This window comes from Phacochoerus africanus, chromosome 14 (genome assembly GCF_016906955.1).
Source record: "Phacochoerus africanus isolate WHEZ1 chromosome 14, ROS_Pafr_v1, whole genome shotgun sequence".
NCBI lineage: Eukaryota > Metazoa > Chordata > Mammalia > Artiodactyla > Suidae > Phacochoerus > Phacochoerus africanus.
Window position 1 is genome coordinate 57,048,992 of NC_062557.1, and position 144,179 is coordinate 57,193,170.

At 47.4% G+C, this 144,179-nt stretch overlaps 1 protein-coding gene across 1 annotated transcript; it reads right to left on the reverse strand.

Moving 5' to 3' along the window:
- Positions 1-19,752: 19,752 nt before the first annotated feature.
- HS3ST3A1 (heparan sulfate-glucosamine 3-sulfotransferase 3A1) lies at positions 19,753-120,135 on the reverse strand. Its single transcript, XM_047758679.1, has 2 exons — positions 119,442-120,135; positions 19,753-20,681 (listed from the first exon to the last, which is right to left on the reverse strand). Exons 1-2 carry the CDS (start codon positions 120,038-120,040, stop codon positions 20,060-20,062), a joined length of 1,221 nt encoding a protein of 406 aa, XP_047614635.1. The 5' UTR covers positions 120,041-120,135; the 3' UTR covers positions 19,753-20,059.
- Between the last annotated feature and the right edge of the window lie 24,044 nt (positions 120,136-144,179).

A 144,179-nucleotide genomic window follows, 5' to 3' on the forward strand; every position in this document is an offset into this window, starting at 1 on the left:
TGTGTTTATAATCAGGGCTGAGGCCGAACGTCTTTTACTGGACATAACTGGGACCGCTGATTTCGCCGAGGTGTTTATCTTGCCCTCCTTTCGAATATTGCTTTCTGCTTGGCGCACAGGCGGAAAAAGACCCCACGATTTGCTCACTTCCTCCCTATCCTCCCACCCCCCTACGATAGCCTGCAGGATGCTGCAGCGCGTCGCCCAGGGGCCCGTGGAGAAGCAAGTTACGTGCCTGCCAGGTCTGGAATGGAGGTTGAAATCCCAGCACACCTTGTAATGCTGGGAGGGCGCTCTTGTGCCTGGGGGCCCCCTCCTGGCCCCGGATCCACACGTCAGGTTGAACAGCACATTTCCTTCGAGAGCCTCAGGCGCGAAGCGTGACCTGCTGTGCAGAAAGTTCCCCGAGGACCAGCTGGGTCCAGCGTCCACGGCTCTATTGAGAAGAGCTCAGGGGGTTCATCCCTCTCTGATTATTATTTTTTTATTATTATTTCTTCCTTTTCAGGTCCACGCCTGCAGCATATGGAAGTTCCCAGGCTAGGGGTTGAATTGGGGCTGCAGGGGCGGCCTACGCCACAGCCACAGCCATGCCCGACCCAAGCGCGTCTCTCACCTACGCTGAAGCGTGTGGCAACGCTGGGTCCTTAACCCCCTGAGCAAGGCCCCCGATCAAACCCGTGTGCTCATAGATACTAGTCAGGTTCTTAATCCCCTGAGCCCCAACGGGAACTCCATCTTTTTGGTTTTATTTTTAGGTAGTAAGATGGAGAGACACAGATAGACGAAAGGCTGTGACAGTGACCTCCTGAAAATGCAGTAGAATGCTCTGACCCTCTTTTGGTTCAAGGCCTCAGCTTAGCCCCCCCTCCCCGCCCCCGAAATGGCACTCATTGCCAAGAGCAGGATGGCGAGTCACTTGTCTTAACTGCTCTGGATGGCAAGGAAGCGGAAAGAAGGCAGGTCTTTCCCTCCTAGCCTCACGGGCAGCTCACGGATCAGAGACGCCAGGCCGGGCTGCTGCCCGTTTTAACCGGCACTGGGCACAGGGTTCCTGGGGCCATTGGCTGGGGTGCAGGGCGCCGCTGGGCAGTGTCACTCGGAGCTGGAGAGCTGTGCGCCCCCGGGAGAAGCTGGGCCTGCGGAGCAGATGTGTTTCCCGCCCTGGTCACTTCACCTGTAACTCAAGACGTCCCCGCTGACACACCCCTCCACACTTTGAAAAGCACATTTCCCACGAAGGGCTTTCCTGAGGGGAGCCCAAGCCAACAGGACGCACAGCGAGGGGCCAGGATCAGGTTGCATTTGGGGAAGTTGATCACAATTCCTGCGCCACCGCCGGGGACCCCGCAGGCATAGCCCCTGGCAGGGCGTGGGACGTGCACAGGGCAGCGGGTTACAGCCCCTTCCCGCGCGCGGCGTGGCCCCGGAGCAGGGGCCGAGGCCCAGCTCACGCAAGAACGGCTGGGCTGGTGGTGGAAGAGGTCTCTCCAGCCTCGCCAGGAGGGGAACCCGTGGAAGTCCTGACTTCGAAGCAGTGACAGGCGACGTGTATCAAGCGCCTCTCACTCGCCCAGCACGGCTCCAAGAACCTGGTGCCCGAGCTTTCTGGAATCTTGGCAGTAGTTCTACGGCTGTGCCGTCGCCCAGACCCCTGTGGACCAATGAGAATGCAGCACAGACACACCCTCTCGTGGCGCCGTGATCTCGGGGAACCCAGAGGTCTTCTGGGCACGTGGGTTTCTGCCGTAAGACTGGGAAGCTGCAAGGTGATTCAGTTGAACCTACTATAAAAGGGGAGGCTATCATCTGAGACCCCAGGGGTCCCATCTCTCTTTCTTTTTTAGCCTCGTTTTCCCATTTTTATCCCTAGAGTTCATGCCTTGGACTCCAGAGCGGGGGTGGCACACACGTAGGCTCATCATGTGCAGTGGCTTCGGTCATCGGTGGCGGCTTCCATGTGGCTGGGAGAACTCTTGGGGGAAATCGGGGTTCGTTATGTCAGAGCACCCTGATCCAGGAGCGGTGTCCCCTGTGAGTACAGGAGGCAGGTGATGGTACACGGTGCTGCTGTACCTCCAGTGACCCTTTGACACAACACATCAATTAACGAACTTGTGTGTCTGGAGACGCCTCTCTGGGGTGGCACCGTGCTGCCGCCTGCCCTCACACCCCGTCCATCCTTAGGAGGCCACCCCTCTGCCTCGAGCCCCAGCCCCAGCCCTGCCCTCGCCCCAGCAAGGAACCAGCTTACCACCCTCAGGGAGCAAGAGAACTGTTTTCACTGCCCCTGCCCCAGCAAAGTCCCCAAATAAAGCCTTGCCTGACTTTCTATGGGTTAAGGAGGCCAAGGACGCAGGTCGGGACTGGCATGGGGAGCAGGCTGAGGGTACCAGGGCTGGGACTGGCATGGGGAGCAGGCTGAGGGTACCAGGGCTGTGGAACTGCCCTGGCAACGGAGCCAAGGAGTTAAAGAACTCAGTGTCTGGGGAGGAGGTGGCAGAGCAGGGCGGCTGTGCGTCTAGGAGGGCAGTGACCAGGGTGTCGGCTGGACTCAGGAGGTTTGAGCTCTTCTCTCCTGAAGAGCCTCTGTTTTCTACCATAAACGATAGCATGAGGTGGGGGCTGTAGCTGGACACATCTGTGCTGCGATAGGTGAAAATCCAGGCACCAAAACGGGTGTGACAAAAGGCAAAGAAAGGCAACTGTCACTGCCAGGTCTTGGGTGTGTTATTGTGCCGCTGGGTTTTTTTTTTTTTTTTGTCCCTTTTTTCTTTTTTCAGCCACACCCGCGGCATATGGAGGTTCCCAGGCTAGGGGGTTGTATCTGAATTGCAGCCACCAGCCTACACCACAGCCATGGCAATGAGGGGTCCAAGCTGTGCCTGTGACCTACACCACAGTTTGGGGCAACACCAGATCCTTAACCCACCGAGGGAGGCCAGGGATCGAACCCACATCCTCATGGATACTAGTCAGGTTCTTAACCTGCTGGGCCACAATGGGAGCTCCTGGGCTGCCATTTTTATGTGAATGCTCTAGTCGGCTTAGCCCGAGCAGCCTGGAGAAGAGGGGAGGAAGGAGGAAAGAAAGAGCAGGGAGTGGTGTGAGGAGGGGTCTGTGGGCTGCGAGGAACGAGGGTCCTGAAGGGAGGCCTTCTGAGCAAGGGTGCGGGGAAAGCAGCCCCGGGAACTAACACAGTGGGAGCTTCCTTAGCGATTAGGAAGTCATATCTGGTAGCCACTGTTCTGTGAGCCACCTTTTTGGAAGCAAGAGCCTTGATGATACCTTCAGGTCAGCAAAGAAAGTATTCGTACTCTTCAAGAGAGCGGATCAAGGGAAAAGTCAAAGATGGTGTAAGTTCAAGCTTTCCTGCTCGGAGGAAAGGGAGACGGTGCTTTACGCAGGAGGTAAAATTCGCCTTCCAAGTGTAAACGGTTAGCCTTCCTGTGAAGGGTTTCCAGTCTCAGGGAAGGTACCTGATAAGCTGGAGACTTTACTGACAAAAACATGCATACAGGGAGTTCCCGTGGTGGCTCAGCAGGTTAAAAACCCAACTAGTATCCATGAGGATGCGGGTTCGATCCCTGGCCTCGCTCCGTGGGTTAAGGATCTGGTGTTGCCATGAGCTGTGGAGTAGGTGGCAGACGTGGCTTGGATCCCACACGGCTGTGGCTGTGGCGGAGGCCAGTGGCTGCAGCTCTGATCTGACCTCTAGCCTGGGCACTTCCAGATGCTGTGGGTATGGCCCTAAAAAGCAAAAACAAAAAGAGAACGACCATACAGCCCATCCCTCCCAGTTCTGGGCATTTTTCTGAAGAAACCAAAAACCACTGACCTGACAAGATATGTGTGCCACTTGTTCACGGTGGCAGCATTTGTAACAGCCCATGTCTGCGAGTGGCTGCGCGGATAAAGGGAAGTGTATGTGTGGGCCATGGCATATTACTTAACCGTAGGGAAGAATGAAAACTTGCCGTTCCCTGTGACCACCTGGCTGGACCTTGAGGCCACCGTGCTAAGTGAAGTGAGTCAGACAGAGAGAGACAGATGCCACACGGTCTCACTCGTATGTGGCATCTAAAAAACAGAAACCAAACCCCCAAACCAAGCGAGTGGATGCAAGGAATAAATTAGTGGTTGTGAGAGGTGGGAGGTGGGAGTGAGTGCAATACGTAAAGGGGTCGAAAGGGACAGACTTCTGGGTCCAAGATAAAGACGTCACATGTGTGGGATGTCGTGTATCGCCTGGTGACTCTCCTAACAGTACCGTGTTGCATATGCAGAAGCTGCTAAGAGTAGATCTTCAAAGTTCTCTCGCACAAGAAAAAAAAATGTAGAGCCCTGAATGGTGACAGCTGTGAGCTGCCCTTATCGGGATGATCTTCTCACGGTGACTCTGTGGTACACCTGCGCCAACGGAATGTTATACGTCAGTTATATTTGACTTTTAACAAAAGATGCAAGCATGCTAGATTAGGTTGGACTCTAGATATAATGACCGGCGGTTTTTTTTTTTTAAGTGCCTCTGAGATACTTATTTATTTACTTAAATTTCATTGGAGTAGGGTTGACGTATAATGTATGCGTTTCAGGGGTGCAGCGTGGTGTCTTTGTAAGGAGGACCCAGAGGGCACACAGACACTCATGGAAGGAAGAGGGACGCAGAGGTTTCAGTTCCCTGAAAACCCCAAAGATTCTGGAAACCAGTAGGAGCCAGGAGAGGGGCATGGAACAGCGTCTCCTAAAGGAACCAATCCTGCCAATACCTTGATTTCAGAGCCCTGGCATCCTGCACTATGAGAGAATAAATTTATAAGCCTCTCAGTTTGTGGCAGTTTGTTCGGGCAGCCCGAAGAAACGAATATGCCTACCTCAGAAGTAAGCTGCGTGACCCCAGTTCTCTAAAGCGATGAGATCCTACGACAGAGTTAGAGATGAGAAGGACCAGTGGAGTAAATTGTGTGTGTGTGCGCGTGTGCACATGTGCCTGCAGACCGCCTAGGATAAGTTAGAGTAACAAAGAGGCAGGTAGGACTTAGTGTTAAACGGGAGGTGGAAGAAGCACGGCACTTTATTTTGGGGTTTTTTTCAGACTTTTTAATTATAATTTCTTTTCAGTTGAAGTGTAGTGGATTTACAATGTCCAGTCAATTTCTGCTAGCACTTTGTTTTTGTAATAGAACTGTAAGGTCTAGACGTTGTGGCAATCCTGCTTTCCTTGGGACATTTCACATAAGCACAAACTCATTATACTTCAAAAATTCACTTCCACGAGCCAACAAAGATAAAATTTCATCATAAAGGGAGCCAGAAGTAGATAAAGAAAGGAATAAAGATGGCAGATTTACACCTAACTCTATTAATAACCACATTAAATGTAAATTGTCTAGATCCTTCAATTAAATTGCAGAGATTGTCCTAATGAAAAGTTAAGACCCAACTATATGCTGCCTGTAAGAAAGGTATTTTAAACACAAAGACTAAAACAGATTAAAAGTGAAAGAACAGAAAAAAATTTACCATGCCAACACTGATCAAAATAAAACTTGAATGACTGTATTTATAGTAGACAAAGCATATTTCCAAAACAAAAATTATCAAAAATGAAGAAGACTGTTTGTAATAGTGAAAAAGGTTAATTCTTCAAGGGGACAGAATAGTCCTACAGGTGTCTGTACCTAAAAACAGAACTTCAGAATATACGAAGTGAGACCTGATAGACCTAAAAGAAGAAAGAGGACATTTTTGCGTGTTGGATATATTTGTTATTTCACATATGGTGAAGGTCTCATGGGTTTTACACCTTTCAAACTCTATCAAACCATATGTTTAAATCCATAGTTTATTATGTTCAGTCACAGGTCAGTAGAGCTGTTGAAAAAGAATTTTGGAAATCCAAAGGAATAAAGTAAACTATCTAAATAACAACAAAACTAGCATTAATACTGGCTTTATCAGAAAAACAAAGCCCTCCCCATATCTTGTTTTGGACCAAAAGAAAGCTAGACACAGTTGATTTTAAGGAAAAGGATATATATATAAATCCAAAGTTTTGTTAATTTTCATTTTAAAGGCCCAATAAGGCCAGTTATAATGTTGAAATAGTGTTCACCCCATCAATGACGTTGAGACTCACATGCATCATGTCTGTAAATAAGCGCCAGTGAATGACAACAACAGACACTGTATTGTATGAAACAGGCGCCTTTTTTTATGTGACACACGAAACACAAAATTTATTTTTTAAACAAATTATGGGGACCGAAATGTCCAACAAAATGTGCGAAGATAGATGTTTTAAACTCTGTAAACTTGTATCAGAGAAAACGCACTTGGTTTTTTACGTAGAGACATAAAATCTGATGTAGTGATGCAATTTAATAAATATACTTAAAGTGGGATTTCCCAATTTTAAGCTTAAATTTTAAATTTGTTATTATTGCCTATGATTTTCCTCGTGATTTTGTTACAGCGAATTTGCATTTATTACATTACACAGTATCCGTTTTAAAATACTAGGGTAGAAGTTCCCATCATGGCTCAGTGGTTAATGAATCCGACCAGGAAGCATGAGGTTGCGGGTTTGGTCCCTGGCCTTACGCAGTGGGTTAAGGATTCGGTGTTGCCATGAGCTGTGGTGTAGGTCGCAGGCGCGGCTCAGATCCTGTGTGGCTGTGGCTGTGGTGTAGGCCGGCGGCTGCGGCTCCGATTAGACCCCTAGCCTGGGAACCTCCAGATGCCACGGGAAGTGGCCCTAGAAAAGGCAAAAATAAAATAAAATAAAATAAAATAAAATACTAGGGTAGAAACGTTAATGAATTAAGAAAATTCTCAGAGAAGCATTTTGAATAAGAGATTTTAGCAACTTGGGTAAGAGCTGATAAAGAATGATGGGCTGAAAAGAGAAGAAGAAATTATATCTCCTCAGGGAAAGAAACGGGGGAGTTGTCTCTGTTGGGGTAAAATTGGCAATACTGAAAAAAAATGCAAAGACTTGAAGTATGTGAAAGCTACCTTTTGGATGATTTAGTCGTAGGCAAATATTTTAAAGAAGACTTGCCAGGCTTCTTTGGAAATTAATGATCACCAGGCACCACCAAACAACTGGCAGCTTCACGTAGAGCGCCCCCTTGATGTAGCGTTTTGTAAATAGCATTTTGCTACTTCAGCAAATGAGGGAAGGTGCATCGCATCCACATCCACCAGCACAAACGATCTTCTTTCAGTCCTTTCACCCTCCCGGGGGAAGAAAACAAACATGTACAAACCCATCAAGGAAAACTATTTCATTTGCTTGTTTTTTAACGAACCTTGATATATTTGCAAAAATCCCTAGGTAGCCCAGACCTAACCTTGAAAAATGGCAACTTTTAATTTCAGAAAAGGCAGGGAAGCTAAAACTGTTTAACCAAGTTGATAGATAGAGAAAAGGCGCGTAGTCTTAGTCTACAAACCCGGGAGCTTTGTAAGGTTGTGTTTCACAGCCTAGAAGGCCTATTTCATGGCACGTATCTTCATCTTACGGAAGGGCTGCAAAGGAGCATTTTGCTTGGGTGGAAGTTTTGAAACTGGAAGTGAGAATTCATCCTGCGACCTCAGAACATTCTGGTAAACGGAGCAGCTCCATTTCATGGCTCACCTCGTCCTCATCGCTGCAGCCGTTGAGCGACAGCCTGGCCAGTACATGCGTCATCGGTCATTAAGCTTTTGTCCCGAACGGTATTGCTTGAAAAGTCCATGTATTTTTAAGTTCCAAGCCGCCGTCTTTCTTTCTCTCCTAATAAACATGGAAAATGGGACTTCAAGGTGTCTCTCTACCAGGTGGTGGCAGAGGTGGGATGTGGCAGGGCCTCTGCTTAAGCTGCCAGATGAATGCGCCCAGGAGTGTCGTTTTTAAATAAAGAAGCTCCCCTGCCGGGTAGTTGCCAAGGGATTGCTGAGCAAGGGCCGTCGAACTGTTAGGACAGCTCGGGGATGACCGTGGAGTTGTCCGCTCTGAGGAACCCGGACTGGTGGAGGAGCAGAGTCAGTCTCAGGGTTCCGAAGGCTCCGGCCAACCTTCAAGGGTCCACAGTTCCAACGTGTCATCATCAGGGTCCGCCGAGCTGTCGAGCTTTCGGGTTTGACCAGACTCGCGCGCGTGCCTGTTGCGAGCTGGTAGGAACCTACTCCCCGATGAGCAACGTGAGACCCCAAGAGCCCCGAAGGACTTATGCCGAGTCTCAAGACAGTGTGGGCGTGAGGCCATGGGGGCTGCTCCCTGGGGATTCCGACAGCCCCACCAGGAGGGGACCCCCCCGGTCACGCTACCAGGAACCCCGAGGGTTTGCTTTCTGCTGGATGACACGGTGGGCAGCCTGAGGGGTCTCTCTCCTGCCCACGACTGGTTTCTGCAGAATCGGGGCGTGCGACTGTGGAATGACAGACGGGACTCCACCCGTGGGTCTAGCGAACCCCTCTCTCCTTCTGTTTCTCCTTAGCTCTTAGAGCGCCTTAGGTTTCAGAAGCTGCCAGGGTGTGCTGGAGAGTCTTTTTTTTTTTTTTTACTTATTTTTATTACTCAATGAGTTTATGCATTACATTTATAGTTGTGCAGTGATCATCACAACCCAGTTTTACAGCATTTTCATCCCAAACCCCCATAATATCAAAACGGGGTACAGTGATCCTCATTGCATAACCTTTGAGCAAAGAGGCCTGGAAGCGCAGAGGATGATGGGGGTGTGAGTATGCAAATGTAGTCATGGAAACCGACACCTCCTAGACCCCAGGCAGGGAGTCGGTAAAGCTTCTAAACAGTCGCTTAGGGAAAAGCTGAGGCTCACCTCCTGTTTAGGGTGTGCCAGGCCCTGGTCTAAGCACTTGGCTAATAATTCAGTCTTCATAACAACCCAGTGCTCCGAGCGCTATTCGTAGCGTACCTTCTGTACAGGTTAGAAAACTGAGTGTGAGAGATGGAGTATCTTTCCCACGGTCTTAATGAATTAATATATTTAGAAACTAATAAATCTAGAATTCAGTAGTCACGCTCTGAACTAGTCCTTCACGCTGACCCCAGTATTAAGGATTTAGGTTGGGACGTGGGCTCAGAAAGGCTTAAGAGGGTGTGGGGTGACGTGTGCGTTGTATTCTCGTAACCAGCGTCCCGGTCACCGGGTTGGCTCTGATCTGGCTCGGCCCGTTGAGGTTACAGTGCAACATCATCGCTCCTTTCAAATGGAGCTGGGAGTGCGGCCCCCTGGCGCTGGTTTCTTCTTGCCTCTTACACACTCCCGTTGTCTCTCTGCGTGCATTTCAGCTACCAGCCGGGAGCAAACGGTAAGAAGGAGAAGAGGAGCAGGGCAATACAGCTGAGGCATCGGGGAGGATGGAACTTGGGATGTCTGAGTCCAGAAGGCGGGAAAGGGGGAAGGAATCACATCCTGCTGGTGCGGCCGTTGTATGTACCCCGAGAATCACACAGGAGGGGCCTCAAGCCAGTCGAGGGTCTGAGGCTCGAGCTCTATTCCTCCTGCTCGAAGGGGACGGCGGGAGGACGGAAAGGGCCGCCGTGCTGTGCCCAGGCCGACTGGGCTTTTCTTCAGGAAAACCCTTCAGGGAGTTCCTGATGTGGCGCAGCGGGTTAAGAATCCGACTGCAGTGGCTCGGGTTGTTGCAGAGGCATCGGTTCGGGTCTCATGCGCAGTGGCTTAAAGGATCTGGTGTTTGCTGCAGTTGCAGTGTAGCCAGATATGTGGCTCATGATTAGTCCCCGGCCCGGGAACGCCAGGTGCCTCAGGTACAGCAAAGGAAGGAAGGAAGGAGGGAGGGAGGGGGGAGGGAAGGAGAGAGGGGGTGGGGGAGACAGAAAACAAGGAAACCCTGAAGGAGAAGCTCAGTTACACTGGGAAGAACTAAAGCCACAAAAGCGCCCTTCGAGTGCCCACAGGAAGCAGGTTCAAACTGAGAGAGACGAGTCCTCTGCCTTAGAAAAAGTATGAAGGGGGAAAAAAGGAGCCACCGTCATGGGAACACGTTCTTGAGAAACAGGTTTCGCTTGGCTTCTGCATGAATCGACGAGGACATTGTGGAGATGATGAAATAAAGAGGGGAGACTCCAGGCACGGGTCGGGTGCTGGGAGAGCTCAAAGGGAAGGCTGTCGCCCCATCTCCAGACCCCCTGGGCAGACCTCAGGGATGCCGTCCAAGGGCTGGGACCTCCGGATCCTCGGGTGCCTGGGGGTCGGAAGGCTGAAACCCAGCTATGGACGTAGCAGAGAGAGCTCAGCTACTGCGTGAAAGTGTGAGATTGGAGGCTGGGTTACAGAAAAGCAAAATGAGCCCACCTCTCAGCATTTAAGCAGGAGGTCAAGGCAAGGGGGGCCTCTGGGAGGGTGGCTGCTCTTTAAGGATTAGGTACCTGTGTCGCCATCTGAAGACAGGTTTAGTCTCTGAGGCTGGGATGTTCTGAATTTGCTCCTGGTCGTGTTTCCTGATGTCCGTTTTTCAACACGACAGCAGCAAGATCTCATGCAGACCCTTCACTCACGGTGACACTTTAAAAAAAAATGAAAACAGTGAATAACACTCAGTCTGTTTTAATGCACGGTGATCCTACCAAGGAGGCTTATATTTTGCTGACATCTTGCTCAGTAGCTTGAATTTTCAGGATAAGGAGAGAAATTGTGACTGAGTCACGAAACATCAGGCTGGGTTTATGATTCTGGCGAGGGTGACAAGCCAGCCTGGAAATTGTCTTGATGGCTATGTTTGTGACCAAGGAATGTGGCACGAAGGGAGGGGTGTCACACTGGAACTTGTGTGGTTTTGCCTGGTGGTCGAGGTCTGTGGTAGGTCAGAGGGGTCACTCGAGGGTCACATACCAACCAGCAGCGTCTCCAATGTGCAGATCAGGAGTCTGGCAATACCTCGACTCAAGGTGAATGGGAGGGTGGTTTTGGAGGAAGGCTGTGTGCGGTGGATCGTGAGCGTGCGCCCTGGCCGGGGGCTTCTGGGATGAGAAGGAGGGAGGTACAGGCTGGTTGCTTTCGGGACCCCAGAGTGGAAAAGCCAGACAGGCTGGGCAAATGAGGATCCGATCCAGATGAAGCCACTCCATGCATCAGAGTGGGATTCTGAGCTGTGGGAAGTTGCAAAGAAGACAGAGGAAGCAGTGGAAGGAAAGAGAGGATTAGTTGGTTCCTGTTGTGGAGAGGAACGAGGGCAGCCCATTCCACCTGAGGCACAGAGAAGGGGGCAGGTCAGGAAAGGGTCAGGAGAATGGCAAAGACTCTGCATATGCAAAGACAATAAAGGAGCTCCCCTGTGGCTCATGGGGTTAAGACCCCAGCCTAATGTCCCTGAGGATGCAAGTTTGATCCCTGGCCTCCTTCAGTGGGTTAAAGATCTGGTGTTGCCACATGCAGTGGCATAGGTCACAGATGTGGCTCCGATCTGCTGTGGCGGTGGCAGTGGCAGTGGTGTAGGTCTCAGCCTGGGAACTCCCACATGCCACAGGTGTGGCTGTACAACTAAAAAAATAAAATAAAAAGCCTTTTCGAAGAATTGCAAGGAAGGAAGGGCCGGAAAGGAATGAGACCAGAAGAGAAACATGCTTTTTCTTTGCATCTAGTTGGAGGGCTATTATCCCCCCCCCCCCGAAATCAAATCGAATCAAAACAAAACAAAATAACAGGTGTTGGAGGGGGTGTGGACAAATTAGAAACCTCATGCTTTGCTGGTGGGACTGTAGCCGCCGTAGCCGCTGTGGAAACGCCCTGCAATTCCTTGGAGACGTCGGCTCAGAACCACCACCTGGTCTGGGAAGGCACCCTGAGGTGTGCGTGCTGGGAAGAATGAAAGCAGGGGCTCCAGCAGAAATATGCACACAGATTCATAGCAGCGTTATTCACAACAGCCAAAAAGTGGGAACAACCCAAGGGTCCACCTGACCAGCATCCATGAGGACTCAGGTTCAATTCCTGGCCTCGCTCAGGGGGTTGAGGATCCGGTGTTGCCGTGAGCTGTGGTGTAGGTCGCAGACGTGGCTCGGATCCCGCGTTGCTGTGGCTGTGGTGTAGGCCAGTGGCTGCAGCTCCCATTCGATCCCTAGCCTAGGAACCTCCATCTGCCGCAGGTGCAGCCCTAAAAAGACAAAGAAGAAGCACTGTCCAAATTTCCAGGAGTAAGGGATTCAAAGAGTGAGTTTCCAGCTCCTTCTTCTGCAAGCGAGGAATGAGTGCTGCGGGAGGTGGCAGGAGCCAGACTGTAACAACCACAGAGCAGAGCACGTGTCAGAGGGAAACGTGGCCTGTCCGGACCGGATCCAGGGACGAGGGAAGCAGCATGGGCGGGTCTCTCTCTGGCTCCGTGTCACTGATCAAGGTGGGGAGCAGTCTGTGCGTTAAAGGGCCAAACACAGAGGGGTGAAGATAGAGCCCCAACTTAGACACTGTTACTGAGGCCTTTTTTAAAACAGATTTTTTATTTTTTTGTCACAATCCAGAAAAGATACGGCCTCAAAGAGGAGTGTTAGTGCCAGGTGGGGGAGAAACTAGGCAGAACCCTCCCCATTCAAGGGCGGTCACCACTTCTCCGAGATCGGCACGTGTGACCAAGCGACCAAGTTATAGCGGAGCCATGGGTCGGTGTCCAGCTAGCACTGATTCTTATTAATAAAAGCAAATGGGGAGAGTGGTTGATTTAATGGTAATCATTTGAGGAGACAGAAGAAAAACAATTGTTCGTGACAGCCCCAACCACAAAATGTTTCCAGACATTTCTGTCGGGAAGAGCTCGGACGGCACAGTTTATCCTGGGCGTTTTGTTAAAAAGCACATGAGAAAGTCGGGCTTCCGTGGTCCTGAATGATTCACACAAAACTTCACCATTTCTGGTCAGATCAGGACTCCTCATCAAATTATCCACAGGAATAGGGTTTCATCATTATGGCACAGAAAGAGCTACTTCGTTGGAATACCTTTTTTTTTTTTTTTTTTTTCCTTTCTTAAAAAAGAAGGTAGGGTTAAGAGAATGGATGGAGTGGACAAGCCATGGTTTCCTTTCGAGGTCTATTTACGTCTGAAGTGTCAGGGAGATCTAATGAACATGTACTCGTATCCGTATCCTTCTGCGTATGGCTGTCGCCCTGGCCCCGAACCGTGAGTGGGGGGGAAATGTCAATCATTTAGGAAGTGAGGAGGGCTGGTCATGAAGGTGACACGGGGTCAGACAGCACCGTTTTCGACGCTGAGCAGACATCGGAGTGGCAGTAGCGGGGAGAAGGGAGGTGAGAGTTAAAATGATGCCGATCGGGCTGGAGAACTGGCGTCAGTTAAACAATGGAAATTTCATAGGAGTGGGTGGGCGTGGACAAGCCGGGGAGAGACGGGGGAGACGGCCAGGGCCGAGCCGGGAAGGATGGACGAGGGAAGCAGGGTCCGGGCATGGGTGTCACGTGGGAGATTTGCAGCTGAGGAGACAGGATGAGGCTGGTCAGAGCAGATCTGCTTCCAATTTGTCAGTGTATTCATTATATACGGCGCAGGCCAGTAGAGTTTATCATTCTGTGGATACAGACGTTTTATTAATGGCCTCATCAAATAGCCGGGGCCAAAGAGTCTGAAAAAGAGCTTATTATTTACGGGTAGATGGAAGAAGAGCTAGACGTGTTCAATACAGAATCATCTTACACTCGGACGCTGAGGCCGGTTGGCGCTTTTGCATTTTCAGTGAGTAGAAAGGGGGGAGGAAAGTATGTCCCCAAGAAGGTTTTTAAGGCTGTTTAAGGCCAGAAGCTTGGGGGCTGGTGGGAAGGGGGTTTTTCTCTCAAGAGGACTTTTCCCAAAATGAAAAGGCACAGCCTAAGCAAAGGTAAAGAGGGTCAAAGCAGGTTGAATCAAGGCCACGTTTCACAATAGAAAATAAGGTCTCGTTAATTCTGGGGTCGGATGGTTGTAAAGGGAGACAGGACACTTACGAGTCTCATTGAAAAGACAGGAAGGAATACCCAGAAAACAAAGATGCAAGAAGACTTTCGGCGTAAGGATTTTTTAAAAAATTATAGTCGATTTACAGCGTTAGGCCAGTTTCTGCTGTACAGCAGAGTGACCCAGCCTCGAATATATGGACATTCTTTTTTTCATTCTGTCTTCCACCGTGTTCTACCCCAAGAGACTGGATGTACTTCCCTGTGCTGTACAGCTGGACCTCACTGCTCATCCACTGGAGCTGGCATCTACCAACCCCAGAGCGGATACAAGACAACACTGACGGGTAGCAGTTCCCCTCGAAGAGAGAGGACAGTGACGTGAGAGCGGGGAAAAGAAAGAGACCAAAACGATATTTGACAGCAATTCAGTGGAGGACAAATGTGCTTTGTTAGAAATGCTGTTACAGTCTATAGAAACATTTTTTTTTTAATTTAGGAAAAAAAACGATCCGAGCGCAAATATGGTAAAAGTGTGCTTTGAATCATTATATAGAGATGACAACAACTCTATAAAGAGAAGTTCTTATCATTCTAGAGTATTTACTTGAACTTTTCCTGACAAAGAAACTGATCTGGGCTTTAGAGAGTAAGATCAAGTGATCTGAAATAAGAACCAGTTTGGCTGTAAAGGTATCCGTTGGTGGTTGCTCATCAAAAGCTCTTGTTCCCTCTGAGAAACTGCAGGGAACTGACTGTAGCATTTTCTTGCTTCTCACTGTTCCCCGGTTGACCAGCTGTTGCAGGCTTGAAATAAAGAAATCTGAGCTCAGATAAGGCTTTCTGGGAAAACAGGTGGGAGAAAAGTGCCACTGCCCAGACCAGAGGCAGACAACCTTTCAGGAGCTGAATGCTGACCCGGTTCTTCAGGTCAGGGGTGAAGGGTGGGGCACTGGTACCCTGGGATGTGTCCTTGCAGTCACACCTCCATCTTTCTTCGGGCCCTGTTTGCCTAACGTAAATACTCTCGGGCCAGGTTACACCACCTGACCTTCATCTGTCTGGCGTCCACATCAGATAAATAGATTACCTTCCCTGAGCCGCAGCTGAGCGCCGTGGCCCAGGGGATGGCAGGGTTCTCCCCAGGAATCCGAAGTGGGACGTGGACACCCTTGAGTTCAGTGCTTTGGAAGGAGGGTAGGACTTAGAGCAGTGGGGTTAAGCCCGTAGGGGGGTTAAGTGCACCAGGGGTCAGTGGACAGAGGCAGGATGAAGGGGGAGAAGCCACTTGGGAAGTGAGGGCAGCCTGGAGAGAGGGGGTGGAGCGAAAAGGAGCTTCGCTCCCCTTTGCAGTGAGAACAAGCCCTCAAGGATGGCAGACACTCCGTGTTTACTATAGAGTCACTTTGGAAGCACGTGGACCACGCTCTGATGATGGGTGCACCAGACACCAACCTTAGAGCCTCAGAGGAGTTAGGACTGACCAGCCAGCCCCAAGCAGAAATCTAGCCTAAGCGCATACCCGCCAGGAGAAGCTAACAAAGGATGCTCTTTCTCATCTGAGCCTTTAGATGCACGTAAAGTATCAGGCCCAGGAATTTGGGGATGAAACCGTGGCACCGCCATCTGAATCCACCTGTTTAACAGAAGTGGAGCCACATACTTCTGTTTCTTGACTTGCAACAGAATAGGCTCCCTCTTTATTGTTACTTTTTATCTTGACAGTCAAACTGGAGGAGAATTAGGCTGTTGGAGTATGTAGCTATTCAAAGACACCTGGCAGTAGGAAATGTAACTAGAAAGTTAGTTGGAGCCTGAAACATACTAACTAAATATCCTAAATGCTCCGCAATGGATTCATCTATTAGAAGCAATTTCTACTTTCAGCGCCCTCACCTCTTTCAATTTTTTAAAAAAATCCATTACTTTATTACTCTGTGGTTGAGGTTGCTGTGCCTTGTCATTTTCCACATTCACTTTTGAAGCTTTAAGGGAAAGGTCTGCCCCTGCAGAACCTCCTAATGAGACCAACAGCTTTCTGCTTCCCGTACCCATGCTTTTCCTCCGCATGATCGAGACTCTGAACGCAAAGCTGTTTTCATGCTGAGGAAGATATTTCAGGGACCACAAATTCTATAGTAACGCCCGATGTTTTCCCAGTGGGGCTTGGTGTTCGGGTCTTTAAGGTCCCGTTCTTCCCCCGACTCCAGGACACAGCAGGGGAAGTGGAGGGCATTTTATTTCCATACTAAGGCTTTCGTTGGACTGAATCTGAGCCGTATTTTCCTAACGCGGGGAAGTCATATGCTCTTCTCTTCCCCGATTCTATGGTGATCCCATCCAAAGAGCTGGGGTTTCTAGAAACAATGACAGTAAGAATTTGTCTCCCTTGGCCATTACTCAGCCACTTGGGGGCAACTGGAAACCGTGGCACCGCCATCTGAATCCACCCGTGTAACAGAAGTGGAGCCACGTACTTCTGTTTCTTGACACTTCGTGTGTCAGGTGACAAGAAATGGTCATGGCACTGTCATGGAGATGAATTGAAGGTGCGAGGCTTGAACTTGAAAAAGACTTTTAGAACGGTTTTTTCGGAATGAAATTTTCCCCCCTGAAACGGACCGATTTCACTTCACAGAAATGCAACTATCCATTTGTTACCTGCGGCTCTTGTATCTCGGGTGTGAAAACCCAGCTCTGTGATGCTTCTCTTCAATATTCCTCTTGACATAGCACGCCCCTAAACACTGCTTTGCTTGCTCTGATGGAGTCACTTAGAGAGTTAGAGAAAGAAAGAAGTGTTGAGTGAAAGAACGACCCGTCAAACATTAATTAGAATCTGGCTTTTAGGCCTGGTTTGGACACACACGAGCTGTAACTGGTTTACTTCCTCTGCTGGGAACCTCAGCACTAGTGAACACTTTGGGTGAATAATTCCTTGTCGTGAAGGCTTTTGTGTGCATTATTTGATGCCGGGCATCCACCCACTAGAGGAATGCTATTCTCCACTGTGCTTGGGACCCAAAACTATCTGCAGACATTGCCTCGGGAGGCAGAATTGTTTTTTTGGTTGGGAACCAATGTCTTAAGTGTGAGTTTTATCATCTGTACGGGGAAGTGAGAGTGGGGAGTTGCTGTTGGTTTAAGGTGAAAAGATGCATGTGAAAGGGTGATTGCTGCATGAATATAAAGTGTCAGCATTTTATAGGCACATTTATTTATTCACACACTGAATGGTGGTTATCTTCCTGGGAAGCCGATTTGGCAGGTATTAGCTGACAGAACAGGGATGAGGGTGTTTAGGCGAAATTTATCCTCTTTACACCTGCAGAGTCAAGAGTTAACGTGCAGACACTTCAGTGTTTTAACCCCCTGCACAACCTGCCAAAGGAAGGATTCAAGTGCCAAATGGGGATTTCATCCGGATTACCATTAAGGGCTGCTCTAACTTTGAGGGTCTTTGAAAAGAACAAAGTTAGAACGGGATTAATACTCCTGAATAATAAATCTCCATTCTCAAGAGGCTTCTTAGTCTCTAGATAACAATAAAATTCATTTCCCTTAAAATTTCTTAGTTATCCCAAGAACTTATACACTGTAGCCATGGCTTCACACGCAAATGCTTCAGAATGAAGCTGTAGATATCTGGTGGTTCCCCACCTCTCAGAAGAGCCAAGGGGGTCGGTAGGTATTTCTTGGAGCAGACAGCTTGGAGCAAGGATGACCAAGATGTGCGGATCATGAGCAAAGCCGAGTCTTTGGGGTAACGAAATGGACCAAAGAAAGCGGAGGCCGAGTTCATGCATAGAGAGAGGAAGCACCCTATAGAGACAGAAGTGGAAAATTCCCGTTCTGGACTACATGGACACTGTATAACCCCTCCCAACACTCTGGTGAAATCTTCTATAGTCGCTCATTTTCAAACTCAGGTGAACAAACAAAAAAATCTACACGCAATTCTGTTCTTTTATTGTTTCTGAGCACAAAAAGATGAAGGTTGCTGAACACAGGTGTTAGGTGCGTTTGTGTCCTTGTGCCACCTTCGCACACCGGCCAAGCACAAACAAGAGTTAAGAGAAAAGATGGAAAGAGTTTCCAATGAGTTTCTTGTTGCTGGTAGGGACTATTCGAGTGAACAAAAAACAGGCTGGAGCATCGGGAAACTGAAGACACAGTTTCAGTGAAGAATGGTGGCTGGAGAGGGGACCTGGATGTGGGGTTCTTTGACCCCCATAAATGAGGACTAATAAATACATCCAGAGATTTGGAGCAATGCTAGGCTATCTAGAAACTTAAGTAATTTTTTCCTTCACTTCAATCCTGTGTTTGGCGTCTCAAGAAATCCACACCTCACTTGATGCTCTTTGCACAAGAGGGCTGCATGTTTTAAAACAGCTGTAGTTTCTTTTGATGGACGACACTGGAAAAGGAAAAGGCCACTAGCTGAGAATAAATACCAGAGGCAGATACGGGAAACTTACATGCGATCGCAGACATTTTCCACTTGGGTTTAACCCTGTAATAAGATGTTGCTGACAGACTAATTATAAATGTTTTATATAGTTTGCGCATACGTGCTCCTCTGTAAACCAATTTAATTCCGATTAATGCTGAGCTCGTTAATGCCCACTGAGAGAGCAAAGAAATACCCCTCATAAGCTATTGATTTATTCATGCTATTTAAATGGAGGACGGGCAGGAACAGATGGGAGAAGAGGAAGCACCGCCGTGTAACCCACATCGACATGTCTTAGAGTGTTTTCCAAATACTAACGAAGAGTGGGTTATACTCGGCACAAATAGGAAGTGGGTAAAAAAAAGTAAAGTGACAAAGTGACCGTCTTCTCTCCGCCCAGGAAAAATCGGGGGCTTGTAAAATGCGACGTTTATAGATTTTTTTTTTTTTTTTTAGTACTCGCTCCAAGGTTAGATAGAAGATTACAAAGAGAGGCAGATTTTCTTTGTGAAAAATGAGGTAAAGAAATGAAATTTAGACCTGTCAAGTTCTGACTGCAGTGAGTTTTTAAGGAAAAAAAAAAAAAAGTCAAGACAAGAATAGGTAAAGTGTTCTACTACACCGTATCCAGCTCCTGGTGGGACTGGCCGTCTTGTTCTTGACACAAGAACCCAGGAGCTTCTCTCGGTTTCAGTGGAGTCAAGATTTCCCCGTCTGGGGTGTTTTAAGAGCCAGCACTGGCTCTTAAAGGATGTTGTGTCCGGGTGTGTGTACGACCTTTTCACTTTGCTGTACACTGGGAACCCACGCAATAGTTTTTTAAAAAGATGAACAAGATTTTGTGTCCAGGATGGAGTGGTTCCCTTGAGCACAACTGTGTCAGGTGTCTGAGCGCCCTAAGGCTAGCCGGGGACTTAGAAAGCAACAGGAAACCTCTCTGTCCTGTCTCACGTGGCCCCCAAACTAGCTACTCATTTCTACAGCTTCAGATGCCTGTGCCTTTCCCATTCTCCCTGGAAAGAGGGGTACAAGATAGATAGGGAATGCGTGGAAACTGGGGTCCACCATCTGGCCTTAAGAGACATCATTTCACCTCCCTGAGACTCAGTTTCCTTATCTGCACAGTGGGCATCATAATTGCTCTGTCCTGTGTTCTTGTATCATCCCATCTTAGGACAAGGATGTAAACGGGTGTTGTCTTTGAAAGCACTGCGGTAACTGGCAAGCGGTGTGCAGACATACTGTATTATTCTTTGGGAAGTGGTTTTAAAAGGGGGGGACACAGGGAAAAAAAAATAAAGGGAAGAAAGCATATGGACAGATAGCAATTTTATCTGGGCTTCGTTTAAAAAGAGAGAGAGAAGGCGAGAGAGCTGTACCCGCAGGATTTTCTTAAAAGTTTTAATGCAACTTAGGCTCATACTTCACCATTATGTATATAAAACATAAAATAGAAACGGAAAATGGAGAGAATCGAGACGCCTGAAGGTTTCCGTTCGCGTTGATCCAAATGCTGGCCGTCGGCGGTTCGGGAAGACGGCGGTGGCGGGGAGAAGAAAAATCTCTTTCACATTCATTGAAAAAACTACGGAGACACATTATCTGCAGCGCAAATAGTAGACTGCCTTTTCTCTACCCGACCGGTAAAAAAATATATTATATTCTGATACTCTCTTTCTTTTTAAATTAAACTGTCAGCCGTCCCAGCCGAAGTCCTGGCCGGTCATCTGGTAGAACTTGCGGTTGAAGGGCCGGTAGAAGTCGCGCAGCCGCCGCAGCACCTCGCGCTCGATCTCGGGGTGCGGCCTGCCCTTGGTCTTGCCCAGGCAGTGCGGGCGGCCGCTGCCCTCGGCCTTCTTGAGGCAGGGGAAGCCCTTGGTCTGGTTGAAGTAGAAGTGCTTGTCGCTGATGATGCGCTTGAGGCCCAGGAAGTCCTGCACGCGGCCCAGCTCGCCGGCCGGGTCGCGGATGAGGCGCTCGCCGCTGACGAAGAGCATCTGGCGGAGCGGGAAGTGGCGCAGCCAGTGCTCCAGGTGCTTGGCGTAGAGGCCGATCTGGATGGCGCTCCACGACGTGTCGATGAGGCCGGCGCTCCGGTTCCGGAAGGTCAGGCTCTCGAAGGTGGGGATGTCGGGCCGCTTGGAGAGCGTCTGCGTGTAGTCCGAGACGGCCCTGGTCACCGGGTCCCGCACCACCACGATGAGCTTGGTGGCCTTGGACATGGCCGAGATGCGCGCGGGCGCCTCGCGCGTCACGAAGTAGCTGGGCGTCTTCTCCATGGTGATCTGCCCGTCCAGGGTCCGCGGCATCAGGTCCCTGCGCGGAGCAGAAGAGCACGTTAGGGCCAGAAGAACGAGGGGGTCCCCCGAGGTCCACAGCAGCCCCTCCCGAGGAGCAAGAGGGTCACCTACAACCCGGGGCCCGCCTGCCAGGGCTGCGGTGCCAACTGCCCCGCTTCCGGGAGGTGTGACCGCGGAGAAGTCGCACAGACGCTCGGCGCCCTTGCTTCCCCGTGTGTGCACTTAATGCGACAGAATAATAATATCGATCTCCCGCGTTGGGTTAATGATTAAACGTGTTAACACACCTCAACAGCTGAGGAAAGCGCCTGGCAGGGAACAGGTGCTGTGTCCTTTTTAGTTTCTATAACGATCAGCCCGCAATGCTGTAAGAAAATAACTTGGATCACATTCTTTAGGTGAATTAGAATATTGTAATAAACACAATTATGTGGCCACGAGATGGTTTTAAAGTACCCTGAGCCCTGTCTGTAGTTTTCTTATAAACAAAGCAATTATAGTCAACATAATACCACTGCATAATTCACAAAATACTTCTTTTTAATTCCCGAATTTTCCTGGAACCAGCAAGACTTATTACACAACCTGTCTTTCAGCTAATCATTTGAAAGGCCATCCTCATAGCAGTCTAAACATCTTGTTTCCTCTCTCCTTTGGCCCCGATATCGGTGTTATTCTGATGTTGTGGTTTTACTTTCATGTACATCAAATTAAGTTCTCACTTTCTATTGTTCAAAACACTCTTGATGATCCTTGTCTGTTTATTCTTCCTGAGGAATGTTAGAATCACTTTTTCGTGTGGAAAAAAAAAATTCCACTGGGGTCTCTTTTTTTCTCCCCCCCCCCTTTTTTTTTTGTCTTTATAGGGCTGCACCTGCAGAACGTGGAAGTTCCCAGGCGAGGGGTCCAATCACAGCTGTAGCTGCCGGCCTACGCCACAGCAATGCTGGATCCTTAACCCACTGAGCGAGGCCAGGGATCAAACCCTTGTCCTCACGGACACCACTCAGGTTCCTTACCGCTGAGCCACAGTGGGAACTCACCCTCTGGAGTCTCGATGGAGCAGGTACTGCTGCCTAGGTCAAGCATAAGTTCCTACTGAGAACTGATGGATCTCAGAGCCAGTCAAAAAGTATGAGCAGGAGAGAGAAAACCTATTTATTCTTCTAATTTAAGTGTACTGCCATTAAATCCACTATTTATTATGTTTTTGAAATACATATATGAATATTCTAATTTTGAGGCACTAAGTTTTTATAATAAATAGGTTTTGCTCAAATCAATGTTAAAATACATGTATTTTGGGAATTTATTGCAAGGACTAAATATATTTTGTCCTTTGATCCCCTGATCCAAACTTATAAATATCCTAATATTAGATTCACTTTTATTCCTGGAATAAACTCCATTTGATCATATGGTGCATCATTCTTGTAATATCACCCTGGACTTGATTTATCATTATTTTGCTTTGGATTTTTCATCCGTATTCATTAATGAGATGTTCCTGTAGTTTTTCTTTTGATCAATAGCTTAATCAATGGTGAGAACATGAATTATTCCACAAATAAAATGAGTTGAGAAATGTTGCATATTTCTCTATATCCCAGAGAAGTTTAAGTAGCAGAATAATTTTCTATTCCTTCAAAATTTGATGGGAGTCACCTACAAAGCCATCTGATACTGGTACTTTGGGGGCTGAGGGTAAGAGAGGAACTAGAATCTTCAAATATCTTTCCAGTTTTTTCTGTGGCTATTGGTTTTTTACAATAATCCTCTGCCTTGTCTTGTGTCAATGTTGGCAAGGAATAGTTTTCTAAAAATGACCATTTGAGTAGCTGAAGTTATATGCCCAGTCTCAACTGTAATTTTGTGCTTTTTTCTGCCTTTCTTTCTGCTTTCGAGATGACTTTTTAATTTTTTCCATCTTTTAAAAAAAATTATCATAGTTGCTTTGCCCTGTGGTGCCAATTTCTGCTGTACAGCAAAGTGACTCAGTCATACACGTACAGACATTCTTTTTTTAAAAAAAAATACTGCTTTCTCTCATACCCCATCCCAGAGACCGGATCCAGTTCCCTGTGCTGGACAGTAGGACCATATGGTCTGTCCATTCTAAACGTCAGCGTTTGCTCTAGAGGACTTTTTAAATTGCACTTATTTGCATTTTAGTTTCTTAATGACTCTTTTATTCTTTTCCTATTTATGTTTTTTTCTTCTCATTTAGTTCATTTATTATTAATCTCTCTTCTCAAGTAATAAAAGCATTTTGAGGCTTCTGTTTTTCCCTCTAAGTGCAGACCTGGTCAAATTCCACAGCTTTTGACATGTTCTGTTGTCATTTACATAACTTCACATATAGGAAGTAATTGCATTTGGTATTTTTTATTTCTGTTTTTGCTTTGGGCATTAGCTGGTGTTTGTTTTTGATTAAATTATGGTGGTTGGTTTGTTCCTAATTGTGGTGTTAATATCTCTTTCGTCTTTGTAATGAAAGGATGCGTCTATGCTACCCGAGTTTACCTTTGTTGGACCCTCCCTCTATAATTTTTTTCTTCCCATGCTGTTCTCTGTGTGTATATTATGAAAAATTTCAAACGTAACCCAAAGTGGAGAGAACTGTAACCTAAATCTCATGAGCCGTACATCCAGCTTCAGAGAGTAACAGCTGACTGCCAAGCTCACTTCATCCCTAGCCCCCCATTTCTACCCCTCATCACCTACACAGATCACTCGAAGTTTATCTCAGACATCCTATCAACCGGTTCATAAACAATCCGGTTCCCATCTGCACTGCACAGACTCCTCAACATGTGTGCCCATAAGCCACTGATGCTGGGTTGGCTTAAAGATCCAGGTTTTCTCACACTTTTTCTTCTTTGATTTTTCAGTCAGGTTATCTTTGCCTTTTTTGGGGGGGGGCGGGGAGGGGGAAGTGATACTTAGATATCTGATTTCTGCTGCTTTTTTGTTACTGTTGAAAGAAATCCGCAGAGTTCCCACTGTGGCACAGTGGGTTAAGAATCCGAGGACAGCAGCTCAGGCTGCTGCAGAGGTGCAGGTTCAATCTCCAGCCCAGCGCATTGGGTTAAAGGGTCTGGCGTTGCCACAGTTGTGGTGTAGGTCTACTGCCAGATGCCGCGGGTGCGGCGATTAAAAAAAAAAAAAATCTGCAGTTCCTTCTTCAAAAGAACTTTTAATGTCTCCCCATTCCCATTTCTTAAATATACCTTAAGGCCCAGGTACGATAAAGCCAAGACCAGAGGGGTCAGTGCTGACCCAAGGGACACACAGATTGTCATTACAGCCTGTGCAACGCTGCTGCCAGTCTGTGACGTTGACTCCCTTCGTGGCTCTGAGACACTGGCTCGACCAACCCACTTTGGACGCTTAGTTATGCTGCTGTGAGATGAGCCCCATCTATCCAGAAACGCCTGGACTATCTCCGTGAAGGAATTGGACTGAGGCTGTGAAAAGTTTGCTCTGTAAAAGCAAACCTCCAATATCACTGAGAGATAAGAAGGCCCATTTAGCGATTTAAAAAAAAAAAAAAAAAAAGTCAGTGTTCTTGCCTCCTTTCAGTCTCTGACTTTGAACTACTCGACCTTGTATTTTTAGCCCGAGAAACAGAGATAACACGCTTTGCTCGGGGCTACTGGTTGGCCACCAGCCTCCTCCCTCGGGCTCGGGGAGAAGCACAGACCCCCAGCGGCCTTTCAGCAGAGGTTCAAGCCACAGAGTGTGCTCGGCCAGAGGACATACTCCTAATATCTCCGAAAAAACAAACAAACCATATTTTAAATTATCTCGGTAGGGCAGGGCAAAGAGCTATCCAAAATAGGAGGACTTGGAAGAGGAAATGGCTAAAATTGGATTTCAGGAGACAAACACATTAATTACTGTCACCTCTGCAGGATGAGGAAAGCTGCCGGGTTAGCACGAGGCCGGGGTGGGCGTTGGGGGGAGCTCTGAGCTGCCTGCGAGCCGGTCTCTTCGGAAAGAAGTGCAAGCACCAAACACCTCTTGTAACGTCTCGATCTGCGTCTCCATTCTTTTGCCCACATCTTGGGGTGGACGGGGCGTTCGGAGCTGGTGGATGCCAACTATTGCATTTAGAATGGGTAAGCAGTGAGGGCCTGCCGTACAGCACAGGGAACTCTATCCAGTCTCTTGGGATTGACCCTGATGGACGATAATATGAGAAAAGGAGTATGTATATATATACATGGCCGGGTCACTTTGCTGAACAGCAGAAATTGACACAACACCGTAAATGAACTACACTCCAATCAAAATAAAAGTGAAAAGAGAAATGCAAGTGTAAACACGTCCTGAAGCTCACACTGCGGAGGACGACGCTGTGTAAAAGGGTGATGTGAGTCTTCAACTGGCAACCCCCCCCCCCTTAATTCTGTATTCATTTTAAAACTGTCACTGCAATTTGGATGTTCAAAAAGATCCTCTGTCACAGAAAACGAAATGCGCCTGGACTTTGGAATGTCAGACTTCAGAGTGCTTAGGAGAACGTAGAACTCATCCTTCCCTGCCTGAGTGACTCTTCTGTGACTCCGGGATGGACTTGGCCTGGGATGGGCAACGGAGGAGCCATCTCAGTGCGATGAGAGCTTTGCAGAAACACCCGGCGGGCCAGGGGAGCAGAGAGGCATGAGAAGACATCTGAGGTCCGCCTAAAGACAGATTAAGCCAGGGACGGGGGAGCCCTTGCACGGAGGGGTGGGAAGGGAAAGTCTTAGGGTGCCTGAATTTCCAGGCAAACAGTATAGGCCATTCCACTCGCCTCTGCATAATGAAAAGAATTCTGGAGACCTTTACGGTGGTACTGGGGAAAGAGCAATGGGTAGAAACTAGAATTATAAGGGAACATTAGAGAGGCTTATTTGTTTTCTCCCCAGGAAGTCGAGGAGAAGAAGGGATTTTGCAGGCAAATGCAGGAGTTTACAAGGTGGGTCAAAGAGTTGGAAGGGTGCTGCTGATGGGAGAAATGTCCAACTCTCCAGGCTAGTCTCCTTCAGCTGGCATACTCTGCAGTGGCCCACAGGCCCTCAATCTTGAGAAACTCAGCATGACCCATGAGAAGGCGCACTGCAGAGAGAAAGACCTGAATGATTTTGCCAGTTTTTATGGTCTGAAATCAAGGGGCTTGTACAGGAATATATAAATAACTCTTAAATATCAAAAATTACAAGATAAATTTCTCAATCTTTTTTTAAACGAGCAAAAGATCTGAACAGACATGTATCCAAACAAGATGTACAAGTGGCCGACAAACCCATGAAAAGACACTTAGCATCATTGTCCTGAAGGAACTGCACATCAGACCACAGTGAGACAGCATCTCACACGCCACTCGACGGCAAAATAGAAGCGTTAGCACGGAACTGAAGAAGCGAGAACCTTCATTCAGAAAGCAGTGTGGTGGCTGCCTGGGGCTCACGGGAGCGGGTGGAATGGGAATGACGGCCAGTGGCTGCAGGGTTCTTTTGGGTGTGATGCAAATGTCCTAAGTTAGACCGTGGTGGCAGTTGAATTTCTGTGTGAATATATAGAAAAGGCTGGGTTGTATTATTTAAAGGAGTCACTTTTATGGTATATGAATTCTATTTCAAAAAGTTATTCAGTAATGAGCTTTTAAAAAAAAGGCAGGTCATACACATTTGTTCTTTGTCCCCGAAGAAAAAAGGAGAATTATTATATTCTCTTATAATAGCCAAAAAGTGGAAGCAAGACCAGTCTCCACAGAGGGTAAATGGAGAGACACAATGTGATCTGTCCACATAAGGGAATATTATTCTGCCTTAAAAAAGAGAGGCATTCTTTTTAAAAAAAATTTATTGAAACATAGTTGATTTACAATGTGTTAATTTCAGGAGTACAGCAAAAGTGATTAAGTTATTAAGGTTTTTAAATATATATATATATATATATATATATATATATATATATATATATGTATTCTTTTTAAAATTCTTTTCCACTTTAGGTTATTACAAGATACTGAGTATGGTTCCCTGTGCTCTGCAGTTGCTCTCTGTTGGTTGTCTATTTTATATTATAGTAGGATGTGTGCATTTTTAAACTTTTGTTTATTTAAATTTTATATTGGAGTATAGTTGATTTACAATGCTGTGTTAGTTTCTGTTTTTGTTTTTTTTAATTTAGGGCCATACCCGCAGCATATGGAGGCTCCCAGGTTAGGGGTCAAATTAGAGCTATAGCCACTGGCGTACGCCACAGTCACAGCAGCTGGGGATCCGAGCCGCATCCGCAACCTACACCCCAGCTCTCAGCAACGCCAGATCCTTAACCCACTGAACAAGGCCATGGAATGCTGTGTTAGTTTCAGGCATACAGCAAAGTGATTCAGTTTATATAGATATATTCTTTTCCAGATTCTTTTCCCATACAGGTTGTTACCAAGTATTGAGTAAAAGAAGGGCATTCTGACACCTGTTGCAACAGGGATGACCTTGAGGCTTTGCTGGGTGAATCAGCCAGTCTCAGGAGGACATGCAAGGTGTGATGCCCCTTGTACGAGGTCCCTGGAGGGGACAGAGACAGAAAGTAGGGGAATGACTGCAGGGCCTGGGGGAGGTGGACTGAGGCCTGAGTGTTTCATGGGGACAGAGCTTTAAATTTTCTGAGATGAAAAGGGTTCTGAAGAGCAATCGCTCAACAGTGTAAACGCACTTCCCACTACTGACCGTACACTAAAAAATGGGGAAGATGGTAAATATTATGCTGTGCCTGTTTTACCCTCATTTATTTTTATTTTCTTACAATTTAAAAAAATTAAAAAATTTTTTAGGGCTGAACCTGTGGCATATGGAAATTCCCAGGCTAGGGGTCCAATTGGAGCTGCAGCTTCCAGCCTCCACCACAGCCACAGCAACGCTGGATATGAGCCATGTCTGTGACCCATACCACAGTTCACAGCAGTGCCAGATCCTTTTTTTAAAAATTACTCAATGAATTTTTATTAATTAATAGTTGTACAAGGATCATCACAACCCAATTTTATAGCATTTCCATCCCAAACCCCCAGCCCATCCCCCCACCCACCAACCTGTCTCCTTTGGAGACCATGAGTTTTTCAGCGTCTGTGAGTCAGGATCTGTTCTGCAAAGAAGTTCATTGTGTCCTTTTTTTAGATTCCACATGGAAGTGATAGCACATGATGTTGGTGTCTCCCTGTCTGACTGACTTCACTTCGCATGATAATTTCTAGGTCCATCCATGTGGCTGCAAATGCTGTCATTTCATTCCTTTTAATGGCTGAGTAATATTCCATTGTGTATATGGACCACATCTTCTTGACCCACTCCTCTGCTGATGGATATTTGGCTATTGTATATAGTGCTGCAGTGAACACTGGAGTACATGTGTCTTTTCAAGTCATGGTTTTCTCTGGATAGGTGCCCAGGCATGGGATTGCTGGGTCAAATGGTAGTTCTATTTTTAGTTTTCTGAAGCATCGCCATACTGTTTTGCACAGTGGTTGCACCAATTTACATTCCCACCAACAGTGTAATAGGGTTCCCTTTTCTGCACACCCTCTCCAGCCCTTATTGTTTGTAGACTTTTTGATGATGGCCATTCTGGCTGGTGTAAGGTGGTACCGCATAGTGGTTTTGATTTGCATTTCTCTAATAATGAGTGATGTTGAACATCTTTTCTTGTGTTTTTTGGCCATCTGTATGTCTTCTTTGCTGAATTGTCTGTCTAGATCTTCTGCCCATTTATTGTTGGGGTTGTTTGGTTTTTTTTGGTATTGAGCTGCAGGAGGTGTTTATAAATTTCGGAGATAAATCCCTTGTCAGTTGCTTCATTTGCAAACATTTTCTCCCATTCCGTGCGTTGTCTTTTCCTTTTGTTTAGTGTTTCCTTTGCTGTGCAGAACCTTTTAAGTTTAACTAGGTCCCATTTATTTGTGTTTTTATTGTCATTACTCTATGTGGTGGATCTGAGAAGATATTGCTGTGGTTTATGTTGGAGAGTGTTTTGCCTATGTTTTCCTCTAAGAGTTTTACTGTATCCAGTCTTATATTTAAGTCTTTAATACATTTGGAGTTGATTTTTGTGTATGGTGTTAGGAATTGTTCTAATTTCATTCTTTTACATGTACCTGTCCAGTTTTCTCAGCACCACTTATTGAAAGGACTGTATTTTCTCCATTATATATTCTTGCCTCCTTTGTCATAGATTAGTTGACTGTAGGTGCATGAGTTTAATTCTGAGCTTTCTATCCTGTTTCACTGATCTATATTTCTGTCTTTGTCCCAGTATCATATGGTTTTGATGACTGTAGCTCTGTAGTATAGTCTGGAGTCAGGGAGCCTGATTCCTCCAGTTCCATTTTTCTTTCTCAGGATGGCTTAGGCTATTTCTGGGTGCTAGATGCTTCCAGACAAACTTTAAAATACTTCATTCTAGTTCTGTGAAAAATGTCCTTGACAAATTTTCAGGAGTGTGTTTGAGTGTGTTATAATCAATTTATATAATGTATCTTTGTATTCTTGATCATAGAAATATTTCTCCATTCATTCATTTAGGTCTTTCATAACTTTTGATGATTTTTTATAATTTTCTCCATAAAAGCCTTGCACATCTTCTTTGAAAAAAAAAATGTCCTTGGTACTTTGGTACAGATTGAATTACTTTGGGTATGATAGTCATTTGGATAATACTGATTCTTCCAATCCAAGAGCATGCTATGTCTTTCCATCCCTGTTTGTGTTATCTTTGATTTCTTTTATCAGTGTCTTATTGTTTTCAGAGTATAGGTCTTTTGTCTCTTTAGATAGGTTTATTCCTAAGTATTTTATTCTTTTTGAGGGGATGGTAAATGGGATTGTTTCCCTAATTTCCCTTTCTGATCTTTCATTATTAGCATGTGGAAACGCAGTCAATTTCTGTGTATTAATTGTGTATCCTGTGACTTTGCCAAATTCATTGATGAGCTCTAACAGTTTTCTGGTAGCGTCTTTAGGATTTTCTAGGTATTGTATCACACCATCTGCAAATAGTGATAGTTTTACTTCTTCCTTTTCAATTTGTATTTCTTTTGTTTCTTTTACTTCTCTGACTGCCGTGGATAGGACTTCCAAAACTATGTTGAATAGCAGTGGCAAGAGCAGACATTCTTGTCTTGTTCCTGTCTCAGTAGGAATTCTTTCAGCTTTTCATCATTGGGGATGATGTTAGCTCTGGGTTTGTCATGTATGGTCTGTATTATGTTGAGATAGGTTCCCTCTATGCCTACTTTCTAAAGGGTTTTTATCAGAAATGGGTGTTGGATCTTGTCACAGACTTTTTCTACATCTATTGAGAGGATCATATGGTTTTTATTCCTCAGTTTAATGTGGTGTATCACACTGATCAATTTGCGGATATTGAAGAACCCTTGCATCCCTGGGTTAAATCCCACTTGATCATGATGTACAACCCTTTTAATGTATAGTTGGATGTGGTTTGCTAGTATTTTGTTGAGGATTTCTGCATCTATGTTCATCAGTGATATTGGACTGTAATTTTCTTTTGGGGGGGCATCTTTGTCTGGTTTTGGTGTGAGGGTGATAGTGGCCTCCTTAGAATCAGTTTGGGAGTGTCCCTTCCTTTGCGGTCTTTCAGAATAGTTTCAGAAGGAGAGGTGTCAGCTCTTCTCTAAATGTTGGGTAGAATTTGCCGTGAAGCCATCTGGTCCTGGACTTTTGTTTGTTGGAAGTTTTTTATTCACGGTTTCAATTTCAGGACTTGTGATGGGTCCATTCATCTTTTTTATTTCTTCTTGGCTTAGTCTTGGAAGATTGTACTTTTCTAACAATTTGTCCATTTCTTCTAGGTTGTCCAGTTTATTAGCATATAGTGGCATGTAGTAGTCTCTTACAATCCTTGGTATTTCTGTGATGTCTGTTGTAACTTCTTTTTCATTTCTAATTCTATTGATTTTGAATCCTCTTTCTTGTTTTCTTGATAAGTCTGGCTAAGTGCTTATCAATTTGGTTGATCTTTTCAAAGAACCAGCTTTTAATTTCATTGATCTTTTCTATGCTTTTCTTCATTTCTATTTCATTGATTTCTGCTCTGATCTTTATGATTTCTTTCCTTCTGCTAACTTTAGGAATTTTTTGTTCTTCTCTCTAGCTGTTTTATATGTAAAGTTAGGTTGTTTATTTGAGCTTTTTCTTGTTTCCTGAGGTAGGCTTGTATTGATGTAAACTTCACTCTTAGAGCTGCTTTTGCTGCATCCCATAGGTTTTTGAGTGTTGTGTCTTTGTTGTCATTTGCTTCTAGGTGTTTTTAAATTTCCTCTTTGATTTCCTCAGTAGTCCATTCGTTGTTTAGAAGCATGTTGTTTGGCCTCCACATGTTTGTGTTTTTTGCAGTTTTTTCTTGTTGTTGATTTCCAGTCATATAGTGTTGTTGTCAGAAAAGATGCTTGATATTATTCCAGTTTTCTTAAAGTTACCCAGATTTGTGGCCCAGAATGTGATCAATCCTAGAGAATGTTCCATGTGCACTTGAGAAGAACGTGTATTCTGCTGCTTGTGGATGGAATGTCCTATAAATATCTATTAAGTTCGTCTGGTCTAATGCTTCATTTAGGGACTGTGTTTCCTTAATGATTTTCTGTCTGGATGATCTGTCTATTGCTATAAATGGGGTGTTAAAGTCCCCTGCTATTATTGTGTTATTGTCAATTTCTCCTTTTAAGGTTGTTAACAGTTGCCATATATATTGAGGTGATCCTATGTTGGGTGCATATATATTTACAATTGTTATATCTTCTTGGATTGATCCTTTGATCATTATGTGATTTCCTCCTTTGTCTCTTATAATCTTTAAGATCTATTTTGTCTGATATGAGTAATTGCTACTCCAGCAGTCTTTTGATTACCATTTGCATGGAATATTTTCTTCCATTCTCTCACTTTCAATTTTTATGTGTCCCTAGAAGTGAAGTGGGTCTCTTGAAGATAGCATACATATGGGTCTTGTTTTTGTATCCATTCAGCCAGTCTGTGTCTTTTGATTGGGGCATTTAGTCTATTTACATTTAAGGTAATTATTGATATATATGTTCTTACTGCCATTTTATTAACTATTTTTGATTAGCTTTTGTTGTTCTTTTTTCTTCCCTTCTTCTCACCTCTTGTGGTTTGATGACTATCTTTGGTGTTGTATTTGAGTTGCTTTTTCTTATTTGTGTGTGTATCTATTGTAGATTTTTGGTTGAAAGTTACCCTGAAGTTTTTGTTTTTTGTTTTTGTTTTTTGGTCTTTTTGTCCTTTTAGGGCTGCACTCGCAGCATATGGAGGTTCCCAGGCTAGGGGTCTAATTGGAGCTGTAGCCACTGATCAGCCAGAGCCACAGCAATGTTAGATCTGAGCCATATCTGTGACCTACACCACAGCTCACGGCAACACTGGATCCTGAATCCACTGAGTGAGGCCAGGGATCGAACCTCCAACCTCATGTTTCCTAGTTGGATTTGTTTACGCTGTGCCATGATGGGAACTCCCAAAAATAACCCTGAAGTTTTGATATAGGAGTCTATATATATATGAGATTGTTTTAAGTTGTTGGTCTCTTAATTGCAAGTGCCTCTCCAATGTCCTGCGTTTGTACCCTCCTCTTCTCACAATTTCTGATTTTGGTAGCATATTTGTGTGTGGATGATTTCCTACCTTTACTGTATATATGCATTTATGGTGAGCCTTGTCATTTTTAGTATTTTTGTTTCTAGTTGTGGGCTTTTCTTTTCTGCCTAGAGAAGTTCCTTTAGTATTTGTTGTAAAGCTGGTTTAGTGGTGCTGAATTCTCTTAGCTTTTGCTTGTCTGTAAAACTCTTGATTTCTCCTTCAAATCTGAATGAGAGCCTTGCTAGGAATCTCATTTGGAGGTTTTTTCCTTTAAGTATGTCATGCCACTCCCTTTTGGCCTGCAGAGTTTCTGCTGAAAAATCTGCTGATAACTTTATTGGAGTTTCCTTGTATATTATTTGTTTTCATTCCCTAGCTGCTTTCAGTGTTTTCTCGTTGTCTTTAATTTTGGTCAGTTTGATTAATATGTGTCTTGGGATGTTCCTCCTTGGGTTTATTCTATGTGGTACTCATTGTGCTTCTTGGATTTGAGTGAGTGATTCCTTTCCCATGTTAGGGAAGTTTTTGGCTATTATCTCTTCAAATATTTTTTTCTGGCCCTTTCTCTCTCTCTCTCCTCCTTCTGGCACCCCTGCAATATGGATGTTGGTGCGTTTAATGTTGTCCTAGAGTTCCTTTAGACTGTCATTACTTTTCAATCTTTTTTCTCTTTTCTGTTCCTCATCAGTGATTTCCACTAGTCTGTCCTCCACCTCGCTTATTCGTTCTTCTGCCTCCTGTATTCTGCTGGTAGTGGTTTCTAATTAATCTTTTATTTGTTATTGTTTTTGCATCTCTGCTTGCTTAATACTTAAATCTTGTGTTTCTTTGCTCATTGTTTCCTGTAATTTATTAATCTTTGCTTCCAGTTTATTTCCAGTGTCTTGAATCATCTTCACTGTCATCAGTCTAAAGTCTTTTTCATGGGGTCTGATAATCTCCAGATCACTTAGCTGTTTTTCTGGGGGTTTTTCTTGCTCTGTTATCTGAGTTATAGTTCTCTGCCTTTTCATTTTGTATAGATTTTTGGTGTGGTCTCCTTTTTGCAGGCAGTAGGGTTGTAGACTCTCTTGCTTCTGATGTCTGCTCCCCTGCCCCCTGTGGCTGAGGTTGGTAGGGGGCTTCCTGTAGGCTTCCTGATGAAGGGACTGGTGCCCGGCCGCTGGTAGGTGGAGCTGATTCTTATTCTTCTGGTGGGAGGGGCTTTGTATCTGGGTGAGATTAGAGGGCTGTGTGCCTGGGGAGTCTTTCGGCAGCCTGTTTACTGATGGGTGGGGCTGTGATCCCACCAGATTATTGTTTGGCCTGGGGCTTCTCAGCCCTGATCATGGGGCCATACTTCTCCAAAATCGCCCCTCTAGAGGAGCACATGCTGAAGAACATTCCTGAGATCTTTGTCTCCAATATCTTTCCCCAACAACGAGGCACAGTCACCCCCTTGTTTCCCCAGGAGATCCTCCAAGAACTGCAGTCAGGTCTGATCCAGATTCCTAGGGAGTCTCTGCTTTGCCCTGGGAACCAGTGCACATGAAAGCCTGTGTGCGCCTTTCAAGAAAGGGGTCTCTGTTTCCCCCAGTCCTGTGGAGCTTCTGCACACAAGCCCCACTGGCCTTCAATGCCAAATGTTCTGGGGGCTCCTTCTCCCAGTGCCAAATCCCTAGGCGTGGGGACATGATGTGGGGCTCAGAACTCTCACTCCATTAGGTGAGTCTCTGAGATAAAGTTACTTTCCAGTCTGTGGGCTGCCCACCTGCTGCGTATGGGGTTGCTTATATCGTGTAATCGCCCCTCTTACCGTCTCTATGTGGCCTCCTCTTTGTCTTCTGGAGTAGGATATCTTTTTTGATAGTTGCAGTCTATTTGGTTGAAGGTTGTTCAGAAGTTGGTTGTGATTTTGTTGTTTTACGAGAGAAGGTGGGATCCAGTCCTTCTGCTCTGCCATTTTAATCCCGTCTCAATGCCTGATCCTTAACCCACTGAGCAAGGCCAGTGATCAAACCTGCAACCTCATAGATACCAGGTGGGTTCATTACCACTGAGCCACAATGGGAACCCCACCTTGATTTATTTTTAAAGCAAAGAACGCATCCAGAGGACAGAGTTAAATTGCATGGATGGAAGCGAATTAGGTAAATGAGTCTTTTTGGCTTTACCAGCACTTAGACACGAGACAAAGAGCTGGAGGAGACGGGTCCCACTTTCTGCTTGCCAGACCACAGGGAATATAATAACAGAGAGTCCGTGAAGCTGTCCGAGATGAGAGGAGTTCTGTGGTCCGTGTCTGCCCACTGCCACTTGGGTGACCACAGCTATGCTCTTGACCTCTCAAATCTCAGCTGATTCACCTTGCCAGAAGAATCAAGCCAAGGCGCTGGGGAATCTGGATTGTACACGGAGTGTGGGCAGGACCACATCTAGGATACCCCAAGCACTGCTCTCGAGAAAGTGACACCTGTGTACAGAATTCCCAGCAGCCAGGAGAACCCCATTCTTTGCAGATAATGAGGGTCCAGAGGAGGTCAGGGACCCCCTTGAATGTTGCTGGGATGTGCACACACCCGCTGCTTTGAGGCCTCCTGTGTAGGACATTCAGACAGCAAGGAGGCCTGATGGGAGAGCCATACATTCGTTGGCAAAGCTAAGTTCTCTGTAAGGATGGGCTGGCTTGTTCTGGGGGCTGGAGAGGAGATGAGCTCAGTTTCTCAGGGGCACCAGTTTCCTCCCGTGTGTGTGTGTGTGTGTGTGTGTGTGTGTGTGTGTGTGTGTGTGTGTGAGAGAGAGAGAGAGAGAGAGAGAGAGATGCAGTTGTGCCAACAGAGGGACCCTGTCTGGCAACACTTCCACACTTCCATCTGATTGATGACATTGTGCCACCCTGGTGTCCCGGGGACTTCTTTTTGGATCTGATGAGTCATGCTGGGCTTGGTGTCAGTAGCCTAGAGGTGTCTGAGCAGCTGTCTGTCTAGGCCCGGGGAAACATTAGGGCCGACGGGGAGCAGGACAGACCTACTAAATAGCTTCTTCTTTTCTCCTCCCGCCCTGAATCAAGTGAGTAGTTAGTGGCTGAAGTTGCCCACCAGCCCAGAGGGTTCCCACCATGGACAAGGGAAGACCCACCCCAGGGTTGTGCCCCTCCTACAATTCCAGAGAAAGACCTGCCTTGGGACAAGATGCCACTGCCCCGGCACTGTCAGGGCCACCACGCAGAGGGCGCCCTCGATGGCATAATAGCCCATATTCGTGGTGCTTATGACACACTCGAGAAAGTATGAAAATGGAACCCATCTCTTTTGCTTTCTCTTACCCATCCGTTTGGGCCATTTCCCCTGAATTCCCACTGCCTTCATACTGTCGTCCTGCTCCCACCCCGCCCGCCGCACATGCCAGCAGCCCTCCCTGGAGGCACTTCTTCCCACACCCAAATCCCCCTCCCCCGCCCCCCGCCCTGTGTGTGTCATAAATGGTGTTTGGTCAATTAGTCCTTCCTACAGCCAAACAAATCTTGACCTCTCATCACACACCCGAGTCCATGCCAAGCGCCTTGCGGACACACGAAGGGTGACATGGCCACTCCTGGAGGGACCCCAGAAGACCATCCCTCAGAGACCTCCCGTCCAGCCGACCACAAACATACGTGTGATTTCTCTTATAAAAAGTTCAAACACTGGCCAAACCCACCCAAAGTGTTAGATGTCAGGACAGCAGTTGCACCCGGAGGGGGGGGATTAATGACAGAAAGGGGGCACGGGGACTCCGAGAAAGTTGGGAATATCCCAGCCCATGATGCGGGTGCTGGCGACACAGGGTGTCCGCCGGGTGAACAGTCACTGGCTCCCACCCCAGGAGGTGCGTCCTTTTCGGAACGCGGTTACACGTCAGTGAGACGTTTACAGCGTGTGTGAAAAATACATACTTCTCCACGGGATGCATGCGTTCAACAAAGGGCCACGGCCACCTCCATCTCCACCTTGTGGAAGTTTGGATACCGAGAGAAAAGGAGGTGAGCCCCCCCCGCCCCCCGCAGGGCCCCTGTCCCCGGGCCCAGGTAAGCCTCGGAGCAGGAGCTGCCTGGCCTCCTGCTCATTCTGCCCATGCCCCGAGCACCGCGGGGCGCACAGCGCCACGGGGGATGTGTCTTTAGGGTGCAGGAAGCTCTCTGAATAATGTGCTGTGTCTGCACATGTTAGCAACGGCTTTCTTGTCCAAGCTTTACACCATCGTAGGAAAGATAAGCGCGGTTTTCTGATGAAGGAGCCGAGATTCAGGGAGGGAAACAGGATGTCCAGGTTCCCACGGTCAGCATACGGGAGGCGACGGATGGTCCTCCCGGTGCCAAGGTCAAGGCTCTTTCCACTGCATCGGATGAGAGGAAGTCAGCAGACAAGAGGGACAGGGCGAGGACAGGCAGAAGGTGACCTGGATGCAGCCGGTCCGATGGTGGGAGAACCCGACATGAGAACGTGACCCAGAGGGTGGCTGTGAAGAGGCTGCAAGACCCAAGCTCTGAACTGAACGCAGATGGAGGAGCGGGTCCGTTTGAAACAGGGGAACTGAGTGGAATCAGACTGAAATGGTGACAGTGGGATTAATATCAGGGCTCGGGAAGGTCCGAGTCGGGGCACAGGGCAGGACCCGGCCGGGTAATCACGCAGGGAGGCGTGTCCAGGATACTCCAGGCTTGAGGGGCTGGAACCTGGTTATGGGGCTGAGCGTGGGAAGGAGGCAGGTGCTCAGAACCAGAAGTTCGATGGGAGAACAGTTTACGGAGGGAACCAGGGAGACGTTTTCAAATGAGAGTCTAAAGTTTTACAGGTGGAAAATAATAGAAATTTTACCTAAAGACAAAACAAACAAAAAAAACCCCAAAAATTTATTTTGAAGAAAAAAGTAGCCCCCTTCTCTTAAAAAAAAGAGAGAAAAAAAATGAAGGTTTCTCTTCCAGCAGGGTTGAGGCTAACATTTACAAGTGAAGATTTCTGCCTAAGAATTCTAATGAAGATGAAAGACAACTCCTTACTGGTTTTATCCTAAAATATGGCTCATGGATGGTGTATCTCCATGAAGAAAACACAGTTTTGTAGGAAACTGGGAACAAAAATGTGGATTCGGTCTTGATTCTGTTGTTAAGAAGCTGTGTGATCCTGAGCAGGTTGCTTAAGTACTCTGGGCCCTGGATTCTTCACGAGCAAAATAAGACCACTCTTGTCTACGTCGCCGAGGTTCCAGGTGGGGCCAGGGCCTTGACTCATCAGCAGCTTGTCAGAGTTGAGGTTCTGCACAGCCTCACTCTTGCCGCTCTGTTCTCAAGTGTGATTCCACACATTACACCAAAAGAGGCGTATGACTCACGACGCAGGGCACATATGCATCCACAGAACGGATTTCAAATCCGCAAGGTCAGGAAGAGAGCCGCGCCCGCAACAGACGCCCAGGGAAAGTGCTGAGGTTAGTTCAGATGCTGACTGTCTCCGCGTCGCCCTTGAGCCTGGAGGCAGCAGGAAGACAGACGCGTCCCCCAGCTGAGCGGTCCCCTGCATTCGAGAAGACAGGGACCAAGGAGGTCATCTCTGTCCCACGTTTCGTGCCCGAAACATCAAAACTAGATGTCACTGCCGGACGGTGAAGTTCAAGGATGGGACTCTGTTCCCACAACAGACACAGGCAGCCAGAATTCAAGTCCACGTGCCTTAGGAAGAAGACAATGAAGACGGAGGCAAAAGGACACTTACTAAGCACTTAACCACAGACCGAGATCAGAGGTATCATTTCCTGCATCTCACAACAGCGAAAAGCAGAAAGGATTGGCAAAATTTCTCAGATGAGGAAATAGGCTCAGAGAGGTCTCGTGAGTTGTCCAGAGACACACAGGAACGAGTGAAAGGGACAGAATGAAAATCCACGTCCGTTCTGCTCCAGGGCACGTGTTCTGTCTGCCTCCCCAGACACCCAGGCAACGTCGGCGGGAATCTTTTGTTGATGGCATGGCCGGCTTTGACATTCTGTCAAAACACCACTTCCCCCTTCATCTCAGGGTGTGAATCATTCATTCTGCCTGGAATCTCGCAAACAGGTAAAAGGACACAGTCTGTTTTTTAAAGGCTTTCTTCTGTAAGGGGAAGTCCAGCGTTGTGAGGCAAAGCTAATTTCCGTTGAGAAATAAATAAATCTGGCCCGTGCATGCATACATTTTTTTTTTTTTCAGTCTCTGCAACCAAACAGAACCGTGTGTCTGTTTTTGGAAGCCTCTGGCAGCAGAAAATTCTAGGGAAAACATGCTCTTTTCATGGCCATGGCACAAAGGTGGTTCCTGGGCCCTGATGGTAAGAGCCCACAGCAGAGGAAGCCGCCCCCAACTCCAGGGCCGCTGGCCCGCGTCCCTTGGGCCAAGGCCTAGCCGTGCCAAAGGTTCTTCTCCTGCTGTTTTGATGGGGGACCCCTCTCCAAACGTGCCTTGTGAGGCTGGAAGGAAACCTCTCCTTGGTTGTTGTTTGAGTTGGCGTCTGGGGGAGAGGAAGACTTAGGGTTTTGAACCGGCTCCCACACTGACCTGCTCTCCATGTGCAAATGTCATGAGCCCACCTGTCGTCAAGAAACCCAAGCACCACAAGCTCTTCCATTCAGAATGGATGAGCAACGAGGTTCTACCATGCAGCACAGGGCACTGTACCAGTCTCCTGGGATAGAACAGGATGGAAGATGGTAGGAGAAAAAGATTGTCTACATGTGTGTGGCTGGGTCGCTTTACTGTAGAGCAGAAACCGGCACAACACTGTAAGCCACGTGTGCTTTAACTTAAAAAAGAAAAGAGAATAAATACAAACTCCACAGGAAGAAAAAGATACCCGAGCATCAGACTTAAAACCCGGTCCATTTCCTAGTGCCCTCGATGGTAAATGCCTTCTAAACTTCTGAGTGATCAATAAAGAGAAAGAAAGGGGTGGTTCTCACTCTCCCTGATTTTGATTTTTTTTTGTCTTTTTTTTTTTGGTTGTTGTTGTTGTTGCTGCTATTTCTTTGGGCCGCTCCCGCGGCATATGGAGGTTCCCAGGCTAGGGGTTGAATCAGAGCTGTAGCCACCGGCCTACGCCAGAGCCACAGCAACGCGGGATCCGAGCCGCGTCTGCAACCTACACCACAGCTCACGGCAACGCCGGATCGTCAACCCACTGAGCAAGGGCAGGGACCGAACCCGCAACCTCATGGTTCCTAGTCGGATTCGTTAACCACTGCGCCACGGCGGGAACTCCCTTGATTTTGATTTTTAAGCTTTCTATTGGACTATAGTTGACTTACAGTGTTGTGTTATTTTCAGGTGTACAGCAAAATGAATCATATGCGTATATATATAATGAGTAAAATAATAAAGAGTTAAAGAATATATATATATATATACACACACACACGATTCTTTTCCCATATAAGGTATCACAGAATATTGAGTAGATTTCCCTGTGCTATGCAGCAGGTCCTTGTTACTTACTGTTTTGTACATCGTCGTGTGAAGATGTGGCACATATATGCAATAAAAAAAAATGAACTCACACCATTTGCAGCAACATGGACGGACCAAGAGAGTCTCATACTAAGTGAAGTCAGTCAAAGACACATATCCGATGAGATCACTAATACGTGGAATCTAATAAAAATGATACAAAGGAACTTCTTCACCAAACAGAAAGAGACTCAAAAATTTCAAAACCAAAGCCTCTGCGGTCACCCAGGAGGAGACGCTGGGGGAGGAGGAACTGCGAGGTTGGGATTAGCATACAACACGCTCTTCCCAGATTTTGTGTCAAAAGAAGCAGGATGATTCCAAGAGAGCAACACCACGTCCCTCAGCCCTGAGAGGAGGAGAGGAAGGTCAAGGACCCTCGGCTGATAATCGGGGGGCGGGGGTGGGGGGCTCAGGGAGGGGCTGCAAAGACATCTGTGTCCTGGTCAGAGGGAAGAACCGGCCTGAAAGGCCAGCGTTATCTGGGATCGTAAATTCAAGCAATAATCTTTACGTTTGGGCAGGACTTCAGGGCTTCCCAAGCAGTCCCACCGCCCATCTCATTCCTCGCCTCTAAGGAAATACAGAAACAGGCCCGTGTCTCGCAAGGCTCCTTGCTGCCCCCTCGGATTTTCTCCTCCTAAGTTGACTGCGTTGGGAAACTCATGTATTTTCGTACCGTTTAAAAGATCATTTCTGACCCTGTGGACGGTGTCCCAGATGCTGTTCTAAAGTGACGTCTGGCTCTTGGGAACTGAGGTGTTTCTCCCAAAGCCTGTGAAAATACCAACGAAGATCCCGAAAGAAAAGCCCTGACAACACGAGCAACTAACTAAACCTTTGTGACAACGAGTGATAGTATCGGGAGCTCTAAGACAAGCAGAGCCTTCACAACCCCTGGAGGAAGACGGGAACTTGCGTCCGCAGCGGGCCTGTCTCCGGACCTCAGACGCTCTCTGTGCAGCAGCTTAGTGACCGCTATTCGTCTGTCCCCAGGTACGGGCTCAACCCTTGCACGACCCCCAGAGAAAGCCTCGCCTCCACTCCTGCAGCCCCTGCAACGCATCTCTGGCTCTGGGAGAGAGCCACGCTTTGAAAAACATTGGCAATTTTTAATTTTAGAATGTGAGCATCAAGTATTTCATAAGCATGTATCTGGAAAGGCAAACAAAATAGCACAATCATTAGGCTCCTGATAAACGAAGGTGGGGAGGGGTCTGGCATGAAACTTCAGTAAAAAGGGCCCGAGGCTTGTAACAAACGAACGACGGAAGGGCCTGTGCACAGAGCTCGGTTTCCTTTCATTGAGCGTGGTGTCCAAAGAACATTTTTGGATATGGGGTGACTAAAGAACTTGGCATCTAGGCCACCTTGGGAAAAAGGCAACCTTGAGACGTCATTCCAGTTGAAGAACAGACAGAGCAAAATTATGAGCTCCAAACTGAAGTCGGTGTCCCGGAAACGGCGGGGGCCTCTCAGTTAAGTTAGAGGAGAAATGCCTGAAAGACTGGTTCTAAATCTAGTTATAAAAAGTGACCAGACACTTGGCTGCACGGCAGAAATTGGCACAACATTGGAAATCAACTCTATCTTAAAAAATAATATAACAAAAAATTGCAAAATAAACACATCATTTTCCAACCGGGGGGGAAAAAAACCATAGAAAACAGAGATAAACTATAATTAAATTGGTCAGGATCTAGTGCCTGAAAAATATTTACAAATTCTTAGAAGCATCCTGAGTGAGTGAGAAGGAGGGAGAGACTGTTCACAGAGAGGCGCAGAGAAGAGATCAAAGAAGATCTGGAGAGGGGTTCCCCGGTGGCACAGGGGTTTAAGGATAGTGTCCTCACTGCTGGGGTGCGGGTTTGATCCCCGGCCCAGGAACTTACGCATGCCTCAGGCATGGCCAAAAAAAAAAGAGAGAGAGAGAGAATGATCTGGAGAAAGGAAGACAGGAGGCCTGGGCTCTAGTGAGGGCAGCGCCCCTGACTGAGACCTGGGAGGGTCTCAGAAGCCCCCCTCCCCAGACCCTGGTTTCAGAGTCGGGACGTCCCGAGAAGACACAGCTGGGTGGGCATGAAGCCCGGCTTAGACCCTGGCCTCCCGGGCCGTGGTTCGCGGTTCTCTTCACAATACAGCATCCGTCTTGAATGCCAGAGATGCGGCGGGCTCGGGTTTGACCACCTTGGGGCCCGGAGGGGCAAGTCCCCGCACGTCTGAAGCCGGGGGGCGGGGGCGCGCATTAATCCCGCGCCCCGGCCAAGCGGGGCACTGACTGCTCTTCATCCTCGCAGAGACGTCTCACCAGGTTGCAGGATCGCAGGATCGAGGACGGGGGGCGGGCCGGACCGGGGGCGGGCCGGGCCCGGCCGAGCAGCTCAGCTCCCGCAGCCCTGAGGCCGAGGCCGCCCCCAGCCCCCTCCCCTTGGCTCGTTATAAACGACCCGTCTGTGCCACGCTGTCAGCTTTCCTGGGACGGGGGACCGAGCCTCTCATCAGCCCCGAATTATCAGGCCTGTGCACGTGGGCCGCTGCAGATCAGGGGCGCAACGTGCTTTCCTGGCCTGGAAATCACAGCCCGGGGGCAGGGACGGGGGGGGGGGGCGGGGGGTGAGGGCTGAGACAGGCCCAGCACGAGGAGGAAAACAGGTTTCAGAAAGGCTTTCGGTGACAAGGGCGCCTTTTGGGTTGTTTTGTTTTCCTGTTTGCTTCTGGACACAGAAGAGAGGCTCATTGACCCGTCTTTAAAACAGGAAAAGCGACGTGAAGCTGCGATTGCGCCGGGTCAAGGGCCCTGCCTGGACTGCCTGGAGGTTCTTTCTAAATTTGCCATCACCCTGCCCCAGCACCATCCCTGGGTCTGAACGTCCAGCGGTAGGAAAGTGCCTGCATCCTGTCTCACTAGCGGGACTTGCGCCACAACCCAACTCTGTTGACGTAAAACCAGCCTTTGAAATACGGGCCTCACGGTGAAGTGCGGCGGGCAGACACCACCAAGGCCAAGAGGGCCCTCAAGGTGTCACTTAAACACAGGCCATCCCATCGCGTAGGAGGGGAGAACAGTGGCTCCAACGGGTCCGGTAGGGGGTACCCGCAGGCCTCCCAGACCAGAAGCGCCCCACACAGGGATCCACGGAGCAGCGACACACCCAGCGCAACCCCTAACCCAACAACCTCCCTCAGGACTCACACCAGTGGGGGCCCAGGAAACGGCTTCTTCAGCCGTCCTGCCCTGTGTCTTTGAAATGCAAAGTCGGACACGGGGGATGGATGTGGCCTCAGTGGGGGGGCGGTCGGCTGAGAAGAAAGACAAGTCACTCATCCGGTGCCTCCCACCAGCCAGCATGGAATGGCTTCCAGATAGAAAAGCATCACTTGCAGGGCTCCCGTGGTGGCTCAGTGGGTTAAAAACACAACATCATGCCCATGAGAATGCGGGTTCGATCCCTGGCCTCTCGCTCAGTGGGTTAAGGATCTGGCATGGGTGGCAGATGAGCCTCGGATCCAGCGTTGCTGTGGCTGTGGTGTAGACCGCAGCTAGAGCTCTGATTCCAGCCCTAGCCTGGGAACCTCCAAATGCTGCAGGTGCGGCCATAAAAAGACAAAGAAAGAAGAGTGTCATCTGCAGGTCGCACTGAGCACTCGCTCTTTTGCTCCCTATTCCGATTCCCGGCCCTGGAGGTGACCACGTTAGCCTGGTGACCACGCCAATGACACGTGGAGGTGAAGGGACACTGTACCCGCCAGACAAGTGATGCCCTTGAGAACCTGTAAGTGTGTGGCTCTGGGTGAAACAGGTGGGGCCTGGCGCTGAGTTCTTTCCATTGTCCACTAGGTGGACAGGGAAAGCTAGAACTGAGAATAGTTCTGATTTTGTGAAAACGTGCAATAGGATGTAATTACAATTTTTAGATTTCTTTTTAAAGTTGATTTTACTGAGGTGTAGTTGACTTACGGTGTTGTGTTAGTGTCTGCGGTGCAGCAGTTTGATTCAGTTATTCATGAACATGTTATGTTTCATATCCTTGTCCCTTCTGGTTTCTCATAGGGTATCGCAGTCAGTTCCCTGAGCACGCAGTAGGGCCTTGTCGTTTGTCCATCCTGTAGTGAATAGTCTGCATCCGCTCACTCCAAACTCCCAGTCCATCCCCCTTGGCAACCACAAGTCTGTTCTCCATGTCTGCGAGCCGGTTTTGTAGATTAGGTCATTTGTGTCACACTTCAGATTCGACATATGAGTGACATCAGGTGGCATTTGTCTTTCTCTTCCTGACTTACAATTTTTAAAAATTAAGGACAGGGAAACTTTAATTTCAAATCTTGGTATTTAATCATTGTACTTTATAGTGTGTCTTTAGCTTTTGATAGATAACCCAGAATACTTTAGAAGAAAAATAACATGAAGCTATTGGAGAATAATTTTAATTTTTACACTTACTTTACCTCACAGTTTGGCTCAAGATATACCCGAATTTGTACATGTGTCCTTTAAAATTCCCTTGGATCAAGGGTTGCTAAACTATGGCCCACGGGTCAAATCCAACTATTTTTATACGTAATGTTTTATGGACCCACAGCCACACGTGTTTGCTTATGTACCGTCTCTGGCTGTTTCTGAACATTCACAGAGGGTCGAGCAGTTGTGGCGGAGACCAGATGGCCTCCAAAGTCTGAAATATTTATTATCTTGACCTTTTCAGAAAATGTTTGCCGACCTCTGCTTTAGATCATTATTGGCAATAGGACAAAATTGTTATAACAGTCTTGATGGTAACATAATTAGTATTTTGCTGAAATTAAGCGTGAGAAATGAATTGTCCCGCAGAGGTATATAGTAACTCACGGTGTGTGTGTGTGTGTGTGTGTGTGTGTGTGTGTGTGTGTGTGTTTCCGTTTCATTCCTCACCCACATCACTGCTGGACCATCCACAGAATATCCAGCTGAACAATAACAATTAAGTCTAGCTCCCTTTGGTATTTTGCCAAAACTTTCAGACATATAAAAACAAGAGGTGGGAGCAGGTTTTTCTCTGTTTTGTTGTTATGAAGGAATGGCTGTCAAAGTAGGAGAGGAGATTATAGTTCCTTTACTATTTACAGGCTTGGTTTATCACTTTTGAAATGTTCAGATGCCTGGGATGTGGAGCTTCCCTGGGTAGCTCTGTCCGAGGACCTGTCCGCATTAAGGGTGGCCCAGACAAGAATATATCAGGGCTTGGAGAAGTCGTCACACAGAAAAAGAAGGCAGACAGGCCAGGCTTTGGCTCCAAACAAGCCCGAGCTCTTAGAACCTGGGCTTCCGAAACCGGGCGATTCACGTGGACCAGGTGGTTCCTCCTCCAGAGATGTGGCGGCCGGGCCATCACTGCATGTGAGTGATGGAGCAGAGAGGACGCGCTCTCCTCGCCACACAGGGCAACAGAGCTCCACGGGCTGCAGGGTGAGGTCACAGAGAAAAGAGCTGCTTTCCAAAAGGGCTTTTGTTTAAATTAAATTTTGAAAAAATTTAAAATTGAACATGTGAAAAAGGTTCATTGTAGAAAAATTAGAATATTCAGAGAAGCCCAAAATTCTTCCATACTCAGATGTAGTGTCTTAAAGAATATCCATCCAGATAACGCTATGCAATTCTTTATGACATTTATGGAATGAGATCGTTTTGTGTGGAAACCCTTCTGAACCGCTTTGTTGCACTTGGGAAATTCCTGACCTTAAAGCCACATTGAATTCCTTTGAAATGACTGTGTGGTATCCCCTTCTATGAACTGCTGTAAGTGTTTAGTAAATCCCTTATTGTTGGATATTTAGGTTGTTTCCAAACTTAAACATTTTCATTCATGTGTAATTACTTCCTTGAAGTGGAAAGGAAGGCGTATCTATTTTAAAAGTTTTTGAGTCATATTGCAAACTTGCCTTCCACAAAGGTATTTAAATCTTATCTTTGAATTTTAATATATATTGTAAATATCTCAGTTCCATATTAGTATATTAAAGTATAAATTTTCTAATACATTCATTTATACTATGCATTATGATGTTGCATAATAATAATGCATGATAATATTGCATAACAATGCCAATAAACTTATGGAAGTGATTTTAAATATTCTAATACTTTTAGTAAAATATTTACTGAAATATTCTAATACTTTTAGTTTTAAGCAAGGGAACATTTTTCCAGACATTGCATAATTAGAAATGCAATTTTTTTCAAGATTTTTCCTGGTTATGTATTTTTGTCTATTATTTTCCACTGAGATGCCTTTTTTAGATTTTTAGTTATTTCCTTTATAGTAGTTTATTTATACCTTTTATTTTGTGTAGCAAATGTTCTGGTTTATTATTTATCATGTCCTTTTTGTGCAGAGTGTTGCTGGTTTTTTAAATGTTTTAAAATTTATCCATCTTTGTCTTTATGACCTTATGACGTTGTCTAAGGTTGTTCTTACTTTAATAAGTATTAAGTAAATATCCATCTTTGATTTTAAAATTTACTTTAAATTATTTTTGAGGTTGAGTTTTAAATATTTTTCTTTTTAAAAAATGATAGATAACTGTCTTTTTATCTAGTACTGATATGCCACCTACTTCATATTCTAAATTCCTATGTAACTGTCATTTTCTGCACTTTTATATTCTTTTCTGTGTTTATTTTGGCATGAGTAGAGCACTCTTTTTTTTTTTTTTTGTCTTTTTGCCATTTCTTGGGCCGCTCCTGCGGCATATGGAGGTTCCCAGGCTAGGGGTCCAATTGGAGCTGTAGCCACTGGCCTACGCCAGAGCCACAGCCATGCAGGATCCAAGCCGCATCTGCAGCCTACACCACAGTTCACGGCAATGCAGGATCCTTAACCCACTGAGCAAGGCCAGGGATGGAACCCACAACCTCATGGTTCCTAGTCGGATTCATTAACCACTGAGCCACGATGGGAACTCCATGAGTAGAGCACTCTTAATTATTGTAATGTTATGCTATGTCTTAAATCTAACAAGAAGCTGCCTATTCTATGCTTGAGTATTTTTATCACGTGTGTTTTCTTCCAAACGGACACTAAAGTATTATAAACTATTTTCATCAAGTTCTTTTTCTCACTCCCGTGGGGATTGGGATTTCATAAACTGTAAGAACTAATGTAGGAGGCAATGCCTTGCTCTGTATTGCGTCTGATGATCTAGGAAGATGAGACGGCTTTCGTTTATACAAATTGTCTTTTGTATTCCTCATCAGTGCTTTTATTTTACATTTAAATTAACAGTAAAATTGACTTCTTTGGAGAACAATTCGATGAAATTCAGTTATAACTAGATTCGCGTAACCCTGGTGACAGTCAGAGGGTCGTCACCTCACTATCGGGCTGTCACTGAGTAGGTTTATGCTCTCTTCACCCCCAACTCCTGGCAAACATTGGTCTGCTTTCTGTCACGATGGTTTTGTCTTGCTGGGATTCTCCTGTCAAGGGACTCGCGTGCTGTGGGACTTTGGAGACTGGCTTCTTTCACTCAGCGCAATGCCTCTGAGATGCACGCACGAACAGTCTGTCTCGTCTCACTGCTGAGGCGGATTCCATGGCGTGGATGTACCGCAGCTTCTTCATCCCACCACGCGCTGCGGGAGCATTGGGTTGGTTGCAATTTTCATCAATTATGAACAGAACTGCCGGGGACTCTGGCACAGGTTTTTACGAGAATATGTTTTTCTCCTGGGTAAATTGCTGCATCATTTGATAAGTAGATGTTTCACTTCAGAAGAAGCTGCCAAGCTATTTGGAAGTCGAGACATACCATTTCCATTCCCAACGCAATGTATGAGGGTTCTGTTTGTTCCAGTCCTTGCCAGCACTTGGTATCGTCAGTTTTTTACTTTTTTATTTTAGTCTTTCTGATAGTTATGTGGTGGTATCTCATAGTGGTTTTAATTTACATTTCCCTAAAAGTTGCTGATACTGAAAAACTTTTTGAACATCTGTTCATTTGCTTAATGTCCTCCTGTTAAAGCCTTTTACTCATTTTTAAATTGAGTGGTTGTTTATGTTCTTACCTTTAAATTTTACAACTTCTTTATACGTTCTAACTAGAACTGCTTTGTTGGATATCGTATTTGGACTTATTTTCCAAGTCTGTAGAATTGTCTTTTTTAAATTTTCGTGATTACTAGACTAAGTCATGATTAAATTTAAAGAATTTATTCCCTTTTTTTTTTTCTTTTTTCTATTTGGTGAGAACATTTACATTCTGTTCTCTTAGCAAATTTCAATTATACAATATGGTGTCATCAACTAAGTCACTGTGTATAACTATAATCATATATTAGATCCTCAGACTTTATTCATCTTATGAATACCCTTTTAGCAATCTTTCCCTATTTTTCCAATCCCCCCAGCCCTTGGTAACCAACCATTTTTCTACTCTCTGTTTCATGAGTTTCAATTTTTTTTTTTAAAAAGGTTGTACAGACAAGTGATACCATGAAGTAACTTTCTTTCCAGCAGGGTTTTTGGCTGAGCCAAAATTTCCAGTATTGACAAAGTTCAGTTTATGTATTTACGTCATGGGTTGTGACTTTAACGTCATGTCTAAGATGATGCTACAAGCCATGTGTCCTTAGCAAGGGTATCACAGGCAAGTTGCACACACTTCTTCTTGATATCAACCTTGAATAATTTCTATTTTGCCTACATTTTGAATAGGATATGGATGTTTCATTTAATCTAAACAGCTTTAAAATGTTTTTTAAGAGGCAGAAATCATAGTTCCTATCCAGGGAAATTTCATAAACTCACTTTCTTCCAATAGATAGAACATACCTATGCATTTGCACAGAATTATGGCTAAGAAATGTCAAGTGAGTCCTGAGACTTATTTGTAGTAGACATTTCCATTGTGATATATCTCATGATTGATAGCCTAAAACAATATGTGAGTCTCAAAAATATTTGAGGGGTAGGTAAGATATCTAAAGTACAGACAAAGATGTGCATGTGCCGAATCCATATTCTGGCTATTGGCACACCTGTCGTGAAGTCAGAGTGAAGGACTCTGATGAGCGGGTCCTGACAGGTGGCCTCATCTCAAGTCTTAGTGACTTCGCGGAGCCAAGTCTGACAGAGGGTCATGTTCTCATCACCTAGAGGCAGGCGTTCTTCACTGAGGTCCCAAGAATGCGGAACAGTAAGCAGAGAACTCGCGGCAAGTGTACGTAAAAATGGGAACACGACCGTATGCCCATTTTGCTTTGGGAGAAGTCTGACGTTTCATCACCTCTCTCAAGACACCATCTGATGTCAATCAAGAAGCTGCATCTACATTCTCCGCATCTCCCCATTTCAGACCTACGCGAATCACTGCACTTACGCAGCAGGTGTTCACTCAGTGGGTGAACAAGTATCTACGGACATGCTGTGGGATGGGATGGTTTTGACGCCAGGTGTAAGGTTTTTATTTAGCACATCTTTGTTGAGTGCCTGCTTTGGCCAAGCACTAAAAGGACAACATTCCTGCTCTCAAAGTGCTCACCTTCGTGACAAAGACGTGACGGCAAATGCGTCTCAGTGGGACAATGCCTGTGAGCATGAGAGAGAGTGTTTAGATGTTCAGAGAAGAAGTACCTGTCTGCCTAAGGCATTCAGGGGAGGCTCCGCAAAAGCAGCAGTGCCTGAGCGCAGACGAGAGTGACGGTGACAGTCGGTAGAAGGGGCCTCTCAGAAAGGTCAATTGCACACACTTGAACTTGAGATATGGCAGGCTAAGTCTGATGTGGAGGCTGGGAGCCAAGCATTGGTATGTTCTGTGCAGATTCACTTTCTCATGAGTTTCACTACAGTTTATCAGACAAGTGGTAGATGGAGGAGGATTTTAGGAGAGAGAGTGTTTGAAAACACGGAGGCGTGGAAGACGGTGGCTTATTCGGGGAATTACAAGTGGCTCCGCCTCACTGGAGGATCAAGTCGGACGGATCCCGGATCCCGCAGGTTTAATTTATTGACAGAGTAGTGTCGGCACACAAACCTTTATGCAAACGAGTGTCCACGGCAGCACTGGTCAAAAGTTGTCTAAATAGTAAGTTCGCTTGTGGCACAGCGGGTTAAGGATCTGGCGTTGCCATAGCTGCGGCACAGGTTCAGTCCCTGGCTTGGGAACTTCCACATGCCAGGGGTGCAGCCCTTCCGCAAAAAAAAAAGAAGTTTCAATAAATTAATTCATAAATAAAATAAAATAAAAAACTGGACAAAACAATTTTTAAAAGAGTTCCTAAAAAAGGAAAGAATTTATATATCCATCCTTAGGGGACTGGATAAAAACTTCTCGTAAATACATACAAAGGAACATTTTGCAATGTCAAAAAGATTGAATAATATGGTTCAAACTAACAAAGGTCTCAGTACAGAATAGGCCATAAAATGATGTGATATGATCTCCAATTTGGAAAAACAGGCAAAACGTGCCGGTGCGTCAGCATATGTTTCAGTGATTATTAGACCGATGTGTTAATAACCCCAATTCTTTTTTTTTGGCCATGCCCATCGCCAGATCCCTAACCTGCTGCACCACAGGGGAACTCCCTAGCCTCAATTCCTCCTCCTCCTCTCTCTCCTTGCCCTCTGGCGTGAACTTTGCAGCTTTTCATCCTGAAAGTGCAATCTGTTTTCCCATGCCTCGACACTGAGTTCAGCCATGCGGCTTGCTTTGGCCAGCGAGCATCAGCAAGTGGAGAGTTATTTCAAGAGGAGGCTTTATCCCCTGTTCCTTCACTCTCGTGCCTGGCCATCACTGTGCAGATATGTCTGGGCTAGGCTTTGGGGGATGGAAGACAAATGGAATAAAGCTGAGTCACCCCTTTATCCCGGCAAAGACCACCCGAGGTCAGCCCTCGGCCAGCTGATTCCCCAGGCACGCAAGCTGACCCAGACATCATCAGGACAGCCGTCTGGTTGACTCACAGCTGACCACACATGTATGCAGAGCCAGCTGAGATCTCAGGCCCACCTGGATCAGAGGAACCCTGCAGCCTTGTCAAGAAACACTATGTCTCTGAGGCTTTATGGTAATTGCATGAAGCATGGTTTTAGCCGCAAATAACTAAAATGATGTATTTGTGTATAATATTGGCTTTTACCAAAAATCTGGACAGATGCACCCCAAACTGTTAACCAAGGTGACCTCTAGGATACGCAGTTGTTGACTGGTGTGTACTTCCCAACACTCAAAGTCCTGCTGTACCCTCTAAAAAGAGAATTGCTCCTCCTGATTTGATTCATTTGCATTCTCTAACTTATTCTTAAAATGCCCAAAGCAGAGGAGATAAGAAAACAGGCCCTAGTCCTGGAAGCCCTAGAATGAAGTCCAAATGGTTGCAGCACTGGCTTCGTTTGCAAGAGTTTTCTAGTGGTTGTGGCTTTGGTTCTTGTCTGCGACACTGATGGTCTGAACATCAGAGCCTGAACGTGACCTCTATTTTAGCCCATTTTTCTTCAGTAAAGATGCAGGTGGCTCCTGACGGGGGCGGGGGCGGGGGCGGGGGGTATCATTGAGATAATGACCATGTCTGCCAGGAATGAGAAAAGCCAGGGTGAGAAACCCTTGGCGCTGCCGCAGATGCTGCCCACAAGCACCCATGAGCTGAACGTGCTCAGCGTGGCCATGTGATCATGAGGATGATTTTATTTTTAGCCTCAGCAGTGACCAAGTGCTGCACGATCTCTTAAACTCGAGGCGGACCTAGTTGAGACTTTCAGGTGATTAAAATAAACGATGCATTTTATAAGTGCCAGGATACTGATGTCTACAGTTATTCATTCATTCACGGCAACTGGTGGGAGAAGGTCATGGTTCCTGTCTAACCTTTACCAAGTCTAGAAAAAAGTCCTTTTATTTTCTTTTTTTTGTCTTTTGTATTTTTTTTTGTTGTTGTTGTTGTTGTTGTTGCTATTTCTTGGGCCGCTCCCGCGGCATATGGAGGTTCCCAGGCTAGGGGTCTAATTGGAGCTGTAGCCACCAGCCTACGCCAGAGCCACAGCAACGCGGGATCCGAGCCGCGTCTGCGACCTACACCACAGGTCACGGCAATGCCGGATCGTTAACCTACTGAGCAAGGGCAGGGACCGAACCCGCAACCTCATGGTTCCCAGTCGGATTCGTTAACCACTGCGCCACGACGGGAACTCCCCTTTTATTTTCTAATGTCTGCCTTGATTTGGTTGGCTTGTTCTTCCCCACATGAAGCTTCAACAAAACTGCCTGCAAGGTACTTAAGGTAAGTGTAAAAGCCAGAATATCAGCGGACGATTCCCTGGTGTGAATTCAGCACAGAACATCTACTGCAGAGAGGTAGCAGGATGGGGAAAGAGCCTGAAAATGGGTCACTTTCGGGGACTAGAAGCATCTGGTTCCATGTCCTCATAGTTATGTGACCCATAGGTGTGTTAATTTCTGTCTCAGGTTTTTCCTCCATAGGATGGAAATAATCAAAGTCATCTCCCACCATCCCTGACCTCTGCTTTGAAAATAGTAAGAAGCCTGGCAAAGCATCCAGGAAGAACTGACCGACATAAAGGCGCTACTGACAGTCTCCGCAGTTCTCAGAATAGAAGAGTTCTTACTCGTTGCCAACTCCCGTCTCCCAGGTAAGTTGTCATTTTCTAATGTCTGCCTGGGCGGAGATGTGCAGAATGTGCCGTATTAGGACAGTTCCATTACCACTCGATCCTCCTGAATCCATAGCAAGCGCAAGGGGAACCAACCTTTATACATGACCCCAGTCTGTGCATTTAAATATTTCCGGAGCCTGGCTAGGAGACGCAAGACAGTTTGCCCAAAATGTTCCACTAATCAGAGAGGAGGAGACATCTAGGACCCTCCCCTCTGGGCCAGAACAACCTCTCATATAGTTCCCATGAAAAACCAAAAATAGAGCTACCCTATGATCCTGCAATCCCACTTCGGGACATATGTCCGGAGAAGATTTAAAAAGATAACATGCCTCCCAGTGTTCACGGCAGCACTACTTACAATAGCCAAGACATGAAAGCAACTTAAATGTCCATGGACAGAGGACTGGATACAGAAGATGTGGTCTGTACATAAAGTGGAATATTACTCAGCCATAAAAAGAATGAAATAATGCAGCAACATAGATGGACCTAGAGATTATCATACTAAGTGAAATTAATCACTGAAAGGCAACTATTATATGATATCATATATATATAGAATCTAAAAAAAATGACACAAATGAACTTGTTTACAAAACAGAAATAGACCCACAGACATAGAAAAAAAAATTATGGTCACCAAATGGAAAAGGGGGGAAGGATGAATTAGGAGTTTGCGATTAACATATGCACATGACCATATACAAAAGAGACCAACTGTAGAGCACGGGGAACCATTATTCAATATTCTGTAACAAGCTATAAGGGAAAAGAATCTGAAAAGAACAGATACATATGTATATATAACTGAATCACTTTGCTCTGCAGCTAAAACAATGCTGCAGATCAACGACACTTCCATACCATTTTAAAAATAATTTAAAAAGTCAAAATATTTCCCAAGCCATATGTGTCTATAGAACCAATCCACAGTGATTATAGCAAGGAGGGTGGAGAATAGGCAACGCCTTCCCCTTTAGAGAAGTAAGATGCATGGCTTCCTCATGGAAAAGCTAGAGGAGCTTCCCTGTATGTGGAGTTTCATGCGAGCTTGGTGAGATGGTCTTACACCTGCCACCCCAAAGTGACTTCACCAAATTCTCCATCATGTACACACTTTCTGCTGAACTCTGCCGGTCCCTCTGGCATCTTTCCTTCCTACGCAGGAGCAGCTGTCCGCAGTGGCCCACCTCCCAAGCCCAGGCTTCTGTTGCAGTCCCGCCCCGCTTCCTGGCCGGGCTGGTCTACAGACCACGTTCCAAGTCTCCCCATGCTGAGTTCTGCTTTCAGAGTTGCTGCTAATCGCCGATTTCTTTTGAGGGGCACAAAAACTGACCCAGCTGCCTTGCCCCAGTAGGCAGGATGTTCTCTGCTTTCAGATGGCTCAGCCCTTCCAAAACATAGACTCGGTCTTGGGAAAAGCAGTAATTAGCCTGATGCGGAATAAACTGCCACCTCAGCGGTTTTCTCGCTCCTGGGTTTTGAAGTTACAGAGACCCAAGCAGGTCAGAAAGAACCGGAGGGCTGTTGGGTCTTAATGCCCGACTGAGCTCAAATACCGCTGCTGGCACCCAAAGCTCATTAGTCCTACCCAACCCCACTCATTGCCCCAAGGGCTGAACCAGCTCCCATGGACACTGAGACAGACATTCATTAGTGTTTTAACCTCAAAGTGGCCTGGAAGACCTGGGTCTCACTAGTTGACATAAACTGGAAGAAAGAGTTCACCAGGCACAACAATAAGGAAAAATGAATCTACTTTGTGGGCTCTCACAAAGACTGAAATTGTCCATATTATTCCTCTTGGAAGAATCTTGCCATGTTATTAGGGGCAGGGTCCCTCCCCTTCTCGGTAACCCTAGCCTACAAGCGTTTTCAGATCTGTGGGCACAACCCTTTAGATCAGAGTCTCTCAGCTGCAGCCCAACTGACCTTTCAGGATGGAAATTCTTTGTGGGGGGGGGGGGCTGTCCTGTGTATTGTAGGATTTGAGCAACATCTCTGACCCTGAGATGCCAGGAGCATTCTCCACCCAACCCCTGGAGCATGGCAACAACCAACTCTGCCAAATTGTCCTCTGGGGGAGCAAAATCGCCTCCTTGGTGAGAACCGCTGCTTTAGAAGATCGCCACCTGCATTAAAAAGCCTAGAATGCAGTAAAAGAGGACCAGGGAGAAATGATCAGACAGCGTCACATAAGACAAGAGAAAGTATTCTTTCTCGAGCACGTACTTCATACTTTGTATGTATATGCTCATAAGTAATGTGGATCATGGGAAAATAAAAAATGAAAACTACTGGTAGAGTATCTTGACCTTCACAGAAACCATTATTTATCTGTGTTTCTGCTGAGATATACGAATTAGTCTCTCACTTTAAAAATCTCTAATGTTTTCTCAAAAATTCATTGCATGCTTTTATTGTGTTGTTTAACTTACTATGGTTTTCTTTCAGCCACTATCAGGCACTTTGTCTTCTACCCTATTAAGACAGTCGTGGGGACTTATCTGGACCAGGGGTTTGAGACTGACACGTACACTGAGGGATATGAAATGACTGGCCAGCGGGGACCTGCTCTACAGCACAGAGAACTCTGCCCAACATTCTGTGATCCTCTATATGGGAAAAGAATCGGGAAGAGAATGGATGTGAGTACCTGTACACTTTGTTGTACTGCAGAAATTATCACAACATTGGTAATCAACTATACTCCAATAACATTTTAAAAATGAAAAAAATGCTGACCTAAAAAAACTCTGCTTTAGATTTACTAAATTATCAAAACAAAATATCATGGGTCATCCAGCAGATCAGTGCGTCTTTACTATGGGCTGAAAGAAAATGTGTGAAGCCAAATACCGCCACCCCTCAGGGTTGATCATCTATTTTGGGAGGTGATCTACTAAACAATGACTATTTACGTCTAACTTGTAGGCAGATCACACAGAGTTAGTTGAATATCAAGTCCTACAAGAAATGATACCTGCTCACTAAGAATATAGGAGAGGGGAGAAGGACCAAGGTGGCAGAGAAGTAAGACGTCGTGCTCACCTTCTCCCACAAACCCACCAAAAAACCACAACTGCATGTAGACCGATTCACACAGAACACCTACTGAATGCTGGCAGAAGAACTTAAACCTCCAAAAAAGGCAAGAAACCCTCCCCATGACTGGGTGGAAAGAAAGAGAGAGAGAGGAAAGGGTTAACATACTTGAAAAACAGGGCAACCACAAATCAAAACCAAACATTACATTCACAAAAACTAAAAAGGACACAAGCATAAAATAAAAGGGAATCATCCAACCAAAAAAAGAAAGGAACAAAGGAGAAACATCAAATGAAATGGAAAACAAGGTTTAAAATGGCAGTAAATACATATTTATCAGTCATTACCTTAAATGTCAATGGACTAAATGCTCCAATCAAAAGACACAGAGTAGAAAACTGGATAAAAAAGCAAGAGCCTATGATATGCTGTCTACAAGAGAGTCACCTTAAGGCAAAGGACACAAATAGATTGAAAGTGAGGGGCTGGGAAAAGATATTTCATGCCAATGGAAAAGACTGGAAAGCAGGAGTTGCAATACTCATATCAGAAAAAAAATAGACTTAAAAATGAAGGCCATAAAGAAAGACAAAGAGGGCCACTATTTAATGATAAAAGGATCCATTCAAGAAGAGGATATTATAATCATCAATATATGCCCCTAATATAGGAGCACCCAGATACATACAACAAAATACTAACAGACATAAAAGGAGAAATTGATAGGAATACAATAATAGTAGGAGACTTTAACACCCCACTCACATCAATGGACAGATCCTCTAGACAGAAAATCAATAAGGCAAAAGAGATCCTAAATGACACAGTAGAAAAGTTAAACTTCATTGACATTTTCAGGACATTACATCCAAAAAAATCAGAATATACATACTTTTTCTCTCTTTTACTTTTTAGGGCTGCACTTGTGGCATGTGGAGGTTCCCAGGCTAAGGGTTGAATCAGAGCTATAGCCGCTGGCCTACGCCACAGCCACATAATGTCAGATTGAGCTGCATTTGTGACCTACACCACAGCTCATGGCAACACTGGATCCTTAACCCACTGATTGAGGCCAGGGATCAAACCTGCATCCTCATGGATGCTAGTTAGATTCACTTCTGCTGAGCCATTGATGGGAACTCCAGGATACACATTCTTTTCAAGTGCACATGAAACATTCTCAAGGATTGACCACATTCTGAGGCACAAAACTAACCTCAACAAATTTAAGAGTATAGAAATTATTTCAAGTATCTTCCCTGACTACAATGGCAGGAAACTAGAAATCAACCACAGAAAAAGAAAAAAAAAAAAAAACCTGACTACATAGAGACTAGACAACATGCTACTAAAAAACCAATGGGTCAACAAGAAAATCAAAATGGAAATTTAAAAATACCTGGAGGCAAGTGATAATGAAGACACAAACATTCAAAATCTATGGGATGCCACAAAAGCAGTGCTTAGAGGGAAATTCATAGCAATACAGGCTTTCCTTAAAAGAGAAGAAAAATCTTAAATTGACAACTTAACAAAAAATGAATTAGAAAAAGAACTAAGAAAACCTAAAGTCAACAGAAAGGAAAGCATAAAGATCAGAGAGGAAATAAATAAAATAGAGATTAAAAAAATAGAAAAAAAATCAATAAAACCAAGAGCTGGTTCTTTGGAAAGGTAAACAAAATTGACAAACCTCTGGCCAGACTCACCAAGCAGAAGAGAGGAAAAAAACAAAATAAGAAAGGAAAAAGGAGAAATCTCAACAGATACTGCAGAAATAAAAAAACCACGGGAGAATACTATGAACAATTATATGCCAACAAATTTGACAACCTAGAAGAAATGGACAACTTTCTAGAGACTGAATCCTGCCAAAACTGAATCAAGAAGAAATAGATCAATTGAACAGACCAATCACCAGAAATGACATTGAATATGTAATAAAAACACTCCCTATAAACAAAAGTCCAGGGCCAGATGGCTTCATAGGCAAATTATACCAAACATTACAAGAAGAACTTATACCCATCCTCCTTAAACTTTTTCAAAAGGTTGAAGAAGAAGGAACACTCCCAAAGATATTCTATGATGCCACCACTACCCTAATACCAAAACCAGACAAAGATACCACCAAAAAAGAAAATTATAGGCCAATATCTTTGATGAATATAGACACAAAAGTTCTGAGCAAAATTTTAGCCAACCAACTCCCACAACATACAAAAAAGATCATACACCACGACCAAGTGGGATTCATGCCAGGTTCACAAGGATGGTTCAACATATGCAAATCATACACTACATTAACAAAAGAAAAGTCAAAAACCACATGATCATCTCAATAGATGCAGAGAAAGCATTTGACTAAGTCCAATATCCATTCATGATAAAAACTCTTACCAAAGTGGGTATAGAGGGAACATGCCTTAACATAATAAAAGCCATTTATGACAAACCCACAGCAAATGTAATACTCACTGGAGAAAAGCTAAGACCCTTCCTGCAAAAATCTGGAACAAGACAAGGATGCCCATTCTCACCACTTTCATTCAACATAGTTTTGGAAGTCCTAGCCACAGCAATTTGACAAACAAAAGGAATAAAAGGTATCCAAATTGGAAGAGAAGAGGTAAAATTGTCATTGTATGCAGATGACATGATACTGCATATAGAAAACCATAAGGACTCCACACAAAAACTACTTGAACATATCAAGGAATTCAGCAAAGAAGCTGGATACAAGATTAACATTTAGAAGTTGGTTGCATTTCTGTATACTAACAATGAAATATTGGAAAAGGAATATAAAAAATATAATACCTTTTAAAATTGTACCCCCCACAATTAAACACCTAGGAATAAACCTGACCAAGGAGGTGAAAGACATATGCTGAGAACTATATAAAACATTAATCAAGGCCTTAAAGAGGATTCAAAGAAATGGAAAGATAGTCCATGCTCCTGGATTGGAAGAATTAATATCATAAAAATGGCTATACTACCCAAAGCAATCTGCAGATTCAATGCAATCCCTATCAAATTACCCATGACATTTTTCACAGAACTAGAACAATCCAAAAATTTATCTGGAACCATGAAAGACCCAGAATTGCCAAAGCAATCATAAGGAACAAAAACCAAGCAGGAGGCATAACTCTCCCAGACTTCAGGCAATATTATAAAGCCACGGTCATCAAGACAGTGTGGTACTGGTACCAAAACAGACATACAGACCAATGGAACAGAACAGAGAACCCAGAAATAAACCCAGACACCTACAGTCAATTAATTTTCGACAAAGGAGGCAAGAATATAAAATGGGAAGAAGACAGTCTTTTCAACAAATGGTGCTGGGAAAACTGGATAGCTGCATGTAAATCAATGAAAGTGGAACACACCCTCACACCATGCACAAAAATAAACTCAGAATGGCTTAAGGACTTAAGACACTATCAAACTCCTAGAAGAGAACATAGGCAAAACATTCTCTGACATCAACTTTACAAATGTTTTCTTAGGTCAGACTCCCAAGGCAACAGAAATAAAAACAAAAATAAACCAATGGGACCTAATCAAACTGAGAAGCTTTTGCACAGCTAAGGTAATTAAAAAGAAAAAAAAAGCCCTACAGAATGGGAGAAAATTTTTGCAAATGAAGTGACTGACAAAGGATTTATAATCTCCAAAATTTATAAACACCTCCTGTAGCTCAATACGAAAAAAACAACCCCATCAAAAAATGGGCAGAAGACCTAAACAGATAATTCAGCAAAGAAAACATACAGATGGCCAAAAAAACACATGAAAGGATGTTCAACATCAGTAATTACTAGATAAATGCAAATCAAAACCACTATGAGGTACCACATTTCACTCAAAAAGTCTACAAACAGGAGTTCCCGTCGTGGCGCAGTGGTTAACGAATCCGACTAGGAACCATGAGGTTGCGGGTTCGGTCCCTGCCCTTGCTCAGTGGGTTAACGATCCGGCGTTGCCGTGAGCTGTGGTGTAGGTTGCAGACGCGGCTCGGATCTGGCGTTGCTGTGGCTCTGGCGTAGGCCAGTGGCTATAGCTCCGATTCGACCCCTAGCCTGGGAACCTCCATATGCCGAGGCGGGAGCAGCCCAAGAAATAGCAATAGCAACAACAACAACAACAACAACAACAACAACAACAACAAAAAGACAAAAGACAAAAAAAAGTCTACAAACAATAAATGCTGGAGAGGGTGTGGAGAAAAGGGAACCCTGTTACACTGTTGGTGGGAATGTAAATTGGTGCAATCACTGTGCAAAACAGTATGGCATTTCCTCAGAAAACTAAAAATAGAATTACCATATGATCCAGCAATCCCATGCCTGCATCTATCCAGAGAAAACCATGACTTGAAAAGATACATGTACTCCAATGTTCATTGCAGTACTATATACAACAGCTAAGACATGGAAACAACCTAAATGCCCATGGACGGAGGAGTGGGTCAAGAAGATGTGGTACATATACACAATGGAATATTACTCAGCCATTAAAAGGAATGAAATAACAGCATTTGCAGCCACATGGATGGACCTAGAAATTATCATGCTAAGTGAAGTTAGCCAAACAGTGAAACACCAACATCATATGCTATCACTTACATGTGGAATCTAAAAAAAGGACGCAATGAACTTCTTTGCAGAACAGATCCTGACTCACAGACTTTGAAAAACTTAGGGTTTCCAATGAGACAAGTTGGAGGGTGGGGGGACGGGCTGGGAGTTTGGGATGGAAATGCTATAAAACTCGGTTGTGATGATCATCATAGAACTATAAGTGTAGTAAAATTCATTAAAAAATAAATAAATGAAAAGAAAACTATGGGGAAAAAACCCAAAAAACAAAAAGACAACCTACAGAGTGGAAAAAAATAATTTCAAATGATGCAACGGACAAGGGCTTAATCTCTAAAATATGCCAACAATTTATACAACTCAAGAGCAAACCAACAATCCAATTGAAAAATAGGCAGAAGACCTGAATAGACATTTCTCCAAAGAAGAAAAACAGATGGCCAACAGGCACATGAAACAATGCTCAACATCACTAATTATTAGCAAAATGCAAATCAAAACTGCTATGAGGTACCACCTCACACCTGTCAGAATGGCCATCATTAACAAGTCAACAAATAACAAATGCTGGAGAGGGTGTGGAGAAAAGGGAACCCTCCTACACTGTAGGTGGGAATGTAAATTGGTACAGCCACTGTGGAGAACAGTATGGAGGTACCTCCAAACACTAAATATAGAACTACCATATGACCCAGCAATCCCACTCTTGGGCATATATCTGGATAAAACTTTCCTTGAAAAAGAAACATGCTCCCCTGTGTTCACTGCAGCACTATTCACAGTAGCCAAGACATGGAAACAACCTAAATGTCCACTGACAGATGAATGGATTAAGAAGGTGTTGTACATATACACAATGGAATACACTCAGCCATAGGAAAGAACAAAATAATGCCATTTGCAGCAACATGGATGGAACTAGAGACTCTCATACTAACTTGAAGTCAGAAAGAAAGACGAACACCATATGATATCACTTCTATCTGGAATCTAATATGCAGCACAAATGAACTTTCCACAAAAAAAAAAAAAATTCATGGATCTGGAGAATAGACTTGTGGTTGTCAAAGGGGAGGGAGAGGGAGTGGGATGGACTGAGAGTCTGGGGTTAATAGATGAAACCTATTGCATTTGGAGTGGATAAGCAATGAGATCCTGCTGTATAGCACAGGGAACTATACCTCATCACTTATGATGGAACACGATGGAGGATAACATGAGAAAAAGAATGTACATATATGTGTGTCACTGGGTCACTTTGCTGTATATACAGTAGGAATTGAGAGAACACCGTAAACCAACTATAATGGAAAAAATAAAAATCATTTTTAAAAAGACTATATGAGAGGAACACATAAAAATGGAAACGAATGTACAATGGTCAAACAATATTTAATAATGCCAAAGCTGTTGCAAGTCAGGCTTCGGAAACCACCACAACAAAAACAAAAACAAACAACCAACCAAAAAAAGTCAACCTGGAAGAAACGATGCTCTTAGCTTTGGCCCTATCACCATAGGACACAGAAATGAAGCGTTGCAGGCAGTGGGACAGCAAGTTCTCAAGATGAAAGAGGCATCCGGAGTGAGCTAGAAATGCTGAGTGTTTGGAAATGAATCCGAAATGGGTTAAGATGGGATCCAGTGGCCAAAGGTATGGTCAAAAGTGAGAAGTTATACAAGCCAGGAAGTTCCTCAAGAGAGGAGGGGCTGGCTCTCAAGGGTCCAGCATCTAAGATTCCAGAATCATCTGAGATGCTGGAATCAAGCACAGGATCCAGAGAAGTTCTGTCCATTTTCCTCTGACACCAGTTCCTTTCTAGAGAAAAAGTGATGTCAAGATCCGTGCAGGGAGTTGTGCAGGAAATGGGTGAAATAAGGAAAAGACAAAGAATCTCATTAGTTTCTTGAGAAGGAAACAGGATCAGGTGATTGAGACAAAGGATGTAACAACTGACCGGACAGAGCAGCAAAAGAGAGGGTAGTGCTGGTGACAAGCAACCCAGAGGATGGAGGAAAACCTTTTAAAAAGTGGCTCTGACCAACCCTGTCAAAAATCAAATGCTACCAAGACCTGAGTAAGGGCGACGCGGGCTGGTGCCGTAGGCCACGTGGTGGCCAGTTGTTGCCCAAGGAAAGAACCCCCTCCCCCAGCCCACCCCCGCGGTGAGGCCGGTTTTTCAGGGCTTCGCATAGTGGTGACAGATGAGAGTTTCACATAGAGAAATCCCTAATGGTTGTTATCTGCGTTTAGATTTTATCTGCTTTTGTTTGGTTCTTTTACACTTAATTTGGATTCGCTTTCAAGAATTGATGTCCTCCGTGTTTCCTGCAGACAGTTTTGGTGACTGAGTCTTTGAGCAGGTCATTTATTTCAGGTATACAGACAATCTGTGATTTAGGATGGTTCAACTTAAGATTTTTCCACTTTAGAACCTGCAAACGTGATACATGTTTAGTGGAAACCATACCTGGGATTTTTTTTTTTTTTTTTTTTTTTTTTTGCTTTTTAGGGCCGCACTTGCGGCATAAGGAGGTTCTCAGGCTAAGAGTTGCATCTGAGCTGCAGCTGCTGCCTACACCACAGCCACAGCAACACCAGGTCCAAGCCACATCTGCGACCTACACCACAGCTTCCGGCCATGCCAGATCCTTAACCCACTGAGCGAGGCCAGGGCTCAAACCTTCAACCTCATGGTTCCTAGTCGGATTTGTTTCTGCTGAGCCATGATGGGAACGCCCATACCTGGGATTCTGAATTTGGATCTTTCTCCTGGTGAGTGACAAGTGGTGCTGGGCAGGACAGTCCAGCCACTAAAGGGGTGAAGCTCCCACACTGGCAGCCACCCTGGACTCAGACAACGGCTCTGTTTTTCATTTTCGTACAGCAGTCAATGCATTACACGAGATATTCCACACGTTCCTATCCAATACTTTGTGTTAGATAGTGCTGCCCAACTGCAGGCTCATGTAAATGTTCAGAGCCCGTGTAAAGTAGGCAGGGCTAAGCCATAAGGTTCAGTGGGTTAGATGTATCCCATCCATTTTCAACGGATGGTCTTTTCAACCTAGGATGGGTTCATCGGGATGAAACCCCATCGTAAATCAAGGAATTCAATATCATAGAGCTATACAGTGTATGTTTTCTGTTGCCTTTGAGATATATATATATATATTATGGCTGCACCACGGCATATGGAAATTCCCGGGGCAGGAATTAATTGAATCTGAGCTGGATCCTTTCGCCGGGGATCGAACCCGCACCTCCACAGCAACCCAAGCCGCGGCAGTCAGATTCTTAATGCACTGCCCCACAGCAGAAACTCCAGAGGATACTGTTGGCCCTATCTAGTCTTGTTGTTTTATTCATGTTTTGCTGCTTTCTTAGATTTTGCATTTGAATACTGACTTTAACTGATTTCATTCTTTTCTAATTTGACCTTAAAACATGTAAGGACTTGAATCCACTCTTCTCTGCCTACCGCACTGAATATACCCGTGTGGCAGGTACTTATCATTTGGCTCTTAGCTAAGTGATCCTTTCCTACAGATTTGATTTCTTCCTTTATTCAGGGAGTCTAAAGAAAACCGTTTTTAATCTCATAGTGGTTTTATTCACTGCATTTTTTCTCTTATGACGTTCACTTGGGTCAAAGTATAAGCTTAACATTAAACTCTCAGGAAACTTATGCTTTTGGTGGCCAAGTACATAAACACATCTATAATGTTCCACAGGTTCTTGAAAAAAAGCTGACAATTTTTTTTTGTAGGATGGGTAGCCTTCTGATACCTATTTATTAAATCAAAATTAACTACAATTTTGAGACTTCCATACATTGATTCAAATATTTCCAGCTGCTCTGGGAAAGATGCAGATGGATGCATTAGACAATTCTACGGGTACTGCGGTATTTTAAACAAAGTGTGCTCATTCTGTGAGCTCCTTCATTGCCAGTTTCCTGCTTTGGGTATCATATTCTCATTATAAAATTGTTAATACTGGGGCGAACGGTACACAGGAACTTTCTGTCTACTTATCTGCAATCCTGTAAACCCGTAATTATTTCAAAATAGAGAGTCAAAGGAAAACAGAAAACATCAACGAATCTCTGTGCGTCTTTCCGCCCACTTTGCTGTCATCTATTGTGATGCTATGTGATCACATCACCCAGCACATAAAGGGTCATGGAAATTAATCTATGGGTTGTATGCTTGGTTATTAAAAAAGGGATCTTTTTGCTTCACTGAAAGTCTTTTATCTTCAATTTTACACTGTCTGTCTGAGGTGGACATGGTCACCCCAACGTGCTCACTTTTCCCCCCTTTTTCCTTCTCGAGTGCGAGCATCTGTGCACACTCACACACCTGATAAGTTATCTTTGACCGGTTTTACATTTGTAAACATTATTTAATATTGCTTTTCGTGCCTCTTGTACGTGACTGTCACAGGTTATTAATTCCCCGTTTTAGTCCATTCATTTTTACTGTGATATCTTACCTTTCTTTAGCTCGCCTATTTCATTTGGTTGGTTAAGAATTACAAAGTCACAGACGCTTTCTCCCTCAAAACGCTGTAATATTATTAGGCCGACGCTTTCTGAGGTATATTTTGGGGGAGACATGTAAGCTAACTTCCTTTTTCTTCTTTTGAGGGAAGCGGTTTTTGTCCTTGATGATGCAGGATGTTGTTTGGGTTTGTTTTTCCCCTTCATCCTCTGAGGAAACGTTTCTCTTTGGAGCCGGGCTGCACTGGGGCCATTTTCACTGCTTTTGCAAGGTATTCAGTTAACCTTTCCCACTGAAGACTAAAATCTTGTTGAGAAAACAAATGGGGCATTTTTCACAAGTTCTCTCCTGGTTCATGCTGGAACTCTCCCTCATGGAGACACAGGAAGAAGAGGAGGGATGTTTGCCCTGACTCCTCCAACTAGTTATGTTCCTTTAAAGGGCCCAGGCTCGTGTTTGATCATGCTTCTGCCCACTGACCTTCAGGGCGCCAGAGGTGAGTCCACATTTGTTCATATTTAGGGCTGAAATGGCCTCTGAGTCCCTGGTGAATGCTGTCAGGGCCAAAGGAAGGGAGAAAAGAAATGTCATCTGTTCTCTGGGATTTGGTTTGTCAAATGAAAAGCCGAATGGCTCGTCCACTGGGAGGAGGTGAGGACTGGACGCAGAAGTGGCGGAGACCTGAAGTAACCGTGCAGGCCTGCACCTGCCACTGGAGGGGCGGCGGTTCTCCAGGCCCGGAACGACCCTGACCTCGCCCTCGGCACCTGTGAAGGCCACTGGTCCAGCGCTGGGGCAGGATGGGGACTCGGGATGTGCCTCGGTCACCGCGGGGCACACACCCTCGCTCGGATCCTGGCGGCTGAGCCGCCAGTGTCCAGATGGTCCCTCTGCGTCCTTCCCAGGCCTGACTTGGCTTCACTGGCTCCTGACCTGACGGCCCTTTTGTCCATGAAGATTCTCCCGCATTGTGTCTTAGAGAAGGGGCAGATTTTTTGGTATGTGAACGGCGACGTGTTCTTGTTCTGTTCCTGATGCTGCCTCTCCTGTGGGCTCCTGTTTCTGCCATCGTCTCAGCGGGGATCCGGGAGGGTCCGGGAGGAAGGAAGCCTTGCATTCATGGACCGCACACACCAGGACCCATCTTTAACATTCACACTTTTCGTGGTATCTACTTGGCCTGGGATCGTTTTTCATTTCCTCAAGGTAAGAAAAATCATGGGCTCTCTTCACCCAAGGCCACCAGATGGGCGGGAGAGAGATGGCCTGAAAGATGACGGGCAGACGGCGTTTCCTCGCGGGCCCTTTGTGACGCCCCCTCACACACGCACATGTGCTTCCGGCTGGACGCTTCAGTGTCCTGGGCCCTGCCCGCATCCCCAGGGCTTTCCTGCCCACTGAAAGTGCCCACCCCAAACCACCTGCCCTGCTTCACCCCTCAAACCCCAGCAGCTGTAAGGCGATCCCAGCACATCCAAGAGGGGAGACCCGGCAGCCTGGGTCCGCACTCATCTGCCGCCGCCCCCATCCATCCTTTCCCACCGGTTTGTTCCCCTTCTCCCTGGGCTTTAAAAACATGAAACAGAGGCCTTCTGTGCTCCCCCAAACGACACTGTTAGGTAAGAGGAGGGAGGGAATGGGGCACAAAAAAGAGAAAGCTCGAGGGAGACGGAGTTGATTCGCCTAATTATACTTTTTAAATTCCCCTAATTGCTCTGTTTAATTATTGATGCGGAAAGTGTTTCCTTTTAGGGAGCTGAGTAATCAAGAGCCCCTAGGACCAAGGAGACAGACAGCACCTGCTTTGGGCTTGGTAATTGGGGCCTGATGGGTGCCCTTGGGGGGCGGGGCTGCGGGAGGGGAGCGCAGAGCCCTGCCCACCGTGTGCCCACGCAGAGCCCCACCCCCACCCCCTGCCCAGCTTCTAGGAAGAGTGACAGATAAACAGGAAAGCAAACAGACGCTCTGATGCCACTGACTCCCGCTCTGCCATTGATTTTCCCCTCCTACAAACAGACATTGGCTCGCAGATGCCCAACTATGGCCACAGCTGATCTGTCTTGGTGGGTTCAGCTCCCCTTCATTATCCATAATTGTTTGGGGACTTCCCATCACAAAGCCTAATACTTAAAGTGTCAATACAGCTTTTCTGTGTGTAATTGAGCCACCGGGCCGAGTGCAGCTATCACTCATAATGTCCCCATTTTCTTTCCACCCACAGTGGCGCCCTTGGCCCCCAGAAAAAGGCAGTGGCTCCCAGGGTGGCCGGAGACATGGACACTCGACTGCCATGGGAATGACGGGGTCGAAGTGGGGATGGTTGGAGTGATCGGGTAGGGTCTGACTTGGGGTTCAATTCGGGAGGGGCCCCACAATGAAGGAGATCTGAAGTCGGCACCTCCGTCTCTTTGCTGATAGAATGTATTGTCTCCGGTGTGTGATCTGTGACGTGCCTTCCAGCTCTGAGTGTATGGGCCCAAGAGTAGAAACTCTAACTGGCAAGAAGAGATGGAAGACACAGAGGTGAGCTCTGTGGTCCCCCTTCCCGGAAGGGCTTGCAGCCTGGCTGTGTGATGTGTGGCTGGCTGACAGGTGCCAGCTGCTAGAGCCCTTGGGGGCCATCTCACAGAGTCAAGCACAGACTCTGCCCCTGGTGGCAGAGGACCAGGGGGTGACACAGAGGCTTAGCCCCACCTGCCCAGGTTGGGACTCCTCTGAGGAGGGACCTTTGCTCTGCGTCTCCCGTGGGGCTGGCAGAGACTCAGGTCTGCACTGGGTCTGTCCAACACAGCTTCCTTCCTTTTCCCTCCACCCTTGAGACATCTTTTATACTCAGGATCTGCTTCCTGGAGGCCCCAGGGGGTGACAGGGACATAGCTGTAACCAAAATGGCATATAACTCAGGGAGAAAGCAAAGGCATGAGGGAAGTGACATGGGATGTCCCCTTTCAAGAAGGAGATGGGGGTTACAAGGCAGAAAAGAAGAAAACAAGCACTTGGAGCAGAGGGGCAGAGCCGTGCACAGAGGCACAACCATGCAAAGATGCAGGATGGGGGAGCCCGGCGGCAGCGGTGGCGGCAGCGCGTGGGATGGAGAACTCGCATATGCAGCTGGGAGGGCAGGAGGGTGGGCTGGAAAGACAAAGCCGGAAAATACGGATCCAAGATACACAGCGGTCACAGCTGCCCTGTATACAGTCTTCTCGGCATGTAGACTCAGCTTTAGGGAAAGGGTAGCCCTGAAAGAATATTAGCTCCCCAAAGCAGGAAAATATGGAACATTCCATAGCACAGTGCTTTTGACAGCTCTCAAAAAAGATATTTTACTTCTAGGTAGGTGGTTTCCTTGAATGAAAAGCACCTGCTCTTTGTTAGGGAGAAAATGAATGGCTTGTTCCATGTTACAGCAAAATCAGTCACAGCATAATGCCGATTGATCATGTGCAATTCAGTCTCAAGGCCTACATTTTCAGGAAAAAAATTGGCAGTTAATATGCCTACCCCATCTACTTCTTCAGGAGAAAACAAAAAAAGGGGGGCCTGCCCACCGGGTCCCAAAATTACCTCTTCGAGGCCGTCATTGACTTCTAACAAGGAAGCCATTGGATATCCTAACAAACTTGTCATTTTATAAATCACAATTCGCTTTAATCCAAAAAACCCAAGCAACCCCCCCCCCAAAAAAAACAGCATCTCTCGGACTGGGTGACAAGGCATACACTGTCACGTGAGAAATGCCGTACATGACAAATCTTCAGTACTTGTCACAGTGACCCTTAGAGACACAAGTCTTAAAATCCGCACTAAGGAAAACCATGTTCCATTCAAATTTGACCACAAAAATCCTCCGGCCTTCACGACACCCGCAGATACTAAAGACAGCACGTGACAGAGACTACATTTTGCCGGCTGACTCAAGGATTTCAAAAGCATTTCACAGCCACATGTGACAGCAGCCATCAACAAAATCGCTTTCACCAAATTCCGTCTTTCAGTCTTGACCTCGGTCCTCTGGACTCAAGGGCAAAGTTAAAGGGTTCGGTTCCCGGGGTTGTACGTGGAACCCTTCCAAAGGGTCGTGCTGCAGAGAGGCCCGTGAACGGCGGGCCAAGGAATAGTACATTCACTGCTTCTGCGGCAGAACGAAAAGCTCCCAGCTGGAAGCACGCATTGAAAATACAAAGGAGAAGTGCGGGGCCTGCAGTCTGCCGAGTTGCCAAAATAGCCGTTTATGGAACGAACTTCCTAGTCTACAAAATTAAGGAATTTTGTATCGAGCCATCTTCATGTTTGCCACTAAGTGCAATATTCCTATGTTTTCGTCTGAAGTTGCAAGTGATGTGACAGAAACTGCACATTATTAAAACGGTGATGCAAATCTGTCCCACTCAGCAAGGGAAAACTCAGGCCGAGGAGCTATGCATTCAAACAAGGCTGAATGCAACCTGAGAGACTCCTTGGAAATATGGTAGGGAAACCCTACTGAGTGGGGGGGGGGGTCTAACAGGTGGGCTCTGGACACCCACCCTCCCCCATTCCTCATCAGTACAGAAGTTATTATATAGTAAGAGTTGGCAAGAGGTTTGGGGGTTTTATGAAACACGAATCCTAGGAGTACAAACATCTGAAACCTAAACTGGAATCTATCCATCCAGCTACACGCCCATCGGAAGGTAAATCTGTCATCAGGAAAAGGGGCGTAACCAGGGGCTTGATGGCCGGGAAAGAAATGCCCTCCTTCTCATGGCTCTGAATAGATGCAACATAAAATTCCCAAGAGACACACAAATGCACCTAAAATGCAGTTGTTCTTTTCAGCTTTGAAAATAAGCGGAAGCGGCCAGCTCTGATGTCTCCAGTCACTCTAAGTGTAACGGATGGTCCCGAACGATGGGTCCAAAAAGGATGGTTTCAAGAGTCGGATGACAAGAATCACAGGAGTGATAACAAGACAGTTCACATACACTGTCTCTGCCATCTGCACATTTCCCGATGGCACAACTCAGTGCAGAGAGATGAAACAACGAGCCATGGTCACGCGGGGATAAGGAGTGCCAGGACTTGAACCCAAGACAGGCAGTGCTGTTACGACGACAGTGGGTCCAATTACCTCACTTTAAAAAACCACAACGTAACCTAATCTGTTCAGAGAAAGTAGATCATTCTCGATGGAACTTGAGGGAAACTGCTACCAACCAAACCTTAAATGCTGCTTCAACAAGCTCACACCCCTAAAACACGGCTTTCTCAGCTTCATCCTCCCGAGGGCCACAGGCGGTACCAGGCACAGTCACGGCGAGCGGAAACGGCTTTAACGTCTCGGTTTTGTAAATGTGACGCTTCCTTTTGTTTGTGTCCCCTGCTGGGACGAGGCAGGCATTTTCTCTCTCCTGCCCGATGCTCTTACAGAATTAACTGGAGCTCTTCTCCCCCCACACCCACCCTCAGACGAGGGCCAGGAGCCTGTGCTCACTCCACCCAGGAATGGACCCCCCCAATGCCCCGTCCTGAGGAACCGCATCAGGGCCTGTTTCCATTTGGTCTGGTCCAGCAGCTGCTCTCAGGTCACCTGCATGTCACCCATGAGAAGCCATTTGCTGCCCAAGCCTGGATGTCTTGACAAATTCAGGCAGCCACTTAGAGAGGGAAGCGTAAAAAGACGGCTGTGTGACGTGGTCCTGGCTTCCCTCCCTAACGAATTCAAGGCAAAGGCACGAAGCGTGGATGGACTTTGTTCAGAGTGGCCGACGCCGTAGACGTGCTCGTGGGCGAGATCCAGAATCCAGGGTTGCATTTTCACTTTCTAACCAATTTTGGTCACAGGGGCACTACTCAGCGATCAGCTGGCCTGGAGCGTGACATTCCCTCTCATCAGGACAGGAGCTGGCACAGGGCGGCTCCATGCCTGGGGGCGGGGCGAGGGTGCTGATCCCACCCGCACCCCGACATCTGAGAGAGAACAATTAAGCAGGTTTTGTCCCCTTTAAAGTGCTTCAGGCGAGAGACCGCCTTGGATGTTATAAACTTGGACAGGAAGAATGTCCATCCTCCGCTCCCACCCCCACTCCCTTCCAAGCATCTTTGTTTGAACGAGTCTCAAAAACATGTAAATCTTGGCCCAGACTAAGCAAATCACCTTAAAAAGGAAGGTTAGAGAACTGTTTATTATTGGAAATGTCTCCCCCTAGACCTTATTTTTGATAAATTGGCTTCAGCTTCATTACTTCATGATATATCTCCCTTGACATTTAATTATACTTACTCCAAACACATTAAGTGAATCCGTCTGAACAGCTTCTTATTAATATGCAAATTTCTCCTTTGAAAACCCATGAATCTGTGAAAAATCTCTTTAGGCTCCCATTAAACCCACTCAGGAAGTTGTATGCCTCCCACAGACACTCGCTTCATTCACCGACTCAATGATTCAGCATTTCCTAATTGTCCGACTTCACCATTCTGGCCGCATCAAGGGGGGGGGGGGAGGGCAGGGAACCAAATGGGATTCAGAAGCTGAACACTTAAAAGATGAATGATCTGAAGGCCAGGCTTGAATTAGCGGCTGTAATTAGAGTTGAAAATCAAGCCTCTTTGCAAACACAAGCCGCCTGATGAGTTGAAACAGCCCAGTCTGTGGCCGGCTGAGGAGCCCCAGGTGACCAGGCCTGACTTCTCTGGCAGTGGCTCTCAAGGCTGGCGTGGGGGCCGCTGAAGGTGGTCTCCCCACCCCCGTGTTCTCTCACACTCGCTGTCGCAAGCGACCTGGTTGTCCTGGAAGGGGCTGTGGGGGAGGTACCAGTATCTGGGACTCTCCTGGTTTCCAAAGGAGGGAGACAAGACCTGGGGGACCCCTGGGAAGGTCAAGCTTCCAGTTGGCCGATGCATGGTCCTGAGGTATCAGGGCTCTGAAGGAAGTTCCAGAAGCAGCAGCACAATTCCCAAGGTCAAGACGTGACGGCTGGACTCCAGGAGCGAACTGAAAACTTGACACTGAGGAGACAGAGGCAAGAGGGTGGGGCCGGGAGCCTTCCAGGAGAACCCGGAGCCTGAGGGGTCAGAAGGGAAGTGGAACAAAGCAGAGACGGAGGGGTTTTTTTTCCAGAAGGGCATCTGAAGATCCAGAGAATTAAGGAAAGCTTGGCTCTCTGCTGACAGGCTACTCAAGACGGGGGTGGCCATCCTCTCGCATCATCCTGCGGTGCACGTGTGGAATCCGGGATGTGCGGGCAGCAGGGAACCGTCACCGAGCAGCCCGCTGGAGTCAGGTTCTGGCGGCTTTGACTATTTCCAAGAAATATGTGCATCTAGTAAGCCATGTGGTGACATGCTGCTTTGACCCATGATGAAAATGGAGGCGATGTAACAGGGTATTTTCAGGGATGTCTTCGTAGCTGTGCCAACTTGAGTCTTTGTGTCTATAAATGGCTTGATGGCCGCTTTGCCGTGCTGCTGAGAGAGAATTTAATGACGATGTGTTTAAGGTACTTGGAACGAGCAAGAGCCACGCTCACTGCTGTCAGTAAACCCTCCTTGAGCGTGGGCGACATCCTGTTGCGCTTTGCATCGCTCACCTGAACAGGTGGGCTCTCAACACACAGTCTATTCTTGGCATTCCAGGTGTTCAGGTGCTACAAAGTCCCGCAAACACTGAATTAGCAAATATGGAAACTTGCTCTTAGGGAAAATGCAGGGTTAGGTTTCTGTGAGTCTCTGGTCACAACGTTTTCACCAATCACCTTGTTTTATGCGTGTTTCTGTTTATTTTTATTTATTTATTTTGCTTTTTAGGGCCGCACCCATAGTATATGGAGGTTCCCAGGCTAGGGTCCAATCAGAGCTGTAGCCGCTGGCCTGCAATGCAGGATCCGAGCCTGTCTGCGACCTACACCATAGCTCACGGCAACGCCGGATCCTTAACCCACTGAGCGAGGCCAGGGATGGAACCCATATCCTCGTGGATACTAGTCAGATTCGTTTCCACTGCGCCACAACTCCATGTGTGTTTCTGTTTAAAGTCACTTCATTCAAAATATCCTAATGGTTCATTAACATTGAGCCAACCACCCTGCCACTCAAGTCTGAACAAAGCTCACCCACATGCGAATCTTCTCCACACAGCACTTCGCTGCCTTCCTGTACTTGGGACCGCGAGGCAGCCCTTGAGCACCACGCCCAGGAGCCACTTTAAACAGCGTGCTCACCGACGAAGAGCACAAAAATTCAAAAAGCCGTGGACCCCCAAGAACACCTGTTCCCGGCATGAGCTCAAACAGGAGGGCAGAGGTGGCTTTTCGTGGTCGCCGGTGAGGTCACACGCACGGGGTGACTCAAGGTTTTCGTCCTGTGTGTGTCCGAGAGTGAGCCCGAAAGCACTGCGAGTAAGAACTGGGGAGTGACAGACTTCCCTTGGGGTGCAGTGGGTTAAGGGACCGGCAATGTCACTGCAGCAGCTGGGGTCACTGCTGTGGCACAGGCTCGATCCCTGGCCCAGGAACTTCCATATGCTGCAGGCATGACCAAAAAAAGGGGCAAAGACTAAGCTGTGATGCAACTGAATGGACTTGGGTTTTGTTTATAGATACGAGAAAATATGTGCTTCCTTTTTTAACTGAGCTCCCAAAAGGGCCCAGAGGCCTCTCTGTACAGATGCATGGTTTGAAGAACGGGATGAAGAAAGAGCCTTTGGACTTAAGGTTTGAACTTCATAACAGAGAGAAGATCCTACCTGATTAAAAAGTTATCACTGACCCCACCAATGTCCCTCCCCACTGGCTAAGGTGAAAGCTGCCACCCACAGATCACACCCAATAGGTTTAAGGCTGGAGAGCGAACCCTCCAGATGAGAAGCTTCTTGTCTCAAAGTCACAGAGTCAGGGTGGGCTTTGTGGGCATCAGACCTGCCAGCTCACAGGGTCTGTGCTCAGAAGGGCTCCGCCTCCATCCAGTGCTCTCCTGTGGCACCCAAAAGTTTTCAACAGTTTTTAAGAAGGACCCCACCATTGTCGCGTTGCATTGCACCCCACGAACGAGGCGGCTGGTCCTGCGTGGAGCTCATTACTAAATGACGAAGGACCCAAGGGCTGCGGGACTTTGCATCCCAAGAACCCACCCATCCACCCATCCACCCAGGACAGGCAGGCAGTGAGCCCATCCTTGCGGACTGGAATCTCAGCTCAACTCTGCTGCGTGTTTATTTATTTATTTTCTCTCTTAGGGCCGCACCAGCTACACATGGAGGTTCCCAGGCTAGGGATCAAATCGGAGCCACAGCTGCCAGTCTGCACCACAGCCACAGCCACAGCCACAGCAACATGGGAACCGAGCTTCGTCTACGACCTACACCACAGCTCATGGCAATGCTGGATCCTTCACCCACTGAGCAAGGCTAGGGATCGAACCTGCTGTGCCACGATAGGAACTCCCATGCCTGGTTTATCTTTACTAAAGGAATGAGCTCGCAGACAGGCAGGCTGGGAACAGCGTCACTTCCTGGAGAAACAGCGTGGCCTGGGCTCCCATGGCCGCATCAGGTGGCATGTTTTATGCATACGTATTTTTACAAAGCAGCTAGAGAAATAAGGTGGCCTTCTATCACCTCGGAACACAGACGGACTCTCGGCGGGGCGGGCTGCCCTGCCGTCCCCTCCAGCCCTCCTCAGGCTCCCGGAGCCGGGCGGCCCCTCCCCTCCCCTCCCTTGGCCTGAATCAATCGACGTGCAACTCATTATTTTCTTTTCTCTCTGCCCCTCTCCTGTTCTGTCCTCCCAATCCTGAGTGGTTTGAGAAAAATTAATGCCTGTGTCTCTGGCAAACAGATTGCACCTATAATTCAGCTTTAAAACAAGCATCACAACGGTGGCCAAACCTTGGGTAGAAGGTTCATCTTTCACATGAGGAATTGAATCCTTCCCTGCAACTTTTTTTCAGGTATTAAAGACAGCAGATGCCTCGCTGGAAAATCTTATAAAACTTCCACCAGGCACCTGTCAACTGAGGGCAGAGCTGCCTCCTGGGCAGGACCGGGTTGAGGGAGGGAGAGGAAACAGCGGGAGGCGCTGCCCTGAGGTTCACAGGAAAAAGGCTCTTCCAGGGCCCCAAAAGCCACAAGGGTCCCTCACTTTGCCGGCCGCTGCTCCTTGCCGCCCATGTTTCAGCAACGTGAAACCCGGGCTTCGGTGGCTTCTCAGGTGACATCAATGAATTTAACTGCATTTTCAACAAACATGATAAACATTCTCGAGCGGATTGCTTTGCCCTGCCGGGGTTTTAAAAAGTGTTTTCTTTCTGGAAATATCTCTTTAGGCTGTGAGTGCTCCCTTTGTGTATGTTAAGTGACACATCCATTTTATAGTGTTTTTGTCTCTGACAGACGTGCTGTGTCTTATTACCACATAATCATCAGACATCCCACAACTGTACTGCATGAAAACAAGACCACTGCACAGCGAAGCCACTCTCTGCTTTACAGGTGGTGAGTCCATCTTTCTTTTTAACTGTTCCCTGAAATGGCTCCATGATTCACTCCCAGCCATCTCGACTGGCCTTGAGGAGACCTGGAGAGAAGGATTCACCATCTGTCAAGTCACCGAGCTTGTCTCTTGGTATTTTTCTTTTCTGTTTTGGCCGGCGCCCACAGCATATACAAGTTCCCAGACCAGGGATCGAACTCATGACACAGAAGCGAGCGTGCCAAAGCAGTGACAAGACCAGGTCCTTAACCCACTGAACCACCAAGGAACTCCACGTCACTTGGTGTTTTGGTGGTAGCACTGTCTTTTCCTAGAAATTCCTTCCCCCGCCTCACCGTATAAGGATCAATTCCTATTTCCGGTCCTTATCACTGCCCCCTTTCTCCCGGAGGTTCTGAATCCTTAGGAGAGTGTGTGTCACCTGCCACTGTCTTTCTTCACCATGAGAATTGAAAGCCAAGCACCAGGAGAGTGATAGGGAATGCGAAATTCACGAAACCACGACCCACACTGGTGACCACTCCTCCAAAGCTGAGAGTCACATCAAGACGCGGGAGCTGGGTCCTGCAGCCCCATCCGCCAGCTCCGTGTGCGCGGAAGGGAAGTTCTGCGGGACCAACTGCTGAGAAATCCCTGATTTGTTTTGCTTTTCTTCACCAAGAACCTGGGCATCAGCAGAAGGCACAAAAGCAAAAGCATCTATCAGGAAGAAGGAAAAGCAACAGAGAAAATCCGTCAGATGTGTCCTGCCCAGCTGCTTCTGTCACTCGCTGCTGTTTAACAAAGCTCTCAACACGTCATGCTTAAAGCAACGCAAGGCTTCTCCTTGCTCGTGAGTCTGTTTTTGGAAGGGCTCGGCTAGGCGGTTCCTCTCCATGTGATGGCAACTGGCTCATTTGGATGTATTCATCCTGGAGCTCGGCTGGGGCCAGAACGGCCAACTTCACTCGCATGCCTGGGTCCTCAGCTGGGGAGGCTGAGGAGCTGGGGGCTGGCTGGCCTCTCCCTCCAGAGGGGTTGGCCTCCTTGCTTGGGGGCTCAGGGCTCCAAGGCAGCAGAAGCTGAAGCTGTCGGGTCCCTGGAGCTGGCCTGGCATCACTTCCCCTTCTCCCTCTTGGTCCCTGTAAGTCACACAGACAGCTTAGCTCCAGGGGGAGAAGACATAGAGTCCCTCTCTTGATGGGAGAAGCGGATGCACAGAAATGGATGGGAGGAGCTCTCAGTGGCCATCGCTGGAGATGACCCATATCAACCCCCAGTGTTCTGGGTCCTAGCTCAGAGGAGGCGACTGGAAGTCAACTGGGAGGATGTGTGGCCTTTCTCCATAAGTTCACATCCCGAGTTAGAGACGTTGCCAAAGCCCACCTTTTCACCTAAACAGCCCTGCCTATTCGTAACTGCATCCTCACTCAAAATGTGTTTGAGTTACACATCAGCTCTCTCACCATGAGTCAACCTGCAGGTAAAACAGGAAACTCATGCAGTGGAACCCAGGCTGTGTATTTCCTCCATGTGTTCAGTTAATCCAGCCCAAAGTGAATGAAACACAGAAGGTACCGGTGCCGCTCTGCTTGGTTCAAAAGAGACCCTGGCTTCCAACACATCATCGTCATCAACACTCTGCAAAACGTTTTACTGGTGACGAAGCATTTTTAGGTCATTATCTCACTGGATTTCAGTTTCTAGGGGCTCTGCCATCTTCAGCACAGTAGTACAGTATGATTGGATGGATTAACAAATGCACAGACCATTGATAAAATAGGCCTTTTTTTTTTTTTTTTTTTAAGTAGTTGGCTTTAAACAGTCCTTGAGTTTTCAAAGTTCCTGCTGTGGGGAAAATCTGATTCCTTTCATCTCTTACATTTATGTTGGAAGGCCACATGTCATTTTCAAACTATTTTTGAAAACTTAAGGAGAGCTGTGATTTACTACTTAATGATCAGCTTTCACTCACACGTGTTCTGTGGTTCGTCGGGAGAAATTCACTGTAGGATGAGAACCTCCTAGAGAAAATGCATTCGATCTGTCTTCTTGGAAGATCTTGGCATCTGCTTCCGTTGGGGGCCGCCCTAAAGAGGGAAGTGGAGAGGCGGCCGTCTCGGAGGCCTCACATCCTTCTTTGAGCAGAGCAGCTTTCTTTTTTACCGGTTTTGTTCCATTGGACTTCAGTATAAAATTTCACATGAACCAAGCATTCTAAGGTCACCAAATATTTGAAAACTACTGCTTAAAGAAACACATGTGGATTTGTAAATCTTGCTGAATCTACGTATATGTTGTGATAGAATTCTCCCTCCTGACGCTGTAAAAGACTTTATTATTTTTTTTACTGAAATATATGATATGAACTCTTTAGACGGAGACCCCGCATATCCCCAAAGGCCTCCTTTATAATTCTCCCCTGTGGTTTCAACGGGTTTTGAGTGGATGCCAAACATTTCCTATCTCCGGCTAAAGACTACACAAGGAATCAAGCCAAGGCTAAAAAAGGTGCCGCCAGAAAGTTTTAAAGAATTTTCAGATGCTAATTCTGACCCACGTGCCAGAGTGATTCACTGGTGGGTGATGCTGAGTAATCTTACTCGGACATCTTAATCCACGTTCTGTTAATGGATTTTAGCCACAGCTCAAAAGGTAAGGCATTAAAGGCCACATTTCCACCTCTTTTTTTGAAATTATTCTAACCTCCTTCTGGGTCATGCATCACCGTCTCCCTTACCCTTGGTATACAGCTTGGGAATGGAAAGGCCCGTTTGTATAACTACCCTCTCTACCTTCCCAAGCATCTGGCAAGAAATCAAAGCCCGGGGACAGTTTCTTGGAGAACTGAGAGGTCCATTTCCCATTTTTACATCCTGTGCCACAGAAGAGCCCGTGGCAAGACACCCACGCTCCTTGAGAGCTCTCCTCCCTCAGTGGACTCATAAGCCTGATGCTTCTCAGTGCTGACTGAGGTTGAGTCTTGAAGCATCATGGCCCGACGGCTATCTGTTGGACTCAGTGGACACGAAGTCTGAAGGCTGTTCAGATAAAGGGGGATGCAGGTCAAGTTTTCTCCCATCTGGAACTGGTGCTGGGTTCTCTACTGGTGCATACAATAAAGTCTGCTGCAGAAATGAAGGCCTTGACTTAACTGTACATGTTATAGACCCAATACGTCCCCTTAAAATGTGTGTGATGAAGCTTTAACCCCCAATGTGACTGTGTTCAGAGGCAGGCCCTTTAAGGAGGCAACTGAATAAAGCCATAAGGATAAGCCTTAACCTAATAGGGCTGGGGTCCAAGACAAGGCAGATGCACCAGGGACACACATGCACAGAGGAAAGGCCAGGCAAGGACACAGCAGGAGGACAGCCGCCTGCGAGCCAAGGAGAGAGGCCTCACACGGAACCAGCCCTGTCCATGCCCCGATCTTGGACTTACAGCCTCCAGGACTGTGAGGAAATAAATTTCTGTTTTTTCAGGCCACCTGGTCTGTGACATTTGATTCTGGCAGCCCTAGAAGAGTAGTAATACCTGGACTCTGTAAAGGAGATGCGTTTCCAGATGCTGAGACTGTTTTTAACCATCCGAGGGGCACCTACATGCAGGATCTAATTTCTTTGCCTCTGTGTACGTACCTGGGAGGACATCTAGCATCTGCTAGAAATTATAAAGATGTGGGCTTACCTATAAAAAAAGACGGTTTAACGATGAAAGCTCTTCAAAAGAAGAACAAGCTATGTACAAGGGGAAATGAGACCCCATCACCAAAATAACCAATTGTCAGGATTTGGAAGCATTGCAGGTACAGCGCTGAACTGCTATGACTGTAGGGTGATCTTAAGTCGTAAAAGTCTCCATCACCGTGAGTGGCAGACGTCACCATGAACCAGCTCCTGATCTCGGCAAGCTGCATTACATCTCTTCATTTCCAAAATGCTTTTTGGTGAAGATCAAAGAAGACTTTTCATGGAGCATTCCATGAGTGGAAAGCAGCATCCTCGTGTCTTCTGTGCCGTCCAAAGAATCCATTCTAAGGAGATCTGGACACACATAGGCATGTCCCATTTGATCCCATCTGTGGGGCACAATAAAGCTTTTGCATTTGTAAAGATGCTGCCTTTTTTACAAACTGAAGATTTGTGACCACCCCGCATCAGGCAGGTTTAGTGGTGCCATTTTACCATCAGCATCTGCTCACTTGGTGTCTCTGTGTCACATACTGGTAATTCCCACAATATTTCAGACTTTTTCACTATTATTATATTTTGATGGTGATCAGTGATCTTTGACATTTACTGTTCCAAAAAAAACGATAATTTGCTGAAGGATCAGGTGCTGGTTGTGGCATTTTTAGCAATAAAGTATTTTTTCATGAAGGTATGTACATTGTTTTTTAGGCATAATGCTACTGAACACTTCATAGGCCACAGTGTGGTGTAAACACAACTTCTGTGTGCCAAAAAAATTCACGTGAATTGCTTTATCTCAATACTCGATTTATCGCAGTGGTCTAGAACCAGATCCATGGTATCTCGGCAGTGTGCTCTTTTGGCGTCACGCAGAGCATCTAGCACAAAGACTTAGGAAGTATCAGGTGCATTTTTATTGCCAGCATCTCTATACCAATAGCCCTTGAACAATACGAGTTGAACTGCCTGGGTCCACAGATTTTTTTTCAATAAACGCTACAGCACTACACAATCCTTGGTTGGTTGAATCCACAGATGTGGAAGTGCAGATACGGAGGGCTGGTTATGGGACTTGAGCAGCCGTGGATTTTGGTACCCACGGCGGATCCTGGGCTAATCCCCTTCAGATACCAATGGGCAGGTTTCTTTTTTTTTCCCTTGCTGAGCTTGCTTTAAAAGATAGAAATATGTGTTTATTGGAAAGGCAAACACCCAGACTCCTTTACAAGCCGAACTCTGGAACTCTGTATGACGTCAGAAGAAGAAAAGGCAGGGGTGAACTTTGGCAGAGGGTTCTCGTTTCCAAAACAGCTGCAGCGAGATCTGCATAAGCCATAGATACAGAGAAACAAATGTTAGTCCTGGTGATGAGGGTCTGGGACGACCCTGGGAACTCGGGCAAGAGTGCCTTTCTTGTGAGTCACCCTTTGCACAAAGGGCTTTCATCCATCACTCCTGGGGCCTGGACACAGCCTGGCACAGCCCCAGCCTCTTTACGGGCTCCGTGTGGCTCGTGATGCTGTGGAGAAGAGCTGTCAGTAGACTGGCTCAGGTGAGCATAAGGAGCAGATGGCACCTCCACCAGCTCAGCCCCTCCGAGGGCGCCCCGCTCCTTGGAACACGGGTAATTATTATAAACGGGCGGGTGATTGGAGGAGCAAAGATGCAGGTTTTCCGAGGGGACCTGCAAAGCCCCATCCTCCTGAAAAGAAATGCAGACACAGAGGCTGGAAGCACAAAGGCGCCCTGATTAGGCATTGCTTTGGAACACGGAGCTCCCTCTGTGGCTTCTTGTCCTAATCTCATGAACGAGATGATGGTGCCGACAGGGGGTCAGCTCACTGCATCTCCTGGTGGACCAACCAGGTTGGGCAATTCCCCCCCAGGACATCAATTCCGGGTGCCCTTGTCAGATCATTGCTCATGGCGAGATCGATGCCTGTGGCCATCTCGGGTGAAGGGGCTGACGGATGCGTCGCTAATGATGGAAGCAAGCAGTCTGGCGATAGCTGCCCGGCGCGGCTGTCAAGTGCCAGCCGGGAGGATTAGCATTCCTCAGGCCCCTGTCTTTATCTCTAGGCTGGAGTCTGACGACGGGCCAAGATCACCCCTGAATAAACACCGGGCCTTCCCCAGACATCATTAAACTGCCGGCGCAGATATGCTAAGTACGGCTGATATCTTAATGAGACCAGAGAGCCTCCAGGTAATGAGAGCGGCGTGGCGGGGACACGGTGCTCTGCTCGCTCTGAGGGCACTTCCCCCAACAGCCACTCCCAGGGTTTGCTCATCATCAGGGCGGGGCTTTCATTCTGGATCTTTCTCTCCCTGTGGTTTGCCATCACCCTCTGAGAAAGCTCAGTTTCCTCGTCTAGACTTGGGAGCCAAGCATCTCTCTGCACTAAGAAGATTTCCTCATATTTTCCGTCTTACTCTGCTGGGCCCCATTTCCATGGTCACGTGGGCTCTGAAATAAGCTGACTGTACCCAGGATGCGGGTGAATGTGAATCCGGAATATGGAGCCGCATCACTGTTTTGTTTTCTTTCTTTCTTACTTTCCTTTTTTTCTTTCTTTCTCTTTCTTCCTTCTTTCCTTCTTCCTTCCTTTCTTTTTGGCTGCACCCTGTGGCGTGGGCATGCAGTAAGTTCCTGCTCAGGAACTGAACATATGCAAAAGCAGCAACCCGAGCTGCTGCAGAAACAGCGAGGGACCCTTAACCCACTGAGCCACCAGAGAACTCCCACGCATCACCTTTTCCGTGAGGTCAGGGAAGGGACCACCTCCTGCTCCTTCCCCAGCACCCACAGCATTCAGATAACAGGAACGATCAGCTAAATCTAAATCGCCAGCTTCTTGCCTGGGTCAGCCATTGCTTTCACATGGGATCCTGTGTGTTTCTCTGCTTCATTTCCCTCCGTCCGTCCATCCGTCCGTCCGCTTCAGTGTCAGACATGGCCTGTCTCCTTGGTAGGCCCTTCCTGAAACTGGGGTGTATGCGCTTCCATCCTGCCTCATTCTTTTGTCACCATCAAAGAAAGACCCACCTCCCCAGCTTCCTTCTCTGGTTCCATGTCACTCTTCTCAGCTTCCATCCTCGGAAGCCAACGTCCCCACCGACTTCCCTGTGGAAACGGGGCCTCTTCAGTCTCTCTCTTTTAACGCCTTCTCCTGACTATTCACAGACCTGATTTCTTCACCCAAAAAAACAAAGACTTTGGACCAGACCGTCCTTCCCAACCTGCCTGCTCTGGAACGCTCGCTTTCCTAGCACAGAGCCAGGCACGGATGTGGAGCACATACGTGTCGAATGAATGGAAATACATGTGCTGCGGAAAAATGGATTTTTGTAGGCAGATAAGTTTGGGGAGAGTTGACATACATGTGTTTCATCTTGAGGACTTTTCAGACCCTGTAATGGCCTAAAAAGCACTGTGACACTCCAGAATCACAGGGTATCCACCACTAGCGAATGCTGAACTGTGCAGTGTTCTGCAGGCTGCCTGGGAACCCCTGCGGGACACGCTAAAGACTGACCAGACTGTCTCTTCTGCTCCTCTGTGACCTGCCACGTGACATGGCCATGTCTTCTTCCCAGAGACCCGCCCTCCACTCCCATCCATCTCAGGGACGGAAGGCGCTTTCACCCCAGTCCTTTTCCTCAGCATCTAACATGGGCCCTCACCTCTTAAAGTCCCATCATCTAAGGACACTGAGTCCAAGTCCCACGGTCTTTAGGTCTTTACCGACTCTGTCATGGTACTGCATTTATGTATTGTCTTCTTCCATTCGGCTGCTACAACAAAACCACATAGAGTGTGTGGCTTTAACAACAACTACGTTTTTTCTCACAGTTCTGGAGGCTGGGAGATCTAAAATCCAGCTGCCAGCAGTTGTGGGGTCTGGTGAGGATTTTTCCCTGGCTTGCAGATGTTCTCACCACGTGCGTCCTTACATGGCAGAAGGAGAGAGAGCTCTGGGCTTCCTCGACTTATTAGGGCACTAACCACATCATCAGGGCTCCACCCTTATGACCTCATCGAAACCTAATCACCTCCCAAAGACCCCCCTTCCAAATATCAACTTGTCAGGTATGAATCAAATTTGGGGCTGGGGGCGTGGAGAGTGGGGGGAGCCGGCATTCAACCCCCAGCATAGATTCCCCAGCCTGAATGATGTCAAGTTATGACCCATCTATACCCTTGACCTTCAGTCCACCATCTTCAAAGACATCAGTGTTAGCCTCCACCCCACACTGGTCCTCCGCCCTCAAAGACACAAGCTCGGTTTCCGCCCAGCACAGGCTCTGAGCGCAAACACTCCGCCTCTTCTGGTGACGTGGTCCCCTGCCGCCTCCCTTTGGCTCCCCGCTCTTCAACCATCTTCGGACGTGGGAGCACCCCCTGACCCCTATCCCTCGCAGTGAACACAGCCTTCGGGCCTTTTCTGACGGCAGCTGTTCCGCTCTCTCCGGGGCTCCGGAGTTGGATCCTCGAGACGCGACCTTATTACACAAGCCCCCCAACCCCCGTCATGCGGAGTTAACAGCGTGCTGCTCACACTTGGAAGGCCTTAGTCACGTGCTTCGTTTCCACTCTAGTCTCTAGGGAAGTTCTAAAGAAAAGTCACAAAACCAGCCTAGCGTAGTTCGCCATAAACTCTCACCCACTAATATAACTCCACTGCCAAGGGTTCATAGTCCTCAGAGAACCTTTTATTCATTTCTTATTGATTATCTCAAAACCACCTTTTCCTGTTCACAAACCATTTCCCACAATGCCCAGAGGATACTGACAGACACTTTGTGAAAAGAATGTTCCACGGTCACATATATTCTGGGAATGTGCAGTTGAATTAAAATAAGCTTGTTTCATTTAGCTGCACAGCCTTCACATGGTAACATGCATCATAAATCTGCTAGAGGGTGCAATGGCATGAAACATTTACAAATTTATTTGATAACAGAATCTATTTATGATTAGCAGTAGTACTTCAAAAAAAATTTAGAGCACTTAGACCAAATTTCAAATAGCATTAGCTAAATTTTCTTTTCTTTTTTTGCTATTGAAATACACTATTTTTCCAGTGAAGTTTTTTGTTTTTTCAGGACTTGTGAAGAGGGGTCTGTTAGCTGTTTTTTTTTTTTTTTTCTTCCCAAGAACACAGCCTCACATTGCTTGACAGCCCCCTCTTCAGCCTGACTGAGTTCCAGCCAGTGGAGTGAGACCAGGTGACACGCATGCCGCACATTCCTCCACGCCTGCACCTGTGGCCTTTCCCACTTCTGGCTGCAAGACCAGAGAGGAGCCCCAGGGCGTGAGGCAGGCATTAGAAACCTGGGTCCCTGTATCACTACCTGGAGCAGAGTCTCCAACCAAAAAACCACCCCCGTGGTCAGCTAGCTGAGCGTGAACGTGGCTTTCATTTACACAGAAACTCAAATTTGGGGGTTTGTTCAGAGCCAGGACGTGGGTGAGATGAGTGAGATGTTTCCTCAGGTGTAAAGTTTAATGAGGCACCAAGACATGGCAGCCACCTAAACGTCCATCAGCAGAGGACTGGCTGAGGAAGATATGGTACATATACACAGAGGAATATTACTCAGCCATAAAAAAGAATGAACGAATGCCATTTGCAGCAACATGGATGGACCTAGAGATGATCATACTAAGTGAACAAGTCAGAGGAAGACAAATACTGCATATCACATATATGTGGAATCTAAATAAAAATGATACAAAAGAACTTATTTATGAAATAGGAACAAACTCACAGATTGCAAAATCAAACTTAGGGTTACCATAGGGGAAACTGGGGAGGGGTTATGGATAAATTAGGACGATGGGAATGACATACATACTATTGTATAAAATAGATAATTAACAAGGACCTACTGTATAGCACAGGGAAATCTGCTCAATAGTTTGTCATAACATATATGGGGAAAAAGCATGGCTAGATATAGATGAAGAACTGATTCTCTTTGCTGTATTCTGTAAATCAACTATACGCCAAGAAAACTTCTTTTAAAAAATTTAAGGGGGCACCAAAAAATTCAGTTATCAAGATGTTAATGAAATATTTTAAGAAATCAGAATCAGTGCAAAAGTTGTCAATCATGAAGCAACGAGCAACGTCTTAAATAAAGACAGGCTCGCCATGTCTTTGTTCCCCTAACAGACAGGAGCGAGCAGGGGTGTGGTGGGCTCCCAGGTAGGTGGGGCCAGCGAGGGAGAGGCCAAGCCAGGAGAGTGACACCCACCCCCACCCTCATCCCTGCCCCCTGCTGGAGCAGCTGCCGCTCTGCTCTCCACTCTACCCTGCTAGTGCAGGAGCATCAGAAGGCACCACTGCAGGTTCTCAGGGTGTCTAGAAGGATCTCTGTACTGAGGATACTGTGCTCTCTCGCTTAGTTGAAAAAAATAAAAACAAAAAGATTTCCCGGCGTTCCCAGGTAGCCTAGCAGCTAAGGATTCGGCATTGTCACTGCTGTGGCTCAAGTTCCGTTCCCAGCCTGGGAACTTCATACAGTGACACAGTTGGGGGGGAGAAGATTTTTTTCATCTGCGGTACCCTGGGCTAGCTGGTTAAACTCCTCTCTAGAATGGTCTAGATTTCCTCTAGGCGCAGGAAATAGTGTTGAGTTTTCAAAATGTATTTTTTAACTTCACCACCCTAGCCTCCTTCCCTCACCCTTTCACGTGCTTCCTTTTACAACGGTGACTATCTCAGCCTAACCACCCACCTCTTTATCAAGTGTCCCTTAAAAGGATGCCCAGGAGGAATCTTATTCCTTGGGAAACCCTTACAGGTAGGGACTTGAGAGCGACTGATGATCTAATAATTTTCCTACAAAAACTCCAGGCAGGAATCTGCAAGGGAAATGAGACACCGAGATAAGAGAAGGGAGCCACTGATACGATCGCCAGCGAGCGTGGAGGCTGGAGACCCCAAGGAAAGTCAGAGAATCAAAAGAAAAAGAATCTTCTTGGTAAATTAACCGGAGTAGGGAACTTCCTGCCTCATAACAAGACATCTTATCCGCTGGACATACGGCAGGTTGAACCTTGTGGGTTCTCTTGTTTGTTTCCTTTGTTTTGCTTTGTTCCTGAGAACCCTGTGTCCAGGCCGGTTGTGGCCCAGAGCTTCTGAGTCCAGCTGCAAAGCCCAGAGCCCAAGCCCGACGGTCTGAGCTGCCCTGCGCTTCCCGCCCCCTGCAGACCAGCAGCAGGGAACCCCGCGGCGCTGAGAGGTGACTGCGGTGACTGCTCCGCTGGCTCCAATTTCACTAGTAAACGAGCAAATGAATCATGTACCCAGCCTATTAAAACCCAAATTGAGAACTAAAGGGCTCCAAGGGCAACGGCAAGTGCAGGAAGGTGTCCCACAGCCACAGCCATGACCGGAGCAGCCATCTGAGGGCTCAGCCTCCCCCCCTCCCCCCCTCCCCCGTGGCCCCGGGTGTCCCCGGTCCAGCCGACGAACGCCTTCCACGCTGAGGGCCGGTGACATGGGACCTGCCACGTCCCACACCTTTGAGGGCGTCTAGTCTGGCGCCTGCCTGGCCTGCCTTCCAAAGAGAGAGAAGGCAAAGGTTTTGCATCCCAAGCGGGAGGAGGAAGTGCTCGTGCCGGGCCCCCGGACGTGCCGGATGCGGGCAGACCTGTCCCTGAGGCTGGAACAGATGCCACCTCCTCCACATGTCCCCAGCCTCCGCTCCCTCTGCTTCCCGGAAACCAAACTCATGGTGTCCTCGCAACTTCCGCGCAGGCAGACTGCCCACCAGCCGATCCCTGCCTGCCCCGTCCTGCTGCCAAACTCCTAGTCCCCCGAGGATGCTGTGACTTAAAATCATTCAGTGGCACCTCGCTTATCAGCAAATAAGGAACAAATATCTCAGGCTGGAACTGACAGTTGTCCCCAGGGGAGTCCCAGACTGCCACCTCTCCTTGTCACCCCCTCCTTCCAGGGGCCCACCCGCCTTCCTGCTCATCTGAAACTCTCAGCTCCCGGGCACAGACTGGAGCTCATCCCCGGCCACTCCCGTCCAGGAAGCCTCCCCCCCAGCCCCTGCCCTTAGGAACCAGGCACTCGCAGCACGGGAACGAGAACAAGCAGCTGGAAAAGCGAGCCTCACCCTTGTTTAAAGGGCTGTCGCATTAAAAACCCATTTCACACACACAGAGTCAGCTCGGCAACAGAGAGAAAGACACCTGGACCAGCGCGGGGGATTCAGCCTGACTTCCTGGGGGGAAAGCCCCACAACGTCAGGAAGGGGGTACCCACCTGACTCTGCAGCCTGGGGGGCCCTTCTCCAGCCCTCGGGGTGGAAGCACATCCCCCACAGGGAACCAGGCCTGATCGAAGGCTTCCTAGGCGAATACTTGACACACGAAGAACTTATCTTACATGTGGAGTTTAAGAACTAAATCCAGGAGTTCCCGTCGTGGCGCAGTGGTTAACGAACCCGACTAGGAACCATGAGGTTGCGGGTTCGGTCCCTGCCCTTGCTCAGTGGGTTAACGATCCGGCGTTGCCGTGAGCTGTGGTGTAGGTTGCAGACGCGGCTCGGATCCCGCGTTGCTGTGGCTCTGGCGTAGGCCGGTGGCTACAGCTCCGATTCAACCCCTAGCCTGGGAACCTCCATATGCCACGGGAGCGGCCCAAGAAATAGCAACAACAACAACAACAAAAAAAAAGACAAAAGACAAAAAAAAAAAAAAGAACTAAATCCAAACAGGACAGCTTCCCCCTTGAAATAAATGTGGCCCTTTTTTATGAAATCATGAAAATTAGAAAGACGCTTATATTCAGCAAAAAAAGGTGCTGAGATAATCATTCAACACTTGAGATAAGAAATAAAAGGAGTTCCCGCTGCGATTCAGCAGGTTAAGAACCCAACTAGTACCCGTGAGGATGTCCGTTCCATCCCTGGCCTCACTCAGTGGGTGAAGGATCCGGCGTTGCCATGAGCTGTGGTGTACATCACAGACAAGGCTCCGATCGGATCCTGCGCTGCTGTGGCTCTGGCGCAGGCCGGCGTCTACAGTTCAGATTCCACCCCTGGCCTGGGAACCTCCATATGCTGCAGGTGCGGCCCTAAGAGGAAAAAAGGAAAGAACAGAAGTGCCACCTGTACCTCAAGCCACACACCAAAGTGAGTTTCAGGTGCATCAAGAGGTACGTGTGTAAGTGACAATACTCTATTTTTGGTAAGAACCTGAAAACAGAAAAGCACTCACGGTCATTCCCGGAGACGGGTTTTCTAAGCGTAGAAGACAGGAAGAAGTCCCGAAGGCAGACGATACCTGCTTGAAACCCTCTGTCCCAGCCTCCACCCAGACCTGGACGAAATGCCCGGAGGACGATACAAATGTGGGCAACTTCCTCCAGCAGGAAAAACAGTGAGGGGTGACCTCCTCCTTTAGCTTCCAGAGGCTTCCGCAGCCAAGACACAGACGGGACCGCGTTGGCACATGCCGGGGGAGGGTGGGGGGACGGGGCACCAGGGGCCATGGTCCTGGGCACCTTTCCTAAAACTAGTATGGGGACAAACAGTGAGTCAGGCTGCCCTGGAGGGAGGGTCAGACACAGGGGGAAGTCAGAGACTAGGCAGAGGCCCCTCGGACACTCGGCGGTAACGGTGTTGAACCCGCAGAAAGCCCTCGGCTCGGCGGATGTTTCCCTGAGAAAGCAGGGAACACACACAGCCATGTCACCTACTCAGACAGAGCTCGGCCAAACCAAATTAAACCGACAAACCAACCAACTCCCCAGAAGCCAAGGCCCGTGTAGAAAGCGGCCATGTAGCCCAGCAGATTCAGAGACATGAACGGACTTCTGGAAACGCTTCTGGGATGTGACCTCGTCCACCCCCCCCCACACCCCGCTGCAACCCTGCCTTGCAGTTGCTGAATCACTTAATTAGACTGGATTTTTCATTAACTGGGCTTCCTGTTTATCTGAGGTGAATCACTAACCTTATATTTTGAGCAAATTAAAGGCCTGGATAAAACCTTGAGCATTCAAGTATGAGTCAACAGATAACAACTGACATCAGCTATAGAAAGAGTAGCCACAAAATGTAAGGAACAAAGCCCTAAATAGAAAGTGGCAGCAAAGGTACATTTAAGAGAAAAGAAAAAGAGATTTACAACAAATAAAACCCAAAAGTAAGTTTTAAGCGATTTCTGCCCTATGCTCACAAAACTTAAATACAGACTTTATAGAAACAGAGATAAATTGTGAAATACTAAGATAAAGAAGTTGACAAACAATTGCCATATGAGGCAACAATCCCATTCGTGGGCACATACCTGGACAAAACCCTTGTTCGAAAAGCTACACGCACCCCTGTGTTCACAACAGAACTACTTACAACAGCCAAGACATGGAAGCAACCTAAATGTCCATCAACAGATGAATGGTAAAGGAGATATGGTATACATGTACAGTGGAATACTACTCAGCCATAAAGAAGAATAAAATAATGCCATTTGCAGAACCATGGATGAACCTAGAAATAATTATACTAAGCAATAAGTCAGTCAGAGAAAGACAAATGTCATATGATATCATTTATAAGTGGAATCTAAAACATGACACAGCCTTCTCCATGAAACAGCCACAGCCTCACAGACATAGAGAACAGTCTTGTAGTTATGGGGGGCGGGGGAAATCAGGGGAGGGATGGATCAAGTGTTTGGGATTAACAGATGCAAACTATTTATATATCAAATGGATAAACAGCCAGATCCTTCTGTACAGCACAGGGAACTATGTTCAATACGTGTGATCCACCGTAATGAGAAAGAATGTACGTATTCTATGTAACAGAATCACTTTGCTGTACAGCAGAAATTGACACGACACTGTAAATCAACTCTACTTCAACTGAAAAAACCACTGAAAAAAGGACTGAGTTGAGAGAGAATGGAAAGGGGACAGATGCAATGATTAAAAGACACTAAAAACACAAGCATAGCGAAGTTCATTATTACCATGGAGGCCAAGCGTGATGCTATCTCCTCTTAGGCTGCAGGGAAAAGCTGTGGCAAGAAGCGGCCGGGGCGGGAGAGGGGAGACAGAGGGCGAACAGGGCTTCCCCATGTGCAGACCGGCCGCTCCAGAAGTGCTCTCCTGAGCTGGAATCTTCAGACGGAAAAGGTTTACCGTGAACGAGGACAGTTACCGACAAGGGACAAACATGTGATGAATCCTGGTGAATAATTTGAATTTTGAGAATAAAGGCAGAATCCCTTAAGGCACCTAAAAGCAAGACAGAGTTGTCTAAGGCATCTCGCTCCCAGCATTAAATCTCACAAGACCAGGAATCAGCTTGTGCAGAATTTGGAGGGAAAAAACTCTGACTCAGGAAAGCTATCATCTACCAATATTTCAATTAAGAGATTCTTTTTAAAAATTGGGACATCCAAAGAATCATAATGAGATGCCAAAAATATTAAAGTACTACAATGAATATATGGATAAATGGAAACATTTCAAAAGCATAAATTTTTAAAACAAAAAACAATAGTTACTTATGGTATAGGTAAGTGGTAAAAATAAAGATAGGCAAGTGACTGATTAAAAAAGAAAACAAATTCAGGATGATGGTTACCTCAAGGGATGGAATCCAACAGGGACTCAAGAAGACTTACACGAACCTACACCAGTTTATGTCTTTGAAAAACATCTGTATCCATCTGTACCTGGGTCTGAGGCAAATATGGCAAGAAGTCAGGTCTGGTACAGGCAGGTAGTCTGTGTTATTTGCATGCTTGACATATTGTATATGTTCTTTAAAAATAACGGAATCATGGACAGATACAAGAATAAAAGGCTTCACCATCAAACAAGCCAAATGTAGAAGCCTGAACAATTATCATAAAAATGTTTCCCAAATGCTCATGTCAAAAACAGCTCTCAAAAGTGACAAGGTTATTGAAAAGCAATACTGAAAATGCCAGGGGATATAATGATAGTAGTTTAAGGTCAAAGTTTCAGGATAACACTGATCAGAGCTTGGAGCCTGACTCTTGCTCCTAAAGCCTGTGTGACTTGGGGAAAATGGCAGCACCTCTCTGAGTCACAGCAGTTTTCCCCTTTGTCTTACAAGGTTCATAAGCACACCTGCCTCCTGGGAGAACTGTAACAATTACGTGAAACAACAGCTACAAATCTCTCACCTTGGAGCCTGGAACATATGGATTCTGAAATGATATTAGCTATTACTGTTATCATTAAACAAAAAAATGGGGGAGTTCCTTTTGTGGCTCAGTGGTTAACAAACCGGACTAGGATCCGTGAGGTTGTGGGCTCGATCCTTGGCCTCGCTCAGTGGGTTAAGGATCCCGCATTTCTGTGGCTGTGGTGTATGCTGGTAGCTATAGCTCTGATTCAACCCCTAGCCTGGGAACCTCCATATGCCGCAGGTGTGGCCCTAAAAAGCAAAAAAAAAAAAAAAAAAAGGGACAGGATGGATAAACCACTCAGGAAGTAAAAGCAGGAATATGAGTTCATCTTACAGACAGTAAATCATCATGTTTTCTCTTTGCATCCTGATAAGGGAAATATATTTTCAATTTTTAAAAAATTACAGATAAAATTAGCAGAATTAAGAATGTGATGAATATGAGCCAAAATATTTTTAAAGAGTTAATTTAACAAATGTAGTCTGTCTGCATAGAAAAAGAAAAGGAAAAAAGTTTTAAAACAAATAACAAAGACAACAAAAACCCATGAAATGGGCGGACTGTTTTTCCAAACATCCCACTTAGAGTGTCATCAATGAACAAAAGGGGAATGAACCTATCAGACTGGCCTACATGTGTTCAAAAAGCCCAGCAGCAGACTGTTCTGAAGAGGTGAACCTAAGACAAAGCAGCATCAAACGGGTTTTTAGAAGTAAAGGCAAAGAACTTGAATGAGCAAAAATTAATTCACAGTTAAACTAGGAGAGTAACATCAAAAAAAATTGGAGATTAAGGGCAAATGCACAAAATAATGTTAAGAGTCCAAACCTCTTTGTTGCCCCTCTGGGGGCAAACTTAATGCAGGGTTGAAAAAGTGCCCTGTCCCTGGGTGCTGTGGCCTGGGGGTGGAGCGTGGCCTGGGGGTGGAGGATGCCAGGGGTGGAGGGTGCTGAGGGGTGGGAGGCCGGGGGTGGAGGGTGCGGGGAATGGCAGTGAACATCTCTGTTTCAGCCCCTGGGCACTAGCACCAGGGGAGCTGGGGAAGTTCTTTTCACATGAGGGTACGGTTCCTCCCCAAAACTAGGAACCACACTTCTGTGTGTCCAAACTTGAGTGGGCACTCACGACTCAAGTGAGATTAACCTGTATATTACACATACATGCGTATATGTCATACAATACATATATGTGTATATATGGAGTATATACATAAAGGTTTTAAGTATTTTAATGCCTCTGGTATCCCCCCCCCCCGCTTTACAAAATTCTAGAAGTGAACACCTTATTCACAGACGGCTTCGGGGAATAAGGGACAGAGACTAGCATCTTCTCGGTCTCCCTGGGCACAGAGTGTTAGCACACACTATCCTTAAAGTAACCAGGGACACCGATAAACAACACACAAACACAGATTTTTTTGTTGTTGTTGTTTAGGTTGTGCAGTTAGCCAAGTTCGTTTTTCAAAGAGTTAGGTTACAGTAGGGCCGCCGACTTTTTCTTATCAATTCTTTGATTCCATCAACTTTTATTTTGAAAAATATCAAAGTCCTAGCAGAGTTACAACAGTAAGAATAAAAAGCCCATTATATTCTTCACCTAAAAACACCAACTGTTTTAGGGTTTTCTGGGCCAACTTTGCTTCTGTGTGAGTAAAAGTATATATTCTTTGCTGAAATGTAACACGGTTAAGTTGCATCTCACCTCTAAAGGCTTTTGAATATACCTCCTAAGGGGAAGAAAAAGCAGTCTCCCAGCATATACCACAGCAATATCAGATCCACCACCGAGAGTAATGACAATAAAAACAAAAATACACAAGTGGAACCTAATTAAACTTAGAAGTTTCTGCACAGCAAAGGAAACCCTAAACAAAACAATAGCCCACGGAATGGGAGAAAATCTTTGCAAATGAAATGACTGACAAGGGATTAATTTCCAAAATTTATAAACACCTCCTGAAGCTCAATATCAAAAACACAAACGACCCCATCAAAAAATGGGCAGAAGACCTAAACAGACAATTCAGCAAAGAAGACATACATACGGATGGCCAAAAAACACAAGAAAAGATGTTCAGCGTCACTCATTATTAGAGAAATGCAAATCAAAACCACTATGAGGCACCACCTTACACCAGCCAGAATGGCCATCATCAAAAAGTCTACAAACAATAAGGGCTGGAGAGGGTGTGCAGAAAAGGGAACCCTCGTACACTGTTGGTGGGAATGTAAATTGGTGCAACCACTGTGGAAAGCAGTATGGAGATTCCTCAGAAAACTGAACATAGAACTACCATTTGATCCAGCAATCCCACTCCCGGGCATCTATCCAGAGAAAACCACGACTCGCAAAGACACATGTACTCCGATGTTCACTGCAGCACTATATACAATAGCCAAGACATGGAAACAACCTAAATGCCCATGGACGGAGGAGTGGGTCAAGAAGATGTGGTCCATATACACAATGGAATATTACTCAGCCATTAAAAGGAAAGAAATGACAGCATTTGCAGCCACATGGATGGACCTAGAAATTATCATGCTAAGTGAAGTCAGACAGGGAGACACCAACATCATGTGCTCTCACTTCCATGTGGAATCTAAAAAAAGGACACAATGAACTTCTTTGCAGAACAGATACGATTCACAGACATTGAAAAACTTATGGTTTCCAAAAGAATCAGGTTGGCGGTGGGGGGATGGGCTGGGGGTTTGGGATGAAAATGCTCTAAAATTGGGTTGTGATGATCGTTGCACAACTAAAAATGTAATAAAATTCACTGAGTCAAAAAATTTTAAATTATAAAAAAAGCCTAAATAATCATAATATTAATTATCACAGTCAGGATATTTAACATTGACACTTCCTTTTTTTTTTTTTTTTTTTGGTCGTAACACATGTCTGCATTGGGGGTTTAGAATAGAGGACATCCAGAGTTACCATCGTGGGTCATTGGTTCACGAATCCGACTAGGAACCATGAGGTTGTGGGTTCGATCCCTCCTGGCCTTGCTCAGTGGGTTAAGGATCCGGTGTTGCTGTGAGCCTTGGTGTGGGTCGTAGATCCCTTGTTGCTGTGGCTGTGGTGTAGGCGGGCAGCTACAGCTCCGATTAGACCCCTAGCCTGGGAACCTCCATATGCCACCGGTGTGGCCCTAGAAAAGACAAAAAAAAAAAAAAAGAATATAGAATATCCATTAGTCTGGATACCTTTGTTGATTTTGCTTATGCTAAAGTGATCTGATCTCTTCCAGGGCAAAACCTTACAGCTCCATTACTCACTACCTTGGAAAATCTCTCTAAATAATTCACGATTATAATTCTATTTCACTCAAAGTATAACCGCAGTAGTGGAATCGAAAAGAGAAACCGATTTTGAACCGAAATACCCAGTACTTCAGGAAAACCCTTTCCAGTGTTTTCTTCTTTTCGGTGATAAAGACACCAGAGTTTGGGAAATTCAAGTGGCATTGCTCAAGTTTCTGGGCTGGGAAAGGTTGGCAAAATCAGAATCCATCGGTATCATAAGCACAACGCCTTACCATGCTTAGCCTGGGGGGACGAGGACGTAACCCCCACCCCCCCCAAAAAAATTCGGAAACGGATGCTTCCGTCTCCCTCCTTTTTGTCTGCGACACATCGAGGCAGAGCCCCCCTGGCTCCTGCACGCCGGGACCATCTCGGCCATTTACAGGGCTCCAGACGCCTTCTCGGCCCCCTGGGACCAGCGAGGTGGGAGGCGCAGAGGGAGGCGCAGAGGGAGACGTGGGACCCGGGTTTGCAGCAGCTCCCAGGCGGCTCGGAGAGCGGTCCCGGGAGGCCCGGCAGCCGGGCAACGGGCGCCTGGCGGCTTTTGCCCGGTCCCCAGTCCCGGGGGCAGGCGGGCGTGCACTCTCCCCGCGCTGCTGACTCTCCCCCTCGTGCTCTCTCCGAGCTGGTGCCAGGCTGGAGGTCCGTCCACCTGCGAGCTGTGTCCCAGCATCTAAAAGCCGGAAGCCGCCCCTTCCCCCTCCAGCCCGGCCTCGCCGCCCGGCGCCCAGGAAGCCCGCGGTGACCTCGGGCTCCGTCTCCGGGAGCGGGACCCCCGCAGCCCGCAGGCCCACCGCGTGCCGCCTGGAGGAGACTCTGGAGCTCCTTCCGCAGAAGCGGGGCACAGACCCTCTGCCTGCCACAGACGGACGCCCACTCCAGACCCTCCTGCGAGCCCTTCCCATCCCGCCGCCAGCGTGGTGGCCGGGCACTCAGGACAGGCAGCGGGTGGGCACAGTAAGCCCACCGGTTCCTGACCAGCAGCCCCGCCCGCCCCCGCCGATGCCCCTCACATCCGGGGATTGAATGGCCCTATAAACATGCCCAGCGTCAAAGACTCAAAAACTGGAGAAACTTTATCCCGACGGAGGTCCTTTAACACCCGCCCCCGCCCCCGCCGGACCTACCCCACCCCCACCCCGGCCGGCGGGGCAGAGAATTTATGGGCTGTAAGTCCTGTTTTTCTACACTGATGGAAATCGCTGGCAAACATTTCCACTGGGCCAAACTCCATCCAGAGAGTCAAATATCAAGGCACCCAGCAGAGCTGCCGGGCTCAGGGTTTATGAAGCCAGTCCTCGGTGCCCTGCGACCATAAACCATCTGATATTTACTATACGGGACGGTATTTGAGTTCATAAAAAAGGGTGATTTTTGTCGAACTTGGGTTGCCTGCCCAGGCCTCGCTTCTTTTACAAGGGGATTGTGTGTCAGGAGTGGATACAGAGCCTGAAAAGCTTAGTCGGGCAGCTGTTGTTCGCTCACTTTGCTGGGGTTCAAGGAAGAGTCCAAGCAGCCCTGCAGGGGCGCTGGGCAAGGTCCCGGCCATTCTCAGGGCTGCACCCAAAGTTGGGAAAAGATGCACCTTGATGAAGGGAGCCTGTTTCCTGCACCTCCCAGGCCCTGCGGGAGGCAGGGATCCCATTTGGCAAGGTGGGGGCGAAGAGAGGAAGCTTTCAGATGGCCACCAGCACCCTGGGGAGGGTCAGGTCACATGCCATCTGTTCAGGGGGGCAGCCCTACTGAAAGAAACTAGAGTGGGAGCCTAGGGGCGAGGAGGGGCGAGGGGGCACCCCTTATACTCCAGAAAGAGGGTGGCGAATTCGCCGCTCTTGGAGTGTTCTGGCGGGCACCAAGGCTACGCTCCCATCCTGAGGCCTTTCCAGCAGCCGGACCCAGGGTAATGGGAGGAGGTCTGTGGAGGTAACGGCCGAGCCAGAATCGAGGCAGACTATGTACGTGTCACAGATGTCCAGCTCTTCTGCTGATCCCGGGGTGGGGTGGCCTGCGGGGACAGTGCAGGGGGCATTGTTTTCTTGTCTGTAGCAGCTGGATGGGTTGGAAATTCAGAAGCCTCTTTCGAGCTCTGCCGGTAGGAATCACTAACACAGAGCTTGCAGCCCCGCGTCACAGGACATCATTTCCGTGAGACACAGGTGCCCAGCTGGACGGAAGCTCTGTTCTCTCTCTTTCTGACCGTGGAAATGTGTCCCTGACAAGCAGGGCTGAGCGCCTTCCTTTCCTGAATGTGTGTTTCTGAATTCTGAAGTTGCTTCTCACCACCTGTGAGAGGGCGATGTAAAGCCACCGAATGGCAGCTGTGGCACCAGCGCCCGGCACAGAGCTCTTCGTGATTAGTGATCGTTGAAGGCAGGGCCCCATCTACTGTGCCACACAGAGTCTGGATGGTGCCTCTGACCAGAAAGCTGCATTCCCCTTGCTCTGCAGGAAACGAAAGAGTCTAGGGTTGGTTTTAGGAAGCTTTTCATGTTAATCCAAGAAAAGCAATTCTTCCATCAGCAGCACCTCAGAACATGTGTTAATGATATTTTTTCTACACACTAATCTTTATCCTATCCTTGCACAAACATATTTTTTAATGCCCTGGTGTGGAAGACACCACAAGGGCAGTGTATTGAGGGCTGAAAGGAGCAGGAATTTTCTGCAAAGGTCCAGGTTCTTTCTGACGGGGGACCTAAGTGTCTCTGACAAAGCAGCCACTCGGAGGCTCTTTCCGTGTCCGAGTTTGCAGTTGCTGCCTTTTGATGACTCACACCCCTGGCCTTGGTTTCCACCATCTCATCTGATGCCTTCTAGAGTCTCCGTCTTTTCCTACGTTCCTTTCTTCCTATTCCGTGCTGGGGTTTCTTGCTCCTTTTTTGACTTCGATTGTGTTAACTGAGTTTATGTATATTTTGTTTCACCATCTCTCTGGTGGAAGGTTTTTTTTTGGGGGGGGGGTCCATGTAAATGATTTGCATGATGACTGACTCAAGAAAATCTCAGGTTAACATCCTTATCCTCACCCCGTCCACACTGCCCCCGTCACCTCTTATTCTCATTAATAACCCAACAAATGTGTCCCTTTTATTGCTCTTAAGGCCATTGCTCGTTGAGCCGTCATACTGGCACGTTTACCCCACTCTTGGCTCCACACGGCCTCGATGGCCTCATGCTTTCCCGACAGAGTCGGTCTTTCTTGCTAACGTCTGTCACTTAGGAGTTGTTTCCGTGAGAGTCTGTGTGTGGTGGCCTCTGCTTATCTGAAAGTTCTCCGCGTTCTGCTCTCTAGAAGTCCTATTAAATGGACTTTGGACCCAGTTTGTCCATTCGCGGGACCTATAAACTGCCGCTTCTTGTCTCCCATCGCTTCAGCTCCCTGGTGATTTCATCCAGTCTTTTAGTGACCCCTCTTTCCCAGCTGGTGGGCTCTGCTCTGGGCACCCTTGGCAGACCGCTCTCAGGGACGACCAACGTTCTTGCTGCTCTTTTCACCTGCAGCTCAGCCTATTCACAGAGTTTTTCATTTCCCCGCCACTGCTCCCTTCCCAGTCTCTCTAGTGCCTTTTCAAATCTTTTTTTATGCTGTCATACTTTTTATGATTTTTACCTATTTTTAAATTTCTTTAATGATTTACCGCCAGCGTGTGAGCCTCTCTCAGGGTGTTTTCGCTTTGAGGTCTGGCAGGGCTGCGTGGGCCTCCTGCTCCTCCTTCGTGGCTGATTCCTTTTCTCAAGTCATTGAAATCGCTAATGCGGCCCTGGCCCTCAGTGCCTGCCTGCTCGTTCTGGGGACGTCTGCTGGGAACCAAGTTATACAAAATCATCCAGAGCAGTTTTAGTTTGTTGTTTTCTTCCTGCCATCGATACCAGGGGTTTCAACAGTCCTGAGATAGTTCTTCTGTTGATTTCTCAGTGTGTGGCTCTCACACTCCACAGGAAATATAAGCTCAGACCACGTGCAACAGCTCAGAAGAGTCCTCTTGTGGTGCAGTGGGTCAAGGATCCAGCGTTGTCACTGCAGCGGCTCGGGTAGCTGCTGTGGCTCAGGGTCTATCCCTGGCCTGGGAACTTCCGAATGCCTCGGGAGTGGCCCAAAGCAAAAAACATACAGCTCAGAACTGCAGTTTTAATTTTTTTGGGGGGTAGTTTTTTTCTTTTGTCCAAAATCCTATCTTCCTCACCACCTTTTCCTGAGCCCGGGAGGTGAGCCAGGGGGCCAAAGAGCATGGGTTTGTCAAGGCATCTGGAAGACGTCAGGGCCGTAGTTCTGCCTCTCCCGGCCAACACCGGCTGCATCCCGGAAGCCCAGCCTTGCGCCTGCAATCCTTCCTCCTGTGGGTACCACTTCCTGCTCCAGCAGACAGAATTCCTTTCTTTGGACTCTGGCTGGGCACACTTGCTTTTGTTGTGGGGCTTGTTATATTTTATGCAACGTTCCTGTGGGTTTGTCGTCAGTGGGTGGATGGAGGTGGGAAGGGAATCGCATCTTTCCCCAGCTCAATCCATCTCATTATCTCAGAGACATGAGATAATGAATGGTTTTCATTATGAGGTTATGCTGGTACCATTTCCTGAGTGGAGAGACCAAGCATCCAGCATCCCCACGCATCGTGGAAACACACAGCTGAGGCTCACAGCCCCAGAGCCCTCCAGAGCAGACAGCCCAGAGATGCCACCAAGGCCCAGAGCCTGATGTCCACAGGTGACACGAGGCCGGACCAGGCGAGTCACTGCCCTCTTCCGGGGCTGTGCCCTGCCAGCTCTTCCTGCGACTCTCTCTCCCTCTCTCCGTCCCACCAGCCATGATCTTTAAGAGGCTCATTTTTCACAACGAGCAACTTCTGAAACTTTAATGCAGGAAACTAGACTGGAAGCAAAATTCTGATGTAAATCCAATCCCTTGGGAAAGATACTGGGGGGAGGAAGGCAACACAGAACTTCTGAAGAGCACACTCCAAAATGTCAATGACGCCTGCCCCACCGGTCTCTGGCTTTCACACTCCTCCCACCCTCCCACTCACAGGAGCAGGGCCATGGGGATTCCGTTCTGGGAGATGCCAGCAATCCAGCCTGGAAAGTGCGGGCGACAGGAGTCAGCAGGTTAACTAACCAGCAGTGACTCTAACGTCCCAAGTCTTCTAGCAGCTGAATGTGACAAAGCCTCCTGGACTGAGTGACGGTCCCGTGTCCTCAGCACAGCTGTGGGGCTCGGGCTCGGGCTCTGACCCGGGCATGCACAGTCAACACACATTCCTAGCTCTGGAAGGCACCATCTGCAGTCCCTGCTACGAGGAGGCAAAGAAGGTTCCTTTCTGTACTTTAGTTTCTCCCCCAAATGACTGATGACGTCCCCCTTCAATATCTGTTATAAAAATTGTTTCTTGCTTTTTTGTCCTGAAATGATGAGAGCAACAGATGCTTAGTCTTAATGTTCTTTTTCAGGATGAAGGTCGTATCACCATGTCAACAGTTTTGGAAACGGAAAGAGGAAGGAATCACTGTCCATAATTCTAGCATGCTAGCTAGCATTTTAACACATCTCCTTTCAGCTGTTTCTTTTCTTTTCTTTCTTTTTGCCTTACGACTTGACTGTCTATGTGATAAAATAATATTTCAGATCATTTTACCCCATGTATTATTCGTGTATTTACGAGAGTCTGCGGTTCCTAAGTATCTCATTTTGTCTTCCTCTATCACAACAACCTTCTCACTCAAGAAGGGGAAGATTCCTGGCCACGTTCTACAGAGAAGGAAACGCGCCCACGGCACGTGCGGCTGAGAAGTTGGGGATCACGGCGGGACAAGAGCCACGCACCGTCATCCAGGGTCTCTCCCAAGACACCTGCAAATCCTGGGAAGACAGGGTTCGTGACGTCGACCCGCATGAGCTCGTGGGTCGTGAGAACGGGAGCCAGAGCAGGAATTAAAGGGAGAAAGGGGGAGGGAGGGGGGCTTGGAGGGGCAGGAACAGCACCACTCATCCAACTGGTACGTGTCTGTGCTGAGCCACGAAGCCCGGGGTCTCGGGCGGAACAGGCCCAAGGGAAATTCCAACAAGCGCCTGCTGTGATGGCAGCACCGAGGCCGCCTAGAGCCGCTGCGGCGGGACACGGCTTCGATGGACTCTGCTCATTTGGATCAACCAGCGCTGTGTCTTCTAATCCGGTCTCCTTCTTTTTTTTATATTTCACACTGTGCAGCGCAGCTGGTGCACGATGTTCGCCAAAGCTTTTCTCTCTGAAGCTGCAGGAAGAGCAGCTCAGCAGGGCAGCCAGGACGGCCTGGTTACCAACTGCCCGGGCCCAACTGTCTCCATGACTCACTCAGCCTGAGCTCCCCAGGGCCCTGGGGTGTCTGAGAGAGTCACCGCACCCTGAGGGGCCATGGAAACGGAAGCAAATCCACTCTGCCTAGAGGAGAAATTGCTGGAAAAATCTATGATAAAACAAGCACAGGAAACTGTTAAGAATAAACCCTGGGCAAGGAGGAGCTGGGTGTTTACTGTAAAATTCTCACTTTACTATCTAATGAGACATTTCATAATAAAATACTGTTTTAAAAAATAATGTTCTTCTAAATGGAGCCTCCTATACCGTTGCTGGCAATGTAAGTTGGTGCAGCCGCCGTGTGAAACAGTCCAGAGGAAGCTCAGAAAGCTAAATACCACGGGGTCCAGCAATACCGCTCCTGGGCATCAATCCAGAGAAAGCCATAACTTGAAAAGATACACTCCTATGTTCATAGCAGCTCACTTTACAACAGCCACGACACGGATCAACCTAAGTGTCCGCCGACCGAGGAGTGGATGAAGAAGGTGTGGCACAGACACGCAGTGGGAGACGATAAAAAGAAGGAAATAATGCCATTTGCAGAAACAGGGGTGGACCCAGAGACGATTATATCGAGTGAAATAAGACAAAGACAAATACCATATGATATCACTTACATGCGGAACCTAAAATATGATACAAACGAACCTATCTACAAAACAGAAACAGACTCACGGACATAGAGAACAGACTTGTGGTTGCCGGGGGGCGGGGGGGGTGGAGCGGGAGGCTGAGATGAGCAGATGTAAACAATTACATATAGAATGGGTAAACAACAAGATCCTACTGCAGAGCACAGGGAACTCTTTCCAATGTCCTGGGATAAACCATAATGGAAAAGAGCATTTAAAAAGAGTGAGTGTGTGTGTGTGTGTGTGTGTGTGTGTGTGTGTGTGTGTGTGTGTCACCATGAATCACTTGGCTGCACAGCAGAAACTAACACGATATTGCAAATCAACAATACTTCAGTTAAAAACCACAAACCAACCAACCCAACAGCAACAAAACAGTGTTCTCTTAAACAACAAAATGCTGCTCACCGGTGTTTTTTTCACCTGCCTCCACCTCTCTTCCCCTCACCCTCTCACCACGTCTTCTCCTCTGGGAGCTCCTTGAGACTGTGTCTTTAGAGATGCTCGAATAGTTTCAGAAAATGCTGAGTCAAGCCCATTTTTGAGAAAACGCAGCTGAGGTCCTAACAGGGGAACGGACTTGCCCCTGTCAAGTCATCCCCCGGCCGGCTCAGGAGCAGAGGGCAGGTGCCCTATTTCCAGCACACGGTGACGCTTTCTTCCCTACGGGACGAGCAGATGGACCTCTGTCTCGTGGACATTACTGGGAAGGACCAGAATACCGATACCTTTGGACATTCTGTTTTATTTTACTTATTATTTTTGGTCGCATGTGCGACATATGGAAGTTCCCCAGCCAGGGGTCGAATCCAAGCAGAAGCTGTGACCTATGGCACAGCTGTGGCATTGCCGGATCCTTAACCTACGAGCGGCAGCAGGGAACTCCCATCTGGACATTTTAGAAGGGGGTTTAAATAAAGCCAGGGGGAGGCCAAGGACAATGCACATCAACAGAAGCACAACAGAACAGCAGCAGCAGATCTGCTTCTGCAGATAAAGCAGGACTCACAATTTCCCTTGCGAAGGGAATTTTCTCCGTCGTCTTAGCACCGTGGAAACCCAGAAACGTTATCACACTTCTGCCTGCAAGGTGCTGCGGGGAGGGACATTAACACAGCCATCTTGGAAGTCGGCTCAGCAAGATGGATCAAACGTCACAGCCTCTGGCTTAGGATTCTGTGTCTGAGAGTCCACTGGAAACAACATGTATTCGAAATAACAAAAAGCATCACAAAGAGATCTGTCCAAGGGCTCTGTATACAAGCCGCCGATTTAAAAGTGCCTGAAGGCTAAATGGTAACTTATGAGACATTCTTAAAAGGGGATTTAGAAGTCACAACAATGTTTATAAAAGGTCTAACACTAGAGTCAGAACATGTTTCTGTGACACCCTAAATGGTAAAATTCCTCACAAACTGTCTCTACGCCCTGAGCCTAAGTGGATTAATAGTGTTTAAAAATACGTGTGACACTGTCACGCGCCTGAGAGGGAGACCATGACACTGGTTGCAAGGTGCTTAGTCTGTGCTGCATTTGTAGTATTTTCTGTATGGTGAGTATGTAGAGTCAGCTGTGCTGTGATCCCAAATAGGCACTCCTAACGTCTCCCCACTATTTAAAATCCCACAATAAAAGCCACAGGGCTTAGGGACAATGAGGTCAGGGCCTAACACTCTCAAACTTGATCAGTGACACATTTTTTTGAAAGGTAGGAACCAAATACTAATGGTAGCACAGTTTTCACCCGTTCAGTGGTTAAGAAATTCATAAATATGACAACAAATAGGACCCCTGACCTTGGAAAAGCCCTCGAGTTCTCTCCCCTGGAAGTGGGCATTGGGAAAGGGGCAGTCTGGGGGTCCCTGGGAATCGGTGGAAGGCCATCAAAAATGAGACGTAAAGGGAGCTCCCGTCGTGGCGCAGTGGTTAACGAATCCGACCAGGAACCATGAGGTTGCGGGTTCGATCCCTGGCCTCAATCACTGGGTTAGGGATCTGGTGTTGCTGTGAGCTGTGGTGTAGGTCACAGACACAGCTTGGATCTGGCATGGCTGTGGCTGTGGCCAGCAGCTGTAGCTGTGATTAGACCCCTAAGCTGGGAATCTCCATATGCTGCGAGTGTGGCCCTAAAAAGACACAAAGACCAAAAAAAAAAAAAAGAGAGAGAGAGAGAGAGAGACATTGAGCTGTTTGTCAGATGCAGATGAGTGTGCTCAGAACTGGTACCGAGCTGGCTGGCTGGTGGATAAGTGGCGGGGGGCGGGGGGAGGGGGGGGTGTCCCGCTTCAGCTGAGTGCAGTTTTCTGCATTCATCTAGTATTTCCTATGGATACAAATGTACATGAGCAAATAAACGTGAAACTGGCATGATACTCAAACGGTTTCCCCATCTATGAATTCCACTGGAACAGACTCACATTTTCAAGACAGGCCTGCCAGCAGGACGGCTATATTATCTTTCTAAGAAATAAACGAACTTGAACATAAGCTACTAAAACCCTGTTTCTAAAGTTGCCTATGTACTCTGTACTGTCTCAAACACCTAGTCACATGGATAAAGAATAAATAGATAAATAAATAAAAGAATCTGCTTGGCAACCACTAGGCAAAAGGAGCCAAGAACAGACTAAGTAGTTTACCCTTCAAATAAGTTAGGTCGTACCCATGTTTTGAAGACGTATCAGAAGCATTCTTTGTTGATTCGAGTAGCTATGGAACTGTTTTAATGAACTCTGGTCTGTCAGATAAATATTGGGCTAGATGACCCGGAGGTCATTTCCAATGCCCGTAATGAGATTTTAGAAGCACGCACTTAACTTCTTAATAAGATCACTTATTTTTTGGCTAAGAACAAACAAGTTCGGATCCTAGAGAGTTGAGATTTAGTATGAAGTCTGAGAAATTCAAACAGGGATTGAATATAATAAAAGTAAATTCAGTCATACCATTCTGAGCCTAAATTGTTCACATTTTACCAAAAAAAAAAAAAAGTTTAAGACACATTTTGTATTTTGTTGTGGTTGTGTCTAAAAAAACCATGCAAATATGTCTCAGTTCTGTCATTTGTATGTGGATACACGCCGTCGAACAGTCCACGTGGCTCTCCTGTGCCTGTGGAAGGCCCGCCTCAAACCAGCGTCTCAGCATTTCTGTGCAGAGGACACAAGCCCACGGAGCCAAACCTCTGTGTTTCAGACACATCACCTAAGGCCGACGTGAAGCTTTCCTGACTGTAAACTTACCTTGACGTAAGCAAACACACAGGAGCCTCTCCTGGGAAAGGGCATGTCCAGCTGACCCGTCCTCTTTCTGATGGATGTTATAAAAGGGAAACGACTCATTTGGCAAAGCCTCGCATCATTACTCAAATCCGAGTTCAACAGTGCAGTTGTTGAAGACCTCAGGGAGGAAGCGAGAGAACTTTCTTTATTGAAGGAAAGTGATTTGGCCCCAGCTTTCAGAACGGAGCTGGCATCTTCTACCACGTTCTTCCAAGGAGCACTTGTAAGGCAGGCGTCCAAATCAGTGTATGGAAACCGCCTGCGTAGCTAAGGATTCCTCCATTTTTAAGAATTCCCAGTTTTAAGGGCACCGATTTCACCCAAACCTGTAAAACTGTGCTAGGGCTTATGATAACAGATATGTCTAAGTCACAGGTTCAAGCCAGTATCTTCGCAGAGCGGTATAAATGAACTAGTCCTTATTTGCTCTTTTCGAAGTGAAGGGGAAATATACTCGCAAGAAGAGTCAAAGTATCATCTACCAATTGACGTGGTCGCTAAAGATTCGGGGTTGGGCAGGGAACTGGGCATTTCATGTCCAACGGATTTCAAAGTATTTCAAATTATCACCAGTCATATATGACCTCACTCTATTCATGATTTTCCTGCTTCCTCTCCCTGGGAAATCAGTCATCTATTACAAGAAACCACATCTGAACTACTGTCGCATCTTCCCGAGCCCCCTTTGGGACTGCGTTGTCATCGAGAATGGCCCCAGAGGACTCAGAGGCCGTGTCGGCTGACCACGCAGCTCGTGCAGTTCAGACCTGTCCATTGTGCAGCCGCAGAGGATGTGGGTTCCCGTAAAGACAGGGCAGCCCTTCTGTCTCCACAAAAGTGGGGAAACGGTTCTTTCTGGAACAGGTCCCGTGGGTAGATTCTGAGGACCGTTGGTGGAAACTGTGGCCCCAGCAAGTCGCCTGCCCAGGGAGGCAGAGGCGGAGGGGCAGAGACACAGCAATACCCGGTCGAGCCTCCTGCACACGGGGCAGTTCTACTTACATGGGTAACTCGCCACGATGGCCATAAAACAAGGACGAGGACCCCAGCAAAAACCAGCTCCTCCCCGCTGCTGCCAACCTTCTCTTACGAAAAACGTCAATGCAACAAAAATTGGAAAGAACGGTAACAAAAGTCCAACTACCCGCCACCTAAATTCTCAGTATATATTTTGCTGTACTTTGACCATCAAATATCTATCCATCCCTCTCTCCGTCAGCTCATCGCATCCTGGTGAGCGTGTTTCAAAGGCAGCTCTGGACAGCAGCACGGTCGCCACTAAACAGGTCTACACGCAGCATAACCTGCAGAAGCTGCTCTTCTTGGGGCGAGAATACCAACGTGTTTTCCTGTCCCTGCCCTGCTCGGCCCCTGGGGGCCCTGCTCCCCACTGTCTCCCCTGGGCCTGGCGACATCTTACATCTGGCCTTTCTGTGCACACACACGGACCGACTCCGGTGTGCACGGACCCAAACTGAGGGTCTCGAGACAAGAGCTGCCTGGCGGACTGCACGGGATTCTCCCTCCTTTTTAAATCCTGGTACAGCACCTCCCATTAAAAAAAATCAGCATTATTACACACTAATGTCTTAGGAGTCACAATCTGAAAAACCCTTCATACACACCAGCTTTTATTGCTAACCCTGGGCTTCGCCATCAGCCAAAGGTGATAAACTAGCAGCCATTCTCATCCAGATGAAATTATCTTAACGCCAGCTTGGCAGAATTTGGGTTTGTTTTAGTTTTTCATATGTTAGTTGTTTCTCCATAGATTTTTGAAAAAATCAGTATCCCAAGAGTCTTAAAAAAAAAAAAAATCCGAGGGCATGGCAAACACGACTCCACGTTCTTTCTTGGGAAACATCAGCAAAAACTGAGAAGTGGGTTGTCCAGTGTTTGCTTCCAACTTGCCACCATCTGCCACAGGGCAAATGCACCTGAAAATCCCAAGAATTTCATCACAAGCATTAGCTCCCATGACCTCCCCCATGTAAATATAAACCAGATCCAATGTGTTTTCTTTGCATCCTTAAACCCTAGCAGGGGCCTCTGGTAGACCCTTTGGTTGGGGGGGGAAGCCTTTTGAACAGATACTCTTGCAACCTCAAGTTCTCCGACACCAGGAAGAAAGAGAAAGGCCTCATTAGAAAGAAAAACAAACGGCATTTCTTTCTTTAAAAAAAAAAAAAAAGAAGCACAACATGTGATGAAAGAAACTACATGAATAATTAAGGTCCACCAGAAAATTAAAAAAAAAAAACAAAAACACAACCAGATGCCAGTTTTTGTTTACTCAAGAGCTTTGTTTGTAAAATGAAATCGCTTCACCACTGCAGACTTTTCTAATCGCCAGGACTTTTCAGAAAACATTGATTGCGGGTAACCTTGGCTTCAGTGAAGGAAGGTGACGAGGGAAGCGGTTAGCTCTGGAAATGTAACTTTAGTTGCAGCTTAATCTAGTTCCCTTTTTAAATACCTGAGCTTAATGAGATTCCGCAAAGATTTATGACCGTAACAAACACACCGTTTTTGACTCTGTCATTCAAACCAGCCTGGCAGCTTTGATATTTCCTATTGAAAGGACAGCTCTAATCCAAGTAAGAACTCTGCAAAGGGGGACAGGAATTTTATTCCCATAATGTGATTGATTACTTCCTACTCTAAACACTCCGGGGAGAAAAGGGAAACTTTTTTCTATCTGTACTTGGATTTCTCCCACTGATCTGTTACGAGCAGGTAATCAGCACCGAACACAAATTACTTCGGAGGACGCAGAGGCTCATCACGTTCGTGGGGTTCCAAAATCCACAAGCATCAGCGTACTGGGGAAAAGAGCTGAGATGAAAACCAGAACTGCAGAGATGAACTGGCCACTGACTGCATTCACTCTAGGGCTTTGGGTCACCGGTTCTGGGAAAGGAAGAGTCCTGCTCTCAGTCCTCCCACCCTCTGGACGAGCTCTGCCATCGCTGCCAATCCTCCACAACCAAATTTGTGTGATTCGGACCACGCAATGGTTCCCCAGTTCTGGGCTCCAGATTTCTTCCCTGAAGATAGAAGCAATGAGCTCCGTGTGTGGCTGAATGCTGGGCAAAGCACCCCCATTTCTTTGTGGGCAGAAGATCATCTCTAGACACCTTCTAAGGCCAATGTCCTTTGCAGTTCAGGATCCTGTCTGGCGAGAGCCAAAGACACGCACACCAGCAGCCCTGGCTTAGTTGGCAATGACCTGACCACGGCATTAATAATGACTGGGATACTTAGATAAAAATCATGAATAACAACAATCACGGTGATGGAGGGGCACTTGGGGACAAAACCTGGGCCATGGCCTGAGTGGGAGTCTTAACGTTTCTGAAGAGTAAAATATAAATGCCAATCAAAAAGCGCAAGCGCAGAGCAGAGGGAGAAAGAGGGAGGCTGGCAGTGACGCCGCAGCAGTGCCGGGCGTGGGGAGCAGGGGGTCGAGACACCAGGGAGTCGGGTCCAACCACCGCTCACCTGCCCCGGTTCCGGGAGCAGCCAGCCGCCTCCGGGGTACATTCGTGACAGTATCTCAGCTTCCCCGAGCAGAAGGGGAGACGTGCTCATTGGGACCACTGAACAAAGAGGTGGGGGGGGGGTTGGTTTTTTCATGGTGATTGCTATTTTTTAATGGATGGGTGAAATAATTGACGGCTCGGGATTCCTCATATGCTCGAAAAGATGAGCTTTGTGATCAGATTAGAGTCTTTCTTTCTTTTTTTTTTCTTTTGAGGGCTGCACATGAGGCCTATGGGAGTTTCCAGGCCAGGGTCGAATCAGAGCTGTAACTGCCGCTCTACTCCACAGCTGCAGCAACGAGGGATCTGAGACGAGTCTACAACCTACACCACAGCGCACGGCAACGTGGGATGCCCGACCCACTAAGTGAGGCCAGGGATGGAACCTGCATCCTCATGGATACTAGTCGGGCTCCTTATGAGGGTAGGAACTCCTAGATTATTTCTTAAAAAAAAAGAATTACACAAAAAGTAGAGGTGACTTTCGTTATTCCATGTAGGCCAACAGACTCACAAAGATATTTAAAGACTTAAAAATTCATTTTTGTCAACTATGTGGATCTGTTGCCTCGTTTCTCACGAAAGGTCTAAGACCCAGAGTCAAACACATCCGAGTCCGCCTACCACTTGGGACAGCCTTTCAATCCTACTGTCGCTGAACTCCCAGTGGCCTGTGGTCCGGGCAGGATGTGCGCACGGGCGATTCTGTCTGAGGATGTGACAGAACACCCATGGTGAAGCTGGCATGAGGTGGGCGGACCCTGCTGCAGCCCCAGTTCTACTCTTTCCTTGGCTATGTGACCTTGACCAAGTTACTTCATTTTTTTTGAGCCTCAGGTTTTTTTTTTAATGGCCCCACCCTCAGCACATGGAAGTTCCCAGGCCAGGGTTTGAATCTGAGGCACAATTGTGGCAAAACCAGATCCTGTAACCCACTGTACCAGGTGGGGAATCGAACCCAAGCCTCTGCAGCAACCCCAGCTGCTGACGTTGGATTCTTAACCCACTGTGCCATGGAGAGAATGCCAAGTTTCTCGATCTATAAAAGGTGCTAAGGATAGGACCTACTTAACCATATACTCCTATTAATAAAACATCCAGACTGCATGCAACAGATCATGCAGCATCATCAAGCATCATCCAGAGAGAGCTCAACAAACGTAGCTGTCACTACCTTACCTCTAAAATGCCAGAGGGTACAGCCACTATGGAGAACAGTTTGGAGATACCTTAGAAATCTATACATAGAACTTCCATTTGACCCCGCAATCCCACTCTTGGGCATCTATCCCGACAAAACTCTACTTAAAAGAGACACGTGCACCCGCATGTTCATTGCAGCACTCTTCACAATAGCCAGGACATGGAAACAACCCAAATGTCCATCGACAGATGATTGGATTCGGAAGATGTAGTATACATACACAATGGAATACTACTCAGCCATAAAAAAGAATGACATAATGCCATTTGCAGCAACATGGATGGAGCTAGAGACTCTCATCCTGAGTGAAATGAGCCAGAAAGACAAAGATAAATACCATATGATATCACTTATAACTGGAATCTAATATCCAGCACAAATGAACATCTCCTCAGAAAAGAAAATCATGGACTTGGAGAAAAGACTTGTGGATGCCTGATGGGAGGGGGAGGGAGTGGGAGGGATCGGAAGCTTGGGCTTATCAGACACAACTTAGAATAGATTTACAAGGAGATCCTGCTGAATAGCATTGAGAACTTTGACTAGATACTCATGTTGCAACAGAACAAAGGGTGGGGAAAAAAATGTAATTGTAATGTATACATGTAAGGATAACTTGATCCCCTTGCTGTACAGTGGGAAAATAAAAAAAATAATAATAAAAAAATAGGAGTTCCCGTCGTGGCGCAGTGGTTAACGAATCCGACTAGGAACCATGAGGTTGCGGGTTCGGTCCCTGCCCTTGCTCAGTGGGTTAAGGATCCGGCGTTGCCGTGAGCTGTGGTGTAGGTTGCAGACGCCGCTCGGATCCCGCGTTGCTGTGGCTCTGGCGTAGGCCGGTGGCTACAGCTCCGATTCAGCCCCTAGCCTGGGAACCCCCATATGCCGCGGGAGCGGCCCAAGAAATAGCAACAACAACAATAACAACAACAACAACAAAAAGACAAAAAAAAAATAAAATAAAATAAAATAAAATAAAGTGCCAGAGGGATCCATGAGATAGAAAATCAATAGGAAATAAGGTCTATAGGTTGGACCAGATGGACCTAAAAGACACACAGAACATTCCATCCAACATCAGTGGGATCCACATGGAACATTCTCCAGGACCGATCACACGCTGGGCCACAAATCAAGTCTTAACACATGGAAGAAGCTGTATTGAGACTCTTGTCTGACCACATGGTATGAAGCTAGAAAGCAGTTAACAAGAGGACCACTGGAAAATTCACGGATATGTGGAGATGGAACAACGTGCTATGAACAAGCAGCGCATCAGAGAAGAAATCAAAAGGGAGATCCAACAATAGCTTGAGACAAATGAAAACGGAAACGGAACCCACCCAACGGATGCAATGCAGCCAAAGCAGCTCTGGGAGGCAGGCTCACAGTGACAAATGCCTACGTCACGGAAAAAAGAAAACCGCAAACCAACAAGGTACCCCGACTCCTGATCAAAGGGAATTAGAGAAAGAACAGTCGAAGCCCAGAGTTTGTAGAAGGAAGGAAATTAAAAAATTGGGGTGGAAATCAATGAAATAGAGATCAAAAGGGCAGATTTCACCAATGTACATGGCAGGGTTCAGACATCTCGCTATTTTTAAAAAGGTTCAACATGCATGAAGAAAGGAAAGTGTATCCCAACTAAGATAGAAAAATGACACACAAGCCCAGAATGGCATTAAATCATAAAACTTATTTGTATCTACACAAGCATTTAGGAGTCCGTCCTGTGGACCACACAGGTTTATAAAACAGGCCCAATAAAAGTAAGTGAACCGAAGATTAAGAGGAAATACTGCTAACTTCTTGGGTTTGTTTTGCTCGGGGAAAAATGCAATTTTTATTTTTACAATGGTTCAAAATATCCAAGGAAATGCTTCGAGGCAGATTTTCATTCCTCTATTAAACCAGAGCCGCAGGTGCACACAGCGTGTGTTTAAAAGCAGAAGCAGAAAATGCCAGCGTGCCGCCCGCTCGGGAACTTGGAGTCTGACAAGGCGGCATCCCGGGCTTATGGTTCCAGCAGGAAGAGGCACGGGGCACCAAGGTCCTGCCCTCCAGGCTCTGGAGGCTGTGCTTCCTCCCTCCCTCCCTCATCCTTCAACCCTGGCATGGCTCCAAGTGTGCCTGGCTTCCAAGGCTGGTCTCGGAAGTCTAAACCAAAGGTGAAGCTCAAGGTCAAGCAAGCAGCTAGAATGTTGGAGCAGAGTGGGAAGTCTGCACTGTGCCGGCATCGTGGCAGCCAGGCGCGTGCGCAGGCACGGTGCCACCTCGGTCCCATCACCCCGACAACTGCTCCTCCTGGGTTTAGGGCAACAAAGCCACACGCCCACAGGGGATCTTCCTCTGACCCCTACTTAAGTTCTCTGGGTTCTCCCAAGCCTGTCCCTGACAGCAGAGTTTCTGCGCTCCGGTTCAAGAAGGCTGGGGTCAGGGCTGGGTGTGTTTTGATATCTTCTTGACACTTGCCAGCCATAAAGAGCAGAAAGGGAGACAAACCGGTCTCTGTCCGTGCTTCAGGGACAAGAGAGGAGGAGGGAAGCCCTGAGCCAATTTTATTACGAAAGAAGCCAAGGGAGAGATGAGCATGTCTGCAGCAGCAGGTGCTGGCGTGGAGGGGAGCTGGCAGGCCGGGGCAGGGCCCTGGGAGGGAAGCGGGGGCAGGGCTGGCCCAAGGGAGTGTTTCAGATTTGCCCTGGAGGCCTCAGCCTTCTTCGTTAATGTTGCTCTTTTTCCCCTGGTTTTGAAGCATTTGCGGAGACAGAACTGTAAGCAAAGTAGTGCAAAAAATTCTCAGAGGCTCCTTCACCCGGACAGCCGCCCCCAGGTCTTCATCTTCCATAACCCGGGAGCAAGGATCAAAACCAAGAAATGAAGCCTGGTACGACACCTCGACTAAGCCACTCACATTAGGAACATTTCCTCGGTTCTCCACGGACGCCCCTTTTCTACTCCAGGACCCAGCCGAGGGGACCAGGCTGTGTTTACTCATCAGTAATTAGTCGTTTCTGTCCCCTGCCAGCGGTGACAGTTTATCAGCCTTCCTTCGTGATTCATAACCTTGACATTTGTGGAGAAGGCTGGTCAGGTGTTTGGTGGGTGCCCATCCATCTCGCTGGTCTAATGTGATTAGACTGGGGGCAAGGATGTGGGGGGGGCTCCCCCACCATGAAGCCCTCCACCCCGAGTTACCCCCGGGTGGGGGTGGGGGGGACATGATTTCAACACCACAAAGAGGGACCTTCCTTCGGGTGGGGTCTGCCAGCTTCCTCCACTGTAATGGTCCTATTTTCCCCCCGACTTCCTTTTTTATTTAAAAAAAACTGGAGTTGATTGACAGCGCTGTGTTCGTTTCAGGTGTACAGCAAAGTGATTCAGTCAGACATACATATTTTTTCAGGTCCTTTTCCCTTAGAGGTTACTCCAAGCTCTTGAGTAGATTCACTGTGCCTGACAGTAGGTCCTTGTTGGCGAGGCACTGCCCACACTCGAGTGTGGCAGTAGTCACAGAAGGCCATCGCCCCCTGAAATCTGAAAGCGGCTTCCTGTGAACCTGTAAGACACGGCCGGGTCTTCCAAAGCGCATCGCAGGGCGCTGAGGGTGAAGCAGGCCTCTGCGTGTGCCGCCTGTGAAGACCCTGGGCCTCCTCCAGACAGTCTGTGACACGGGCAAGAAACAGGGCTGTGTGAACCGGCGCTGCAACGGAATCACCTGGAAGTATTTCCACGTGAAGCTGGCTTTCAGAAACAGAGGCAAGACACACTAACAAAACCCATCTGGGGCATGTGACATTCCTTCCAGCCGTGCACATTTCTAACATAAATCCCCTAATCGCTTCTATCTTGTTTTTCAGGTTTGTCGTCAAGGCAAGTCTTTTTTATTTCTCTCCAAAGGACAGCCTTCCTGCCTGAAAGAGCGGGCTCAGCCACGCGAAGCAGATCACACTCGCTGTAAGTGCTACTCAGCACGATTTTCCCTCCCTTTTTTAAAAAAGTGACACCAAACATGCTCGGATCACGAGGAGGTTTTCCAGGTTCAGCCCTCGGGGTTTCTGGCCGACGCTCCCTCCCACTAGGTGGCGCCACACGTCCCAGTCAGAGTGGGCTGCCATCAAGAGCAGGGAAGACGATTTTTTTAACCTCTGCAAGAATATCTCAAGCCTAAGGGCAAGTACCAGACTTCCTTCTTCACACACATTTCCCCTTTTCTTGCTTATGTTTACTGATATCTGACAGCTTCTGAAACAGGGCAACTGAGCTTCTGGAATACAGCTTTCAAGGGATCATAGATTCAAGGTCAGTGTTAGAGGCATAACGGTCATGACCACATAAACACGATATAAAAAATCGAGTCGCATCCTTGGAGGCAAGTAGCTCGGAAGATGCTTCGATTCTCTGAATTCCTGTTTCCTCAGTTCCTACGCTCTGGTTTCACATAAGTGTATTTCACAGAAGTTATTTTATGAACTCCATCAATATCTCCCCCCCCCCCGCCTCTCTCCACAGAGGATTTTTTTTAACTGTTTCAAATTAACAAAGATCTTAAAGTGCTGGCAAACATATTAAAGATATTCGTAAAAAAGCAAAGACCAGGGAGCTAAAATAGTACTTAGGTGCAGCTTCTTCTGATTACATATGAAAGGCATATGTTTAATATGAAACCTCATTTCCAAAACTATAACTCATCACTTAAGTAGAAATGAACTTTAGTCTGTCTGTCTTTCTTTCTTCCTTCCTTCCTTCCTTCTTTCCTTCCTTCCTCCCATCTTTTTTAGGGCTGCACCCACAGCACATGGAGGTTCCCAGGCTAGGGGTCGAATCAGAGCTACAGCTGCCAGCTTACACCACAGCCACGGCAACGCCAGATCAGAGCTGCATATGCGACCTACATCATAGCTCATGGCAACGCCGGATCCTTAACCCACTGAGCGAGGCCAGGGATCGAACCTGCATCCTCGTGGATGCTGGTCAGACTCACTTCTGCTGAGCCACGACGGGACTCCGAAGCAAACTTTCTGAGAGGGTTGAGTCTGACGTCACGGGGCAGGAGACAAAGAAACGATGCTCCTCCCAGCACAGCTCCCGTGATCTGGCGCAGGGGGATGTGCCTCTGAGGAAAAGCACTGTGTCTACAAAGCTCCCGACCCGGCCGAGCACTCTGGCCAATGGGAACCGAGACGTGAGATGGTTCGTACGCAGCCTTGTAGAGATCGGGCCTCGGCTGTTTAGATCAAGCTGGTCTGCTTGCTCCGTGACCCTCGTCTCCTGTGACGGGAGCCTCTGGAATCTGTAAGGTCAACCCTGTTGCAATAACTGCGCGGGCTTCTCTTGTTTCCGGGACCCTCCAGAATACAGATTTGGCACCAACTCTCTTCTGGCCCATCGACAGACTTCTTTCTATGAGACAAAATATTTTGGCTAGAGAGGTTTTTTTTTTTTTTTTTTTAAGGGGAGGCCCGGTGATGACAGTATCACGGAGGACTTTCACTCCTAGATGGCTGTGCATGTCGCATACAATCCATCAGCCCGTGAGAAGGCTCCTCACGGTAGGGAATAATCAGTCACACAAGGTGTTCCAATTCCAGGCCATAACAAGGGTAGCTGTGTTATTTTTAATGCCTGGACTCAACAGTCCCAATGCTTCTTCCAGCTGGGTGTCTGATACTGCTCAGAAGTCCCCCAACCCCTAAATAACTTTACTGTGGTCAGTTCTATCATTTTCACCGCCTGCTCCTGAGGGTGGGTTCATGAACCTCGTGCGCACACGCACGTGCACATGCAGGAAAGAGACTGTTCGGAGTTCTCGTCGTGGCGCAGTGGTTAACGAATCCGACTAGGAACCATGAGGTTGTGGGCTCGGTCCCTGCCCCTGCTCAGTGGGTTAACGATCCAGCGTTGCCGTGAGCTGTGGTGTAGGTTGCAGACATGGCTTGGATCCCGCGTTGCTGTGGCTCTGGCGTAGGCCTGTGGCTACAGCTCCGATTCGACCCCTAGCCTGGGAACCTCCATATGCCGTGGGAGCGGCCCAAAGAAATAGCAAAAAAAAAAAGACCAAAAAAAAAAAGAAAGAGACTGTTCGACCTGCCCGTGGGGGCGGGGTCTACTGGGCAGACAAACTCCGGCAAACAGAATGGCAGCAGGTGGCTTCTCGAAGGGGGTCTTTGCACCTCTTGCTAGATGGGGTGTCCGGTCACAGAGGGCTTCTGGGAGCACATGCATGAAAGCAGTTTCGCCCTCTTTCCCACAGAGACACATCTCTGAGACCCCAGCTCAAAGCAGTCTCTCTCTGCTCTCCCCCCACCTTGCAGCCCTGCCAAGGCCTTCGCTCCCCTCGGAGGACACAGCACCTCCTGGGACGTCCATCCATAGGACCTTGCATGGGTGGTCAGACTAGCTCGGCTCACGTTTCATTTCCAGCCCTTCAGGCAGAAGAGCTGGTGGCTCAGGAGGGTGGGAAAGTGGGCCCGGAGGTGCTGTGCAGCTGCGCCCAGCTGCTGGGGACGCCGGCCTCCCCCACAGGAACCGGGCGCGCCTCTGCCCAGCCTGCCCCTCCCTGGACACGGTGGAGAAGGCGGTGGTCAGCAAAGGCCAGGGGACGTGCTGTTCGGTCAAAGCCACGGACAGAACCAGCTCCTAGAATCCACCTTTGTTTGATCTACGTGAGTGCTACGGAGCGAGATAAGGTTGGCGATAGGCCTTTCTGCGGAAATTGCCCAGTCTCACTAAAGAAAAGGAGGTCAAACAGGAAAGAGCCCTGCTGGCACAGATTAGACACGGAACGCTTATCCTCTCGACCCTGAACTGCAACTGGTGTCACAGGCTCCAAGCATGTATGAACATACGCATGTGTACACACACGTACGCGAATACACAGTGTCTACGAGCGCACGGCGTATCTTTAAATACTTTATCAGTGGGCATCTTTTGTCTTAGGAGGAAAGGAACCACACCTTCCAGCGGTGCAGACACACCAGCGGTGGCGAGGGGCCCGAGCGAATCCCAAGCTCACCTGCTCTGGGGCCACGGCAGAGGCCTGTGGTCTTGACGTCCAGAAATGACCTCAAACGTCAGAGGTGAATGGAACCGCTCCCCACGTTTCGGGAGGGACCCGCTATGAGACCGTTCCTGCTGAAGGACTGCTGTCCCCTGACACCCAAGCCGCAGACAGGTATCGTCCTGCTAGCGCGGCGGCTGCAGTAAGGAGTGTGGAAGGTTTCGTAAACCCCTCGGGGCAGAGTTTCGCAGCCAGAAACCACCCCCCCCCCGCCCCGAGGCGTCCCACATCTTCATCGATACATTTCCTGAAAATTAAAATTTTCCTTTGTTTCACGTACTTCAAAGAAATGGTAGGACATTTTAAATCAAGAAGAATAATTTCCGTTTTAGAGATTTTGAATACATTTGTCTTCTTGGCCTTTACGGCACATGTGTTCAAACGGAGAAACAGCTGAGTACCCCCTTCCTGAGATGTGGTTTATAAAGTGTTTTTATTACCATTTTCCCCCAGAGAAATTTATGGAAACAACCCAGCGACGGGTGCTTCTAACTCTCAATGTCCAAGGAATTTTCTTCCAACTTCCTAACAGCGACAGATCTGTCCTGCTGTCAGGACGGTAGGGGGCACTGCCACAACAAACTATCACGGCAAAGGGAGAGGCTGACACTGGGCAGAAAAACAAGGCTAGACATTAAGGATTCTCCCAAGTCAAGAAGCATCTGATAAATACTGCACAGATTTTTTTTTTCCTCTTCCATAATTCACTTCAGGTTCAAATGAGAGGGTTTCCTTTCTGTTCGTGTGTGTGTGTGTGGCGTGGTCATAAGTGTGTGTGTGAGAAATTCTGTTACAATTTTTGGGCTGACTCAAGAAGGTCTAACCGAATCTCTTTATCTAAAATGCTAACTAAATACAAGCAGCTGAAATGCCTTTAATAGTGATGTTTTTCCGTAGTTAAGTCCTCGGTCTTTTTCCCAAACATCAAGCTCTAAGTTCAGAGCCAAGATGAAAGAGAACTGTGGCAAAATTTCATTAAAGGATCGCATAATCTGGGCCCCATAGGTTGGACTCTGCTTAATAAGAGTTTCCTATGTAATTGAGTTAAATTTATGCATCCAATAAAAGACCATTGCAAATGGTAAAACAAAGACGTTGCTCCAACACTTAGAAAATTAAATTCACCAAACCGTGAAGTCTACTGTGTAGTTATTTTAGTAACCGCCATAAATTGCTTTACAAAACCCTCCAGTGAAGTAAACAAGCCAAGGAGATATTTACTTTACAGCATGCATCCCGTTTCCAAACCAGAGAGTAGCCTAAAAGTTTACGACTTATTCTTCTGTTTTTCAATACTTGTGTTTCTCGTTACCTTGAAACTGTCCCTCTCTTACACAAGCTCCGAGAGGGCCAAGGAAAATAAGACCCAGCCTTGCAGATAAACGGCGCCCTCAAATACTCAGCTCTGGAACGGGAAGAAACCCCCCTACCCCGTGGAAATAAAGTCTCGAGGGCAAAAAGAAAATAAAGGGTTTTCGTACCAAATATTTCACCAGATTTAACAGCACCTCAGAGTCCCACATTGTCTTAGATCTTTCTGGCAGTTGATTTGAAATGTGTTCGTGTAGAGCACTGCACCAGGCCGAATTCACTGCAAACTGCTATAGATAAGAGTTTTAGGGGTCTTTAATCACTTCTTTCTTGTGTCCTTGATGGAAAAAACAGAGCTCCTTTGTGCTAAGAAGAAGGACCTGTTGTTTCCAGATTCAACAGGTCATTTTTATAAGAACTTCCCAGAGGATACAACATAAATGACAGAAACACAAGGGGATTTTTTTAAGTGGCTGATGATTTTAAATGATATATATTCTATAGTAAGGGGAGGCTGTTTGTTTTTCTTTCCAACAAATGGAAAGTTACTGTTTGAAACATGGTTCATGTTTGAGTTGGTCGCTTAGGACCCAATGTTTTCTCATGCGTTGGGTTACTGCAAATCTGGCTCCTGACATCCATCTCGGTGCTTGATCCTCATGTAAATAAACTTGTCAAATCGTGTCCATTTCTGTTTGGGGGATGAATGGTTAATTGAGTGGGGCTTTTGAAATATATTTAAATGGTGTTGTAACTTTTGTAATATGGTTTCAGCTAAAGGAACAAGGGGAACGCATATTTAATGAACAAGATGAAACTTTACAAAATAGAAAATTCTGGCCAGGCAACTTTTCCTTGGACTCGGAGGGAAGAAAAAAGGCCAATGTTTTATGGCAAACAAAATCCAGGTGACACTAAGATTTATTATATTCTATTATTAAAAGTGGCCTGAATTTGAGAAGACTGGCAAGTTTAAGATGAAGGTTGGAATCCGCCTTGTTTCCTACACTGCATTAGGAGGGTTTGTCACAAGGTAACCAGGGCCCTAGTTTTTCACACTTTTCTTTTAAAAAAAATTTGGCTACCTCACTGGTAAAAGAGAATTTGTTCGAAGATCTTTAGAAAAGTTTCTACCAGGCCAGAGACAAAGTACTCTTCCCTACAAACAAGGAAAGCATTTTACACAAGTCATTCCTTGCCTGCCCCCCCAAAGTTAATACCAACACAGCCTTCTTTAAACCGTGCTCTGGCAACGATCCCCCCAAAGCCTGGAGTCTAGCTCCTGACAGTGCAAGTACCTACACTACTTACCCCCTCGGACAATTATACGGCAAAGAGTTAAGGAAATAATAAGAAAATGCGCGGTGGCAAAGACCGCGTTAACCAGGAACTGCCCGCCAGATGAAGAAACTAAAACAGGCTCCCCCGGCAAAAGAATCACTAGGTTACATGTCTAAGTAACTGGTGAACAGGGTTCTATCTTGAGAGGGACCTCCTCCCCCCCCCACACCCCAAGCTAACCGGCGGTGATAACTTTCCCAGAGCGGAGAAAACGACGAGATTGGCTATTTGGGGAGAAGGGAATCCCAAGGACTAAAGAAAAAAATCTCGAAGGCCAGCCTTTCCCTCCCTCCGCCAACACCCACTTGCCAGGAAGGAGGAGACCCCTCATCCTAAGGACAATGACGGACGACCCTTTGACCTCCGCACGAAACAGGGAGGGAGGTGGGCTGGGGGTCACCACGCGCTCCTCCAGCCCGCACCCCGCGCCCTGGCTGTCCCCGCCGGGTCCTACGCAGCTCACCGGTACCAGGCGAGGCCCTTGTCGTAGCTGCGGTCGAAGAAGTGGGGCTCGGCGCCTACGGCGCGCACGTCGGGGTGCACGCGCAGGAACTCGAGCAGCGCCCGCGTGCCGCCCTTCTTCACGCCGATGATGATGGCCTGCGGCAGCTGCTTACTGCCTTCGTCCAGGAGCAGGGCTAGGGTCCCCGGCGGGGGCTCGGCCACGCTGCTCCCGGCCCCGGAGCCGCCGGGACTCCCCGCCAGGCCCGGGAGCTCCTCTTCCCAGGCCGCCTCCTCGCCGTCGCCGTGCGGTGCGGGCGGCCGGTGCTTCCGCCACGGCTGCACTTGCAGGAGGCGTTTTTTCCGCGCGGCCGCGGGCCACGCCGCCAGCTCTCCCAGGCCTCCAGCCGGGACGCTGCGACCCGGAGCCCCAGCCTCCTCGCCGCCTCCCGACAGCCCCACGACGGGCCGAGAAAGGGTCTGGCAGCGCTCGGCCAGGCAGTAGAAGACATACAGGGACGTGAGCAGGGAGCAGAGCATCAGCAAGAACTTCCGGAAGATGCGGCGGGACAGCGGCTCGGGCAAGGTGGGGTGGGCGCCGGCCGGGTCCGGAGGGGCCATCCTAGCCGGAGGCGACGTCGGGCAGCGAGCGGGCCATCCTAGGCCGGGGCTCCGCCAGGTGCCATGACATCCTCCGAGAGGGCCTGCGCGCTGCACGGAGGCCACATCGCCCTGCGCCCCTGCGGCCGTGCGCGCTGCCCAGGCGGCGGCGGCGGCCGGGGCTCCCCGAGCCCCTCGCGGGATCCCAGCCACCGGTCGAGGGGGCGGGAAGGGGGACGCGGTGCTGTGCTTAAGAAACCATCGTCTTAGACTCGCCCAAGTCCTGAGGCTTGGGCCGCGCTCGGCGCCCCAGTTCCCCGAGAGTCGACGGAATAAGGGTCTTGGTGACGGGGGCCAAGGCGTGCGTCTCAGCCCCGGGCCAGAGCAGCCTCTCGGCAGGCGTCCCGGCTCAGCGACCGTGCATCCCTCGCTCGGTCCGGTTGAGAGGATGCTCGGCTCCCGGGCCGATGAGCTCCGTGCGCTCCAGACCGCGGCAGGCACAGTGCCTCCCAGTCGCGGCTTCCTCGGTCTCCGGCCCGCCTCGGTCCCTTTCGGTTCTGGGGCTTGGTCCCCCGAGTTCCTCTGCCCGGGCGGGAGCCAGCGCCCTCTCCGTGCGCGCCTGGCCGCTCGGGCGGCTCTCGGGCCCCACCTGGGAGCGACGAGCTGGAGCCGGGCTGCGCGGGACCTGTCAGCGGCCGCGGCCACTGCGCTCGCTGCTGCCCCGCTGCCTCCCAGGCCGTCGCCGCCGCCACACGTGGGGTTCCGAGGGCAGCAAACTTGGCGGTGACGTCAACGGCCTGGGCCGGACCAGCCCCCGGAGGAGCGCGTTGGGGAGGGCGGGGTGCAACGGAGAAAAGGTGGCGCGGACCCCGCGGCGGCCGCCCAATGACATCGGAGAGGGCGGGGGCGACCGCGGCGACGCCCCTTCCACACCCCGCCCACCGCCTCCCTCCCCAGCCCGCAGCCTGGCCCCCTTGGAGCCGAGCAGGGCTGCAGCGCTCCCGGGACCTCTGACTGACAGCCTGGGCGGCCGGATCCCGGGGGCCTGACTTCCACCCAGCCAGCCGCGCTCCATCAGGGGCTCCCATCCTCTCCGCCTCTGCTCTTCGCAGCCCTGACCCCTCCGGGTCCCCTGCGCTCTGCTTCCCTGTGGCCTGGGCCACTGCAGCCTTCGCCCGCCCCGCCCCCCCACCACCTCCCCAAACCTTCGGAAGTTTGGTTGGCGGCTGTTCCCGCGACCGCGCCGCGCGCCACGCCTCCATTTGTCTGGGGCGGACGGAATTCCTCTGCAGCCGCTCTGCCTCCCACCTACTCTGCTGTCCACTGCGGGCTCCGGAGCAAAGCCTCTCTCCCCTCAGCAGTGTTTGGTGTTTTTGCTCTTGATTGTTCCCCCCTTGTATTAGTTTAGGATGATCAGAGTTCCCCAAGACCTGGAAAGCTAGCAGCCTCTTAGGAAAGGAGCCAATCAATGAATCAAGGGGAGAAATTAAGATTAAAAAAAAAAAACAAAAAAAAAACCCAGTTCCGAATCCAAATCCATATGCCCAGTTTTTGATGAAGGAAGATTTCTGAATGCCTCTACGTGTACACGTGTGTGTGTGTGTGTGTGTGTGTGCGCGCGCGCGCGCGCCTCGGCGATGGAGTTAAATGTCCTTTCCGAAGCAGCGGTTTCCTCTTTCTCCTGCCTTCTCTGACCCAACATCCTCTTCTTGCGCTCCGGGGAGAGCAGGGCAGGAAGGGATACAAATCGCCTTGCTGTTTAATGGAGGGAGGTGGCGCGTGGAACCTGCATGAGGCGGTTTCTAATTCCAATCCGATTTGTTGCTGATTTCTTGGCTTCCTAGTCTCGGCAGGGCGCCCCGCAATGTGGGTGGCAGCCTGGCTTCTTCACCCCCACCCTTGCGAGCTGAGCAGGCGGCTTTCTGGGCGCACTGTGGGTGCTGAGCAGGGCCGGCAGCAGCGGCCGCAGTGTCAGGGCTGCAGGAAACACAAGGAATTCCTGCTGTCCAGTGTCCAGACCTCGCTGCCTGCCTTCCTCGCCCCGTTTGACACGGGATGGGTCAGGGACGTCCTTTTGAACCTGCCAAGGGGGACCTGTTGGTTCTGACCCTGTGCCTAGGTGGAAGTGGCCTATGTGTGAGGCTGGATGAATACTCTTCTGGCCGTGGTTTTTTGCTTATGAAGAACCCACCCCAACCTATCCTGCACACTAGGGAAGACCTCGTTAGGATGTGGCGCCATAAAGCAACGCATGGGCTTCTGCAAGGATGAACAGCAAGTCCTGCCAAAGCTCTCATACCTCCTTGTGTCCTAGGATTGGATATGGATGATCCAGTTGCGGTTTAATACGAACTTGAATATACTTTAAAGTTTGTCTCTAGGTATTTCACTCTGATTTGTAGAAGTAAAACAAGCAAACAAAAAAAGACCGTTTTAAAGTTATCCTGAAAGCACATGCGATCCCATTAACGTTCGCAAACATACTTGCGTTTTCTCATCTGGACAAGGTGCTCCCCCGAGCTCCCTCCGGGCTCCAGCGTGGCAGGATACTGGGCTTTCTGACTTTCACAGCCCCGGCGCAGGCATTTCCTCTCTGTGGGCATTAAACACCCGCCACCTGTGAGAGACAAGGTTCCCTGGATCATTCAGGCCGTATCTGGCTCTAGGGCAGCTCTGCACGTTAGAAATGAAATACAAGCCCTGAATACAAGCCTCATAGGTGACTTAAAATGTCTAGTAGCCACCTTAAAAATCGGTAGAAAGAAACAGGTGAAATTAATTTTAGTAATATATCCAATATACCTAAAAATGTGATTTTTAACATGTAGTCAATATAAAAATTACTGAGGTCATTTATGTTCTTCCTTTTTATGCTGAGTCTTCAAACCCCAGGGTGTGCTTTACATGTTCAGCTCTGCTTTACAGGGACGAGCCGCATTTCAAATGCTCCATACCCACGCGAGCTAATGGTTCCCATACTGGACGGCAGGGAAGGGGCTGCCGTTTTTTGGTGAGACACGTGAATCTGTCAGAATCTCCACAGGGAACAGCACCTTCAAATGAGGACGGTTCTTGGAGGGTTTATTTACAGAACGTTTATTTACGCAGGGATGGGAGCCCCGAGGACAAAGTGTCAGGCAATAACCCTGGGCTGAGGGCACAGCCGCCGTGACCACCCCTATGTCTAAAGGAAGGACCAAAGAACAGCTTGTCAGAACCTAGAAGGAAAAGTCACCTAGAGGAGGCCCAGAGAGCAGCAGCCAGCCCGCCGTTCTGGTGGGACAAAGCCCACCCAAGGCCCCCTCTCGAGGAGATGGTTGGGAGAGAGCCCCGACAAAGAGCAGGGTTAGAGAGAAGGCATTATGTCTAGTTGTGGAAACAGTCACGAGGACTTAGGACTGTCTCACGATAGCATCAGTTACGGCCATGGTCCACAGCCCCTTAAAAACTGCTTCCATCCAGCGATTTGGAAACCAGTGGTTGCTAATCATGATTACGGCCCTTCGAAGGGGGAAAATGGCCCCCAAGTGCCAACAAGCACAATGGACCATGAACTCAAGTTTCCTCTGGTCTCCCCCCGCTTTGTCCTTCCAGGCGAAGGCACGCGGCCGCCCTTAAAAGTGAGATGGTTCTTCCAGGAGAGCTCTTTGCTGCCATAGAAGCTGGTCTCATTCTTGTGTGAAACAGGCCAGATTAGTGTTCTGTGACTTCCAGCTTCTGGGCCCTTCTCTCTCCTCGGTGGGTACCCGCTGCCCATCCTCCACCAGCATCCTCCAGGGTGCCCTGCCTCCCGCCCTCCTGTCCCATTGGTTCTGCTGCACAAGACACTGCTTCTCGTCCCTCCTACCCACCGGCGGAGGGCTGCACTGTCCAGAAAGGACTGGTTTACAAAGTGACTTTCTCCTACCTGCCACGGAATCGGTAACTCAGGCTTACTTCAAACAGCTGGCATACAGTAAAGCATAAAGAAGAAAATAAAACAAATTTGCACTCCCAACTTTCAAATCCCATTGCCCGGAGGTGACCAGAAAGGAATTTTTCTATTCATTTACTGTTCACTGAAGGCCGGGCCTTGTGCTGGGTGCTGCGGTTGCTCCTAGTAGGTCTTACCCCGAGTGAAGGCTCGAATCTTTTCTTGCCATTTCTGCTGCTGGAAGAGGCCAGAGTTCCCCTCACAATAGCCCGAGTCCTGGGAAGTGTCCCATAGCAACGTATTCCAGGGGAGAAGAAATCTGAAAGATGGTACCTCTCCTGAGCATTCCTGAGAAACATGAGCATGGTATAGTCTCTGAAATGACTTTTCAGCGAAGAAACCAGTTAAATTTTGCTTCATCCAATGTTTTCCAAGCTTTTTGGACCATGGACTCCCACGGCCCTGGCGCGATCCGCTAACATTCATTGTTCTCAGGAACATGCCTCAAGAAATGCAATCCCATGCTTTATAAAGGCTTTGCTGTTGTCAGGAACCTCGGGGGACGAATGTTTTCTGAACATAGAGGGCCTCAGCTGCACATGGTGAGGGCTTGGTTTACTTTGAGACCAGGTGGGGTCATTTCACCAAAGCGTGTGGGCTTTTCTGTGTCCTATTATTTCTCCAGGGACCCACCTCCCCCAAGGGATAGGGTTTTGACTACGGCCTTGACCAATGGTAATTTTCACGAACTATTGATTTGGTCAAAAACAATTGGAAAGGTTGATAATTACCCAGAGATTTTCTCATGCTCCTTGCTTCTGTCCTGAGTCAGTTCTTTCGGATTCAGTGACACATGAAAGAAAGCAGTAGGTTTTGAAATATTCCTGATGAAGAAGTGAACCAGCACGCAAAAGGCTCAAGGGGCATTTTCAGGAGACTGACCATTCAGGCTCTCAACATCTCTTGGCTACCATGAAAGTTAAGTGTCAGAAGAAATAAGAGATCTGAGTTGAAAAACAGGGCATATTGAAAGAAGTAACAGTTGAAAAACAGGGCATATTGAAAGAAGTAACATGGAGCTAAAAGTTGGTTCAGGGAGGGTTACGCGGTTCTTTTGTATTTGTGCTCGTCTCAGTTTCTTTCTTTTCTTTCTTTTTTTTTTGTCTTGTCTTTTTAGGGCCACACCCACGCATATGGAGGTTGCCAGGCTAGGGGTCTAACTGGAGTGACAGCTGGTCCAGCCACACCACAGCCACAGCAACACCAGATCTGAGCCGCATCTGCAACCCACACCACAGCTCACGGCAATGCCGGATCCTTAACCGATTGAGTGAGGCCAGGGATCGAACCCTCAACCTCGTGGTTCCTAGTCGGATTCGTTAACCACTGAGCCACGATGGGAACTCCCTCTTCTCAGTTTCTTTTCTGAGAGTAGAGGACACTGAGTCCACCGCTTTTTCTTTGTTCATAGTATCGGCAGTCCTTTTATGTAAAAGATGCTTACTTCTTAACGGTCGGAAATAAAAAGGAAGATAAGCTTTCGGGTGAACTTTAGAAGGCTGTGGGCATAAATCATAGAGCTGAATAATAAGGGTGAGTTTGGGGTGAGTTTCCCTGGTGCCCCACCTCTGGAGGAGGAGGTATGAGAACACGCGTTGTGCTCGAGGAGAAGGAGTGAGTCAGAGGGGGAGGAGGAGACTGACTGCTGGTGCTTCCTGAGCAGGAGCCAGTGTCCCATCAGCCCCGCTCCCAAGGCGACCTGGAGGAAGAACATAGACACACCCCCCCCAAGCACACCAGAGCAAAGGAGACTTGTGTCTCTGTCCCTAGAACGGGGCAAGCCCACAGCTCTGCCATCTCGGAGAAGGGCTGGGGATTCCTCAGCAGGAAGCACCAGCCACCACTCCCTAGTGTGGAAACTCCAGAGTCCTGCAAGAAGAAACGACTGAGAGGGAGCGGGGTCTAGAGAGGGATGAAGAATCCGGAGGAGCCTGGGGGTCGGGATCGAGGCATGACACACCCGTGCAAGGCATGGGCTGGCGACCAAGGTGGGACCAAGGGCAGCTCAGCAGATGCCCAGTGGATGAGTAACAGTGGCCGAAGCCCAGATTCCCTGTGATATTTTGGCATCTCTGAGATGCTGAGTGGGAGCAGAGGGAGCAAGGAGGGTGTGGGGGGCAGGGGGAGGCCAGGGGAGACCCTGAGGGTACTCAGTGTTGTGACATGAACTTCCTGCCACTTAGAAAAATCAGGTGCTCACAATGGAAATCCTGTCCAGGTTTCAAAAGCATGAGAAAGGTGTGTGGTGCACACCTGACTTCCAGCTTGAGATTTTTGTGCCCATTATTATTTTGTGCCCGAGGCTCAGTTCCTCGTCAGAACAGTAAGACATGCCTTGACACACCTATGGAAGCTACTTCTTTCAGCAAAACAGCTTTCATTTTTCTTTTTAATTCTGATTGTTATTTCCACACGATCACATAGAGTTTTCAGACAGTATTAGGCAGCTGAGTGCAAGATGAAGGACCGCTGATGTTTCTTATGCACGTCGACTTGGTCAGAGTTACATACCTGCATTTCTACAGCAGGGATGGTCTGATTCCTTTTGGTCTAAAGAGCTCCTATTTGATCAAGTTGTTAAATATTCGCAAGGCTTTTAAGATTTTGTACTTTGAATTCCAGACAGGAGCTCTCTTCCACTCTCTTTGTTCAAAGAGTCTCCTTTTTGTGGTTCTCTGGAACACCTAGATGAGGCATGTGCCATTGTATGTAAACATACAGACACATAAACACAAATAACTTCATATTTATAGCAAGAGATTTGAGTTGATGGTCTTCCTGGGACTTGTCTTGTTGGCCCTGTGAGTGATTGATTTAAAAAACTAGGGGAAAAAAAAACTATGACTACTCCATCTGAGCAGGAATACTAACTAGAATTAGGATACTCATTGGAGATGCTTCTCAGATCATGCAACATTCCTCTTAAGCAAACTTTGCTTCAGCAAAGCTGGTTCATAAAGCACATAAAACACATGGAGATGGTGGAAAAATCAATAAAATTGTTATAGACTATGGAAAATATTGTGTTAACTGCAAAATCACACCCCAAAACATGGTACACATGTTGAAAAGGAAGTAGCAGGCTGTGGCTACCAAGAGGAAATGTTTTATTCTCTGTCCCTCATGGGTTGTCTGCTCCAGCTCAGGTTCTAACAGGGTTCTTTGCAAACATACCTTCTGCTTTGGCCTTTGTTCTCCCACATGAGGATCCAAAAGATGCCAACCCAAGGAATTCATGTCCACCTTCTCTCTCTCCTCATCAACTAGCTCTTTTCAAGCAGTACTGGGACTTCTGGAACAGAGAGATCTCATCAGTTTGATTTCTTAATGAAAACACATGTAGCACAACAGTAAAATAAATGCACATTTTTAGTTCTCATTATTATTTTCTACACAAGAATATGGATTTTCCAGTCATATTATTAAGTAACTAATGATGCAGGATTAATGACTATGCATTGTATTGTTTCTCTTGGGCTGCCATACAAATTACCACAAACTGGGTGGCTTTAAACAACAGAAAGTTATTTTCTAATAGTTCTAGAGGCTGAAAGTCTGAGATCAAGGGCTCAGCCAAGCCATACTCCCTCCGAAGGCTCTGGGGAAGGATTCTTCGCCTCTTTCTAGCTTCTGGCGGCTGCTGGCAACCTTGATGTTTTTGTTTTCTTCAGATACATACCCAGGAGTGGAAATGCTGGACCAAACGGTGGTTCTATTTTTAGTTTTTCGAGGAACCTCCATACTGTTTTCCATGGTGGCTGCACCCATTTACATTCCCACTGACAGTGTAGGAAGGTTCCTTTTTCTCCACATCTTCGCCAACCGTTTTTATTTGTGGTCTCCGTGATGGTAACAATTTTGACAGGTGTGAGGTGATATCTCACTGTAGTTTTGATTGCATTTCTCTACTCCTTAGTGATGGTGAGCATCTTTTTATGTATGTCTTGGGAAAAATATCAGTATGACTTCATTTTAACTTAAATATTGATTATATCTGCAAATATCCTATTTCCCAATAAGGTCATACTCTGGGGGAGGGAGCGATTCCAATCACAACAAATACGTGTCAATACAATTAATAATAATGGCTAACAAGTATGAGCTCTTACTGTTTAAATGCCTTGTGAATGTAATTTCACTTAGTTCTCATATGGTTCCCTGAGAATGGGTTTTCTGACCCCCATGTGACAGATGGGGAAACTGAGGCTCAAAGAAGACAAGGAAACATGCCCTAAGTTTCACAGCTCCTAAGCTGCAAGACCAGCTCTAAGGTACCTCTGTCTGCCTCCAAAGCCAATTTTCTTAACCACAAAGGCTGGGCATCTCCCTAATGATACAACATAACTCAAAGGTTTTCCACCATAGTTCAATGGAACTCAATCTCAGACTGTGGTAAAAAGACTTGTTTCTGATTCAATCTGCAGTTCCTTGTTGCATCTTGTTCACATCTATAGGACCAATGAAAATAGCCTCACATGTTAGAACTCCTGTAAATGTCTTTCTCTTGGGCCTTAGGGTCACGCTTGTCTTTGCTATTTCCTAGGAAGGACCTGAGGCTGATTTTCCTGAAACCTAGATCACCTCCAAAATTCTTGCAGTCTTTCAAGAAACAAGGATGGGGAGGGGGGGAGGGAGAGACTGGTTTTGCTAATGTCACTTTTCTGGAGTCAATGCACTTTATCCATCTGATCACCCCTTCTCTTCAGCATTTTGCCCTTTACCTGCTGGCATAGTAGTAGCTGGGGCTGCAAAGACAATGCTTATCCTCATTAATTAAACACTGAAAGCCAAAGCTCACCTCTGAGACTTTTACAGCCTAGCCTCTGACAGAAGTCTCACCCTTTACAAGGACTTGGAATAATTCAAATCCTAGACTTTGTAGGTGTCATTTTTATAGACCTGTTGACTAGGAAAAAAATTAACATTTTTAGACACGGCTAGACAGTGACTTAAAAAAATAGTTCCTTCTTCGTATATGATCAGCTCTCTTTTTTTCCTCTATAAACAGGGAAATTCAATCTAGTGTACTCAGTTTCCTAGGAGACCATGAGCAAGACCAGGGAAAGTTATCAAGAAAGGCTAGTCCAAGTTTCCCACCTAATCAGTACCTCTATTTATTGTAAGGTAGCCACCCAACATCACAGCCTTTGCCACGCCCGCAAGCCAATGAACGAATCTCCTAGCAACTCTCCTTTCCTTGCTGATCGGAATGACGCTTTTCTCTCATATTTAGCTTGAGAGATACTTGAATCTGTTCCGAGACATTTTATTTTGCTCTACTGAGCTGTCACTTTCGTCAGAACCACACAGTATCCACATATATTTATTATGTACTATCATTTCAAGACTCCAAACCCTAAACTACCATTTCAAAATGTCTTGACTAGTCACACATCTTTATTTTCTTAGAAAATTCAAGTTTATTAGGGCAATCTCCTCCCCCCATTCGCTGTTTATGTTTTTACTGGATTTTACTTCCATTTACCAATTGCTTGAGAGGAAATTCACATGTCTTCTCCTCCATATGTAATATAACTCCCTTTCATGAACATGGTATGTCTTATTCTACAGCATCACAATTATTCTGTTTGAGTTATATACTGTATGACACAGGAAAAAACTTTTTGTCTTCATAAAATTATCATGGCTATTCCTTAGTGAGTTAGATGATGATTATTTCATAAATGGATCGTTCTCGATGACTTTGCTCTGATCTAAAAGCAAGTGATTACCTTTTCCAGATATATTCAATAATGGGCACCCTTAACGGACCCTCCTACTGGTTGCAGTATTTTTCAGTAGACAATCATTTAATTTCTAGTTGACAAAAATTTTAAATGCTCTTTCCAAAAAGTCTAACGCATTCATTTTTCTTGCCACATTGGCTAGAACTATAAAAATAAATGCAAAATCATAATAAAATGTCAGATGTTCTTTTTCTGTTTATGTTATTTACAGAATAGTTATGTATTTTGAACTTTAAGTATGACATTTGTTGTTCCTTTTTCCACTATGGATCCTTATTATTATTAAAGAATTAGCTACATTCATATATAATATAAAAATGCACTTTAAGGGAGTTCCCTTGTGGCAGAGCAGGTTAAGGATCACTGTTATGGTCACTGCTGGGGTGCAGGTTTGATCCCTGGCCTGGGAATGTCTACATACTGTGGGTGAGGCAAAAAAAAAAAGTATACTTTAATTATATATGAGATTTTTGTTTAATGCCTTTTACAGACCCCGAGGTACCTGTTCTTTTTGGTTTGTTTTCTGTGATCTAATATTACGCTACATCAATTTGTGTTAATGTTAAAGTGTACTCACCTCCTTGGTAATGTGGTACTGTTATTATTGTTTTATTTTGCTCTTGTACGTGTTTTGCTAAGATTTTATTTGGGATGCTTGTATCTATGTTTATTCAAAAGGCCAACTTTTGTTGTGTTCAATTTTTGTCAAATTTGTGTTATGATTAAGCTGGCTTTCTAAGATGATGAAAAATTCTCTATCTTCTCCACGTTCTGCAAGACTATAAATAACTTAAGGGTTACACATTATGAGAACGTAACACAGAAATGATCTATAAAGTTATTCAGATCTGGAGCCCTAATGGGGAAGGGTAGTCACTGACAGCTTTCGAAAATCATGGTTGCTATATTCAGATTTTTCTACCATTTTCATGAGTCAGTAATTATTCCTTAAAATCATTCACGAGAATTCAGATCAATATGGTAAAGGGAACATGGTCATACCTTTATGGGGGAAAAAAGGAAGAAGTGTTATACGTGTATCAAGGAGACTGGAAATGCTGCAGAATGCTCGAATGCAAGACAGAAGAAGAGAGTACATGCAAGGAGCCAAGCGCTACTCAAAATGCTGAAGGAGACACCCTTGCGGAGAGAAGCAGGGCCTCGTGTCGTCCCAATGCCATAGGCAACAGGTGGGTTCAAATCAGACGGCTAATTCCTCAGGGTGATGAAATGGGAAGCAACGCTCAACCAGCCTCCTTCTGCCTCTCCCACCCACACTGCTTGCTGTGTGGCCCAGCAGTGGGAAACCCTCAGAGGTTCTGGCTCACACGGGGCCAGCCCACCCCTCCTGGTAACCCCTATCAGTGAGCAAACTACCTAGAAAAGCATAAGCAGAAAAACAGAGATTCTTATAAGACCTGCCAAATGCGAAACTGCTGTTTCTGCAGGTTGCACAAGAGTCAAACATCAGTCATGACACTTAACCTGATGTGCACCACCAGGAAAGATCAATACTTAACTGCATTAAAAGAAGAAACAGTATCCATAGGTCAAATAGCAACAGAGCACTAACAGCAAAAACACCTCCCAACAAGTAAAACGAACATCATTGGTGAGGACCAAGCGAGCACTGCATTTGTGGAAAAGGGTCAGCTCGACTTCTGCCTTACGACTGAAATTTCCTCACAGGACATCTCTTTCCCAATACCTTGACAAATGGGTGAAAATGAAGAAACAAGTAACCTTTCTCCCATTCCAAAAGTCATCAGACAGAAAAAGAGGAAAGAAAGAGAGATGAGGGGGGGAGAAAGAGAGACAGAGGGAGGGAGGAGGGGAGAGGGAGAAAGACAGACAGACAGACAGAGAGAAAGGAGTTCCTGTCATGGCACAGCAGAAACAAATCCGACTAGGAAGCATGAGGTTGGGGGTTCGATCCCTGGCCTCGCTCAGTGGGTTAAGGATCTGGCCTTGCTGTGGCGAAAGAAAGAAAGAGACAGACAGACAGACAAAGGAAGAGGGAAAGAAAAGGGAAACAAATTCAATTTGAGCAGAGCTGGGGGATAAGCCTTGATTCTGCTCCTGTGCCTGTTTCAATCCCTGGAAACCATTCTTGTGAAGGGATATAGGCCTGAGAAATTTTACCAATATTCCCAAGTATGGGGAGATGAAAATTGAGGGGGCAGCTTTATCTGTGGACTCTTCTGATCAATAAGTGATAGAATTACCACTGGAGAGCAGTGAAAGCTTAAGATGAATTACCAGGTGGCCCCACTCAACTGTCAGAGTAAAACCACTCATGGTAGGGAGCATTGTCAAGAATGAGCAAAACATTAAAAAAAAAAATCTAAAAGGGTTATGTGAAAAGTATATTGGTGTTGACTTTTAGGAAGACAAGTTGCCACCATGTATCGAAACAGAAATGATAGATCCTTCCAGGAATTTACGTCAAAAAATACTTGCGCTTGTGGCCAAAGAGGCAGAGATGTTGAATTTCCATATTGTTTATAATAGCAAAGTTGCTAATATCCTAAACGTCCATCAAGAGAGCAGTGGTTAAGTCATTTAAAAGGCTACCTTACCCTGAAGCTGTAAAACTGGATGACAGAGATGGACATGTCAACACCAGATTTATCAGCAACTCATCTGCTTAAGTGGTAAGTTCCAGAGCAGTGTGGACAGTATTATGTCCCATGTAGATTTTCCCATAAAACACCAAAGACATAAATACAGACATCTGGAAACGCACCAGTGGGGGAAAGGAATGAACACGCAACGCCTGACGGTGGTCATTTTGAGCAAGAGGGCAAAAGATACGGAAAAGGGGAACTTCTTGGCTTTGCTACCCTTAACTGTTGGAATTCTTTCTATGACAATGTACCCCGTTTCATTTGTGTCCTATCTGCCTAACAAACACTAAAACAGGCTAAAATCATTCTATTCATAAAAGCATTCAAATTGTGTGTAGTATTCCATGGTATTTTTAAAATTATTGTATCTGTTTCTGTCATACTGCTCCTTCCTATTTAGCACATTGCGTTTTGTCCTCCCCCTCCCCCCTTTTCTATTAAACTTGCCAGAGTTATATTCATTTATTTATTTTGTTAAAAAAAAAAAAAAACACCTGAAAGAGATAACACTACCACTTTCTACTTTCCAATTCGTTGATTTTTACTTGTAACTTCTTTCCTTAGACGCATTTTGTTGTTCTAAATCCTGGAGCAAGAACAGAGATTGTGTTTTATCTATGCATTTTTCTGTTGTTCAGTGAGGGACCTTTTCAAGGCTATAGCTTTTTTAATGAATTTTGTTGGCATGTAGATGAGTCACAGTGTCATGTTAGTTTCAGGTATACAGCAATGGGAATCAGCCATCCACATACATAAGGTGTAGCTTTGCATCTAAGGAGAACTTGTCTGCATCCCAAAGCTTTCCTGCCTGCAGTTTATGTCAAGCTGACGCCTATTTGCTGTTGGGGGGAGGGCACTGGGTTATGAACCGTACCTCCGAGGCTGGAGCTCCCTGTCTCATTTTACACAGGAGGAAGGGACCCAACATCTCCTTGGGGAGTGAGGACTCCCTCATTCTTAGTTCACATGACGTGGGACTCATGGATCCAGCCTGATTTAGGGGAGGGGGCATAAGAGCCAGAGTTTGGCCATAGCGATTGGTTCACAACCAAATGCCCCAAACCCAGTTAATTAGTGTCTTTCGTTAGAGTTTTCCTAAAAGTCCCAGAAAAATACAACATACGCTTTATCATGGAATCTTTAGCTACATAACAAAATGAAATCAGGTAACTTTGCCTCATTGTGAGGCAATGTGAGTTTGCCTGAGATTGAAAACAAACATAGGAGTTCCTGTTGTGGTGCAGCGGCAAAAAAATCTAACTAGAACTGTGAGGTTGCAGGTTCGATTCTTGGCCTCGCTCAATGAGCTGCGGTGTAGGCCGGCAGCTGTAGCTCCGATTGGACCCCTAGCCTGGGAACCCCCAAGTGTTGCAGGTGCGGCCCTAAAAAGCAAAAAGAAAGAAAGAGAGAAAGAAAGAGGAGAGAGAGAGAGAGAGAGAGAGAGAGAGAGAGAGAGAGAGAAAGAAAGAAAGAAAGAAAGAAAGAAAGAAAGAAAGAAAGAAAGAAAGAAAGAAAAAGAAAGAAAGAGAGAGAAAGAAAGAAAGAGAAAAAAGCAAGAAAAGAAAAGGACACAAACACACAGGAGTGACGGTGTGCCCTCTGAGAGCAGGAGGGCGCATTTATGGGGAGACACAGCACAGCAGCCCAGGCGGCACTCATGGTCATCAACTTAAAAGTGCAACACACCAGCGCAGCTGTATTTTCTGCAGCCACATTCAGCAGAGTTTTCTGGGTGCGGGATGAAATGCATCAAGATTAGGGACCCACCAAGGGGGGATGTGCCAAATACTATGAAGTCGAAGAAGAAATGGGCATGCAGGGAAGGGCGGTAGGAAAACCACAGAATAAGCTGAATGGGAGGAGAGGGTAGGAGTGAGTGGGCATCGGACAGTGAGAAAGAGTAAAAACCAATGCCTTGAAGATGAGTGACTAGAAAAATGAGACAGGTGATGGGGGCTTGGGGAGATGGCACAATTACTGGTCATGATAAGACCTAAGGCAACGCTTTTAAAACTATTTTTGACCTTGACCTAGAGTAAAAAGTGCATCTTTTACCCCCACCCAATACACAGACACATACATGTATCTCTACCTCTCTCTCTCTCTCTGCATAGATATGTTTATGTATGTGTATACATACACACACACACATACACATATATAGGATATGGGTTTATTTATGTAATTAAACTAATTGGCTCATATAATTACAGAGGATGGCAAGTCCAAAATATCAGCTACATGCTAGACGCTTTATCTGCATTAATGCCAAACATTACAGCTCTCCTACAGGATCTTAGCTGCTGGGCTGGGAGCAGAAAGCTTAGCAGGCATCAGTAGGATGATCTGTCTGGCTGTGGCTTTTCTGTACCCGGCACTTGCAGTGGTCTGGGGATCCAGCTGCGTGCCCCAAAACACTTGTTACAAATATGCCTTATCAATTTGACCAACACACACATGACTTCCTAGGGCAGCAAGCATTTGCCCCCAGACAGCTTGTCCTTCTGCAGAACTAAGCCTGCCAGGTGTGTCTCCAGCACACCTGGACCAAGTGGCAATGATAACAGAAGTGCAAGGTCATTAGTCATACAGTTTTGAGCTGCTGGGGTTGAACTTCATTCAATTTACATCACCCCACCGACATAATGAGGGGTTGCCGACAGAAGGAAAATGGGTATAAATTATACCTTCACACTCTTCAATCATGGCAAAGTCATATCTAATACTCAATCACTAAGTGCAGACACTCCTAATTCGGTAAAAGTTATTATTTAAAAAATCCCTAGATGGATTTCTGACCATACGTGCATTATAGAAATGAACTTGGATAAACCACATCAAATGTTACAGACAAGGAACTGAGCGAGTCTATAAAAGAGTAACTAACATCTACATAGCGCTGAGTTCTGGCACTGAACTACCTGGGCTTAACCCTGACTCCATCACTTAGGGCCAGGGTTGGAGGAGGGAAAGGAGAGACATTTCCCGTAAAGGAATGAACAGCATGGGCCAGAGCTTCGAGGTGGGAATAAACACGGGCAGAGGTGATAAAATGAGACCAGCAGGAAGTGACAACGCTTCTTAAATCTTGGCTGAGTCACCTACGCCAGCCGGTAAAGGTGGTGACCCCACTTTTTGAGATCATCCTTGAGGTCAGGAAGGAGGGGGCCTCCTTTTCTATATATGGCTGCTTGGGGTCACCTGAACAGGTGAGTCATGACAGCCTCTGAATCGGATAAGTCTGATCGCCCTACGAGAAATAGCTGGACCTCACCCAGGGGCAGGGCTAGAGATTTGCGCATACGTTTAAGAAGTTTGGAAGGGGGGTCTGTGTGTATCTGTGTGTGTGCATCTAGTTCACAGCTCTGGAAAAGAGGAGGTTAGTGAGAGAAGAAGGGACAACCCAGGGACAAGACTGTCACAAGGTGGTGGCTCCAACAGTAGTGTCAACGTATCTCCCTCTGGGGGTTTCTCTGGTGGTGAAACTAAAAGCAACTGTGTTACCAGGATCCCAACTTGCTCTCCTGGAGATGTGTCCTCCCAGAAGGCTGGGAGGCAAAATCCGAAGGCACTTCATGACCAAGTGTCCCTGAGCCTGTTCTGCACATGGAGCCACCTACAGGAATGAGAACTGAGGACCAGGCGCCAGGAGACAGGCTGCCAAGAACTCTGGGTAATGGTGGTAACGTGAAAGCAGGCATGCCTCGGTGTCAGCAGTCAAAGGTGGTCCCCAGAACACCTGAACCGCAAAGGCAGACAGCATCGCCAGAGGAGGGCAGAGGGCCTGCAGCTTGAGTTATATGGGAGACCCCTGCACCCCAAGACACTTGTTTGGGTCACATGCCCCAGAGTTTTCTGCTGGTCACTGACCTGAGATTCTTTTTATCTTTTTTTTTTTTTTTTTTTTTGGCCTTTTAGGGCCACACCCGTGGCACATGGAGGTTCCCAGGCTAGGGGTCCAATTGGAGCTATAACCACCGGCCTACACTGCAGCCACAGCAACACAGGATCCGGGCTGTGTCTTCGACCTACATCACAGCTAACAGCAACGCTGGATCCTTAACCCACTGAGCGAGGCCAGGGATCGAACCTGAGTCCTCATGGATGCAAGTCATTAACTGTGGAGCCACGATGGGACCTCCTCACCTGAGACTCTTGCTCCCATGTGCCTGCACCTACAGATGGACGATGCCTAGTGGAGGGCCCAGCACATCCTGCGTACCCGGCATTCCAGGCTTTCGTCACCCTTAGGGACATCTGAAGGACTCTGAGTTCAGAGACCGCTCGGGAGGGGCAGGAGTGCGTGGTGGCACCCCGGCCACTTAGCATGCAGAGGCTCTTGTGGGCGCGAGTGATGCTAGCTGGTGGCACAGAGAGGAGATGCGGGTGGGAGCTGTAAACAATCCCGAGGTGGCACACGGTGCGGGTGTCAGCCCGTGCTGGTGGCGTGCATTAAACAGGCCACAAATCCTGGGCGAGAGGGACAGTCCGCCACCAGCAAATGTGTCATAAGTCTTTCTCCTCAAGAGTTTTCCTGATGACAGTGTAAGAAACAAATCTAGATAGTCCACTGAATCAATGCTGTCATTAACGGATTTACGATGTAATCAATAATACGGGCACTTTAGTCGAATGAACCGCCTAGGAATAACAGTACTAAAGGCCCGACAGCTCTGGAAGTTATTTATCTGTTCCTCTCTCTGTAAATCTGTATGTATTTTTCTAGCAATAGGGGAAAGAGGAAATACATACAGTACGATAGATGGATCTCTTTCAGCAACTACCAGTTCCACTTGAACTTTTCTCAAGTTTCAAATGGCATTCCAACTACGAAGGGCGCCCTCGGTTCGTCAGGCAAAGTTTTAGGGGCTGGGATAAAGTTTCCATGCCCCAGAAAACTTTCACACAAGACAGAGAGAAAAAGACCCTCGGGCGCTCACTGGAGAGCATCTTCTTCGCCTTTCTGTCTCTGCTCCCTGTGAACACGGTCCACTGTGCAAGATGACCGGGTCGCTCTCTTTCCTGTGAATTCACGTTTCCCGTCCCACCTCGATTTGGCCGGAGTTCACTAAACAGCGGTGCTCTGCCCACCAAGAGAGGACCGGCGTTCGAAGAAGCTTTTCTTCCTGGAATTCACCCCGTCCACTCCTCTTCTCTCCCCCCCTTCACCTTCACCCTCTCTCAGCCCAACTCTGCCCTTCCCTTGAAAACAAGTTGCATTAGTTCTTTACAACTGAGCAAGAACAGAACCAAATGTTTCACATCTGCTCTCCGGGTTCACGGATTAGCATGAGAATGAGGAGCCAGTGTTTCAATGATGCACAGTCCAGTGGAGGAGAATGGGGCTCAGGCCCGGCTATCAGAGGGCGCTCTGGCTCCTGCCAGATGTCCTAGGCCCGGGACACAAAAGCGGCGAACCCGGGGCTTTAACAAATCACCTTTCTCCGGGGCTAATCACTCAAGAAAAGGTTTTGTTGTGGGTTTGGAGAGGGTCAGGTTGGTCTTTCTCCAGTGATCTGTAGCCTCGCCCGGCCCCTCCGGCCTTCACCCTCGGGCTTTCTAAAGAGACCCCTTATTTCCTTCCCCCATGCGGGGCTCTGAGGGCCAGAGCTGCAGGCCAGGGTCTCCCGAAGGTGCAAAGGCTGCAGGGGGCTCGTTAATCAACGCGGCCACGCTGCTGGGCTAGCGCTCACTCCCTCTCTCCCAACAATGAGGACTTTGGCAAGAATCAAATGCTTCAGTGGGCATTCAGCAGGCACGGACAAGGTCAGGCTTAGTGCCAAGATGGTTCCGGTGGCATCACAGTGGCAGGAATCCTGCGCTTTCTGGAGGGAAGGTCCATACCCTGGAGGTTCTCAAGGGCTGGTCCCTGGCCAGCAGCACCAGCATCACCTGGGGACCTGCCAGGAACCCAGACTCTGCTCCACCCGACATTCTGAGCCAGAAGGTCGGGGGTGGGGGTGGGGTGGAGGCAGGGATCTGTATCTTTAACCCACCTGCCAGGGGATTCAGACCTCTAGAAAGTCTCCCTAGTTCCAAAGAAAGAAACTCGAGGCAATCTTAGTTTTTTACATTCATTTTATATCCTCACCCTTTCTTATTCTCATCCCAGTAAGATAGGGTGACCAACCGTCCTGATTTGGCTGACACTGGGGGGTGTCCCAGGATGTAGGACCTTTGGTTCTAAAACTGAGAAAGTCCCTGGGACAAGCTGCTCACCCTGGCTGAGGAGCAGGGCCGGTCTGACTATTCCTAAACTGACTCACATCCCCTGACCTGGCTGTTGCCGCCCCGGCCACTCCACCACATACTAGGTCAGGCAAGACAAAGAAAAAGAGATTAGAGAGAAAGAAGAGAGTTTTGATAATGCAGATACTCAAAACATAATAATAAAAGGAAAATGACCACTATGCAGAGGCTGTGGATTGTGTATGAAAAAAGTCTCCTTCAACAAATGTCTTTTCTGGCTTTAGAGAAAAGGCTCAGAAGCTTCCTCCTGGAGTCAGGATGAGTGCGTGTATCCTTGTCACCTTTCCGTAATCTCGGCAGAGGATCATTAGACCAGCTAATTCTTTATACTCTCACCATACAGTCCTCCTGTTTCAATGAGGAGGCTGCTCTGTAGGAAGTTCTGTATTTGGGCACCAAGGTCAGAAAGAGGCTGGAACCAGAGGTGTAGTTTGAAGGAGTTTTTTGAACTTGAGAGAGGATACGGAGCGGGAAGAGCTGCCTTTGAAAGTCAGGGATCTGTCCCTGGGGGGATGTGGGACACAGGAGGCAGGGTGCTCGTGGGGCTGATGTGCAGAGGTCACAGCATCCCTGCTCCCTGACCCAGAATGCTAAGTGCAGAGGTGGCAATGCATCATCAGACCCCTGATCAAGCTTGAGAACGTTCTGTTTGAAAATTAAAGGAAAAAAAAAAAAGAGAGAGAGAGAGATGGAAGAATTAGCAATAGAGGGCAAAGGTTTTGGAGCACCACAAAGTCAGGTTCAAGTCTTGCCCTCTGACCTCCTTACGAGGTGACTTCAGGCGAGTTTAAGTAACGTGAGTAGCCTCCTCTTACTAGAAATCTGGACTAATAGCATCTGTCTCAAAAGGGTGCTTTGAGGCTCAAGTAAGGTGACAGGTGCACTATCCTCTGAGGAGCACCCAGTATGCAGCAGGTGCTCCATAAATGCTGAGAAGAAATGTGATATAGCAGCAAGAGTTTGGGTTATGGCTTCAATAGAACCTCAGATTCCCACTTTTTTTTTTTGTCTTTTTGTTTTTAGGGCCGAACCTGAAGCATATGGAGATTCCCAGACTAGAGGTCCAATCAGAGCTACAACCGCTGGCCTACGCCACAGCCACAGCAAGATGGGATCCAAGCCACGTCTCTGATCCACACCACAGCTCACGGCAACACCGGATCCTTCACCCACTGAGGGGGCCAGGGGTCAAACCCGCAACCTCCTCGTTCCTAGTTGGATTTGTTTCCGCTTCGCCATGACAGGAACTCCCAGGACTCCCACTTCTCTTTCCCTTTTGAGTATGTGACTCCAGCCATTCAGGCTTCATCTGTGACAGTAACTGGGTTTATCTCTGACAGTGCTTCAATGGTTCAAGACGCTCGCCTACCCAGAGTGCTAACACTTCACAGACGTGACCCCTCTTCCCCGAACTGGTTAACCACACCCTTCTCTGGATTCCCACCTTGCTGCACTTGACCTCCACCCACCCTAACCCGCCAGGCGTGGTCACTGTCGCTGGGTACGTTTCAGGCTTCCCATCTCTAAGGTGCCCGTGTGTGTCCGTGATGCCTCCAGCACAGCATCTGGCAATGAACTCAGAAAGGAGCTGAGCCTTAGAGAACAGACATCCGGTAACAGGACCAATTTAACCAGAGCCCTGGATCTGGGGATGGCAGGTGGGTTCGGTTTCTCTGGTGCAGAGCCTTGGTGACACCAACAGTGATGTCTGCGCGATGCCTCTGGCCCTGCCTCCAGGTTGGGATGATTCTGGAGAGCTCATGTGAAGCCTCTTTAGCTCACAGGGTCCACGTCCAGTGCAGAGGGGACCAGGCAGCATCTCTGAGGGGACAAAACCAGGCTTATTGTTGTGTTTTTGTTGCAGCCTCGCAAGCAGATGGCAGCATGAGTCCTGCTGTGGCCGAAACGAGAGGAGCAAGGACCAGCCCCAGGGGGGCCCCATCACCCACGTAACTGCCGCCAAGCACGGGACCAAGAGGAGGAGGAACAGAAGGCAGGATCCTTGCAGAAAGAGCCCCAAAGAGGAGTGGCCCAAGCTGACGCCCACAGGCCACTGGGCTCTCAGACTTGAGCGGGATTCAAGGGCTCTTCAGCCTCGGTGAATTGGGACTCGAAGCAGAATTAATTGCTCCAAATTGTATCTCTGCTCCCAGCCATCCATTAGCTGCCCTGGCAGAAGGATAATGACACTTCATGAAATACAGCTGCAGAATCCAGTCTGGTTCTTCCCAACCCTGGAATGAGCTCAAAAAGTAAAAACGTTCAAATAATGCATTTCCCCCCAGGGTGAGAATGAATATAAAACTCTAGGTCACTGTGGCTTTCTCTTAAAAGAAAAACGTATTTGGTTGTTTTCAAATAGTGAAATTTCGGAACCTCTCAGATCTTATGGTAAAGGAATGTTTTTGTTTTAGAGGTTACGGCAAAGGAATGTTTTTGTTTTAAATTGTAGTAGAAGATTCTGATCTTGATTTCAGTGGCAGCTGTTTGACCCAAGGTGTACCTCCTTCGTGGTGAAGCTCACTGCCCAGAGAGGGGCCTGGAGGCCACCGAGGTCCCTCTGGAGTCCCCCGGGAAACGGGTGGTGACGTCAGAGCCAAAACCCAGATTCAGCGAGAGGTGGTGGAGAGCTGCCCTCATGAAGCCACCAGCGCCAGCCGAGACATGGTGATGCCCACATGGTTTAACACCCCTTGGGAGGCATCCACTGATCAGAAGGAGTAGCAAGAAGATGCCAGTGAGGCACGTGGCGCCTAGCTTGCCAATGGCAACGGACTGGAAGCTGAACCTCTCCCGGACCAGGGATGCCGGTCGGCAGATCAAGAGGGGCCGAAAGGATCGAAGCAGTAGGGGTGTGTGTGTGTGTGTGTGTCATAAATATATTTCTGCATATGGATGTGCAGAAAGATAATTTTAAAGCTTTTTAAATTTCAGGGCATGTTCTATTCGTAAGCAGAAAATAGCATCACCGCGTTAGTGTCGCCGTTTAAGCAAAGGATCCCCACGTCCACCGCCCACCGAGGAGACGGGAGTGAAGTGAGTGCGTGAAGGAGAGGAGGCGGCTGGCCCCGCTCATGCCTGTCGCTGCCAAGTCACAAAGCAAACCAGCAACCACCACTGCCGTCTGTGTTCAGTTTTCAAGAGAACCTGGGAGTGCTGGTGTCTTTCTTTCTGTTTTGTTCAGTGTAAACCTTTTCTTTTTAATGGGCATAACTGTTAAACCCACATACCATCCACGGGCACCCTATGCTCCTCCCATCTGTGGCTTCATCCTGCCCACAGGCTTCCCATTTGGAACCTCTGGTCTGAATCAAGCCTCTGCCTGAAGAAAAGATAGAGCAGGTGCTTCACTGATACGCATGGTGTGAGCCTGGAGGAAGTGGCAGCAGGCAGAGCAAGCGTGACCTGACGTGGGCTGCCTGGGAGGAATCAAAGGCCCTTTTCCAAGCCAGCCCTCGACCCGCAAGCCCCGAGGTGAAGGTAGGGTCGCTTCTCGTCTGTTTTCCTCGTCCTCTCGGCCCCATCCCTCCTGCTGCCAGGTTGATGTTCTTTTAATTTCGAGCTGCTGGGTTCTTGGGAATTCAACAGAGGAAAAGAGTAAGAACCACGGGACTCTTGTGCTTACGTGTCCACTCAAGAGTAAAGCAGTGTCACCGGGGCGGAAACTTGGGGGTTCTCTAAAAGTAGCCTATAGGTTTTCCCGGGGGCTGTGAGTCGTGGGCAGGGTCTGTGAATTATGCAGGAGGCCTAGGATCAGGTCCTGGCCCTGCCGCTGACAGGGGTAAGACCCAGGTGAGTCTGGTCTGCTCCCCCTGGGGTGCTGGGAAGACCGAAGGCACAGGCCGTGAGGTCCAAGGCTTCTCCCAGTTCCCACGCATCTTCGGTGAGACTCGCTGTCTTTTATTTCTCTGCATGGAGGGCAGAGGCTGAACTTGAGTAGAAATTGACCTCAATGGAGTTCTCAACGTGGCTCAGTGCTTAACAAATCCGACGAGGAACCAGGAGGTTGCAGGTTCAATCCCTAGCCTTGCTCAGTGGGTTAAGGATCCAGCGTTGCCACAAGCTGTGGTGTATTTTGCAGACGTGGCTCGGATCCTGTGTTGCCGTGGCTGTGATGTAGGCCAGCAGCTGTGGCTCTGATTACACCCCTATCCTGGGAACCTCCATATGCCACGGGAGCGGCCCTAGAAATGGCAAAAAAAGACAAAAAAATAAAATACGAAATTGAACTCAACTTTTTTTCTTTCTGTGTCTGGTATGCACGAGGTACGCAGCTTGGCGTTGGACGGGGTGCAGCGATGAGTAAGACGCAGACAGTAAGAGTCCATAAGATTCATAAGATCCATAAGATCACAGTGAGCTGCTATTTGGGAGTGTTAGTCCTTATTCTTACACTTTCTTCTTTATTTTTATTTTCCCCCTTCCTCCAAGTTAAGGGAGTAGCTGGTTCTGCCTTCACTGCTACTAGCAAAGGATGCAATAGAACATTGTAGAAAAAAATATGGAACTACTTTCATGTTCTTGGAGAAGGCAGAGATGTCTTAAACAGGATATTTTTTAAAACCATAAAAGTGTTCTAAAAACAAATGAAAATTATTTACGAATTGATAAATCGGACTTGATTAAATTTAAGTACTTTCATTCATTAAAATACACTATTAAGAGAGTAAAAGGCAAGCCACAGACTGGGAGAAAATATTTGCAATGCACCTAACCCCCTAAGGACCTGTATCCACAATAAATGAGAAACTCTTACAACTAGTTTAAAAAGAAAATCCAGTTAGTTAACCGTGAGCAGGATTTAGCTGTGCACTTCACAGAAGAGAGTGCCCAGGTGACAATAAACACACGAAAATGTGCTCTTCACCCCATTCCTCAGGGAAGCACACACAGGTACCACGCTGGGATCCTGCCATACGCTCACCTGAACGGATAAACCTGAGAGGACTCAGAGCCTCAAGTACCGATGAGGACGCGCAGGAGGAGGACTCTCACGCACAGTGGGCCGGGTGCGAATCGGGGTGGCCACCGTGGAAAGAGGCTCAGCAAGACCTAACTCATGTTCGAGAAGTTCCATGCCTGCACTTCCATCCGGGAACCGTTCTACTCCGTGACAAATGAGTGCCTCTGTCCCCAAAGACGTGACAAAACCGCACACACTAACCTTGTTAGCTCCCAACTGGAAAGAGCCTGATGGGTAAAGTATAGGCTGATGCAAACAGCCGGCTCGCACACAGCACCAAAAAGAACTACTGACACAAGACACAAGCCGCAGCGTGGATGTCTCTCACAGGCCTCGGAGTGTTAAAAAAAGAGAAAAGAAAGGAGCACAAAAGAGGTGACACTCCATCGTTGCATTTAAGTGATGTTCCAGAACAAGCAGATCTGCTGGCAAAGGAAACCACCCACAGACCCAGAAGACAACCTGCAGAACAGGGGAGAAGACACTGGCAGGTGGTGTGACTGATAAGGGGTGGATATGCACACACATAAACAGCTCGCATCACTGAACATCAACAACAACAACAAAAAAACCCCCAAACAACCCAGCTCAAAAATGGGCA

Coding starts and splice junctions, on each gene's coding strand:
- HS3ST3A1 (XM_047758679.1), bottom strand. CDS start 120,040: ATGGCCCCTCCGGACCCGGCCGGCGCCCACCCCACCTTGCCCGAGCCG. Junction 20,682..119,441: donor AAGGGCCTCGCCTGGTACCG/GTGAGCTGCGTA, acceptor TGCTCCGCGCAG/GGACCTGATGCCGCGGACCC.